Raw genomic sequence first — 141,263 nt, forward strand, 5'->3', positions numbered from 1 at the left:
CTGACTTCTAGATACTATAAAATATTGAAGGACTGGTTGATTCAGCCCTTGAAAGAAGTCTGTAACGACATATTACAGGGGGAAAAGGCACCTGAAACGTGGAAAGAAGCTTTCGTTACACTTATACCAAAGACAGAATCTGAAAAGCATCAGCTTAAGAACTACCGCCCTATATCATTGCTTAATGTGGATTACAAAATCTTTGCAGACATTTTGGCTAGAAGATTAAAGAAAGTCTTAATAGAGGAGATTCATAAGTGTTGGATTCCAAGCCTTTATCAGCAGAAACTGGCAACTCTCCCAGGCACCCGGCTTGGTCTCCTGTTGACCTCCCGGTCTGCTCTCCCGGCAGGGACCAGGCAGAGGTCGCGATCGGCGATCCTTCTCAGCGTGAGAAGAACACACCACTCTTTCCTGCCCCCCCCCGGCAGGGGAAAGAGATAAGACAGAAACGTATTTACATGGCTTTATTTCTGTCTCCGCAGTGTCACAGAAAACATGTCTGCTCTCATCAAACTCCAGCAGACGACTGAACAAACACTTCCTGTGCAGCTCATATTACACTCTGAGCTAATTCCGGTGCTGTCTGTTTCCCACAGACACTCCCAACATCACATGACTTTTCCAAGCAATCAGCTTGCAGCATCATTGCTTCAATATCGTAACATACTCCCCCATTTGATTCAATGTGTGCTGCGAGCAAAGCGTGATCCAGAGAAGAAAACAAACAGTTGTTATACATATAACACTCCCCTGTTGTTTCAGTTCCACCCTTGGAACTACCTGCCACTGGTTTCCCCAGTGTACCTCTCTGGTTGTCTGACTTCCAAGGAATGAGTGCATCTGCATTTCCTTGGCTAGGGAATGTAGTGTTACGCTTAGCAACTCCCCGTTGTGTCTCTGTCTCTGACTTAGACACAGCTTTAACCTGTCTTGAGTTGTCAACAATAGTAACACACGCTACAGCTGAGTTAGCAAACTCAGAACTCTTTGGAGAACCAGTTCCAATAGTAAACAGTGGTTCATCCTCCACCTGTGAAGGTCTGGCCATTGTGTGAGATTTCCTCTCAATGACTGTGTCAACTGAGCTCTTCGAGCTATCACTATCACTCTCAGTACCACTGTAATCAGTAAAATCATCATCATCATCTGAACTGTCCTCAGTGGGATATGTGTGAACAATTACTCTCTCCTGTTCAGGAACACTCTCTAGAAATTTTGTGAGAATCACCTGACCAGATTCAGACAAAATTACTCTGTAGAGACCCTTTTCATAACCCACAAAAATGCCTCTAGCATTCTTCACCCCATCTGGAGTTTCTGTCCTGATTTGAGATCCAAAAACCTTAAAATGCGCGACAGAAGATTTTCTGTGGAACAGCTTCTCAAAAGGAGAACATTCCATACCTTTGGAAACCTTTCTCATCCAACAGTAACAATAACATGATAGAGATTCCGCCCAATACTCATGTGGCAATTTCGCCTTCATGCCATTTTGCAATTCTTTGTTCACTTGCACACAGACACTTCTGTTCCATGCATCTGCTGAAACAGCAACCTTGTGCCTTATTCCTTTCTTATCCAGGAAATTCTGAAAATCCTGTAAAAGAAAAACTGGCTTTTCATCTGTGAAAAGACAATCAATGTTAGCATCATGAATATTCTTAACCTTCTCACAAAACTCTTTAAACCTTTCTAAGGCTTCTTGTGGTTTGTTCAACATGTAAATCCACACGTAATGAGAGAAATAATCCACACACACAAGATAAAATCTTGCATTGCCTCTAGACGGTGCTAGAGGACCAATCACATCAGCATACACTCGCTGAAAAGCTTTGGTTTCTCTCTTCGTCTCCTTGACGTTATTCGTCGTACCTGCAAGAGAGATCATGTTAGATTCAGAAGCATTACATTTTATGCAATCACTTTGATCAAAAGTCAACAAATACAGTCCATCTTTCTCTCTGGCAGAAAGATACAGCTCTCCATCTTTGAAGATTTTGCAGCTTTCTTCATCATAGGACAAAATCAGTCCTTTCTTTGTGATCTGCGAAACACTCAGCAGACTGTACTTTAAATCAGGAACCAAGTATACATTGTTTATAGTCAAGTTCAGACTTTCAAGATACACAGTCCCAAACCCGATCGCTTCAAGCTCCTGGCCATTGGCCTGTTTCACAGTGAAGCTTTGCTTCTTAAACGTTGAAAACAGTCCTCGGCGCGACGTCATGTGTTGCGTGCAACCCGTGTCAATAACAAAAGCGTTCTCCGTTGAAAATTCGGCTTTTGTTGACAGCAATGCTTTTGCAGGTTTCACCTGGGACTTGGTACGACTTTTGCCTGACGCCTCAGGCTTTGCAGAGCTCCCCTTAGCTCCTTTCTGTTGACGTGGCTTCTTACAGTTCCGCTGAAGATGCCCAGTCTGTCCACAATTGTAACAACGGACAACGTTCAAAGCAACAGCCTGTTCTTCACTTGCAATAGCAGTGGGGGTGTCAGGATTCCGAGCTTCTCTCCCCCTGTCTTTGACATCTATTGCGGCAAGTCTGTCTCTTTCATTCAGAACGACTGAACAGATTCTCTCCACCGTTAGATCAGCCGCTGGTAGGGAACCAAGCTGACTTGCAACGGTTTTATAAGTCCGATTAAGGCTGTTTATAATCATGAAGCAGAATATCTCTTCCTGTAGAGGGAAATTGCGTTGCGCCATCTGCTGGCGTAAGAATTTCATCTCTGTCAAATGCGCTTGCACATCTCCATCAGGCGCTAGCCTCAGATTGGTTAGCTTTTCAAAATGCAGCAACGCTGAAGAACCAGCATCTCTTTGATGTATTCTACGCAGCGTTTCCCAAATCTCACGTGCGTATTCCAAATCCTGAACATGCACGAGTTGATCATCTGAGATACACAGAATTATGGCCGTCCTGGCTCTCACATTCTGTGAATTCCAACCTGGCGTTGGTGCAGGAGGGATGAGGTTATCAATCACCCCAAAAATCCTCTGATTCTGTAGCAGGGCTTTCATCTTTACAGACCATGAGGCATAATTGTCATTAGTCAGTGGAGGTGGGTAAGGTAAGCCTCCCCCCTTCTTGGTATCCATTTTGAATCCAAGCCTCAGCTCTCACCCTCGAGCCTGTAAAATCCAAGAGTCTTTTGGCAGCTAAACACAGGCAGCACTGGAAAGTCCCTTCCAAGAGTAGTGAGATAAGTCAAAACAAACGCTGGATGTTTACCAGTGTTTTTCCAGCCTCTTCACAGTCCCAGCCTCTTTTCTATTGGCCAGTAGACTTCCACTTCCTTTTCAAGCTAACTATCTCCGAAGTAGCTGAAAAGATTGACGTCTCGTTGCTTAGCAACTGGACATTCCAAGCTTGAACAACAAGCTTCTTATCTGGGCCCTGGTATGCGAAGAATGTGGCTCTCTCTCAGTGCCGTTTTTAATCCAAAAAACAGCTCTTGTGAACCAGAGAAGCTTCGATCTGCGTTCACCCTTTTAGCCCATAAAATCAGCATACCTTGGGGTTCCGTTGCTCTTTAGCTTATCAGCAAAACTGATTTCTCCGGTGCTCTGCCGTTTTGTAGCCTCCATCCGCCCGGTACCATATCTTCCCTTATCTTTTTGCAGAGGATGAAGTTACGATCCACCAACCTCTCCTGCAGCTTTCATGGATCAAAACCATCGGCTCGATGCTACCAGATGTTGGATTCCAAGCCTTTATCAGCAGAAACTGGCAACTCTCCCAGGCACCCGGCTTGGTCTCCTGTTGACCTCCCGGTCTGCTCTCCCGGCAGGGACCAGGCAGAGGTCGCGATCGGCGATCCTTCTCAGCGTGAGAAGGACACACCACTCTTTCCTGCCCCCCCGGCAGGGGAAAGAGATAAGACAGAAACGTATTTACATGGCTTTATTTCTGTCTCCGCAGTGTCACAGAAAACATGTCTGCTCTCATCAAACTCCAGCAGACGACTGAACAAACACTTCCTGTGCAGCTCATATTACACTCTGAGCTAATTCCGGTGCTGTCTGTTTCCCACAGACACTCCCAACATCACATGACTTTTCCAAGCAATCAGCTTGCAGCATCATTGCTTCAATATCGTAACAATAAGGACCAAGCAGGCTTTCTCCCGGGTAGGCATTTATCTGACAATGTGAGGAATGTAATAGACATTTTGGAACTTTTACAGGAAAATATAAACACAAAAGCAGTTTTAATATTTGTGGACGCGGAGAAAGCCTTCGATAATATTTCTTGGAGTTTTATGAAGAAGAATCTCCAAGGAATGGGGGTAGGCCAAGAATTTGAAAATGGTATAGGTGCAATCTATTCTGAACAAAAAGCTAGACTAATTGTTAATAACGTTGTAACAGAGGAGTTCAGAATAGAAAAAGGAACACGACAAGGTTGCCCAATTTCCCCATTGCTTTTTATATCAGTCCTGGAGGTGTTGCTGAACATGATTAGGAAGGACCAATTGGTTAAAGGGATACAGGTCGGAGCTAAACAATATAAATTAAGAACATTTGCAGATGACCTAGTTTTGACACTACAGGAGCCAGAATCTAGTGCGAAAAGAGCCTTAGAATTGATTCAGGAGTTTGGTCGATTGGCAGGTTTTAAATTGAACAAAACTAAAACAAAGGTTTTGGAAAAGAACTTAACAGAAACTGAGAAAGAGAGGTTTCAGAATGAGACAGGGTTGACAGTGGTTAAAAAAGTAAAGTATTTGGGAATTACTATGACAGCTAAAAACGGGAATCTATACAAAGACAATTATGACAAATGTTGGACGGAGATAAAGAAAGATTTAGAAATATGGTCAAATTTGAAACTCTCATTATTAGGCCGTATTGCTGCGATAAAGAAGAATGTATTGCCAAGAATGTTATTTTTATTCCAGACATTGCAGATTATTGATAAAACTGACTGTTTCAAGAAGTGGCAGAAAGACATATCCAGATTTGTCTGGCAGGGCAAAAAGCCAAGAATAAAATTTAAAATACTAACGGATGCAAAGGAAAGAGGAGGCTTTGCCCTGCCAGACTTAAAACTTTACTATGAAGCAGCAGCTTTCTGCTGGCTGAAGGAATGGCTACTTCTTGAAAATACAGATATACTGGACTTAGAAGGATTTAACAATGCTTTTGGTTGGCATGCATATCTATGGTATGACAAGGTTAAAGTGCATAGAATGTTCAAAAACCACATTGTCAGGAAAGCACTGTTTAATGTTTGGACCAGGTACAAAGATTTACTTGAAAATAAAACCCCAAGGTGGTTGTCACCAATGGAAGCAAAAGCTCTAAAAAGGCTCAATATGGAGGCCAACTGGCCAAAATATTGGGAGATTTTGGAGCAAGAGGGAGATAAATTAAAACTGCAGAGTTTTGATAAACTAAAAAGCAAAGTCCGTGATTGGCTTCATTACTACCAGATAATGGAGCCTTACAAATTGGATAGGAAAATTGGTTTCCAGGTGGAAAAATCAAAACTACAAACAGAACTGCTAGAACCCAAAACTAAGAGTCTGTCAAGAATGTACAACTTGCTGTTGAAATGGAATACACAGGATGAGGCAGTGAAATCTGCAATGATTAAATGGGCACAGGATGTTGGTCACAATATAATGCTGGCTGACTGGGAACGGTTATGGACCACTGGCATGAAATTCACGGCATGTAATGCCCTTAGAGAGAATATTATGAAAATGATATACAGATGGTACATGACCCCAGTCAGGTTAGCAAAAATTTATCACTTGCCCGACAATAAATGTTGGAAATGTAAAGAAGCTGAAGGTACTTTTTTCCACCTTTGGTGGACATGCCCGAGGATTAAGACCTTCTGGGAGATGATCTATAATGAAATGAAAAAAGTGTTTAAATACACCTTTCTGAAGAAACCAGAGGCCTTTCTCCTGGGCATGGTCGGCCAACAGGTGCAAAAGAAGGATAGGACTTTTTTTATGTATGCCACAACAGCAGCAAGAATACACATCACACAGTATTGGAAGACACAAGAGCTACCCACTCTGGAAGAATGGCAGATGAAAGTAATGGACTATATGGAACTGGCTGAAATGACCGGCAGAATCAGAGACCAGGGAGAAGAGACGGTGAAAGAAGATTGGAGGAAGTTTAAAGATTATTTACAGAAATACTATAAGATTAATGAATGTTAGAATGACATCAGATTGAATGTAAAAGGTTATTAGTAAAAAGTTTAAAAATTAAAAGGTTCAATATTTTAAGATATAAGAAGATTAAGCTATATTAAGATACTAAAATTAAGATAAAAATTAATTAAGACAGAGGGAAGGGATTTGTTGTTTAAATATATGATTTGGAATACAGGGAAGGGAGGTCTGGGGAAGTCGGAGAAATAAGTAAATGCAAGGAATATTATGAAGATAAAATTGTTTTTATTTTTGTTTTTTGTTTTTGATACTTTTTGCTGTTTTGTGTTTGTGCAACTTTGCATTTTTTCTGTCTTTGTTGTTGTTTGTTTTTCCTGCTTTGTTGTTTCATTTTTTATGTAAAACTTAATATTTATAAAAAAAAGAAAATATGAAAAGTATGGTTTTAATTGTTGAATTTAAAAATCATTTAATCATTTCAATGATAAACGTAAAAATAATTTAATCATTTTGATTGTTAAATTTAAAAATTATGTAATCATTTCTATAATTTTTAAATTTAAAGATTAATTAATAATTTCAATAAATGCATGGGTTTTTAATTTTTTTAAATTACATTAATCCTTTAATTATTAAAAGTATATAATCATTTTAATAATTCTTAAACATAATCATTGTGTAAATGATTATTACATTCAAGTATAACTATGATTTAATTTTAAAAACTATTTTAAAAATCGAAAATACCATGTGCCAAGGAAGGTGATGGAAAGCCCCAAATAAAATGTATTCCTTTCCTTTTGGTTTTGAAATGATTTTGATGATTTCTATAAAATGTCCTTTTTATGTTTGAAATGATGATTTTGGAGATTGACAGTCTCCAATTAAATGCCTTAATTTCAGTTTCCGATTTGAAATGATTTTGCTTTTGAAACGACTTGGGGGAATGAAATCCTACCATGAAATGCTGTTAAGAGTCGCCTGTTTAGATGTCTTGCAGCCATTTCCTGTCCACAGCTCTGTGTTCGAATCCTGTCTGCAGCTTCTTCGTTTCTCTGCTCTTCGATGGAAAATTTATTAATTTATTTGTAATTTTAATGATAGACGCTTATTTTAAATTTCTCACACAAATCACAATTTTCTCTCCCCCCCCCCCCCGAGAAAAGCCACACACTTCCCCTCCTGTTTCTTTTTTTGATTTTAGAAGTAGAAAAAATTGTTGCTTGGAGTTGATTGTAAATATGGGTAGATAGTTAGAAAGATGCAAATCAATAGAAATTATATAGCTAATTGAGAAATACATTATGATATATGATACATATGATATAATAGTGTGTGTGTGTGCGTTATATACCTGGAGATCTCAGGGTGGTTCATGGAAAATAATTATAAATATAAATGGTATGTAAAAATAATATATATAGAAATATTAATTAATGATATATACAACTATATTTCACAGCATAGTGGTTGCATTTTTTTTGCCGATTATATATATATATATATATATATATATATAACCATAAAAAAGATAAATATGTGATGTATTACACGTCATTATGGTATTTATATATATCTAATAATATATTGAATATAAATATATATCAATAATGTAAAAATATATCAATAATGAAATGTCTAAGTATGTGTGTATATCATATAAATGTAAATTAGATCTAATTAATATCTATATGATATGATATATGATGTTTTATTATCATAAAACATATCCCCTCAGCCCCATTTTTGAAAGAAAAGAAACGGACACCGGTTGCTGTTTTTCTTCTAAGGCCGTATATTTAAAGTGAAATTCTCTGATTTCATAAGGGGGGACGGCGAAGAGATGAGAAAGATCCCCAACCGATGGATATCGAACAGTTTTCAAAATGTGTTTTTTTAAGGTTCATGTACATTGCTTAGAAAAAAAAGGAATTCTGCACACGCTCAGGAGCACTTTCCCCAAATCCCTCCCAGAACAACAAGGGGGGGAAATCCAAAACGTGAGAACGGAGAGATCCCATTGGTTGGTCGGTCGCTAGGTAGGTAGAAAACTGTAAACTCGGTTCAAGTCAGTTCCGGAAAAGTCCGTCTGCCGGAACCTGTAATGGCAGAAGCAACGGAAGGGAAGTGGCCGGTGGGAAGGAAGCCCGGCTGGTCCAAGGAGGAGGAGGAAGAGAAAGTACTGGAAGTTAGGAGGCGTGGCTTGTTCCTCGTTTCCCGTTACTTGAAACAGTGGGTTATCCATGGCTGATTTGGGACAGGAAGTGCCTGCAAGGGGCCAGGAAGTGGGGAGGGAAGGGGCAGGGAAGGGACAGAAAGGAACTTTTAAGGGAACAGAAAGGGACTGAGAGAGAATAAGAAGGGACTGGGAGAGAACAGGAAGGGACTGTGAGGGAGAAGAAAGGGACTGTGGGGGAACAGGAAGTGCCTGAGAGCAAAGAGGAAGTGAATTGAAGGGAACAGGAAGGGGTAAAACTGGAAGGGACTGTGAGGGAACAGGTAGGGGCTGTTCGAGAACAAGAAGGGGCTGAGAACAGGAAGGGGCTGTGAGAGAACAGGAAGGGCCCGTAAGGGAACAGGAAGTTCCTGAGAGCGTACAGGAAGTGACTCTTAGGGGAAGAGGAAGGTACTGTGAGGGGACAGGACGAATGAGAAGCGGAGAGGAGGAAAGGCTGGGGTGGGGGCAGGACCCGAATCTGGCGCCCGGCGCTCTCCCTCTTGGATGTCAGTTGACGTAGTACAACCAGTAGAGGAGGTTGAAGAAGCCGAAGGTGATGGGGAATAGAACCCGGGACCACTTGTCGATGGTGCTAACGTCGGCCAGGTCAGGGATCTTCAGCTTCAGCTTGGAGGACCTCCGGCGCAGGCGGCAGTTGGCCCGGGCGGCGCGGCAGGCAGATGCCTTCCGGGAGTGTAGGGCAGTGCCTGAAGATTCGAACCCGCGCAGCCCGCAGGGGCGCAGGTCCAGCGAGGGTGACGTGGAGAAGAGCGGGCAGTTGCTGTCGGAGACGCCAGCTAGAAGGAGGTTGCCATATGGGTCGGGCTGAAAGGAGAGAAGGGAGATCAGGGTCATCTATCCCAACCCGCGGTGATCTCAACCTCGAATTCGGGCCCCTGAGGGTCACCCATCCTGACCCGCGGGGATCTCGGCCTCAAATCCAGGACCCTGAGGTTCACCCATCCCTATCCACAGGGATCTCGGCCTCGAATTCGGCCCCCGAGGGTCACCCATCCCCATTCGTTTTTTAGGCAGGAATCTCGCACCTGAGTCCGGGGCTCCAGGTGCCGGGCACGTCTTTTCTGCTGGCGGGGCCCCCGCCCAAAGAAAATGTAGTTCACCAGGGCATATTCCAGCAGCGCCAAAAAGACGAAGACGAAGCAGCCCATCAGGTAGACGTCAATCGCCTTGACGTACGGGATCTTGGGCAGCGTCTCCCGGAGGTGGGTGTTGATGGTCGTCATGGTCAGGACGGTCGTCACCCCTGGGTGCCGCAGCGGGTGGGGGTGGGAGAAGAAACAGGGTTAGTTGGGTGGCTGGGAATTACAGCACGGGGAAGGCACCATAATTCAAACCTCTGTCACGATAACGATCAAAATATTTTTGTAATATCCAAGGATGGGACCGATATATTGAAATCAAATGTTCTCATACTCTGAAATCAATCAATGTCATGACTGAAGACGGATATATAAAAACATCCATGGAAATCCAACAATTTCATATTGAATCTGGATTCCATATGACCTTAACGGGTCGGAGAACTGGGCACCACTTCACCAAATGGGATCAAGGTCAGGTCCTGCCTTTAAGGAAAATCAGATGGACCGATAGAAGGATGGTGGACCTTTAGGGTCTTGGTGGACCACCAGCTTGCCACCAGGATATGGGAGAAGGTTCTCAGGGGCTTGGTGGTTCTCCAACTTCACCTGAATTCAACCCAATGAATGTCAAGAGGGTCCTGCATTTAGGGAGGATCACTTGGACCCTTGGTAGCAGGACCGCAGAGCAAGATCTCAGGATCTCCTCACCTAGGGCCACCCGGGCGGCCGAAGCGTCGTAGTTGATCCAAAAGGAGACCCAGGAGAGGATGGTGATGAGGATGGAGGGCATGTAGGTCTGCAGGATGAAGTAGCCGATGTTCCTCTTGATGCGGAAGCTGAGCGACAGGCGGAGGTAGGACCCTGTTGGAGAAAGAGGAGATGGTCAAACTGGACCCAGGATCCAGGTGAATTGGTGGGGACATCTCTGGTATCTTCAGTGAAGGGTGGATTGGAGGATCATGGTGTGTCCAACAACCCTGGGATTTCGGCCAGGGAGTTAGACTAGATGGCCCCACAGGGGGAACCCACCTGTGGTGAAGACCACCTCACGGGTGACCAGCTTCTGCTCAATGATGGTGAACTGGGGCAACTCCAATACCTCCATCCCTGTCACGGCGGAAGAGTTTCCTTGCCAGAAGAAGACAATGTCATCGACAGTGTAGCCATCTGGGAGGAAAGAAAATAAGAAATAATGAGAATGATTCCTGGTTGAAAATTATGCCAGTCTTAAAATTAATCCTGGTTTAAAAGTATTCCTGGATTAATTCTAATTCCCAGATTAGAATTATTCCAGTCTTAAAATTATTCCCGTCTTAAAATTAATCCTGGTTGAAAATTAATCCTGGTTGAAAATTAATCCTGGTTGAAAATTAATCCTGGTTGAAAATTAATAATTAACATTATTCCCCAATTAAAATCCTCCTGGTTTAAAATTAACCCTGCCTTAAAATTATTCCTGCCTTAAAGTTATTCCTGGATAATACTTTTAATTATTCCTCAATTAACAAGCAATAATTTAATTTCATTGAATGATACGCACAGCTCTCAATTTCCAGGGTGCAATTCTGCTGATCCAGGGGGTATCTCCGGAGATCCATCATGCAGGCAGCGGTTGTTGTGATCCTGCGGAGAGAGAGCGTGAGTGGATTCCAGGGATCCATTATGGGGATCACTGATTGACGGACGCGGGGAATGCTATATATTGATGGGGGGGGGGGTTCGACCCCTATTTGGATGATATTCCTGGTCCTATGTCTGAACCAGCAAATATTTCTCTAAATTTGCCTATTGATAAGTATTAATTGGACGGTTAATTTTATGGACTATTAATTGCTAAGTATAAATGAATATGTATTTATCAAATCGCTAATTTTTATGGACATCAATATGTCTCGAAATTGATAATATTTAACCGTGATCACTATGCAAGGACGAAAGCCGTCATTAATCATGATCCATCCATTAATAATGACCCGTCCATTAACAATCATTATTCATGATCCACTCATTAATAATGATCCATCCATTAATAATCATTAATCATGATCTGTCCATTAATAATGACTCGTCCATTAATAATCGCCCGTATTGATCAATACGCCCAATAAAAACTGATTATTACCCACTTCGCGGTGATCACTAGGCGAGAACAAAACCACCCATTAATTGACCATATTTGCAATAACGAACCGGCCGGAGCGAATCGGTTCTTGATTATTTGTGATTAATATTGTTAATATCCACCCACCTCAGGCCGTAGAGGACGGTGCCGTCCGGGTGCAAGCGGATCATGCGGTTCTTGACGGTGACGCCATGCAGGAAGGACTTTTTGTCGTTCAGGAAGTAGGTGTCTGGGAGCCAGAGCTGGTCGGCGACTCGGTTGTCGAGTGTCAGGTTGAACGGCAGATCGCCATAGGCGAGTCGCTTGTCCCGCCAGCTCTGCTGGAAGTACATGGTGATGGTATAGTCCTGGCGGAGGAGAAAAGAAAGAGAGAGATGGGGAAAATTGAAGGATAGAAGGATGAGAGGATAGGAGGAGAGAAGGTGGAGAGGCAGGTCGCCCTAGGCGAGCCGCTTGTCCCGCCAGCTCTGCTGGAAGTACATGGGGGTGGTATAGTCCTGGCGGAGGGGAGAGAGAGAGAGAGAGAGAGATGGGGAAATTGAAAGATGGAAGGAGAGAAGGATAGGAGAGAAGGAATAAAGGAGGATAGGATAGCAGGAAAGGATAGAAGGAAAGCCATCTTTTCCCTCAGGATTCGAATCCGGACCCGACGGGAATTCGTCCAACTTACCATGTTGACTTCGGAAATCTGGTCGATGCTCGAGATGTGGATGCTCATCCCCACCACCACAGGGTTCCCTGAAATAGTAACAACAACAACAACAAAACACAAAACAACAGATTTATATTATATTATATTATATTATATTATATTATATTATATTATATTATATGGGACGCGGGTGGCGCTGTGGGTAAAACCTCAGTGCCTAGGACTTGCTGATCGCAAGGTCGGCGGTTCGAATCCCCGCAGCGGAGTGAGCTCCCGTCTCTCGGTCCCAGCTCCTGCCCACCTAGCAGTTCAAAAGCACCCCTAAGTGCAAGTAGATAAATAGGGACCGCTTTATAGCGGGAAGGTAAAACGGCGTTTCCGTGTGCTGCGCTGGTGCTGGCTCGCCAGAGCAGCTTTGTCACGCTGGCCACGTGACCCGGGAGTGTCTCCGGACAGCGCTGGCCCCCGGCCTCTTAAGTGAGATGGGCGCACGACCCTAGAGTCTGTCAAGACTGGCCCGTACGGGCAGGGGTACCTTTACCTTTACCTTATTATATTATATTATATTATATTATATTATATTATATTATATTATATTATATTGTAATAAAATTATTAATTGCTAATGAAACTCATAATCGGTTAATTTTTTGACTGGTGATGAAACGATCACATAATGAAACCATAAAATCAAACCCTCAATGGGAAGATGAGATAATAAACAATAAGGAAATAATAAAATAAACTCATAAATAATAATGCCATAAAATTAAAGAATAAAATTTAAAAAACAATAAATCATAACTTTAGAACATGAGGAAGGCTAAAAGTCAATAAGGAATAACAGCAAATTGAACAATAGATTATAAGAAAATAATAAAAGCAATAATAAAAGGGGATAATAAATAATCATTTATTTATTTATGACCTAACTTCTTATTTATGATTAATTATCTAATTTATTATCGATCGGATTTATGCTCTAACCTTTAGGCACCTCTGCCTTACCTCCGAAATAAAACTGAACCATAGATTAATAAGAAAATGATAAAAGTTGATAATAGATCATCATTTATTAATTTATGACCTGGCTTATTATTGATTACCTGATTTATTATCAATTGAATTCATGCTCTAACCTTTAGACCGCGCTGCCTTACCTCCGAAATCGGGCCGCAGACGGACATCGTACCCTTTGAGGAGCTTGTCCACAATGTCCTTGACCACTGAGATGTTGCCAGTGGAGGGGCTGCAAAACAGGAGAAGACCATGGTTTGTCCTCCAAGCGGCTGAGATAAAATATTGGGGGTCCCCATTGAGCCCCACCCCACATGGCACCCTATACATTTGGGGGGTCCTTTGTATATTGGGGTGCCCAGCTGGATTAAAACATGGGGGGCCCCACATGGCATCATTTAAACCTGCCACCGAATCTATTATATTGGGGCGCCCAGCTGATAAGAAATTTGGGGGGGTCCCAGCTGGGAGAAGATATTGGGAGCCCCAATAAACTTGGGGGCCCCTTCATATAGTCTATTGGGGTGTCCAGCTGGAATAAAATATTGTGGGGTTCATATAGATTTGGGGCATTTGAGATATTGGGGGCATCATGCTTCTCATGGCCTCCTTTAAACTTGCCCCCCTGAATTCCAGCTGGGCACCCCAATATAATATCTAAATTTCATATAAATTTGGGGGGGTTGAAATATGGGGGCATCATGCTTTTCATGGCAATTGGAAGGGGTCTCTCCCCTATTCTGTGGGGGGGAGCTAGGGGACCCCAAAAACCCCCCACAGGGGAGCCCCCTACAGGTTAATCTACCTGTGTGCCTCCTAAAAACCCCACAAGTAGCCCTGCTACCTTTTCCATCCCCCCAAACCCCAGAGGAGCCCCCTTCTCAGGTTCGCCTACCTGTGCACCCCCTAAACCCCCCAAAGGTGAGCCCCCACTACCTCTCTGCCCCCCAAACCCCTAAGGTAACCCCTGCTACCTGTCCATCCCCCCAAACCCCCAGGGGAGTCCCCCTCTCAGATTAAACTACCTGTGCACCCCTAAACAAAACCCCAGGTGAGCCCCCCCCGCTTTGTGTCCGCCCCCAACCCCCCCAGGGGAGCCCCTTGCGACTTTTCCGCCCCCAAAAAACCCCAGGTGAGCCCCCCAAACCTACCTGTGCGCCCAGCAGCAGCGGAGGAGGAGACACAGCGCCGCCCATGCGCCGCCGTGCAGTCCCCGCATTTCCGAGAGGTGGGAGGTCGGGGTGGGGGGCAGCACCCCGAAAATGGGGGCAGAGGTGCGGCCGGCCTGTTCACCTGAAGCGAATGGAAATCCGAATCGAAGAGCGGCGCTCAGCAGGAGCCGGCGCAGGCCCCTCCCGGCAGCCTCGCCATGGCGCAAAACGGACGGGAGAATAAAAGCGCTCCGTTTGGGCGCAGGGTGGCGGAGGAGAGGAGCCAACGGAGTCTCCGGCGAGCGGGCGCACGTGGAAAAGGCGCTTCGGGAGACGGTAGCGGGACGCGGAAGTTGCGGTCCGGAAGCCGCAATCGGAGACGCTGCGCCCCAATGTGGGGAATGAGCTTTTGGGGGCGCAAGGGAGGATCGGCCGCCGACGGAGAGTCTCTGGCCAACAGGAATGATGCGCTCTTGCTTGCGGAGACAGGGAAAGGCTGCGCGTCAACGAAGGAGATGCGCTTTTGGGAGACGAGGAAAGGCTGCGCCCAAATGCAGAAAACGCGCTTTTTGGAGACGGTCAGGAGGAAAATGCGCCGTCCGGCGCGCAGGCGAGGATGGGCGGGCGCGCAGGCCAACGGGAAGGAGGGATGCGAGGAAAGGCTGCGCGCCCAAAAGCAGGAAATGCGCTGTCGGGGGCGCAGGCCGCGAATGGAGACGCTCCGGCCCACGGGAAGGATGCGCTGGGGGAGAGACTGCGCCCAAAGGTGGGAAATGCGCAGGCGAGGATGGCGGGACCACGGACGGATCCGAGGAGGAGAAGCTGCGCGCCAACGTGGAAATGTGCCCAGGAAAAGCCGCCCGAGGATCCTGCTTTTGAAGGAGGACAGGCCGGCAATGGAATCTGCGCGCAACGTGGGAAATGCGCCTTCGGGGGGCGCAGGCGAGGATGGCGGGACCGGGGCCGGATCCGAGGAGAAGAAGCTGCGCGCCGACGTGGAAATGCGCCAAGGAGAGGATGCCGCTTTTGGAGAGGAGATGCGCCTTTGCAGGAAGAGAGTGTGCGCACCGCGTGGGAAAATGCGCTGGGGGTGGGGGAGCAGGCGAGATTGGCGGGACCAGGGACGGATCCGACAAGGTGAAAGTTGCGCTCCCGAAGGCGGCTGCGCGGGAAATGCGCCGACCCCCGGAAAAAGGTGGAATCCGGTTTGGGGGGGTGGAGGAGGAGGACGAGGCCGGATCCTTGAATCCCTCCGGCCGCGAGATGCGCTCTTGGGGGGCGCAGCCAGGCCGCGAAATCCTCACTCGGGCCGAATTCTCAGGGGGTTCCTCCCGACGCCTGGGGGGGGGGCGCAGATACCCGCACTTGGGGGGCGCAGGTGGACGATGCGTTCCCGGAGGGTGGCGTAGGGCGGGGGTCGCAGCCGGATCCGTCTGGATGAGTAAAAATGCGCGTTTTCGGGGGGAAGGGCGCACAGGCCTCGAAATCCGCGCTCGGGGGGCGCCGGGGAGGGGGTGGGATTCGCTCCTGGAGGGGGGGGCGCAGGGAGGCCCTCGCCTCTGTTTGGCCCGGCGGCCGCTGCAGAGGATGCTCCGCGCTCCGCCTTTCCGAGAGGAGGAGGAAGGGAGGGAGAAGGAATCACGTGATAGGAAGAGCGGTTTGGGGGGGGAGGGAGAACCCCAAAAATAAAGGAAATGATAATCCGGAAGAAAAAATGCAATTTCCCCCCTCCAAAATAAAGGGAAATCGTCCCTAAAGCGCAGAAAGAATAACAATGGGGGGGCGGGGAGACACAAAGAGAAGGGGGGGAGAGAGAGCTAGAGAGGAGAAAGAGGGGGAGATGAGGGAGAAGAGAGAAAAAAGAGGGAGAGAAGGAGAAAGGAAAAAAGGAGAAGAGAGGGATGGAGGAAAGAGGGAAGGAGAAAGAAAGAGAGGGGAAGAGAAAGAAAGAAAGAAAGAAAGAAAGAAAGAAAGAAAGAAAGAAGAGAGTGAGAGCAGAAAAAGAAGAGAGAGAGAGAGAGAGAGAGAAGAGAGGGATGGGGAAAGAGAGAGAGGATAAAGGGTCCCTGGGGTAATCTATTCTGACCCGCTTCCGCCTCTGCCATTCTACGATTATATTCCTGGTATAGGGTGATATATAAATGATAATGATAATGATGATCCACCCTGTACCCGAAGAAGAAGGAAGGAAGAGGGCTCTCTTCTGCATTGTAGGGGCTCCCTTCTGGCTCCCCCATTCTAGATCCCTGCATTGCAGGGGGGTCTGCCTGGATGTCATTTCGGGCTCCCTTCTAGCTCCCCCATTCAAGGATCCTGCGCTCCGTTTCCCGCCTCGCAGGGGGGTCAGTCTGGATGACTTTTAGGGCGCCCCTTCCCTCTTCGCTTCCCCCCTCCCTTCCCGTCTGCTGCAGTGACGACGAGCTCCGCGAGTGCGCCGGCGCGGCCGGAGCTGGTCCCCCCCCCCTCGTCTTCCCGCCCCGGTTTCGGGGGGCCGCAGAGAGTCCCGGTAAGGCTCGCGACCTCTCTAAAAAAACTGGGGAGGGGGGCTGCTTTCGCCCCAGGGGTGCGCCCTCCCCCTTCTGGTTTGGGGGTTCCCGATGGAGCAGGTCGAGGGGTCCCCAAGTTCTCCTTCTAATGCTCCCCAAAACGGCTCCCTCCCTCTTCCTGCCCCCCGTTTTCCGAAGGATGCGCGGTCACGTAGCCCAAAGCATGCGCTTGGGGGGCTACGAAGGGGGCAGTTTGGGGGGCAGGTGTGTCCCCCCAAGCGGGCAAATCCCTCTGGTCCCCCCCAGTCTTCCCGAAGGGGGACGCAACGGCCCCGGCGCCCCATCTCGCCTCGTGCTTTTTGGGGGCCACGGATGGCGACGGTTGTGGGGCGAATGTGGGGCGCAGGGGACCCCCATTGGGGCAGATGGGGGACAGGATAACCCCCGAAGATCTCCTTAAAACGACCCCCCTACCAATCGGGTAAGTCCATTTCGACCCTTTCCCCCGCACCAGCGATTGCGCGGCGAATGGAACAGTCGGCTGGGAAGGGACCCGAGGATCATCCAGTCTGACCCGCTGCTCGTAGCACGTGTGAAAAGGACCTCGGGGTTTAGGGGAACCACTAGTGTCACCTCACTGGATTCCAGGCTTCTCTCTTGAGATCCCTGCCGCCGTGAATGGTCCAGGAATCTCCAACCGAGCACCCTACATCCGAGGAAGGAGAGGAAGGTATCGAAGGAGAGAAGGATGAAATGAGAGGAGAGGAGAGGAGAGATGGGGGGAGGAGAGAAGGGGAGAATAATAATAGGGCGGGAAGGGACCGCTGATGCTACTTTGGATGGAGTTACAAACTTGGTGGGTCAAAGGAACTCCATGATGATGATGATGATGATGTCGATGTCAAAAACAGGTCATGCTGATGCAGGATGAATCTCAGGCCTCCCTCTCTTTCTCACCTTCCCCATCTCTCTTCTTTCTTTCTCTCTCTCTCTTTCTCTCTCCATTCCTCTCTCAAATCTCCCTTCTTCTATCTCTTTCCCCCATCTCTCTCTCCCCCCTCCCTTCTCCTCTCTCTTTCTTTCTCCTCTCCCTCAGGGGTCACATCGCCCCCCTCTCTTTCCTCTTCCTCCCTCTCTTTCTCTTCCCCATCTCCCCCCCTCTCTTTCTCTCCTTCCCCACCTCTCTCCTCTCTTTCTCTCTATTTTCTTTCTCTGGCTCTCCATTCCTCTCTCATATCTCCCTTCCTCTTCTCTCTTTCCCTCCCTGGACTCCTTCTCTCTCTCTCTCTCTCTCTCTCCCCCCCCCCCCCCTCTCTTCTCAAATCTCCCTTCCTTTATCCCTCTCTTCTCTCTCTTCTCATCCCTTCCTATAGGAACAGGGCAGCAGCCAATTCCTTTCATATTCCAATCACAGCAGCTGCGGAATTCTTCCCTCCCTCCCTCTCTTTCTGGCAGGAGAAAAGGAGGAGGCATGGCTGGAGGGCATCTATCCCACCCACAGTGAGTAGGGGTCTCCTCCTCTGAGACAGGATCAGGGCCCTGCTGCCAGATTTCCCTGGATCCAAAGACAAGCTGCTAAAATACAGTGAATTATAATTTTAAAAGCTCTATTTTGAGCTCTATTTTGAATGTTAAAAGAGGTGGTGCCTTAACTGGACATTTACGTTTGCATTATTTGGGGGGCCTTTTGTGAAAAAGCTGTGTCCTGACAAATTAAAAAAATGGTTCTGGTTTAAAAAATAAATAAAAATGAAATCAATTATGGAATTGCAGTTGATTACAAAATGGCAAAGGAAGCAAAATGCCAGGCCTGGCGAACGGTTGGCAAAAATGCAATGTGCAAATTGATGACAACTTTGCAGGCCAGGAAGGCCAAAAGCAGGGAAGAGAAAGGGTTAGGGGCTGAGGATAGGGATAGTGATAGGGGTTAAGGATAGGAATAGGGGTTGGGGGTTAGGGATGAGGTTGGGGGTTAGGGATAGGGGATAGGGGTTAGATTTCCTTTTTTGGAATCATAAAAATCCCTTTTGTACAGAAAGGTTCAACCTTGCTGGCATCCCAGACTCTGTGCATTAGGCTAGACACTGAGGAAAGGATTCTTCCCTCCCTGCGTCCTGGAATCCTGTCTTCTCCTGCCGCTGGAGATGTGATGCCAGAGGAAAGCTGGGATGCTATGGAATACGGACCGCTGCCTTCCAAGGCCTTCCAACAGGTGACGATCCAGCGCCACCCGGACGGAGGGTTCGGGTTTGTGGCCGGTGGTGAGAGGCCTGTGGTAGTGCATACTGTGGTGGCAGGTGAGGATTCTGGGGATGAATCTCAGCGTCGGGTCATCGAGTCGGAAGCGGGTTGGACTAGAAGACACTGAGGGTCTCTCTCCCCCCGACAGACACCAGCTGCCCCTTCCTTTGGCAGGTGGACCCTCGGAGGACAAACTCTTTCCTGGGGACCAGATCTGGGCCATCGGTGACAAAGATGTGAGTGATGTTGCCCGTGAGAGATTCATCAAAATTGTGAGGTGAGGAAGGAGGAAGCGGGTTGGAGACACGCTGGTCGGACTGGGTGACCCTTCTGAAATTTAAGAGCGGTGGTCCCTGCCTCCTCTACAAATCCATGGATTCTTTCTGGAGGAATTTTACCCCTGGGGAGCTGGGACCCCCGAGGGTCGTCCAGTCCAAACCCCCGGAGAGGCAGGAATCTTGAGGAAACCCTAAATGTCTCCTTTGTTCCTTTTCCACTGCAGAAGTGCCAGGGAGTCCACCATCTTCACCGTGCTGAAAACCCATCAGGTGAGACCCCCGGGGGTCATCCATCTCAACCCCCACCCCCCAGCGAGTCGGGCATCTGCTTTTTCGGCTGAGATCTTGGAAGGCGGCCAACATCTCCCACAAGGCCCGTCTTTTCCTTCTCCCCTTCCAGTCGCCCAAGTCTGCCTTCATCAGCGCCGCAAAGAAGGCCAAGCTGAGGTCCAACCCTGCCAAGGTGCGCTTCTCGGAGCCGGAGCCGGTGAGTTCTGGAAAGTTCTGTAATGGAGGGGATGTGGTTGTCTCCTTTATTCATGTCTCTGTCGCCTCTTCAGGCTTGTTCAAGATAGCTAATGTGCTGTACAGAGTGGCTGGGGAGGCCCAGCCTGGTGGGCAAGGTGTAAGTAATTAACAACAACAACAACAACAACAACAACAACAATTTATTTATACTCGGCCCATCCAGCTGGGTGATTAAAAACAGAATAAAACATCAAACCTAAAAACTTGCCTAAACAGGGCTACCTTCAGATGCCTTCTAAAAGTCTGGTAGTTGATTATTATTATTAGTAGTAGTAGTAGTTGTCTGCCAGCCTCTGCTTTTCCACTCGCAGGAGATGCTGAAGAAGGAAGCCCTCCTCCTCATCCCCAACGTCCTGAAGGTTTTCCTCGAAAACGGGCAGGTCAAGTCCTTCACCTTTGACAGCCGCACCACTGTCAAGGTAGAAAGGGAAGCAGTGCCTAGTGCTTAGAGTGAGGGGCTGGGAAGCAGTGCCTAGTGGTTAATGACTTGTAAAATGCTTTTGGAGGAAAAAAGATTTTCTGTTTAAGTTACATTCTAGTCCAACGGAATGTATTTAATTTACATTCTATTTTATTTATTTAATTCTATTGAAGTTACATTCTTAATTCTTGATACATCGTAATTCTTAATACATCAGGAAAGAAGGATTTGTTTTAAGTTTTTCATGTGTGCTAAAACACAGTCTTTTTTATTGTTTAACCAAATCAGTTAACAAAAATAGATACATATGCTATCATGTTATTGTTTGAGTTAATTAAATTGTTATTAAGGAAATGATACTTTTTCTCCTGCCAATAAAGTAGAGCAAAACAGTTGTCCAAATACAAACAGTTAACTTATTAAACCTCACCATAATTTCATAATTATCAGTCTATGTATTTCTAATAGTAGAACCAAATCAGTCATTTTTGATAAAACTGTAAGAATTGATTATTCCAAAAAGAAAACCTTCCTCTGCTTGTCAGAATTAAGGTGATGCCAGCAAGGCTGAAACTTTCTGTAAATAAGGGATTTCTCCCCCCCCCCTTTTCTTTTCAAAAATGCTATTCTCTCCCCACTACCAGGAAGTGATAACGGCCCTCCAGGATCGCCTTTCCCTCAGGCTGATTGAGCATTTTTCCCTCGTCTTGGAATACCACAGCCCCCAGCGGAGCAACCAGTTTCTCCTCCTCCAGGAGAAGCAGCCTTTGACCCACGTGAGTCAGGAGGGAGCATAGGTCATCTAGTCAAACCCCACTGCCAGAGCTCTGAAATCCTTCCTTCCTTCCTTCTTTCCTTTGCCCCTCTCTCCCTTTCTCTATCCTTCCTTCCTTCCTTCCTTCCTTCCTTCCTTCCTTCCTTCCTTCCTTCCTTCCTCCCTCCTTTTCTAAGTCCTTCCTTTCCTCCCTCCCTCCTTCCTTCCTTCTTTCCTCTCTTCCTTTCTCTGTCCTTCCTACCTTCCTTCGCCCCACACACCCTTTCTCCTTCCTTCCTTCCTTCCTTCCTTCCTTCCTTCCTTCCTTCCTTCCTTCCTTCTCTCCCTTTCTCCTTCCTTCCTTCCTTCCTTTCTTTCTTTCTTTCTTTCTTTCTTTCCTTCCTTCCTTCCTTCCTTCCTTCCTTCCTTCCTCCCTCCCTCCCTCCCTCCCTTTCTCTGTCCTTCTTTCCTTCCGTCGTTCCTTCCTTTGTCCCTCCCACCCTTTCTCTGTCCTTCCTTCCTTTCTTCCTTCCTTCCTACCTACCTTCTTTCCTTTGTCCCTCTCTCCCTTTCTCTTTACTTCCTTCCTACCTTCCTTCATCCCTGCCTTCATCCCTGCCTTCCTCCTTTTCTCAGTCCTTCCTTTCCTCCCTCCCTCCTTCCTTCCTTCTTTCCTCCCTCCCTTTCTCTGTCCTTCCTTCCTTTGTCCCTCCCACCCTTTCTATTTCCTTCCTTCCTTCCATCGTCCCTCCCTTCCTCCCTTTCTCAGTCCTTCATTTCCTCCTTCCTTCCTTCCTTTATCCCTCCCACCCTTTCTTTATCTTGCCTTCCTTCATCCCTGCCTTCCTCCTTTTCTCAGTCCTTCCTTTCCTCCCTCCCTCCCTCCTTCCTTTTTTCCCCCAGATAATTTTTTATTGGTTTTTCATTGATTATACATATATACAATCTAGATTACATAAATTGCATATAACATAGCCGTTACAAGAGTCATATATATATTACACAATTATTTTGGGCTCCGCCGAGCCTCGGACTTCCCTTCACTTTGTTGGTAAGTATCAGATAGTTTCTAAAGTCACGTGTTTTATCTCCTTTACATATTTGCCAAACACTGTTAGAGTTATTCTAACCCTGCCAGAGTCATCAAAGTTCTACACTTGTCTCTTATATACATCAGATATTTGTTCCAATTTTCATGAAACTTCTGTTCATCCTGCTCTCTTAATCTTCCTGTTATTCTAGCTAGTTCAGCATAATTTATCATCTTGATCTGCCAGTCATTTATAGTAGGTATTAACTCCATTTTCCAACTTTGAGCTAGCATAGTTCTAGCGGCCGTTGTGGCATATAGAAACAGATTTTTGTCCTCTATTTTTATTTCCTTGCCGACTATTCCTAGCAGGAAAGCTTCAGGCTTTTTGGGAAAAGTATATTTAAAAAATGTTTTAAGTTCGTTGTAAATCAGTTCCCAAAAGCCTTTTACTTTACTGCATGTCCACCACATGTGGTAGAACTCACCATCCCCCTCTCCACATTTCCAGCATTTCTTAGTCTTCAGTTTATAAATCTTAGCCAATTTCACTGGCGTGAGGTACCACCTATAAATAATTTTCCAAAGGTTTTCCCTTAGTGCCGTACACGCCGTGAATTTCATATTTACGTTCCACAACTTTTGCCACTTTACAAAGTCAATATTGTGACCGATATCTATAGCCCATTTTGTCATGGCCTCCTTCACCTCGTCGTCTTTTGTATACCAATCCAGTAAGAGGTCATACATCCTAGATAGTGTTTTATTTTTATCTTCTATGACTTCCACATTAAATTTAGATTTTTTATCTTCAAATCCCAGTTTCTTTTTATCATCTTTTAACAAATCATTCACTTGGTGATATTGCAACCACCCCGTGAGTACGTTCTTTACCTCCTCATAAGGCTTAAGTTTTATACCCTGATCAGTTTTATTGATAAGTTCTTCGTAGGTGGCTTTTTCCCCCTCCATGTTGATTTTTTTGACAGTTAGGACATCTATTGGTGAGATCCACCATGGGGTTTTCTTTTCCAGCAGATCCTTATTTCTTTCCCATACTTGAAATAATGATCCTCTAATTATGTGATTTAGAAAGCCTCTATGAACTTTCACCTTTTCGTACCACAGGTACGAGTGCCACCCGTACCTGTTATCGAAGCCCTCTAAATCCAAGATATCAGTATTCTCTAGCTCAGTGTTTTTCAACCACTGTTCCATGGCACACTAGTGTACCGTGAGATGTTGCCTGGTGTGCTGTGGGAAAAATTCGAAAGATTAAAAAAAAAAGTCAAATTTTCGCCCACTAGGCGGGTGCCGGACTGTGTCCACCCTATTTTCCATCCGTCCTGGGTGGGGATCAGATCGGATGGGATCGGATGAGAGCGGACAGGCGGTCCGCTCTCATCCGATTCCCCATAGAGAGCAGCGGGGCTCTGACATCTCCCTCTCCGCACACAGTGGTGGTGTGCCTCGTGATTTTTTTCATGAAACAAGTGTGCCTTTGCCCAAAAAAGGTTGAAAAACACTGCTCTAGCTTTATCCAGTCTTTCACCCACGTTAAACAAGCCGCTTCGTAATATAGACTCAGGTCTGGTAAAGAAAAACCCCCTCTTTCTTTTTTATCTACCAGTATTTTCATTTTTATCCGTGATCTTTTTCCCTGCCAAATAAATCTCGCCAAGATCCTTTGCCAATCTTTACACTGTTTTAATCCTTTCATTACTGGGATAGTTTGGAACAGAAATAACATTCTGGGCAGAACGTTCATTTTGATAACCGATATCCTCCCTAAGAAGGAAAGTTTCAGTCTCTCCCAGATTTCTAAGTCTTTCTTGATACCCTTCCAAGTAGCCTCATAATTATCTTTATATAAATTTATATTTTTTGCTGTGATCCACACTCCTAAATATTTCACCTTCTTAGCAACCGTAATTCCCGTCTTTTGTTCTAGCTCTACTATATCTTCCTTAGTTATATTTTTTGTTATCATTTTAGTCTTATTCCTGTTAAGCTTAAGACCTGCCACTTTTCCAAATTCTTCTATTTTCTGTAGGGCTTCTTATAAACTGTTCTTTGGATCTTCCAATGTTAATATCAGGTCATCCGCAAATGCTTTTATTTTGAATTCCTTACTTCCTACCTTAATTCCTTTGACCTCCGGTGTTTCCCTTAACCTTTTATTAAACACTTCCAACACTGTTATAAATAACAAAGGGGATAAGGGACAGCCTTGCCAGGTCCCTTTAGCAATATCAAAGGCTTCCGATATATTATTATTTATTATAAGTTTGGCTTTTTGCTCTTGGTAAATAGCCTCAATACCTTTTCTAAATCCTTCACCAATTCCCATCGTTTTTAAATTTTCTTTCATGAAACGCCAGGAGACATTGTCAAATGCCTTCTCGGCATTAATAAAAATCAGCACCGCCTGCTTGTCTATTCTACAGTCCAGGTATTCAATAATGACTATCACGTTTCTTACATTGTCTTTCAGTTGTCTCCCCGGGAGGAAACCCGTTTGGTCTTTATTAATTCTTTTATTTAGCACTTTTTTAAATCTTTCCGCCAACACATCTGTGAATAGTTTATAGTCGTTATTTAATAATGAGATCGGTCTATAGTTTTTCACCTCTAAGCCATCTGTATCTTTTTTAGGGATTAAGGTAATATATGCTTCTTTCCAGGTATTTGGAATTCTCCCTTCTTTTAGTACATTGTTCATGACTTCACATAGCACTGGGGAAAGTTGATCACTTAATATTTTATAGTATTTGGCCGAGATACCATCTGGCCCCGGCGCTTTTCCTATTTTCATTTTCTTTATTGCTTTCCTAATTTCTTCCTCTGTAATTGTCTGATTTAAATATTCTCTTTCTTCAGTCATGATCTGTTGCAGTTGATATTTTTTTAAATAATCTTCTATCTCGTTATCTATCTCTTTTTCTCTTTTGTATAGTTCCTTATAGTATTTCTGAAATATCTTCTTTATCTCTTTTGGGTCCTCCACTATCCTCTCTCCATCCCTTATCTTACATATCGTGTTTTGTTTTTTCCTCTCTCTTAATTGCCACGCCAGATATTTCCCTATCTTATTTGCAGATTCAAAGTTCTTTTGTTTCATCATTTTGATCCTCCATTCAATCTCCTGGTTCACTATCATGGAAAATTGAGCTTGTAGCATCTTTATATTTTGTTTTATTATTTCATCTCCTGGTTTAATGGTTAATTGTCTTTCATTCTCCATGAGATCTATTAAAATTTCTTCTTTCCTTTTCTCTTTTTTCTTTTTTAAGATGCTATTTTTCTGAATTAGGAAGCCTCTCATAACGGCTTTCCCTGCGTCCCACACCATTTCTAGAGATGTTTCTTTATTAAAATTCCACTTGAAATATTCCTCAATTGTCTCTTTTGCTTTATTTATTATCTTTTGATCATTGAACAGATTTTCATTCATTTTCCATCTAAATGTTCTAGAATCTTTTCCTTTTACCTCCATATATACTGGATTATGATCAGATAAGGTTTGCGGGAGAATTTCAGACTTAAGTACTCTTTGCGTCAGTTCCTTCGAAATCCGGATATGGTCTATTCTCCCCCAGCTTTGATTTGGATTTGAAAAGAAGGTAAACTGTTTTATAGTAGGGTTTTTAAATCTCCAAACATCAATTAGTCCCATATTCTCCACTAATTCGAAGAAGGCTTTTGGTAGTTTGCCCTCCTTCACTTCCTGTTTTCTTGTTGATCTATCCAAGTTTGGGAGAACCACTCCATTAAACTCCCCCATCAATATCAATTGTTGGTCCATCCAGTCTAACAATTTGTTACCTAATTCAGAATAAAATGCTGACTTTTTGTCATTGGGTGCATATATCCCAACCACAGTTATCTTTTCTCCTTGATGGGTGATCTGTAACACTAACATTCTCCCCTCTTCATCTTTATATATTAATTTTGGATCAATTTTTTATTTCATATATAATACCACTCCTCTTTTCTTGACATTGTCCGATGCTACAAAGTCCAACCCTAATCTCTTATTACTTAAGATTCTTTTATGTTTTCTTGTTACATGAGTTTCTTGTAGACAGATTATGTCAAGGTTCTTTTTAAGCAATACATGAGCAATTTAGTTCCTTTTATTTTTATTGTTGAGCCCATTCACATTCCACAAGATTATTTTTAAAGTCATTTTTAGTATACAAGCAGTAAGTGGTTGAATCTAAGTTAAATCTACTGTTCCTTGTTATCTGTCTCTTCCTCTTCTTTTTCTTCTCCTAGGTTTGCCTCCCCTTCTCCCTCTCCACTTCCTTCACCTCCACCCCTCCCTTCGCCCGTCTGCTCCCCTTCTGGCTCCCACCCTCCCAACCTTCCCAGTTCCTTCTCATATCTTCTTGCAATTTTTTCCAATTCCAGGGAGCTGGATTATTTAAATCTTTTTTCCTTGAAATAGAATGAAATCCCTTCCGGGAATTCCCATCTATATTGGATCCCGTTTTTCTTCAACTGGTTAGTTAGTTTTTTATAAACATCTCTCTTACGAAGAAATCTCAAAGGAATCTCTTTAAATATAATAATTGGCTTTCCCTCAATACATAGTTTTTGGTTGTAGTTTAACTTTAGTACTTCATTTCTCATATCCAGAGAGTTAAACATGACCAGGACATCTCCTGGCAGTTTCTTCCCTCTGGCTTTGGCTTATTTTGCTTTTATCCGAAAAATATTTGCTACTGAATATCCTATGTCTTCTTCCTTCATATCTAGCCAAGCTGCCAATTCTCTAACCAATTTAGATCTTATATTTTCATTTGGTTCCTCAGGGATCCCCCTAAATTTCAGGTTTGATTGTTTCTGTTTCATTTGAGTCATCGCCACACTATCCAGTAACTCTTCCTGTATTTTATTTATCTCCTTCACCTCTGTCTTAATCCTATCCGTATCTTTCCTATTTTCTTTAATATCTTTTTGAACCCTTTTCATTGAGTCTTCAAGTACTTTGGATCTTAGAGATAAATCTTTTACTTTTCCTGTTAGTTCTCCCACCCCCCCCCTCTAATCTCTTATTCAATGAATCCTGTACTTCCAGTAATTTTTTCTCAATATACTGTTCGTTGTGTTTAAATTCTTTCCTTATTTCAGCCATCAAATTATCATAGTCCTTAATTTCCTTCCCATCTTTCCCATTTTCTTGCTTAGATGGTCTCCTTTCTGCAGGCGTTCCCGCCCCCTTTTTCATTTTGTATTTCTATTTGTCTTAATTAACTAAAAAGAGTTTTCCCACCCCTAGGGGTCGCACAACTGTAATTTAGTAAATTTCTTTGTTTTTCCAATGTAGTTCCTTTCTGGCCCCACACGGTGGCGCCTTATTTGCATTCACACTCTTAGCTCTTTGTTGTTCCCTGAAGCTCTTCAGTAAGAAGTCTCTCTCCACGTGCAGCTAGGGGACCAGTTAGATAGATCGCTTACAATCACAGAAAGCAAATGAAGGGAGAAGAAGGATCTCAAGGTTAGAGTCCTAGAGAATAAATAAAATAGGAAACACCAAGACAGAGGGAAAAGGAAAGGAGGTGGGGAACATCCAACTCAACACTTTCCAGGAAGTAGGGATGGGGTACGAGGTGAGTTTCGAAGCCGGAACAGAGAAGATGGGGGGGGGTGTCAAAATTAAGCCAGGAGATCACCACGGGAAGGCAGCAGAATCTAGAGAGAACATAGGGTCTTGCCAAGGTACTGTGTTTAAATCTTCTTTTATTTTATTTTCAACTTAACCGTTTACCCCCCGTTTGCTGGAGTGATAGATTGAACGTTTAAGGAGCCATGGTTATCTTCTCCTAGATGATTACAGCTGTGTACCGCTTTAAAAGAAGAACGGAAATGGAGCACGTAATGGCGGCGAGAGGTTCCGCTGTTTTCCAAAGCTCTCCTCTTACGATTCACGTTCTCCTCCCAGACCTCTCGTCGTATCCGCTCCTCTCAATAACAAATTCAGCTTTCAGTCAGTCAAGTGCCCCAAATAATAAAGAGAAACAGTCTCAGCTTGAACACGTTAGGCGGGAGAGATATATACAAAGTACTGTACAATAACTCGGAACAAAGTCTCACTTATTTATCCTAAACCGGGTGGAAATTACAGTCCCTTTTGGTCGCTGGCGTAGCGCGCTCCGACCAGGACAGAGCAGAAATGTTTCTATCCGCTTTTCAAATATTCAGCTGTTTTCAATCAGTCCATTGCCTCAGACTTTTACACTTTGTATCTGAGGTCTCTCCGCAACGCCCACTCGGCAGTTACAGTCTTACTCCCTCTCCTCTCCCAGTCTTCCGTTACACGCCGTTTACTCTTACCACTGGAGCGAATTCCTTCTTCTTTCACATCATAATGTCTTTTGTTCCCTTGTTTTCCTTAACTTAATTTCATTCTGTTGTTGTTTTAGTTATGACCCAGCTTCTTAATTGTTGTTGGAGGCTTGCCGCTTTCACTTGGAGCCTGAGGCTTCACAACATGGGGTCTGTTGCTTCCCTTTCATGCTGCAGCTCCAATCCTGTTTTCAAACTCGGTTTAAAATGTCCGAAAAACAGGGGAGCACCGGCAGCACCGCCGGGTACCTGTCTCTCGAGATAATCCTCTTCGGGTTTCGAGGTCCACGGAGCCTTCGTGACACCTCTAGACCCCCGTGTTGTTCGAGACCCCCCCCCCGGAGGGCAGCCTCACGCTCCTTTCCTGTGGCTGCGGTTCGCCAGAAGTCCCTCCCTCCCTCCTTCCTTCCTTCTTTCCTCCCTCTCTTTCTCTGTCCTTCCTTCCTTCCGTCGTTCCTTCCATCCCCATCCGTCCTTCCATCCTTCATTCCGTCCTTCCTTCATTTGTGCCTCCCACCCTTTCTCTTTCCTTCCTTCCTTTGTCCCTCCCTTCCTCCCTTCCTCAGTCCTTCCTTGCCTCCCTCCCTCCTTCCTACCTTCCTTCGTCCCACCCTCCCTTTCTCCTTCCTTCCTTCCTTCTTTCCTTCTTTCCTCCCTCCCTTTCTCTGTCCTTCCTTCTTTCCATCATTCCTTCCTTTGTCCCTCCCTCCCTTTCTCTGTCCTTCCTTCTTTCCATCATTCCTTCCTTTTTCCCTCCCTCCCTTTCTCTGTCCTTCCTTTCTTCCTTCCTTCCTCCCTCCCTCCCTTTCTCCTTCCCTCCTTTGTTTGTTTCTCTTTCCCTTTCTCTTTCTTTCTGTCTTTCCTTCCTTCCTTCTTTTTTTAAAAAAATATTTTTATTGAGTTTTAACACAAAAAGCAAAACAGAAAAAGAACAGAAACAAAAGCAAAACAATACAAAGTTACAAGAACACAAAATATCAAACAAAAGAAGAAAGACAACAACAATAAAAACAGTTCCATCTTCATAGTATTTCTTGCATTAACTTATTTCATCGACTTCCCCATACCTCCCTTCAGTGTATTCCAAATCTTATATTAAATCAGCAAATCCCTTCCCTCTACCTTAATTAATCTTTATTTTAATTTTAATATCTTGGTATAACTTAATCTATTTAATGTCTTAAATATTAGGTCTTTAAATTTTACAACTTTTTTACTAATAACCTTTTACATTCCATCTGATTTCGAATTAACATTCATTAATCTTATAATGTTTCTGTAAATAGTCTTTAAACTTCTTCCAGTCTTCTTCCACCGTCTCTTCTCCCTGGTCTCTGATTCTGCTGGTCATTTCGGCCAATTCCATATAGTCCATCACTTTCATCTGCCATTTTTCCAGAGTGGGTAGCCCTTGTGTCTTCCAATGCTGTGCGATGAGTACTCTTGCTGCTGTTGTGGCATACATAAAAAAGGTTCTATCCTTCCTTTTCACCTGTTGGTCAACCATGCCCAGGAGAAAGGCCTCTGGTTTCTTCGGGAAGGTGTATTTAAACACCTTTTTCAATTCATTATAGATCATTTCCCAGAAGGTCTTAATCCTTGGGCACGTCCACCAGAGGTGAAAGAATGTACCTTCAATTTCCTTACATTTCCAACATTTATTATCGGGCAAATGATAGATTTTAGCTAGCTTGACTGGTGTCATGTACCATCTGTATATCATTTTCATAATATTTTCTCTTAGGGCATTACATGCCGTAAATTTTATACCAGTGGTCCATAACCGTTCCCAGTCAGCCAACATTATATTATGACCCACATCTTGTGCCCATTTAATCATTGCAGATTTCACTGTCTCATCTTGTGTGTTCCATTTCAACAGCAAGTTGTACATTCTTGACAAAATCTTAGTTTTAGGTTCTAATAGTTCTGTTTGTAGTTTTGATTTTTCCACCTGGAAACCAATTTTCCTATCCAATTTGTAAGGCTCCATTATCTGGTAGTAATGAAGCCAATCACGGACTTTGCTTTTTAGTTTATCAAAACTCTGCAGTTTTAATTTATCTCCCTCTTGCTCCAAAATCTCCCAATATTTTGGCCAATTGGCCTCCATATTGAGCTTTTTTAGAGCTTTTGCTTCCATTGGAGATAACCACCTTGGTGTTTTGTTTTCCAGTAGATCTTTATATCTTATCCACACATTAAACAAAGCCTTCCTCACAATGTGATTTTTGAACATTCTATGCACCTTGACCTTTTCATACCATAAATATGCATGCCAACCAAATACATTGTTAAATCCTTCTAAATCCAAAGCGTCAGTGTTTTCAAGAAGTAGCCATTCCTTCAGCCAGCAAAAAGCTGCTGCTTCATAGTAGAGTTTTAAGTCTGGCAGGGCAAAGCCTCCTCTTTCCTTTGCGTCAGTTAGTATTTTAAATTTTATTCTTGGCTTTTTGCCCTGCCAGACAAATCTAGATATGTCTTCCTTCCTTCCTTCCTTCCTTCCTTCCTTCCTTCCTTCCTTCCTTCCTTCCTTCCTTCCTTCCTTCCTTCTTTCCTCCCTCCCTTTCTCTTTCGTTCCTTCCGTCCGTCATTCCTTTCTTCTGTCGTTCCTTCCTTCCATCATTCCTTCATTCTGTCCTCCCTTCCTCTGTCCTTCCTTCCTTCCTCCTTTCCTCCCTGCCTTCCTCCTTTTCTCAGTCCTTTCCTCCCACCCTCCTTCCTTCCTTCTTTCCTTCCTATGTTCCTTCGTCCCACCCTCCCTTCTTTCCTCCCTCCCTTTCTGTTCTTCCTACCATCCTTCGTCCCACCCTCCCTTTCTCCTTCCTTCCTTTGTCCCTCTCTCCCTTACTCTTTCTTTCCTTCATTCCTTTTTTTCCTTCGTCCCTCTGTTCCTTCCTTCTTTGCTTCCTTCCTTCTTTCCTTCGTTCCATCTTTCCTTTGTCCCTCTCTCACTTTCTCCTTCCTTCTTTGCTTCCTTCCTTCTTTCTTTCCTTCCTTCTTTCCTTCATCCCTCTCTTTCTCTCTTGCATGGGTTCGGACGAAAAATCCTAGCCCAACTTGTGCACCAGCATTGCAAAGCGCGACTAATAGCTGCGGACAGTCAGGGACCCTTGCTTAAGTGTCAGTAGTTTCTGCTGAGTGACATACCCCTGAATTTTGCTGGTAAACATTGTGTCCATCGCCTGATAAAACTTTGCTAAGTCCTGAAGGGCATCATTCCCCGCTGCTATCAGGGGTCTCACCCATTCCCAAATGTCCAACCACAAATGCCACCCTCTCTTCAGCACTTTCAAGTTCCCTTTTTTGCAAGTCCAGGGCGTATTTAACCTCAGTCTTAAATGCCAGGTATTCTTGGGGGTTCCTCTGAGAAGATTTATTGCTCAGAGAGATAAAGTCCAGCGCGCTTCTGCTGCAGCCGGCCTTCCAAAGGCATTCCAAAAGCATTCCAAAGCTCTGAGCAAAAGCAGAGTCTAGCAGCGGTCAGAAATTAAGCCTTCTGCCTTCTGTGCGTCAATGTGCATAAATCAGGCTCTCACGCAGAGTTACTAAAACTAAAAGGAGTTTATTTACAGCAGAAACTATCCACAATCACGGAACATCGTACAAACGTGTCTGTCCCGGACAAAAGAGAAACTAGAACAGAACAAAGGACTGAGACTCTCGGATGTGACGCAGAGTCTCTCCGCCCCACAGTAGGCAGGATGCACACTCTGAGCTGTTTAACCCTGTAAGCTCAGGTTCTCCTCACAGTTCCCTCCAAACTTGCTCACCAGCGATGGCACTTTTCTCCCAATTGGAGTGGTTTTGACCTGCTGGTCCTGCACTCTGTGCTCCTCAAGCCTCGCTGCGAGCTTGGCAATGCGCACCTCCAGCTCCACATTCCTCTGTACCAGGGCTGTTACGTTCTGCGCCTCATCTTCCCCAGCACCTCTGCCTGCAGCTCCCTTTTTGGGGTGACTCATCGTGTCTCTCTCTGCTCTGAATGCGAGCAACCACAACGACTCCTGGATTGCTGTCAGATGGCAATGGTGGTTGCTCGTGAGTAACCAGTCAGGACTCCGACCTGTCTTTTACAGGTTTTATTTTGGTGCAAAACTATTTACAGTGCAGAGCCTCAAGTTCATGCTTCCTCAATCACAAGCAGAATCCGGGAGTGGTTGTTTCCGGGACCTCCCCCAACATAAGAGTTTCGTCATCCCCAGCCTTTTTCTTCCTTCTTTGCCTTTTACACCTTTGCGCAGGGTAAGCGATGGAAGGGGCGTGCTTCCCTCCTGGCTGGCTTGGCCAAGAACGGTGCTGAGGCTCCCAGCAGCATCCTCTGGTCCTTTCCCCTCTTCCCCACTGGAGGTGTGGTTTCCTCACCACAGGTAGAGGAAATGCTTCGCAAGATTCTCGAAGGTTCCCTGTAACCCAACAGTCCCTCTGCTTCCCTACCCTGTTCCCATGGCAGTACCCTGACAAGTATGTTATGACCTATATCTTGTGCCCATTTAATCATGACTGATTTCACCTCGTCTTTTGTTTCCCATTCTAGCAGAATACTGATGTTAGGATATTTCCGTTCCACCTTAAACGGGAGCAGGATGTTTGTGTCACAGCCTGTGTATTTCCTGTTCACAGGATGTTTCTGTTGTGTCTTTGCTTTCGTTTCTCTCCCTCTGAGCCGGAACACTGAAGCAGGCAGTCATGTTTTTCTTTGTTCTGATCAACGCAGAAATAAACTTGTAAATAATGCTTTCCTGAGTGCATCTTTCGCTGTGCATTATCTGCTGATAGAGCGTGCACGGCTCTGGAATGTGGCAAGCTATTTCTGGAGCTCGTGTCGCTAATTGCTGATACTGCGTGTCTACAGGAGATCGATGGACGTCCGGAGACGACGTGGAATCATGATGGACTTTGTCTCCCTGGCAGTATCCCAACAACTATATGCACCCTTCAGCAGCTTCACTTTCCCTTCTACAACTTTCTTTTGAAATCTAGAGGTTGTATAATTAAATCCTTTCTTATTGTCTTCTTTGTATATCTCATGGAGTTGCCGATAATGTAACCAGCTCTGAAAATGGTCTTTTATTCCCTCATAATCTTTTAATTTCCATTTTCCTTCTTGATCCTTTAATAAGTCAGCACACATAAGCCACTTTCCTTTTTTACCAAGTGGCTTGAGCAATAAAGCTTCATGTGGTGAAAGCCACCAAGGGGTCATCTGTTCTAATAAATCTTTATATCTCTCCCAAACTCTCTTTAATGATTTCCTAAGTATATGGTTATAAAAACCTTCATGTACTTTCCTTTTCCAATACCATAAATATGCATGCCATCCAAATCTGTTGTCATGTCCTTCCAGATTGAATGCTTATTGCTTTTCCAGCTTTATCCAGTCCCTGATCCATACCAGACATGGAGCCTCATAGCATAATTTGAGGTCTGGGAGGGCAAAACCGCCTCTTTCTTTTGTAGCTGTAAGTATCTTTTTTAAAAAAGTTCTTTTATTAGGAATTTGAACAAAACGTGTTCTCTTAAAACATATCACCCTTAACCTTCCCCCCATTTTCCCCCTCCCTCCCATAAAACAACCCACCCTCCCCACCCCTTGACTTCCCTCCGTTCCAATCTCTGGTTTCTCTATAAATGTTATTCTCTGCATGTTACAAATTTGTATAAATCCTTGATTTGTCTAACTGGTTATTATCAATAAAAAAATTGTGAGTGTTTATTCAAAACCTGCCAAGGAGTCCAATTCGCTTTGTTGCATCTTTAAGTACCGTATTTTTTGCTCTATAAGACTCACTTTTCCCCTCCTAAAAAGTAAGGGGAAATGTGTGTGCTTCTTATGGAGCGAATGCAGGCTGCACAGCTATCCCAGAAGCCAGAACAGCAAGAGGGATTGCTGCTTTCACTGTGCAGCGATCCCTCTTGCTGTTCTGGCTTCTGAGATTCAGAATATTTTTTTTCTTGTTTTCCTCCTCCAAAAACTAGATGCGTCTTGTGGTCTGATGCATCTTATAGAGCGAAAAATACGGTACTTTGTGAAAGGTTCCCATTCATCTTTAAATTTACAGTTATCCTTGTCCCGTAGTTTATATGTCAATTTTGCCAATTCTGCATAGTCCATCAGTTTCTCTTGCTACAGTTCTTTGGTCGGGATTTCTTCATTCTTGCATCCTTGTGCTATTAAGACTGTCGCCGCCGTTGTTGCAATCCTTCAAAAGAGCTTTGAGGACAATCTCATGGTTGCCGGACAGAAAGTGGATATTTTTTCGGGAAATTCCATTAAAATTGAGGCTTAGAAGGACCAGATATGGGTTTTTAACAGCAGCACTTAGGAGAGTTGACACCAGATACAAATGGGAATTCCCAGAAGACATATCTTTCACATTTATGAAAAAGAGATACAGGTTAACATCGGAATTTGAAGCAAGAGAGTTCTTTGAAAAATACAGTGGTGCCCCGCAAGACGAATGCCTCGCAAGACGGAAAACCCGCAAGACGAAAGGGTTTTCCGTTTGCAGAGGCGCTTCGCAAGACGAATTTCCCTATGGGCTTGCTTTGCAAGACGAAAATTAACGAAAATTTTTGGGGGGGTTTTTTCGCTCCAAAACCCCTTTTTCTGAATCGCTAAGCTGCTAAAAGCATTTTAGCAGCAAAACCGCTAATCCCTTAAGTCTTAAAAAGACGTTTTTAGCCCTTAAATCGCCAATAGCGCTAATAGTGCTACTCCGCTAATGGGCTTGCTTCGCAAGACGAAAAAACTGCAAGACGAAAAGACTCGCGGAACGGATTCTTTTCGTCTTGCGAGGCACCACTGTACAAGAGAGACTCAGATTCCAAACAAGACCGGGGGACCCAGTAGCAGAACAAAGAGCTGCTTTGGAGCAGCTATCACCGGAAGGGGCAATATCCAAAAAAACAGATATTGTAACTGTTGGGATACTGCCAGGGAGACAAAGTCCATCATGACTCCACATCGTCTCCGGACGTCCATCGATCTCCCGTAGACACGCAGTATCAGCAATTAGCGACACGAGCTCCAGAAATAGCTTGCCACATTCCAGAGCCGTGCACGCTCTATCAGCAGATAATGCACAGCGAAAGATGCACTCAGGAGAGCATATTTACAGCTTTATTCAGCGTTGGTCAGAACAAAGAGAAAACATGACTACCTGCTTCAGTGTCTCCGGCACAGAGAGAGAACGAAAGCATAGACACAACAGAAACATCCTGTGAACAGGAAATACGCAGGCTGTGACACAAACATCCTGCTCCCTTTTAAGGTGGAACGGAAATATCCTAACAGTAACTGACTCTGACAATGGCCAATCTTAAAATACTGAGTTGGAATGTTAACGGTTTAAATTGTAAAACCAAACGGCATCAGATTCAGCATGTAATAGCAAAGCAAAAATTAGATATAATTTGTCTCCAAGAAACACATATTGCAAAAAACATAAAAGAGTCCTAATTAATAGAAAATTAGATTTGGACTTCATCTCATCAGATAAAACAAAAAAGAGAGTAGTTTTTTACATTAATCCTGAACTTGAACCCAAACTGATTCAGAAAGATGAAAAAGGTAGAATCTTAATAATACAAGTTAAAATTCAGGGGGAGAAAGTTATACTGGTTGGCATTTATACACCCAATGACAAAAAAGCAATATTCTTCAAAAAGCTAGAAACAGAACTACTCGAATTTGCAGATCAAAAGATGATCTTACTGGGAGACTTAAATGGAGTTCCATCTTTAGATAAAGACAGATCAGCCAGGAAAAAAGAAAAAAAGGAAGGTAAATTACCAAAGACTTTTTTTGATATGGCTCAAAACTTAAATCTGATAGATATATGGAGAAGCAAACACATGTTTGATAAAGAGTTCACTACAGCCATGTACATGACAGCAGCTCGAGAATAGATTCCCTGTGGATCTCTAAAAAATTGGAGACAAGAGTCAAAAAAATTGAAATCAATCCCAGAACTTTTTCAGATCATAATTCCTTGATTATGGAAGTACAAAAAGAAAGCAAAATTTCCATTAGATGGAGGTTAAATGATGATTTACTTGAGGATCAAAAATTTATGGAAAAAGCAAGAAAGGCCTTGACTGATTATTTTGAAATAAACAGTCAAGGACAGACAAAATTACAGACAGTCTGGGACCCAACTAAGGCAGTAATGAGAGGACTCTTTATACAACAAAATTCATATAAAAGGAAGTTGAGAGAAAAAAAGAAAAAGGAGATCCTAGCGGAAATCACAGAAAAGGAGAAACAGCTGTCAAATAAAACAAATAAAGAGGCAGTAAAACAGGCAATTAAAGCTTTACAAACTCAGTACTCAATGATAATTAATGAGCAACTTAGTTGGAAAATAAAAAGAGTGAAACAAAAATATTTTGAGCATGCAAATAAACCGGGAAAATTGCTAGCTTGGCAGTTAAAGAAAAATGAACAGAGGAACTCCATAAATAAAACCAATTTAAATGGGAAGATCACAGATAAATTGAAAGAAACTAGAGTAGGATTTGTAAAATATTTTTCAGATTTGTATAGGCAAGGGAAGGGGGGAAAAAAGATTGAGGAGTACATTAGAAGTAGTAATATGCCACATATAAAAGAAGAACAAATGAAGATCCTAAACACTCAAATAACCGTGCAAGAATTGCTAGAGGCAATAAAAGGGTCAAAAATGGCAAGTCACCAGGCCCAGATGGACTTAGGGCAAAATATTACAAAAAAGTAAGTGAACAACTAGTGAACCCCTTGAAAGATGTCATGAATGAGATACTGATTGCAGGTGAAATTCCCGAAACATGGAAAGAGGCCTATATTACAGTAATCCCAAAACAAGATGCAGACTTGCTGCAAATTAAAAACTATAGGCCTGTTTCTTTGTTAAAAAATGATTACAAATTGTTTGCAAACATATTAGCTAATAGATTTTTTTTTGGGGGGGGGGGAATTAAATGAGTATATACATCAAGATCAGACAGGGTTTCTTCCAGGTAGACAAATGAAAGAGAATATAAGGAACATCTTAAATATAATAGAATACCTGGAGGTCAAAAACGAAAAGAAAGCAGCAATGATGTTTATAGATGCTGAAAAAGCATTTGACAATGTTTCTTGGAAATTCATGACAAAGCTACTTGAAGAAATTAAATGCAGCCTTAGATTTTTAAAAGGAATATCAGCAATTTACTGTATTTTTCGCCCCATAGGACGCACCAGCCCATAGGACGCACCTAGTTTTTTGGGGGGGAAATAAAAGGAAAAAAAATACCCCCCCCCAGGTGCGCTGCGCTAAGGGCGCTTGGGGCGTGCTGAGCTTGGGTGCCCCAAGGTGCGCTGCGCTAAGGGCGCTTGGGGCGTGCTGAGCTTGGGCGCCCCAAGCTTCTGGGTGCCGGCAAGGTCTCCGCTAGCCGTGGGAGAGCCGCACAAATTCGCACGGCTCTCCCACGGCTAGCAGAGCGCTGCGCTAATCCCGAAGCTTGGGGTGTGCTGAGCTCAGCGCGCCCCAAGCTTTTGGGTGCAGGCAAGCTCTCCGCTAGCCCTGGGAGAGCTGGGTAACGGATAGCTTCCTAAAGCCTGGAGAGCGAGAGGAGTCGGTGCACACTGACCCCCTCGCTCTCCAGGCTTCAGCGAAAGCCTGCATTCGCCCCATAGGACGCACACACATTTCCCCTCCATTTTTGGAGGGGGAAAAGTGCGTCCTATAGGGCGAAAAATACGGTATTCAGAGCAAATAAGATAATAGATAAGATTCAGAATTTTGGGGAAGTGGCGGGATTTTTAAAAATAGGAATAAAACAAAATTACTACTTAAAAATTTGAAGGAGGGAAAGAAAAAGGAATTGGAGCAAACCATTGAGATAGAAGTCCATAAAAAGGTTAAGTATTTAGGAATATGGCTAACATCAAGAAACATAAATTTGTACAAAGATAATTATGAAAAAACTTGGCTTGAGGTAAAAAGAAATTTAGAAATATGGAGCAGAATGAATCTCTAACTGTTAGGGAAAATAGCAGTGACCAAAATGAATGTGCTGCCGAAAATGCTATTCCTCTTTCAATCAGTCCCAATAATTGTGAAAGACGAATGTTTTAAAAAATGGCAGAAAAAAATTTCTAAGTTTATCTGCGGGGGCAAAAGGCCAAGAATAAAATATAAGATACTTACAGACATAAAAGATAGAGGCGGTTTTGCCCTCCCAGATCTTAAATTATACTATGAAGCTGCATGCCTGGTTTGGATTAGGGACTGGATAAACCTGGAAAAGCAAGAAGCATTAGAACTGGAAGGGCATGGAATAGGTTTGGCTGGCACGCATACTTATGGTATGGGAAAGGGAAGGTACACAAAAGTTTTTACAATCACATAATTACGAAATCAATAATGAGAGTATGGGAGAGATATAAAGATCTGTTAAAATCAAAGACACCTTGGTGGCTTTCACCACATGAAGCTTTACTGCTCAAACCCCTCGGAAAGAAAGGAAAGTGGCTTACGGATGCTGATCTGTTAAAAGATCAAGAAGGAAAATGGAAACTAAGAGACTATGGGGAAATAAAAGACCATTTTCAGAGTTGGTTACATTATTGGCAACTACATGAAATATACAAAGACAACAACAAAGGATTTAGCTATACAACATCTAGATTCCAAAAGGAAGTCATAGAAGGGAAAGTGAAGCTGCTGAAAGGTGCATATAGTATTCTGTTAGAATGGGAAACAAAAGATAAAGAGGTGAAATCAGTAAGGATTAAAAGGGCACAGGACATAGGCCAGAATATAATGTTTGAAGACTGGGGAAAATTGTGGAAAACTGATTTAAAATTTACAGATTGCTCTCTGCTGAAAGAGAATTATATGAAAATGATGTACAGATGGTATATAACACCAGTACAGATAGGAAGAATGTATAAAACCGGGTCAAACATGTTGGAAATGTAAGGAAAAAGAAGGGGCTTTTTATCACATGTGGTGGGATTGCAGTAAGATTAGAAAATTTTGGGAAGTGATATACAATGAGCTGAAGAAAATGTTCCACTTAACATTTGTTAAAAAACCTGAAGCATTTTTGTTAGGGATTTTAGAGAAAGACCTGCCAAGGAAATTTAAGAGTATCTAAGAACTATGGCAAGAGAAACTGATGGACTATGCGGAATTGGTGAAATTGACATATAAACTACATGATAAGGACAACTGTGACTTTAAAGAAGAATGGGAACCTTTTACAAAGTACTTAAAGAAACAACAAAATGAACTGGACTCCTTGGCAGGTTTTGAATAAACATTCACAAATTTATTAGTAAGAACACATAGACAGATAGGTTAAGGATTTTAACAATTTTATAACATGCAGAGAAATTATAAGTAGGGAAAAAACAGAGAGAGGAGCTGAGGGAAGTCTGGGGGGGGGGTTATATTTTGGGGAGGGGGAGGGGGAAAGGGAAGGGGGAAAATGAGGATGATATGTTTTATTGATAAAATGTTATGTTGTAATTCCTAATTAAAAAATTAATTAAAAAATAAATAAAATCTGGGAGGGCAAACCCGCCTCTGTCTTTTACATCTGTATTTTGTGTTTTATCCTTGGCCTTTTACGCCCGCCCCCCCCCCCCCCCCGCCGCCGATAAATTTTGAAATTTCTGTCTGCCATTTTTTGAAACATTCATCTTTCAGGATGACTGGTATTGATTGAAAAAGAAATAGCATTTTTGGCAGCACATTCATCTTAATTGCTGCAATTTTGCCTAACAATGAAAGGTTCATTCTGCGCCAAGTTTTTTCATAATTGTTTTTAAATAGATTTATATTTCTTGATGTTAACCATATCCCTAAATAATTAACCTTTTTGTGAACTTCAATCTCAATATTTTGTTCTAACTCCATTTTTTCCTCTTGCTTCAAATTTTTAACTAATAAATTTTATTTTATTCCTATTTAATTTAAATACTGCCACTTCCCCAAATTTCTGGATCTTTTCTATTACTTTAGGGAGTGAAGTTTTAGGTTCTTCCACTGTTATCACTAAATCGTCTGCATATGCTTTTAACTTAAACTCACTTTCCCCAGTTTTTACACCTCTCTTTGTCTGCTCTTATATTTCTGGCAAGTACTTCCAGTACCAGGATGAACAGCAATGGTGATAATGGACACCCTTGCCTAGTTCCTTTTTGTATCTTACCTTCGTCTGTTATCACCTGGTTTATAATTAGTTTTGCTTTTTGTTCTGAATAAATTGCTAATATTCCTTTTAAAAATTTGGGACCACATTTTATTTCTTCAAGTAACTTTGTCATGAATTTCCAAGAGACGTTGTCAAAGGCTTTTTCAGCATCTATAAACATCATTGCTGCTTTCTTTTCGTTTTTAACCTCCAGGTATTCTATTACAGTCAAAATATTCCTTATATTCTCCTTCATTTGTCTACCCGGAAGAAACCCTGCCTGATCTTGATGTATATACTCATTTAGTATTTTTTTTCAATCTGTTAGCTAATATGTTTGCAAATAATTTATAATCGTTGTTTAGCAAAGAGATAGGCCTGTAATTTTTAATTTGCAACAAGTCTGAGTCTTGTTTTGGGATTACTGTAATATAGGCCTCTTTCCATGTTTCTGGAATTTCACCTGTATTCCATATCTCATTCATGACATATTTCAATGGGTTCACTAATTGCTCACTTAGTTTTTTATAATATTTTGCTGTAAATCCATCCGGACCATCTGAATCAATTTGGGTTCTAGTGCAGGATTTATATAGAAAACTACTCTTCTTTTATCTTTGTCTGACGAGATGAAGTCCAAATCTAATTTTTTATTACTGTATTTTTCGCTCCATAGGGCGCACCTGACAATAGGGCGCACCTAGTTTTCAGAGGGGGAAATCATCTCTCTTTTTCTTACTTTCTTTACTTCCATCCTCCCTTTCTCTGTCCTTCTTTCCTTCCCTACTTCCTTCCTTCTTTCCTTCTTTTCTCCCTCCCTTTCTCTGTCCTTCCTTCCTTCCTTCCTTCCTTCCTTCCTTCCTTCCTTCCTTCCTTCCTTCTTTGTCCTCCCTCATTTCTCTGTTCTTCCTTCCGTCCTTCCATCCTTCCTTCTTAGCTTTCTTCCTTCCTACTTTCCTGCGTCCCTCCCTTTTTCTGTACTTCCTTCCCTCCCTCCTTTCTTCTTTCCTTCTTTTCTCCCTCCCTTTCTCTGTCCTTCCTTCCTTCTTCCGTCCTTCCTTGCGTCCTTCTTTCCATCCTCCCTTTCTCTATCCTTCCTTCCTTCCCTCCTTCCTCCCTTCCTTCTTTTCTTCGTCCCTCCCTCCCTCCCTTTTCCTGTAATTCCTTCTTTCCTTCTTTCCTTTCTCTGTCCTTCCTTCCTTCCTTCCTTCCTTCCTTCCTTCCTTCCTTCTGTCCCTCAATCCTACCTCCCTTTCTCTGTACTTCCTTCCTTCCTTCGTTTCTCCCACTCTCCCATTCTCCTTCCTTCCTCCCTGTCTCTGTCCTTCCTTCCCTCGTTCCTTCGTCCCTCCCTCCTTCCTTCCTTCTTCCCTCCCTCCCTCTTTTTCTCTGTCCTTCCTTCCTTCCCTCCTTCGTTCGTTGTTCCTTCCTGCTTTTCTCCCTCCCTTTCTCTGTCCTTCCTTCCTTATTTCCTTCCTTCTTTCCTTCCTTTGTTCCTCTCTTCCTTTTTCCTTCCTTCCTTCCTTCCTACTTTCCTTCCTTCTTTGCTTTTTTCCTACTTTCCTTCCTTGTTTCCTCCTTCCCTTCCTCCCTTTCTCTATCCTTCTCTACTTCCTTCATTGTTCCTCCCTTTGTCCCTCCTTCCCTTTCTCTATCCTTCCTTCCTTCCTTCCCTCCCTCTCTTTTTTCCTATGTTCTTCCTTCTCTCCCTCCCTCCTTCCTCCCATCCTCCCTCCCTTTCTCTGTCCTTCCTCCCTCCCTCCCTCCCTCCTTCTTCCCTCCCTCCCTCTTTTTCTCTGTCCTTCCTACCTTCCCTCCTTCCTTCGTTCCTTCTTTTCTTCTTTCCTCCCTCCCTTTCTCGGTCCTTCCTTCCTGATTTCCTTCCATCCTTCTTTCCTTCAGCCCTCCCTCACTTTCTCTGCCCTACCTTCCTTCCTTCCATCCATCCATCCTTCCTTCCTTCCCTTGTCCTTCCTTCCTTCCTTCCTTCCTTCCTTCCTTCCTTCTTCCCTTCCTCCCTCTCTCCCTTTCTCTTTCTCTTTCCTTCCTTCCTTCCTTCCTTGCTCCCTTCTTTCCATCTTTTCTCCCTCCCTTTCTCGGTCCTTTCCTCCTTCCTTCCTTTGTCCTTCCCTCTCTCCCTTTCTCCCCCTTCCTTCCTTCCTTCCTTCCTAGCTTGCTTCCTCTGTCCTTCCTTCCTTCTTTCCTCCCCCTTCTTTTTTTTAATAATATTTTTATTCATTTTCAAATACAAATTTATACAACCATTATCAGAATTTTTTTTAAAAAAATGATATTTATTAAAATTTTAACAGATACAGAAGAAATAGAGAAAAAACAAAATACAGTAAAAAAGAAGAGAAATAAGAATAGAGAAAAATTAAAAAATACATAAAACCACACCTCCACCCCACTAATGAAAAAAACAAAAAACATTTTTAAAAAACCCTTCCATTTTTCACAATTCTATCCTTCAGTGACTTATTTCCTCGACCTCCTCCCACCTCCCTTTTTGTATTCCAGTTAATAATTAAGTCAGCAAATTCTTTCCATCTTTCACTGCTTACTATCACTTAATTATCTTAATCCATTTAAACCTTATCCTCCCATCGACATCTTAAAATTTTTCTATACTTCAATCTAGTAAAGAGGAAAAAAAGAACCTTAAATCTTATACCCTTAAATCCTACAATCTTAAATCCTTATCATATTTCAACTAAAGTCATATATAATCATTCCACCATCTCTCAACATTCCTTAGTTATACAATATTATACTAAATAATGTTTTAAAAATTCCCAATCTTCTTCCACCATCTCTTCTCCCTGGTTTCGGATTTTATCAGTCTTTTCTGCCAATTCAATATAGTTCATCAACCTGGTGCTCTTATGTCCGAGGCTCTTAACTCCTCTTTCTGTCCTGTCTGCAAATTTCTTTTAGTGCCAAAGATTAAGTCCCAAAGGGCTTTTTTCTCAGCAGCTCCTTTATCCCATTTATCCCATTTCAGCATGTTTGCCCATACTCCATATTGAAAATTGTAATCCAAAAGATGTTCCATAGCATACTCCACAGTCCCTTTGAGGTTAAGGAGCTCCACTTTACCAAACTTTCCCACAGTGCCTCCTTCCAACAGAAAATCCACCCATCTTGCCTTATTCAGTCCAAGCGGGGCACTGTCTCTCCAATTCTGGCTCTCAAACTCCATCACCTCATAATTCAACTTATGTCCATCAATTTGATTCAGTGGGGCCAGGGCCTCCACTTGAGTTTCTTCTTGGGGAGCAAAAACAATTTGTTCCATCTTCTTCTCCAAAACTTGCCATTTCAAAGTTGGTTCCACATCCCGAGCACTTCCTGATAAGTTACTCACTTTTTGTTCCAAGTCAGATACATTTTGTTCCAAGTCAGAAACACTTTGTCCGCAGGTGTCCAATTTCTTTATCGTCAAGTCCGTCTTTTCATGCAATTGCTCCAGCAGAGCATTTATTTTGTCAAACATGTTCCCAAGTGCTTCTTGTTTTTCCATTCTTATCCAAAGACTTTTCAAGGCCACTTAATTCTCAGCCTTTGTTTTTTGGTGGAAAATTCCACCTCTCAGTTGTAACAGTTGCAACAGTTTCTGAAGCTCCCTCTATCGGCAACAGTTTCTATTTTTTGTTATTCCAAATCAAAATCCAGTAACAAAATTACTATTCAACTTTTCTTCTTTTTAACTACCACAAAAACAACGCAAAAAAGTATATATCTGTATTCAACCGTCCATCAAGATGTATTCCATTCCCCATTGTTAGTTTTTTTCAGATCGTAAAACTTTTTGACAGCCCGATCCCAGGGTCGAGACAGTGGTGAGTTAACTCGTCTCCCTCACTCTCCTGCGGGTTTAAATCGTCCACAAAAAAGTTCCCCCCTCTTCCCCTGCTTCCAAGGGGGTATTCAATATCTTAAATGGTGAAAGTTTAGTACTTTACAGAGTACTTTTCCCAGGCTTTAGCTTGTGACGTCTTTGCTTTGATCTTTTTACAAAACAGAAGGCGGACTTTCTGTTTAGACCTTCACGTTCAAATGCCAAATTAAAATGTTTAGTAGTCCAATTTTCTGTTTACTTATGAATATTTACTTAGAGTCCAAATGTCCACAGGAAAAGTCGGTGCTTTCTGGCAACAGCAATGCGGCTTCACTCCTTGAAAGTAGCGGTTGATTCGATGTACCGCGCCGCTCACCCCACGTCGCTCCGGAGCCCTGAAACCGGGTCTCCCCGCGAGTAGGGGAAGCGCAAAAGGTACCTGCCGAATCCGAAGTCCACGGGCTTCTTCCGCCCGTGGTTTTTAGCGGGTCTCCGCCTCGCCGTGGCGGTCAGACCCTAGTTTCCAAGGAGCAGATTCCTCCGAGATGGAGGAAATCCGCCATTACCAGAAGTGCCAACCCGGAGGTCCTCCAACCATTATCAGAATTTATCACATAATCTTCTTTTTTTTTTCTTTTGGACTTCCCTCAGTTTCTCTGCCAATCTTTATTTTATTTATTTGTTTACACATTTTCTAATTTTGATATTGCCTTTAGAATATATCCTCCCCAGTCTTATTCCCTTTTTTACAATATTCCTCATATTTCCACAGAACATCTTGAAAACCTACAAGCGTTGTCTGTTCATCACATATACTTTTCAGATAATCTGTAATTTTCCCCCAGTCCTCAATGAACGTCTGGTCTCGCAAATATCAAAGCTTCCCTGTTACGTTTATCCAGTTCTGCAAAGTCCGTCAATTTCGATCTCCATTCTTTAACCGTCGGTAATTCTTCCTGTTTCCATTTTTGGGCCAGGAGTATTCTCGTCGCTGTTACTGCGTATTGGAAAAGTTTACAGTCTTTTTTACATATTTCATTTCCTACAATTCCTAGAAGAAAAGCCTCCGGTTTCTTAACAAATGTATATCTCAACATCTTGTTCAATTCATTATAAATCATTTCCCAGAAGCCTTTCACTTTTTTACATTCCCACCACATATGATAAAATGTCCCTTCTTTTTCTTTACACTTCCAACACTCCAATACCATCTATATACCATTTTCATAACATTTTCCTTTAACGCAGTACATGCCATAAATCTTAATCTTTCATTCCATACTTTTGTCCGATCATCAAATTGTATATTATATCCAAAATCTCTGGCCCAATGTACCATCACCGATTTAACTTCTTCATCTTTTGTATACCATTCCAGCAACAATTTATACATTTTTGATAAAATTTTATAATCGTTACTTAGTATTTCTGTTTGAAATTTTGAATCCTTTTCCACATAACCGCACTCTTTAAAATCCTTTTAAAACATTTCATTAATCTGATAATAATGCAACCAATCATATACATACTCTTTTACCTCTTCATACCTACCTCCCTCCTTTGTCCCTGCCTTCCTTTCTTTGTCTTGCCTTCCTTCCTTCCTTTCCTTTTTCTGTGCTTGCTTGCTTGCTTCTCTCCTCCCTCCCTCCCTCTTTTTCTCTATCCTCCCTCCCCTCCCTCCCTCTTTCCTTCCTTCCTTCCTTCTTTCCTTCCTGCCTCCCTCAATCATTTTCTCTGTCCTTCCTTCCTTCCTTCCTTCCTTCCTCCCTCCCTCCCTCCCTCCCTCCCTCCCTTCCTTCTTTCCTTCATCCCCCTCCCTTTCTCTGTTCTTCCTTCCTTCTGTCCTTCCTTCCCTCGTTCCTTCGTCCCTCCCTCCCTCCCTTTCCCTGTCCTTCTTTCTTTCTTCCTTCCTTCCTCCCTCCCTCCCTCCCTTTCTCTTAACTTCCTTCCTTCCCGCCCTCCTTCTTTCCTTCTTTCCTCCCTCCCTTTCTCTGTTGTTCCCTCCTTCCTTCCTTCTTCCCTCCCTCCCTCTTTTTCTCTGTCCTTCCTTCCTTCCCTCCTTCGTTCGTTGTTCCTTCCTGCTTTTCTCCCTCCCTTTCTCTGTCCTTCCTTCCTTATTTCCTTCCTTCTTTCCTTCCTTTGTTCCTCTCTTCCTTTTTCTTTCCTTCCTTCCTTCCTACTTTCCTTCCTTCTTTCCTTCCTTGTTTCCTCCTTCCCTTCCTCCCTTTCTCTATCCTTCTCTACTTCCTTCATTGTTCCTCCCTTTGTCCTTGCCTCCCTTTCTTTGTCCTTCGTTCCTTTTTTGCTTCCTTCGTTCCTTCGTTCCTTCCTCCTTCCTTCCTTCCTTCCTTCCTTCCTTCCTTCCTTCCTTCCTTCTTCCCTCCCTCCCTTTCTCTATCCTTCCTTCCTTCCCTCCCTCTCTCCTTCCTTCCGTCCTTTATCCATCTCCCCTGTTTTTCTTCCTTCATATTGATCTTTTTGACACTCATCACCTCTAATGGAGATAGCCGGTGAGGAAGTTTTGGTTCTAATAGGTTTTTATACCTATCCCATATTTCTATAAGCGATCTACGGAAAATGTGGTTTTCAAAATCTTTATGTATTTTCTTCTTTTCACACCATAAATATGCATGCCAACCAAATCTGTTGTCAAAACCTTCCAAATCTAACAACTCTCCATTTTCTAATTTTATCCACTCCTTTAACCAACAGAGGCATGATGCTTCATAATATAATTTCAGGTCTGGCAGAGCGAAGCCCCCTCTTTCTTTCGCATCTGTTAATAACTTAACTTTCTCTGTCCTTCCTTCCTTATTTCCTTCCATCCTTCTTCCCTTCGACCCTCCCTCCCTTTCACTGTCCTTCCTTCCTTCCTTCCTTCTTTCCTTCATCCCTCCCTCCCTTTCTCTGTACTTCCTTCCCTCCCTCCCTCCTTGGTCCCTGCCTTCCTTTCTTTGTCTTGCCTTCCTTCCTTCCTTTCCTTTTTCTGTGCTTGCTTGCTTGCTTCTCTCCTCCCTCCCTCCCTCTTTTTCTCTATCCTCCCTCCCCTCCCTCCCTCTTTCCTTCCTTCCTTCCTTCCTTCCTTCCTTCCTTCCTTCTTTCCTTCCTGCCTCCCTCCCTCAATCATTTTCTCTGTCCTTCCTTCCTCCCTCCCTCCCTTCCTTCTTTCCTTCATCCCCCTCCCTTTCTCTGTTCTTCCTTCCTTCTGTCCTTCCTTCCTTCCCTCGTTCCTTCGTCCCTCCCTCCCTCCCTTTCCCTGTCCTTCTTCCTTCCTTCCTTCCTTCCTCCCTCCCTCCCTCCCTCCCTCCCTTTCTCTTAACTTCCTTCCTTCCCGCCCTCCTCCCTCCCTCCCTCTTTTTCTCTATCCTCCCTCCCCTCCCTCCCTCTTTCCTTCCTTCCTTCCTTCTTTTATTCCTGCCTCCCTCCCTCAATAATTTTCTCTGTCCTCCCTCCCTCCCTCCCTCCCTTCTTTCCTTCATCCCCCTCCCTTTCTCTGTTCTTCCTTCCTTCTGTCCTTCCTTCCATCCCGTCCTTCCTTCCTCCCTTTCTCCCTCTCTCCCTTTCTCTTTCCTTCCTTCCTTTATTCCTTCCTTCCTTCTTTCCTTCCTCCCTTTCTTGGCCCTTTCCTCCTTCCTTCCTTCCTTCCTTCCTTCGTCCTTCTCTCCCTTTTTCTTTCATTCTTTACTTCCATCCTTCCTTCCATCCTCCGTTTCTCTGTCCTTCCCTCCTTCCTTCCTCCCTCCCTTCCTCTATCCTTCCTCCCTCCCTCCCTTTCTCTGTCCTTCCTTCCTTTGTCCATTTCTCCCTTTCTTTCTTTCTTTCTTTCTTTCTTTCTTTCTTTCTTTCTTTCTTTCTTTCCTTTCGTCCTTCCTTCCAGCCTCCCTTTCTCTGTCCTTCCTTCCTTCTTTCCTTCATCCCTCCCTCCCGTTCTCTGTTCTTCCTTCCCTCCTTTCATCCCTCCTTCTTTGCTTCCTTCCTTCCTTCCTACTTTCCTGTGTCGCTCCCTGCGTTTCTCTGTCCTTCCTTCCTTCCTTCCTTCCTTCCTTCCTTCCTTCCTTCCTTCTTTTCTGCTTTCCTCCCTCCCTTTCTCTATCCTTAATTCCTCCCTCCCTCCCTTTTTTTCTCTATCCCTTCTTCCTCCCTCCCTTTCTCTGTCCTTCCTTCCCTCCTTCCCTCCCTCCTTCCTTCCTTCTTTCCTCCCTCCCCTTCTCTGTCCTTTCTTGTGTCCTTCCTTTCTTGCTTCCTTCCATCCTCCCTTTCTCTATCCTTCCGTTCCTCGTTCCTTCGTCCCTACCTCCCTTTTTCTAATCTTCCTTACTTCTTTCCTTCCTGCCTTCTTTCCTTCGTCCCTCCCTCCCTCCCTTTCTCCTTCCTTCCTTCCTTCCTTTCTTCCTTCCTTCTCTCCCTCAATCCTCCCTCCCTTTCTCTGTACTTCCTTCCTTCGTTTCTCCCACTCTCCCATTCTCCTTCCTTTCTTCCTCCCTGTCTCTGTCCTTCTTTTCTTATTTCCTTCCATCCTTCTTTCCTTCGTCCCTCCCTCCCATTCTCTGTACTTCCTTCCCTCCCTCCCTCTCTCCTTCCTTCCGTCCTTTATCCATCTCCCCTGTTTTTCTTTCTTTCTTTCTGTCCTTCCTTCCTTCCTTCCCTTGTCCTTCCTTCGTCCCTTCGTCCCTTTCTCCCTCTCTCCCTTTCTCTTTCCTTCCTTCCTTCCTTCCTTTATCCCTCTCTCCCTTTTTCTTTCTTTGCTTCCTTCCTTCTTTCGTTCCTCCCTCCCTGCTTTTTCTTTCCTTCATTCCTTCCTTCCTTCTTTCCTCCCTCCCTTTCTCTGCCCTTCCCTCCTTTGTCCCTCTCTCCCTTTTTTCCCCTTTCTTTCCTTCCGTCCTCCCTTCCTTCCGTCCTTCCATCCGCCTTTTTTACTTTACTTTACCTTCCTTTTTTACTTCACCCCTTTCTCCCTTTCTCTGTCCTTCCTTCCTTCCTTCCTTCCTTCCTTCTTTCCTTTCTCTGTCCTTCCTTCCTTCTCTTTTTTAAAAAAATAATATTTATTGGAAGTTCAAAAGTTACAGAAAAAGAGCACAAAAAAGGAAAAAAGAAAAGAAAAGAGAAAAAAAATAAAAAAATACATAAAAAGAGAGCAAAAAAACCCAAAACACAATACATCAAAACACAAAGAAACACAAAAACAATTAAAAACACATGCAATATTTATCCTTATCTTTCATTAACTTATTTCCTCAACCTCCTCACACCTCCCTTTTTTGTATTCCAGTTGTTAACTATATCAGCAAATCCTTTCCATCTTTCACTGCTTTCTATCATTTAGTTATTTTAATTTATTTTAACCTTATCTTACCATCAAAACCTTAAAATTTATTTATACTTAACTCCTTATAATATTTCTACTAAAGTCATGTAATTTCATTCCAACATTTCCTAACATTCATTAATTTTACAATATATCTCTAAATAGATTAAAAAAAATTTTCCCCCCCAATCTTCTTCCACCGTCTCTTCTCCCTGGTCTCGGATTCTGTCAGTCCTTTCTATCAGTTCTATATAGCCCATCAACCTGGTGATCTTCTGTCCGAGGCTCTTAACTCTTCTCCATGTCCCTTCTGCAGGTCTTCTTCATATTTATGCGTACATTTTACTTTATCTTCTGCTGAGCTTGTTCTTAGTTTCCTTCCTTTGGTACCGAGGAGTAGGTCCCGGGGGAACTCCATCTTGACAGTTCCTTTATTCCTTCTCAACAGGTCAGCCCATACTCCATAGTCAGAACTAAAGTCGAAAAGATGTTTCAGGACATGTTCCAAAGTCCCTTCGAGGCTAAAGGCCTCCACAACTCCAATCTCCCCCTGTCCCAGATCCGAATCACAAAGTCCAGAGCATCCCTTCATAAGGGAGTCTGTCCAACTTTCCTTCTCCGATCCAAGCAGGACACCATCCCTCCAAATCTGACTTTCAAAATCAATCACACATGGCATCAACTTGTATCCATCAAATTGTCTCTGTGAAGACGAGACCTTCACTTGTATTGCTTGGGATTCAGGAGCAGTTTTTTCCATCGTCTTCTCCACAGCTTGCCATTTCGAGATGGGTTCCTGAGTCAATGCCCGAGTATTTTCTGTATAAATATTCACTTTTTGTCCAAAATCAGTTGTTTTTTGTCTCAAATTGTCAATTTTATTAACCGTCACATCCGTCTTCTCATGAAGTTGTTCCAGTAAAGCACTTATCTTGCAAAATGCATTCACTAGGGCTTCTTGTTTTGACATTCTTGTCCAAGGTCACTTTATTTCTCACGGTCCTTAATTCTAACTGGAAAATTCCCCAACTCCACTTCACTCCTGCAACTTCACTTCTTTCTTTCCTTTATCCGTCCCTCTTTCTCTGCCCTTCCTCCCTTCCGTCCTTCCTTCCGTCCTCACATTTTCCTTCCTTCCTTCCTTCCTTCCTTCCTTCCTTCCTTCCTTCCTTCCTTCCTTCCTCCCTCCCTCCCTCCCTCCCTCCCTCCCTCCCTCCCTTTCTCTTTCCTTAATTCCTTCCTTCCTTCAATCCTTCCTTCTTTCCTTCATCCCTCAAACACTTTCTCTATCCTCCCTCCCTTCCTTTCTTTGTCCGTCTCTCCCTTTCTCCTTCCTTCCTTCCTTCCTTCCTTCCTTCCTTCCTTCCTTCCTTCTTTCCTCCCTCCCTCCCTCCCTCCCTTTCCCTAACCTTCCTTCGTCCCTCCTGCCTATCCTTGTCCTTCCTTCCTTCCTTCCTTCCGTCTTTCCTTCTTTCCATCTTTCATTTCTCCCTCTCTCCCTTTCTCCTACCTTCCTTCCTTATTTCTTCCCTCCCTCCCTTCCCCTAACCTTCCTTCGTTCCTCCTCCCTTTCCCTGTCCTTCCTTTCTTCCTTCTTTCCTCCCTCTCTTTCTCGGCCCTTCCCTACTTCCTTCCTTCTTTCCCCCCTCCATTCCTCTGTCCTTCCTCCCTTCCGTCCACACTTTCACCTTCCTTCCTTCCTTCCTTCCTTCCTTCCTTCCTTCCTTCTTTCCTTCGTCCCTCCCTCCCTTTCTCTTTCCTTAATTCCTTCCTTCTTTCCTTCGTCCCTCAAACCCTTTCTCTATCCTCCCTCACTTCCTTTCTTTGTCCGTCTCTCCCTTTCTCCTTCCTTCCTTCCTTCCTTCCTTCCTTCCTTCCTTCCTTCCTTCCGTCTTTCCTCCCTCCCTCCCTCCCTCCCTTTCCCTAACCTTCCTTCGTCCCTCCTGCCTATCCTTGTCCTTCCTTCCTTCCTTCCTTCCTTCCTTCCTTCCTTCCTTCCTTCCTTCCTTCTTTCCATCTTCCCTTTCTCCCTCTCTCCCTTGCTCCTACCTTCCTTCCTTCTTTCCTCCCTCCCTCCCTTTCCCTAACCTTCCTTCGTCCCTCCTCCCTTTCCCTGTCCTTCCTTTCTTCCTTCTTTCCTCCCTCTCTTTCTCGACCCTTCCCTACTTGCTTCCTTCTTTCCCCCTCCATTCCTCTGTCCTTCCTTCCTTCTTTCCTTCGTCCCTCTCTCCTTTTATCTGTCCGTCCTTCCTTCCGTCCACACTTTTTCCTTCCTTCCTTCCTTCCTTCCCTCCTTCCTTCATCCCTCTCTCCCTTTCTCTTTCCTCCCTCCCTCCCTCCCTAGCTCCCTTTCTCTAACTTTCCTCACTTCCTCCTTCCCTTTCTCTCCTTCCTTCCTTCTTTCCTCCCTCCCTTTCCCTGTCCTTCCTTCCTTCCCTCCTTCCTTCCTTGCTTCCTTTCTTTGTCCCTCTCTCTCTCTCTCTTTCTTTCTTTCTTTCTTTCATTCTTCTTTCCTTCGGCCATCCCGCCATTTCTCTGCCCTTCCTTCCTTCCTTCTTTCCTTTGATCCTCCCTCCCTCAATTTCTCTGTCCATCTCTCCTTCCTTCCTTCCTCCCTTTGTCCCTGCCTCCCTTTCTTTGTCTTGCCTTCCTTCCTTCCTTTCCTTTTTCTGTGCTTGCTTGCTTGCTTCTCTCCTCCCTCCCTCCCTCTTTTTCTCTATCCTCCCTCCCCTCCCTCCCTCTTTCCTTCCTTCCTTCCTTCCTGCCTGCCTGCCTGCCTGCCTGCCTTATTCAATCATTTTCTCTGTCCTTCCTTCCTTCCCACCTTCCTCCCTCCCTCCCACCCTCCCTTTATTAGTCCTTCCTTCCTTCCTTCCTTCCTTCCTTCCTTCCTTCCCTCCTTCCTTCCTTCCCTCCTTCCTTTTTTGTCCTTTTCCTTTCTTTCTTTACTTACTCTGTCCTTCCTTCCCTCCTTTCTTTCTTCCTTCTTTCCTTTTCTCCCTCCCTTTCTCTGTCCTTCCTTCCCTCCCTCCTTCCTCCCTTCCTTCTTTCCTTCATCCCTCTCCCTTTCTCTGTTCTTCCTTCCTTCTGTCCTTCCACCCTTCCTTCTTTCCTTCCTTCCTTCCCTCCTTCTTTACCTCGCCCCTCCCTCCCTCCCTTTCTCTGTCCTTCCATCCTTCCTTCTTTCCTTCCTTTGTTCCTCTCTTCCTTTTTCTTTCCTTCCTTCCTTCCATCTTTGCTTCCTTCCTTCCTTGTTTCCTCCTTCCCTTCCTCCCTATCTCTATCCTTCTCTGCTTCCTTCATTTTTCCTCCCTTTGTCCCTGCCTCCCTTCCTCTGTCCTTCCTTGCCTCCTTCCTCCCTCCCTCCCTCCCTTCCTTCTTTCATCCTCTTGCCCTTTCTCTGTTCTTCCTTCCGTCCTTCCCTCCTTCCTTCTTAGCTTCCTTCCTTCCTTCTTTCCTGCGTCGCTCCCTTTCTCTGTCCTTCCCTCCTTCCTTCCTTTTCCCCTCTCTCTATTTTAATTTCTTTCTCTTCTTCCATCCTTTTTCCCGTCCTCCCTTTATATATCCTTCTTTCCTTCCTTCATTTCTCTCACTCTCCCATTTCTCTTTCTTTCTTCCTTCGGTCCATCCTTCCCTCGTTCCTTCGTCCCTCCATCCCTTTCTCTTTCCTTCCTTCCTTCCTTCCTTTATCCCTCTCTCCCTTTCTTTTTCCGTCCTTCCTTCCTTCTTTCCTTCATCCCTCTCTCCCTTTCTCTTTCCTTCCTTCCTTCCTCGCTTCCTTCTTTCCGTCTTTCCTTTGTCCCTCTCTCACTTTCTCCCCCTTCCTTCCGTCCTCCCATCCTTCCTTCTTTCCTCCCTTTCTCTGTCCTTCCTTCCCTCCTTCCTTGTTTCCTTCATCCCTCCCTCCCTTTCTCTGTTCTTCCTTCCGTCCTTCCATCCTTCCTTCTTTGCTTCCTTTCTTCTTTACTTTGCCCCTTCCCTCCCTTCCTCTGTCCTTTGTCCCTCTCTCCCTTTTTCCTTCCTTCCTTCCTTCCTTCCTTCCTTCCTTCCTTCCTTCCTTCGTCCCTCCCTCCCTTTCTCTGTACTTCCTTCCCTCCTTCCTTCCTTTTCCCCTCTCTCCTTTTTTCTTTCTTTAATTCCATCCTTTTTTCCTTCCTCCCTTTCTCTGTCCTTCTTTCCTTCCTTCTTCCTTCGTTTCTGCCACTCTGCCATTCTCTTTCTTTCTTTCTTTCCTTCATTCCTTCCTTCCTAACATCCATCCTTTCTTCCTCCCTGTCTCTGTCCTTCCTTTCCTCATTTCCTTTCCCCCCTCCCTTTCTCTATGCTTCCTCCCTCCCTCCTTTTCTCTGTCCTTACTTCATCCCTCCCTCCCTTTCTCTGTTTTCACTTCCTTCCTTCCTTCCTTCCTTCCTTCCTTCCTACTTTACTTAGCCCCTCCCTCCCTTCCTCTGTCCTTCCTTCCTTCTTTCCTCCCTCCCTTTCTCTGCCTTTCCTTCCTTCCTTCCTCCCTTCCTCCGTCCCTTTCTCTGTCCTTCTCTCCTTCCTCCCTTTGTCCCTGCCTCCCTTTCTCTGTCCTTCATTAATTCTAATAAAATGCTCAATTTCAACTTTGTCTTCTTTACCCTTTTTATACAGTTGTTTATAATAATTCTGGAAACATCTTCCTATGTCCACATGGTTCTCAAAAGACTTTCCTTCTGATACAATATTTGTGATCGTACTTTGTTTTTGTCTCTTTTTTAATTGCCAAGCTAAAATTTTCCCGCATTTATTTGCAGATTCAAAGTTCCTTTGTCTCATTCTCCTTAATTTCCATTCTATTTCCTGATTAATAATCTGTGAATATTGAGTTTGTAAAGCTTTAATTTCCTGTTGTGTCTGCAAATTCTTTGGGTTGCCTCTAAGGGTCTTCGCTTTATCTTTTAGTTGGTCCAAAATTTTATCCTTTTTCTCATTCTGCATCTTTCTCCTAATTGAATTTTGTTGAATGAGGAATCCTCTCATTACTGCTTTACTGGCGTCCCAAATAACTCTTGTTTCCACTCCTTGGTTCATATTAATTTCAAAATAATCCCTTGGGGCTTTTTGGGCTTTATTTACAATTTGTTCACTCCTCAACAAGTCATCATTCATTCTCCATCTGAAGGAACCCTGTAAGGACATTTTCACTTCCATAAAAACTGGGTTGTGGTCTGAGCAAGTTTTAGGACAAATTTCTGTTTTTGATACTTTAGGAACCAAGTCTCTGGATATCCATAAATAATTGATTCTCAAAAATGATTAATTTGCATCTGAATAGAATGTGTAGGCTTTTTCAGTTGGATTTCTAACTCTACATATATCCGACAGGTCAAATTTATCAGTTATTAAAAAAAAAAGTATTAGGTAGTCTGCCAGCATTCAGTATTTTCTGTATCTGATTTCTGTCCATTAAAGTGGATGCCACTCCATTCAGATCTCCCATTAAAATTAATTTATAATCAAAATGTTCCAAAAGACTTGTTTCCAAATTCTTAAAGAATTCTGCTTTGCCATCATTAGGTGCATAGATTCCCAGTAACAAATATTTATCGCCTTGTGCTGTAATATCCACTGCAATGTATCTTCCCTCCTCGTCTTTGAAAATCAATTTTGGATTCCATTTTTCTTTGACATATAAAACCACTCCTCTTTTTTTCACTTTGTCTGATGAGATAAATTCTTGACCAAGTTTCTTATTGGATAAAATTTTTCTATGTAGCCTTGTAATATGTGTTTCCTAAAAACAAATTACATCCAAATTCTGCTTTGCCAAAACATGGTAAACCTGCCTCCTTTTCTGAGGAGACTTGAAGCCATTTACATTCCAAGAATAAATTCTCAAAGCCATAATGATAAATTAGGGGGTCACCGCTCCCACCCCTGGCAGCTGTGGGCTTTCCAATCCAAGTTCAACCGAGTACTTTTGCAGAAATCTGTCTTTCTCTCCAACCATCTTAATTCTTTGCTTTCTTCCTCCATATTTGAAGGAGAGACCCTCTGGGAATTCCCACCTGAAGAAAATATTTTTTCCTCCTCAAAATGTTGGCCAAATCTGTGTAATTAGATCTCAGGCTCAGGAAGTGTCTAGGGATATCTTTAAAGAGGACGATGGCTTTGTCCTGAATTTTCAAACCTTTTTCGTAATGCAGCCCCAAAATGGTGTCTCTTTGTTCTTTGGTCTTGAAGACCAATCATAGGTAATTTTTGAATCTTTTGGGGGGCCAAATCTATAGACCTTTTCTATCCACAAATCAACTTCTTCCTTTTTCAAGTCCCACCACGCCACAAATTGATCTGTCAACCACTCCCTGAGTTGATCTTCTTTCTGTTGAGGGACACCTCTCAATCTTAGATGGGTTTCCCGTTCCTTCATCTGAAGAAATGCAATCAAATTTGAATTTTCATATTGTAATCTTTCCAAATCGGTGACTCTAACTATCTCAAGCTGTGTCAACCTTGTCTCATGAGTTGTAACCTCAGTCTTCACCTCTTTCAACTCCGCACTTAAATCTTCAAACTTTTTATTCCTCTGTATTACGATTTGTATTATCTTAAATTTCAGACAACAGTTGCCTTACAGAGTCCTCAGAAGCTGCACTTCTAGAGCTTCTTCTTATTGCTCCCTTGTCTGTTTTATCAGCACACATAGTTGCTCAGGAATTTCAAGGTCAATCGCACAATAGGCGGGGGGGGGGGGGGGGAGAGAAAAACAGCTTCCCAAGACAATCCCACAGGAGTCAGTTTCAGGCAGGCAGCAGCCTCCCAGATCCTTATTACTGAAAGGCAGATTGTAAAAAAAAAAATTCTCAATCCCTTTTGGTGTTCGAAAGGCAGTTCTGGAGGTACCAGATGCTTTTTGCTACTTAAAAGTAGCAAAAATACAAGATGGGTGACACCTGGCTTGAGAGCAGTACATGTGAAAAGGATCTAGGAGTCTTGGTTGACCACAAACTTGACATGAGCCAACAGTGTGACGCAGCAGCTAAAAAAGCCAATGCAATGCTGGGCTGCATCAATCGGAGTATAGCATCTAGATCAAGGGAAGTAATAGTGCCACTGTATTCTGCTCTGGCCAGACCTCACCTGGAGTACTGTGTCCAGTTCTGGGCACCACAGTTCAAGAAGGACACTGACAAACTGGAACGTGTCCAGAGGAGGGCAACCAAAATGGTCAAAGGCCTGGAAACGATGCCTTATGAGGAACGGCTAAGGGAGCTGGGCATGTTTAGCCTGAAGAAGAGGAGGTTAAGGGGTGATATGATAGCCATGTTCAAATATATAAAAGGATGTCACATAGAGGAGGGAGAAAGGTTGTTTTCTGCTGCTCCAGAGAAGCGGACACGGAGCAATGGATCCAAACTACAAGAAAGAAGATTCCTCCTAAACATTAGGAAGAACTTCCTGACAGTAAGAGCTGTTCGACAGTGGAATTTGCTGCCAAGGAGTGTGGTGGAGTCTCCTTCTTTGGAGGTCTTTAAGCAGAGGCTTGACAACCATATGTCAGGAGTGCTCTGATGGTGTTTCCTGCTTGGCAGGGGGTTGGACTCGATGGCCCTTGTGGTCTCTTCCAACTCTATGATTCTATGATTCTATGATTCTAAAGCAAGTCCAGACAGCGGCAGGATACAGTGTGTCAAAGTCACTTGAAACGAAAGTTGATTGTTTCCTCTTCCATTGTGACGTCACAATGGAGTCTAGCCTTTCCCTACCAGGAGGTCCTCTGCAGAATGAAGGAGCCTCTTTGATTTAGTACACAGTCTCACAGGGTTCTCACAGTTAGAATTTTTTTTCCTCCCCTTTGCCCTGAAGAAGGAGGGTTTTAGGATTTACTTGAAAACTTTCAAACACTCTTTTCCCACTTAGTGCTTCGGTCCGCAGTAACCGACTCTCCTTTGATTCAGCAGAAGGCATCGAACTCCGTTTTTAAATACCTTTCTGGTCCAAAAAATAATCTGATTTAAGCTTTAACTTTTACTCACAGTTCCAAATTTTCTTTATTCTTTTTGGGAGGAATTGGCCACTCACAATCACCAAACTCTGAGCTTTGCACTGTGAAGAAAGTGAGTCATTTCCGCTGTGCTGCGTCTCCAACCCCACTTGCTCTTGGGGCTCTTTACGAGCTTACCGGGGAGTGGGGGAGTCGGCAAAAGGCACCCACCGGAACACCAGGTCCTCAGAACACTCGATCTCAGGTTTTGGGAGGAGGGTCACCATGTCGCTCTTGCGGTCTCCCCTTGCTTCACTGCGCTGGGGCTTTTTCAGCCGAAAGAACTCCTGTCTACCATTACCAGGCTACCAACCAGAAGTGCTCTCCCTCCCATTTCTGTCCTTTGTTCTTTCCATGCTTCCTTCCTTCTTTCCATGCTTCCTTCCTTCATCCCTCCCTCCCTCTTTTTCTCTGTCCTTCCTTCCTTCTTTGCTTCCTTCCTTCCTCTTTCCCTTCCCCCCTTTCTCTATCCTTCTCCCCTTCCTTCCTCCCTCCCTTTGTCCCTCCCTTTCTCTGTACTTCCTTCCTCCTTCCCTCATTTTCTCTCTCCTTCCTTCCTTCCTTCCCTTTCTTTGTCCTTTCCTCCTTTCTCCCTCTCTCCCTTTTTATTCTTTCTTTACTTCGGTCCTTCTTTCCATCTTCCTTCCTTCCTTCCTTCCTGCCTTCCTTCCTTCCTCCTTTTCTCCCTTCCTTTCTCTATCCTTCCTTCATTCCTCCCTTCCTTCATCCCTCCCTCCCTTTCTCTGTACTTCCTTCCTTCTGTCCTTCTTTACTTCGTCCATTCCTCACTTCCTCTGCCCTTCCTTCCTTCCTTCCTTCCTCTTTCCATTCTTCCTCCGTCCCTCTCTCCCTCTTTTTCTCTGTCCTTCCCTCCTTCCTTCCTTCCTTCCTTCCTTCCTTCCTCTGTCCTTTCTTCCCTGCCTCCCTCCTTCCTTTCTTCCTTCTTTCCTCCCTCCCTTTCTCTGTCCTTCCTTCCTTCCTTTGTTCATCTCTCCATTTTTCTTTTTTTCTTTCCTTCCTTCCATCCTTCCCTCCTTCTTTCCTTTGTCCTTCTCTACCTTTCTCCCTCCTTCCTTCCTTTCTCTGTCCTTCCCGCCTTCCTTCCTTCCTTCCTTCCTTCCTTCCTTCCTTCCTTCCTCCCTCCCTCCCTCCCTCCCTCCCTCCCTCCCTCCTATCCTTCCTTTGTTCCCCTGCCTTCCTTTGTCACTCTCTCCCCTTTTCTTTCTTGCTTTACTTCCGTACTTCCTTGCTTGCTTCTTTCCATCTTTCCTTTGTCCCTCCCTCCCTCCTTCCTTCCTCCCTTTTCCTGTCCTTCCTTCTTTGCTTCCTTCCTTCTTTGCTTCCTTCCTTCCTTCTTTACTTCATCCATTCCTCCCTTCTTCTGTCCTTCCTTCCATCCTTCCACCCCTCCTTCCTTAATAATAATAATAATAATAATAAATAATAAATTCCTTCCTTTGTCCCTCTCTCCCTATTTCATTCCTTCCTTCCTTTCTTTTTTCCTCCCTCCCTTTCTCTGTCCTTCATCCCTTAATCCCTCCCTCCATCCCTCCCTCCCTTTCTGTCCTTCCTTCCCTCCTTCCTTCCTTCCTTCTGTGCTTCCTTCCTTCTGTGCTTCCTTCCTTCTTTCCTTCCTTCCTTTCCCCCTCCCTTCCTCCCTTTCCCTGTCCTTCTCTCCTTCCTTCCTTCATCCCTTTGTATCTGCCTCCCTTTCTCTGTCCTCCCTTCCTTCCTTTTTTGCTTCCTTCCTTCCACTCTCCATTTCTCCTTCCTTCCTCCCTTCCTCCCTTCCTCTGTCCTTCCTTCCTTCCCCCCTCCCTCCATCCCTCCCTTTCTCTGTCCTTCTTTCCTTCCTCCCTCCCTTTCTCTGTCCTTCCCTCCTGCTTTCCTTTGTCCCTCTCTCCCTTTTTCTTTCTTTTTTTTCCAAACAAAAAAGACAAACAAACATAAATCATAGCCTTATTAAAAATTACACTAATTAACATTGTGAAGTGACTTCCTCACTTCCCCTTGGTTGAATTTCATTGCATGTCCTTTTAATGGTTTTCCAAATCACAGTTCTTATATAATTTAACTTAAGCATTAACATCCTTAGATCTTCACATTATGAAATTAAACATATTAATTCATCACTTAACACTAAATCCTAAACCAATTAAGTATCTGCAAGCTGTTTTCAGTTAACTTAACGTAACATATTTAACTAAGTGATCATTAAATTTAATCCAATCTTCCTGATACTCCTCCTCCTTCTGGTCGCATCTTTGGCAGCACATTCACCTTAATCACAGACTCTCCCTTTTTCTTTCTTTCTTTAATTCCTTCCTTCCTTCCTTCCTTCCTTCCTTCCTTCCTTCCTTCCTTCCTTCTTTCCATCTTTCCTTCTCTCCTTCCTTCCTTCCTTCTCTCCTTCGTTCCTCCCTCCCTTTCTCTATAGATAGATAGATAGATATCTTTAATACGGTCCCTCCCTCCTTCCTTGCTTCCTTCCCTCCTTCTCTCTTTCCTCCCTCCCTTTCTCTGTCCTTCCTTCCTTCCTTCCTTGGTTTCTCCCACTCTCCCATTCTCTCTCTTTCCTTCCTTCCCTTTTTCCTTCGGTCGTCCCTCCCTTTCTCTGTCCTTCTTTCCCTCTTTCCTTCCTTCCTTCCTTCCTTCCTTCCTTCCTTCCTTCCTTCCTTCCCTTTGTCTGTCCTTCCTTCCATCCTTCCCTCCCTCCCTCCTTCCTCCCTCCCTACCTTTTTTCTTCCTTCCTTCCTTCTTTCCTCCCTCCCATTCTCTGTCCTTCCTTCCTTCCTTCCTTCCTTCCTTCCTTCCTTCCTTCCTTTGTCCGTCTCTCCCTTTCTCTTTCTTTCTTTCCTTCTTTCTTTCCTTCCTTCCTTCCTCGATTCCTTCCTTCTTTCCTCACTCCCTTCTCTCTTCTTCCTTCCTTCTTTCCTAAGTCCCTCCCTCCCTTTCTATATCCTTTCTTCCCTCATTCCTCCCTTCCTTCTTTCCTTCATCACTCCTTCCCTTTCTCTGTTGTTCCTTCCTTCCGTCCTTCCTTACTTCTGTCCCTCCTTCCATCCTCCCTTTCTCTGTCCTTCCTTCACTCCTTCCTTCCTTCTTTGCTTCCTTCTTTCCTTCATCCCGCCTTCCCTCTTTCCTTCCTTCCTTCCTTCCTTCCTTCCTTCCTTCGCTTCCTTCTTTGCTTCCTTCCTTCCCTCTTTCCTTCAGCCCTCCCTCCTTTTCTCTGTCCTATTTTCCTTCCTTCCATCCATCCTTCTTTGCTTGCTTCCTTTCTTCTTTCCTCCCTCCCATTCTCTGTCCTTCCTTCCTTCCTTCCTTCTCTCCTTCCTTCCTTTATCCCACTCTCCTTTTCTCTTTCCATGCTTCCTTCCTTCTTTCCTCCTTCCCTTTCTCTGTCCTTCCTTCCTTCCTTCCTTCTTTGCTCCCTCCCTTCCTCTGTCCTTCCTTCTTACTTCCTGCCATCCTTCCTTCCTTTCTCCCTCTCTCCCTTTTTCTTTCCTTCCTTTGGTCCTTCCTTATTTCCTCCCTCCCTTTGTCTGTCCTTCCTTCCTTCCCTCCTTCCTTTCTTCCTTCTGTGCTTCCTTCCTTCTGTGCTTCCTTCCTTCTTTCCTTCCTTCCTTTCCCCCTCCCTTCCTCCGTTTCTCTGTCCTTCTCTCCTTCCTTCCTTCATCCCTTTGTATCTGCCTCCCTTTCTCTGTCCTCCCTTCCTTCCTTTGTCCCTCTCTCCCTTTTTCTTTCCTTCCTTCGGTCCTTCCTTATTTCCTCCCTCCCTTTGTCTGTCCTTCCTTCCTTCCATCCTTCCCTCCCTCCCTCCTTCCTTCTTTCCTCCCTTCCTTCCTCCGTCTCTCCATTTTTCTTTCTTTCCTTCTTTCTTTCCTCCCTCCCATTCTCTGTCCTTCCTCCCTCCCTCCCTCCCTCCCTTTACCCCTCTCTCCGTTTCTCTTACTTTCCTTCCTTCTTTCCTTCCTTCTTTCTTTCCTTCCTCCCTTCTTTCTTTCCTCCCTCCCTTGCTCTGTCCTCCTTCCCTCCCTCTCTTTCTCTGTCCTTCCTTCCTTCCATTCTCCCGCTCTCCATTTCTCTTTCTTTCCTTCTTTCCCCCCTCCCTTTCTCTGTCCTTCCTTCCGTCCTCCGTCCCTCCCCTTCTCTGTCCTTCCATCCTTCCTTCTTCCTTCCCTTCCTATCCTTCCTTCCTTGCTTCCTTCCTTTCTCTATACTTCCTTACTTCCTGCCATCCTTTCTTCCTTTGTCTCTCTCTCCCTTTTTCTTTCTTTCCTTCCTTCGTTCCTTCCTTCTTTCTCTCCTCCCTTTCTCTGTCCTTCCTCCCATCCTCCCATCCTCCCTCCCTTTCTCTGTCATTCCTTCCTACCTTCCTTCTTTCCTCCCACCCTTTCTCTGTCATTCCTTCCTTGCTTTCTTCCTTCCTCCTTTCCTTTGTCCCACCCTCCCTTTCTCTGTCCTTCCTTCTCTCCCTTCCTCCCACCTTCCTTTCCTCCCTCCCATCCTCTATCCTTCCTTCCTTTCCTTCTCCCTCTCTCCCTTTTTCTGTCTGTCTGTCTTTCTTTCCTTCCTTTCTTCCTTCTTTCCTCCCTCCCTTTCTCTATCCTTCCTTCCTCCTTTTATCTTTCCTTCCTTTCTTCTTCCCTTTGTCGCTCCCTCCCTTCCTCCCGCTCTCCATTTCTCTTTCTTTCCTTCTTTCCCCCTCCCTTTCTCTGTCCTTCTTTCCATCCTTCCTTCCTTTCCTTTCTTTGCTCCTTCCTTCTTTCCTCACTCCCTTTCTCTGTCCTTCTTTCCTGCGTCCATCCCTCTCATTCTCTCTTCTTCCTTCCTTGTTTCCTTCCTTCTTTCCTTCGTCCCTCCCTCCCTTTCTCTTTCTCTTTCCTTCCTTCCTACCTTTGTCTCTCTCTCCCTTTCTCCTTCCTTCCTTCCTTCCTTCCTTCCTTCCTTCCTTCCTTCTTCCCTCCCTTCTTGTCTCTGCCCTTCCTTCCTTCCTTCCTTGCTTGCTTGCTTGCTTTCTTCCTTTGTCCCGCTCTCCCTTTCTCTGTACTTCCTTCGTTCTTTCCTTCCTTCCTTCCCCACTTCCTTCCTTCTTTCCTCCCTCCCTCCCATTCTCTGTCCTTTCTTCTTTCTTTTTTTCCTTCTATCCTCCCTGCATTTCCCTATCCTCCCTTCCTTTCTCTGTCCTTCCTTCCATCCTTCCTTTCTCCCTCTATCCCTTTTTCTGTCTTTCTTTCCTTCCTTTCTTCCTTCTTTCCTCCCTCCCTTTCTCTATCCTTCCTTCCTCCTTTTTTCTTTCCTTCCTTTCTTCTTTCCTTTGTCACTCCCTCCCTTCCTTTGTCCTCCTTCATTACTGCCGTCTTTCCTTCCTTTGTCCCTCTCTCCCTTTTTCCTTCCTTTGTCCCTTCCTTCTTTCTTTCCTCCCACCCTTTCTCTGTCCTCCCTCCCTCCGTTTCTCAGTCCTTCCTTCCCTCTTTCCTCCCTCCCTTTCTCCTCCCTCCCTCCTTCCCTTTCTCTGTCCTCCCTTACTTACTTACTTCCTTTGTCCCTTCTCCCTTTGTCTCTCCTTCCTTCCTTCCTCTCTCCCTTTTTCTTTCTTTCCTTCCATCCTTCCTTCTTTCCCCCTCCCTTTCTCTGTCCTTCCTTCCTGCCTGCCTCCCTCCCTCCCTCCCTTTCTCTGTCCTTGCTTGCTTGCTTCTTTCCTTTGTCCCTCTCTCACTTTCTTTTTACTTCCTTCCTTCCATCCTTCCTTCCTTCGTCCCTCCCTCCCTTTCTCTGTCCTTCCTCCCTTACTTCCTGCCGTCTTTTCTTCCTTTGTCCCTCTCTCCCATTTTCTTTCTTCCCTCCTTCCTTCCTTCCTTCTTTCCTCCCTCCCTTTCTCTGTCCTTCCTCCCTTCCTCCTCCCTCCCTTTATCTGTCCTTCCTTCCTTCCTTTGTCCTGCTCTCCCTTTCTCTGTACTTCCTTTGTTCTTTCCTTCCTTCCTTCCTTCTTTCTTCCTTCCCATTCTCTGTCCTTCCTTCCTCCCTCCCTCCCTCCCTCCCTCCCTCCCTCCCTTTCTCTGTCCTCCCTCCCTCTCTGTCTTTCTCTGTCCTTCCTTCCTTCCTTCATGACGCTCTCCCTTTCTATTTCTTCCCTGCCTTTCTCTCTCCTTCCTTCCTTCTTTCCCCCTCTTTTTCATTGCATGTCCTTCCTTCCTTCCTTCCTTCGTCCCGTTCTCCCTTTTTCTATACTTCCTTCCTTCGTTCTTTCTTTCTTTCCTTCCTTCCTTCCTTCCTTCCTTTGTCCCGCTCTCCCTTTCCTTCCTTCCTTCTTTCCTTCTTTCTTCCCTTCCTTTCTCTTTCCTTCCTTCCTTTCTTTCCTTCCTTTGTCCCTCCCTCCCTTTCTCTGTCCTCCCTCCCTTCCTTTGTCCCTGTCTCCCTTTCTCCTTCCTTCCTTTCTTCCTTCCTTCTTTCCTCCCTCCCTTTCTCTGTCCTTCCTTCCTTTGTCCTGCTCTCCCTTTCTCTGTCCTTTCTTCCTTTGTCCCTTTCTCCATTTCTCTTTCCTCCCTCCCTTCCTCTGTTCTTCATTCCTTCCTTCGTCCCGCTCTGCCTTCTTTCCTCCCTCCTAAATCTTACTAGGATGGACGGGGAAAGTGACCCCAGGGTCATATAGCCCACCCCGCTTGCCAGAGCTCTCCTTCCTCCCCCCCCCCAGGTCGTTCAACGGACCCACTACCAAGGCATGCGATGCCTTTTTCGGGTCAGCTTCTATCCCAAAGACCCCGCTGAGCTGCTGCAGCAAGACGCCGCTGCCTTCGAATACCTCTACATCCAGGTCAGCGGTGTGTGTATGAATGTGTGGTTAGAGGGTCCCAATCCTTCCTTCTTTCTAGCTGGCTGCTCTGCCTAGTGGTCCTCACTGCCCCTCCAAGGTGTGGGGTATAAATTATTATAATTATTATTATTATTATTATTATTATTATTATTATTATTATTTTGCTGTGGGTAAGCACTAGACCCTGCTTCCAGCTCACTAGTGTTCTCAGCCCCCCCCCACTCTAACCACTAGGCGCTGCATCCCAGCCCCCTGCTCTCAGCTCTAGGTGATGTTTCTCCTTCCCCCTCCAGAGCCGCAACGACATCATCCGGGAGCGGTTTGGCACCCACCCCGATCCGGATTCGCTTCTGGTCCTGACAGCTCTACACATCTACATCACCGTCTCGGCTGCCCGTCCCAGCCACAAGGTGGCGCTCAGAAACGTCGAGTGAGTGAGTTCCAGGGGGAACACTGAGGGTCATCCAGACCAATCCGTTCCCTCACCCAGGACAGCAAACTGTCCTTCCTTCTTTCCTCCCTCCCTCCCCCCCCTTCTGTTCTTCCTCCCTCTCTCCCTTTCTCTGTCCTTCCTTCCTTCCTTCCTTCCTTCCTTCCTTCCTTCCTTGAGAGCCAGTGTGGTGTAGTGGTTAAGAGCAGTAGACTCATAATCTGGTGAACCGGGTTTGCATCTCTGCTCCTCCACATGCAGCTCCTGGGTGACCTTGGGCTGCTCACACTTCTCTCTGAACTCTCTCAGCCCCACTCACCTCACAGAGTGTTTGTTGTGGGGGAGGAAGGGAAAGGAGAATGTTAGCCGCTTTGAGACTCCTTCGGGTAGTAATAAAACAGGATATCAAATCCAAACTCTGGATTTGAAGGAAGAATAGAGAAAGAAATGAGGGAAACAAGAAAGAAAGAACAAAGAAAGGGATGGAGGGAGGGAGGAAGGGAGGAAGGAAGGACAGAGAAAGGGAGGGAGGGAGGATAGAGAAAGGGAGGGAGGAATGAAGGAAAGAAAGAAAGAAAGAAGGAAGGAAGGAAGGAAGGAAGGAAGTTGGAGTGCGTGCCTTTCCTCTTTCTCCCAAGGAAGGAGTGGGGTCTGGAGCCCTTCTTGCCTCCCTCTCTGTTGCCGGCAACCAAGGACAAGCTCCTGCGCCGGTCGCTCTCGCATCAGCTGAAGGCACACCAGCAGCGCAGCAGCCAGGTGGGACCCTAACCCCCGGGGTGGGACCCTAACCCCGCCTCAAACCCGGGGTCAGGCTGGATGACCCCAGGGGTCCCCCGATTCTCTCCTCGCAGGTCTCCCCCACCCGGGCCAAGCTCCAGTACCTGCGCCTCCTCTACCGGCTACCCACCTTCTCTGGCGTCATCTTCCAGACCGTCGGGATGGTAGGGGTTCTGGGTTCTGGTTTCGTTTCGTTTCCTGGCTCAGATTCTGGTGCCAGGTTCTGTTTTCTGGTTCCCAGTTCTGGGTTCCGGGTTCGTATTCTGGGTTCCGGTTTCAAGTTTTGGTTTCCAGTTCCTGGTTCTGGTTTGCAGTTCGGTTCGGTTAGGGTTCCGGGCTCAGATTCTGGTTTCAGTTCCGGTTTCTGGTTCAGTTCCAGTTCCTGGATTCTGGTTCCATGTTCTGGTTTCCGGTTTCCGGTTCTGGTTTCCAGTTCAGTTTGGTTAGGTTTCCGGGCTTGGATTCTGGTTCCAGGTTCTGGTTCCTGGTTCAGGGTTTGTATTCTGGGTTCCAGGTTCAAGTATGACTACTTTGACTCTCGTAGGACGGCCAAGACGCGGCGCCCACCATTCTGGTGGGCCCCCGCCACGGCGTGAGCCACGTCATTGACCTCCACACCAACTTGACCACCGTCCTGTGCGAATTCAGCCAGATCAGCAGAGTCCAACTCTTCCGGGAGAACCTGGGCGTGGCAAGGGTGGAGACTGGCATCGTGGATGCCAAGGTGAGCAGGCTGGAGGGCCATCTAGGGGCCATTCCGTCACTTGGATTTTCTTTTTTAAAAAAATTAATAATAATCAGATTTTTGAAATTTTCAATCACATTTTTATGCACAGATTTTTTATTTAAACAGTTTTTTTCTATTTAAAGCACATTTAAAAAAAATTCTGATTCTTTCAATTTGTATCGGATTCTTTCGATTTAATTCAGATTTTGATTTAAATCAGATTTTTATGATTTAGATCAGATTTTTTTCATTTAAAACAGATTTTTCATTTAAATAATACAGTGGTACCTCGGGTTAAGTACTTAATTCGTTCCGGAGGTCCGTTCTTAACCTGAAACTGTTCTTAACCTGAATTACCACTTTAGCTAATGGGGCCTCCTGCTGCCGCCGTGCCGCCAGAGCACGATTTCTGTTCCCATCCTGAAGCAAAGTTCTTAACCCGAGGTACTATTTCTGGGTTCTCAGAGTCTGTAACCTGAAGCACATGTAACCTTAAGCGTATGTAACCCGAGGTACCACTGTATTTGGGTTTTACTATGATGAGAATAATAACATACAGTGGTGCCCCGCAAGACGAATGCCTCGCAAGACGGAAAACCTGCTAGACGAAAGGGTTTTCCGTTTTGGAGGTGCTTTGCAAAACGAATTTCCTATGGGCTTGCTTCGCAAGACGAAAATGTCTTGCGAGTTCCTGCGGGGATTTTCCCCTCCCCCCCCCTTTTCCCCAAGCCGCTAAGCCGCTTAACAGCTGATCGCTAAGCCGCTTATCAGCTGATCCACTAAGCCCGCTAAGCCGCTAATAGCCTTTTAGCAGCTAATCCCTTAAGCCTTTAATAGCCGCTAATAACCGCTAATAGCGCTAATCCGCTAAGCAGCTAATGGGCTTGCTTCGCAAGACGAAAAAAACCGCAAGACAAAGAGACTCGCGGAACGGATTCTTTTCGTCTTGCGAGGCACCACTGTAGTAATAAACTAGGATATTGTATGGTCCTATTATTCCATTAATAATAATGATAAATATTTTATGATTTTATGATTCCAATACTACTTCTCTCCCCAGCCACTGGTGCTTCTGATGGAGTGGCCAGAAGCCACCAATTTTGCTGGCCTCATTTCCGGCTACTGCCACCTACTGGCCAACTCCAGGAAGATGCTTTTCCTGGTCGCACCGCCTCCCATCACCAAGGCAGGTATGTTTCCAAGCAAGGGAAATTCCAAGCAGCCGAGATGCCGGATTTTTCTGGAGGGGATGAAATTCTGGATTGAGGGAAGCCAGCCTGGGTCCCTGTTGTTGTTGTTGTTGTTGTTGTTGTTGTTATATTTACTCTTACATTTCTGCAACAAAATAGGGACAATCTTAATAACAACAACAACAATAACACCCTTACATTTCTCCTATGAAAATAGGCGTATCCTAAATAACAACAACAAAACAACATTAATTCCTTTCCATTTCTCCGCTGAGCTTAGAGACGTAAGTAATAACAACAACAAAACAACAATTTTACTCTTTCATTTCTCCTATGAAAATAGTAACACTCTAAATAACAGCAACAATAACAGCAACAACAAGAAAACAACAACAATCATGCTGTCAGAGCTGGCTCCAGGTCCCAGCTCACAGAGGACCAACGCTAGCCGGCAGTAATGTACAAAAGTCTTTATTGAAGTACAGTTTCCATTTTCCAGCCGCAGCGCCCCAGCTCTACGTCTAGGGTTAGATCGGCGAAGCTCCATCTGAATCTCCGCCCCCTGTACACCAGTTTAAGACTCTAGCCTTACTCCACCTCTTCCGTCTCTCCTTTCTCCTCTGGGTCCTGTTACCCCCCGGGGTCCCTTCCTTCCTGGATTCTTCTGACGCTGAGGTTGACCCCCCTGACTCCTCCCGCTCTTTCCGGCGGGCTTTGGGACCTGGCTCCCTATCCGGGCTGCCAACTGTGCCGCCCTCCTGTACATTTGAACTTGGCGCGCGCGCGCAGCCTTCAACCTTCCTCTTGACCGTTTCCTCGCTCCCCGATGGAGGCGTGGCCAATCCTGCCTCATGTCCTCCCGCTGGCAGTGCGCCTCCTGATCCCGATGCCTGGGACTCCTCCCCCCTACTGCACTCTGGTGTGGACGCTGGTCCTGATTTCCAACTGCTGCTCTCTGAGTCCCCTCTGGCCCCTTCTTCCTGGGGTGTCCCCCTCGGCACCCCCCTTGCCCTGACCATGGGAGCCCCTTTCTGTGAATCTTCCGATTCGCTGGAAAGACTCGGAGACCTCGGACCGCTGTCATCGCTAACATTTCCTTCGGACTCCTCCCCCTCGCTCTCTATTTCCTCCCTTTCCTGTGCCTCTGCTCCTGAACCCCTGACATCCATCCCCCCCTCGAAGCCCCCCCTTCCCCCCTCCCCTCCTTCAGGTGTGGGTGCTGGGTGCTCCGTCGTTGTGGGGGTGAATGCCGGATACAGTTCGTCCCCCGTGGCGTGCATCCAACCGGATAAGTCCGGCTCGTCCTCCGTGCTCTCGCCGACCTCGATTTCCTCTGCTTCCATCTCTTTGCCGCCGTGCTCGAACCCAAGGTCCTCCCCCAACACGTCCATGTCCGTCTCTCCCCCGATCTCCTCTGGGGACGTTGCCTGCCAAGGACCCCTCAGCCACTTCCTGTGCCACTGCTCCTCTGGTCGATCGTCCCACCAATAAGAACGGTCTGAGGCAGACCCCGCGGGTGATCCCTCCGGGGAACGTGTTTCTAGTGCTGGTTCTTCGTCTGAGGTGAACCCCTGGAACGTGCTGGCTGACAATGTGGGTGTGAAAAGCCAGTTGTCGAAATACGCGGCTGGCATAGGCCTGTGTGGGAAAAGGGCATGAAACTCTTCCTTGAGAAGAGGCTCGTCCAAGGCATAGTCCGGCACCCAACGGTTGGCGCTGGCCGGGGTACCTTCTCTGGCGAGAAAATATTCTACTCCCTCTTCCCCCCATCTCGAGTCTAAAATCTCTGTGACCTGGTTGATGGGTTCCCTTCTTGGCGACCCCCTCCTTGTGGGCGTCTCCCTGGGCGTGTCTGGTGCCGTGCCTGGCTCCTGAAATCTGTGAGGTGCTTTGTAGGGCGTGAGCACTGATCTATGGAACACTGGGTGCATTCTGGATCCCTCCGGAAGTGTCAACCGGAAGGCCACTGGATTGATCTGTGCCTCGACTTGGTAAGGTCCTAGCTGCTTATGTCCGAGCTTCTTCTTCGCTAACGATCTGGTCGGCACTGCCTGGGCTGCTAACCAAACCCAGTCTCCCACCTGTATGTCTTCCCCAACCCTTCTGTGCTTGTCAGCCTGCAGTTTGTATGCGTGCTTTGCTAGTTCTAACTGCCTCCGCAGCTGTTCGTGAACCTCCTGCAATTCTGACGCTAAGGCTTCCGCTGCCTGTGGCTCCCCCTCCCCCAGTCTCTCTAATCCCGGGAAGGTTCTGGGATGCCTCCCGTTGTTGGCGAAGAACGGTGTCACCCCCGTGGACACGTGCTTCGTGTTGTTGTAGGCGAACTCAGCGAGCGGCAGGTAGTCAACCCATGTTGCCGGCTGCTGATTTGCGTAGCATCTCAGGTACTGCTGCATGATGGCGTTGACTCGCTCCGCTTGTCCGTTGGTCTGCGGGTGTCTTGCCGACGCTAGGTTGATCTTGACGTTCAGGAAACCCATCCGCTTCTGCCAGAAGTTCGAGATGAACTGCCGCCCCCGGTCGGACAGGATAGACCGTGGCAGCCCGTGAACCCTGAACACGTGGTCTATGAACAGTCTGGCGGTCTGTTCCGCCGTGGCCACCTTCGCGCACGGAATGAAGTGGGCCATTTTGGTGAACATGTCCACCACCACTAGCACTGCCGTCTTGCCCCTCGAGCTGGGTAAATCCGTGACAAAGTCCAGGGCCACCCTCTCCCACGGTTCGCTCGGTGTCTGCAGCGGTTCGAGCAGTCCCGCTGGCGGTTTGTGCACTGACTTGGCCCTTTGGCAGGTGTCGCACCTCGAGACGTAATCCGCGACCTCCCCCCGCATCTTGGGCCACCAAAAATCTCTGGCTACTAATTCTACCGTCTTCTCTGTGCCAAAGTGCCCGGCGGTGGTTGCGTCATGCAACTGCTGCAGTACTTTCGCGCGGAGGTCGTCTCCCGGTACGTAGAGGGCCCCTCTGCGGATGAGCAATCCGTCGCGTATCTGGAACTCGTCGTCCTTCGCCGTGCCCCTGTGCACCTCCTCCATCTTGGCTTGTGCGAAGGGGTCCTCCTGCAGCGCTCGACGGACAGCATCCAGGTTCACGGTTGCTGAAGCGCACGCCCACGCTTTCGGTGCGAAAATGTGCTTGGCCGCTGCTGGTGCCGCCTCTTCGAGGTATTGCGGCTTTCTGGACAGTGCATCCGCCATGATGTTGTTGTCACCTGGGATGTACTCTATCCTGAAGTCGAAATCCGCAAAGAACTCCGCCCATCGTATGTGCCTCTGGTTCAGGAACCTCGCCGTGCGCCAGTACTCCAGGTTCTTATGGTCCGTGCGGACCTGCACTGTGTGTTTGGCTCCGATGAGGAAGTGCCGCCACGCCTTGAATGCTGCATGAATGGCCAGCAACTCCCTGTCCCAGATGGTGTAGTTCTGCTCTGACTTGCTGAGCTTCCTGGAGTAGAAGGCACACGGTCGCCAGTCCCCATGCGGGTCTTGCTCTAACAGTACTGCTCCCACGGCTCTGTCTGAGGCGTCCGTTTCAACCCTCATCGGTCTGCTGGGATTCACATGCAGTAGCTGCTCTTCGGACGAGAAGAGACGCTTGAGTTTCTGAAAGGACTGCTCCGCTTGCTCCGTCCAGATGAACTTCTTCTTCTTGGAGCTGAGCGTGTCAGTAATGGCCGCCGTCTGCATCGCGAACCCCTTGATGAACTTGCGGTAAAAGTTGGCGAAACCGACAAACCGCTGGACCTCCTTCCGATTGCGCGGGCTCTTCCAGTCCAACACTGCGCGAACCTTGGCGCTGTCCATGGCGAGCCCCGTGTCCGACAACTTGTAGCCCAGGAAATCTACTTCCTTCATGTCAAATTGGCACTTCTCCAGCTTGGCGTACAGCCTATGCTCCTGCAGTCGCTGCAGAACTTCCTTGACGTCTCCCTCGTGGGTCTCCTCTGATTCTGAAAATATCAGGATGTCGTCCAGGAAGCAGACGCATTTCTTGTAGAGGAGACCCGCCAATACGTGATGCATGAAGGCTTGAAAACAGTGGGAGCCATTTTGTAATCCAAAGGGCATAACTCTGTATTCGTAGGTGCCCAGGGGCGTGAACATGGCAGTCTTCCACTCATCGCCCTCCAGTATGCGAATCAGGTTGTACGCCCCTCGCAGATCCAACTTTGTGAAAACGCGTCCTTTCCTCACCGTTGCGAGCAGGTCGTCTATTTTGGGCATGGGAAAGGCTGTGGGCTTGGTTTTCAAGTTCAAAATTCTATAGTCTACCACAAGCCTCTTTTGGGGCGTGTCCTTCTTCACAAAGAAAACAGGACTGCCCCCTACTGCCTTCGACTCCTGGATGAAACCGCGCTTCAGGTTGAGGTCTATGAACTCCCTGAGTTCCTGCAGCTCGTCTTCAGACATGGAATACAGTTTCCCGGTTGGCAGCGTCGCCCCTGGCAGGAGGTCAATCTTGCAGTCATAGGACCTGTGGGGAGGCAGCTTGTCCGCTTCCTTCTCGCAGAAAACCTCCAAAAACGCTGCGTACTTGAGTGGCACTGCTTGCAGCGTGCCTAATTGTAGCTGCGGGTCATCCTCTTCCCCTTCCGGGCTAGGCAGAATGCAATGTTCCGCACAGTAGGAGGAGCCGAAGGTCAGTTGGCGCTGGTACCACGCCAATGCTGGGCTGTGCCTGTGCAGCCAACTCATGCCCAATACTACAGGCGTGTCCGATAGTTGGGTGACATTGAAGCTGATGACTTCTCGGTGATTCCCAATTTGCATCACCATCGGAGGCGTTTGCTGCACCACCTGCCCCCCCAGCAATTCCCTGCCATCCACCTGACAACCTTCAGAGGCAGCGTGGCTGGCAGTAGTGCTATGTTGTGCTGTTGAATAAAATCCAGTCCTATGAAGTCCGCGTTACTACCAGAGTCAATGGTAATCGGCACTTCCATAGTGAGTCCATTGGGTAGTTGGAGCGATGCTGTGAGCTGCACCACTGGTTTGGGCGGGAGGGGGTCTGTGGGCTGCAAAATTTCTGGGGATTGCTTCACTGACTTGTCTGGCTGGACCCCAGTGCCTCTTCTTCCAGCCAGACTCTGTCGTTTCCCTGCTGTGGTTCTCTCTGCTGAGTTGCGTCTGTTACTTTTGCTGAGGCTGCAGTGTGCTTGTGGAGCCTCTGGGGACACTCTTTCACCATGTGCTGAGCACTGTCGCAGATGTAGCACTTCCTGTTCCCTCTAGGAGGCTTCGCTTTGACTGCTCCCGGTGTTAGGGCTCTGGTAGCTGACTGAGCCCTGGCGCCTCCAATCTCCATCGGTTCCTCTCCCCCTCCCTGCGGAGGTGTGGATTGCGCACGCGCTGCATCCTTGGGAAAGAGGGGAGGTGCTCTCGCTGGCGTACGTCCCCAACGTCCTTCTTCTCTGTTCCATGGACGTTCTTCCAGACGCACCCCAATTTCCAGTGCCCGCTGGACCACCTGCTGAGTGCTCTTTGGTCTCTCCCCCCTTGCAATCTCATCTTTCACATTTGCATTCAAGCCTTCCCAAAAAAGGTCTCTGACTGGAGCAGAATCTTTCTCCCATCCCAGCGCATGGACTAATCCAAAAAAGCGAGAATGGTACTGCCTTACACTGGCTCTACCTTGTTTGAGTCCATGTATGTCTTTTCTGGCGATATCAATGTCTATATTTGATAGAAAACACGAATCCATCGCTTTAATGAAAGCATCCGCATTTTGGAGCGCCGGATCCTTATCTCTCCACAGGTTGCGCAGCCACGCTTTAGCTTCCCCATGCAGATGGGACCAGATAAACCCCACCTTCTCTTGCTCATCTCTAAAGTCTTTATCCAGCAGCTCCAGCGCAAACAGCAGGTCTGCTCGGAAGTTAGGGTACTGCTGTAAATTCCCATCGAAATGAGATGCAAGGCTGCCTCCTCTTTTCCCCAGCCCAATCCCCTCTGATTTGGGTCCCGGTTGCCCCTGTTTAGCAAACACTTCCAACCTGGCTTGGAGATCCCTGCAGGTAGTTGTTGTTCTGTAGTCATCTTGCCTGACTTTTGTGAGCTCGCGAAGCACCAATCCTCTCCCCTCGCTGCGTCCACTCACGTTACGAGGTTTTTGGTGCAAAATTTATCTGAGATGGAGCTTACTGTCAGAGCTGGCTCCAGGTCCCAGCTCACAGAGGACCAACGCTAGCCGGCAGTAATGTACAAAAGTCTTTATTGAAGTACAGTTTCCATTTTCCAGCCGCAGCGCCCCAGCTCTACGTCTAGGGTTAGATCGGCGAAGCTCCATCTGAATCTCCGCCCCCTGTACACCAGTTTAAGACTCTAGCCTTACTCCACCTCTTCCGTCTCTCCTTTCTCCTCTGGGTCCTGTTACCCCCCGGGGTCCCTTCCTTCCTGGATTCTTCTGACGCTGAGGTTGACCCCCCTGACTCCTCCCGCTCTTTCCGGCGGGCTTTGGGACCTGGCTCCCTATCCGGGCTGCCAACTGTGCCGCCCTCCTGTACATTTGAACTTGGCGCGCGCACGCAGCCTTCAACCTTCCTCTTGATCATTTCCTCGCTCCCCGATGGAGGCGTGGCCAATCCTGCCTCATGTCCTCCCGCTGGCAGTGCGCCTCCTGATCCCGATGCCTGGGACTCCTCCCCCCTACTGCACTCTGGTGTGGACGCTGGTCCTGATTTCCAACTGCTGCTCTCTGAGTCCCCTCTGGCCCCTTCTTCCTGGGGTGTCCCCCTCAGCACCCCCCTTGCCCTGACCATGGGAGCCCCTTTCTGTGAATCTTCCGATTCGCTGGAAAGACTCGGAGACCTCGGACCGCTGTCATCGCTAACATTTCCTTCGGACTCCTCCCCCTCGCTCTCTATTTCCTCCCTTTCCTGTGCCTCTGCTCCTGAACCCCTGACACATGCTTTTACATTTCTCTGCTGAGAATGGAGATGTCAATAACAACAACAACAGAAAATATGAATGCCCTATGGACAAACGGGAGATTCCGGGTTCGAATCAGGCCCCAGGACAGCTTCTTTCCATCCTGGGTGAAGAGAGTTGGACTATACAACCCCAGAGCCCCTTCCCCATCAACCAAACTCACCCTCCGCTTGCTCTCTCTCCTTTTCCAGGCAGAGAGAAGGAGGCTGGGAACCGTAGCGCTGGCAGCAACTGCACTGCTGCGCCGGCAGAACTGCCGAACCGCCACCACCCCGACCTCAACCAGAACCGTATCTTTGGCTATGAGGAAACCCGGCCCAGGACCAAATCGGACCCTGTGCTGAAACTCCCGGGCGCCGAGGGTGAGGACTGCGGTGCCCAGCGCACCCGAACCCGCTCAGTGGACAGTCCTGGACGGAGCCTCGGCTGTGCTGGCCTGGACCTGACGGTGCTGCCACTGCCGGGTAGCGAGTGCGACGAGGATGACCCTGGCGCTGCCCCAGCCATCGCGGCACCGCCACCTGGCTTCGGCGACAACAGCTCTGACGAGGACGACGCCCGGTGCCGGCGGGCGGCACCAAGTGAGGACGGTGGGCGCCAGCTCCCGGTGACCTTCGTCCAGGCAGCCTCACCAGGGTCCCGGACGGTCCGGGAACGAGCCCAGGATCTCGACGAGGCGCTGGTGTCCACCCTGCAGGCCCTGGAAGCCCTGGCGGAGGCGGAGAACAGGCTGCTGGCGCCGGCGACAGGTATTAAAGAGGGCGTTGAGCCCACCCCCTGGGATAGAGATTAGGAATAGGGTTATTATCATTATTATTATTATTATTATTGGGGTTAGGGATAAGGGTTCAAGATAGGGATAGTAATTATGACTAGCGTTATTATTAGGGTTAGGGATAAGGGTTAGAGATAGCGATAGGAGTTAGGGACGGGGATTAGGGATAGCGTTGTTATTCAACATCCTAACGTTCCCGCCCCGTGTGGTTTCTCCAGATCTCATCGTCCTGGCCACCCTTGACCCTGACTGCAGCCGTGATGCCGACGCTTCCCCGAACACCACCTACTTCCTGGCGCAGGGGGTCAACCAGAAGGAGCTAGCTTTCTGCTTGCGAGGCTGCGGGGCGCCCACTTCGCCAGCGAAGACCGGGAGGTCCTCGCCAGTGCAGTTCGCCGAGGCCGAACCAAGTCTCAGCGCCCAGGCTTGCCCCTCAAACCCCAAACCCGAGCATCCCCAGAAGGAGACAGAAAGCTGCCAGGCGCCGGCGGAGAGGATTCGGAGATATGCTATGATTCACCCGCCCTGGGAAGCGCCTGATCTCGAACTCAAGGTGCTGCAAGGAGAGGACCCAGATGTCCCGGCGCACCCGCAGGCACCCCGGCCGGCGTTCCGCTTCCGTAAGTTCTTCTCTGCAACATTCCTGGCGCGGCTCAAACAGGAGACGGACGAGCGCCGAGCGCAGCTCCGCAAAGTAAAGCAGTTCGAGCTGGAGTTTCTGGAGCAGCTCCTGAAGGGTCCGGCGCCGGGGGGCTGTGTCTGCCCGGCGGGTGCCGGCCCTGTGCCGACAGCACCCAGCGTGTCGCAGTGCAACTGTCGAGGGAGGGAGAGTTGCCCACAGCGGGTGGCGCAAGTCCAGAGTAGCCCAGAGCTGAGAGACACGGAAAAGAGCGCCTCCTGTCTGGGCACCGAGTGTGTGGCGGTGGCAGCGGCCCGCTACGAGAAGCTGTGGCGCCACACCGGTGGGGAAGGGGCCATTCCAGAAGAGGGCAATCCAGCGCTGGATGAGCACCTGACGTCGTGTTTCCCGGAGGAAGTGTGCCCACAGCAACTGGCGCTGGGTGGAGAGGGCTGCTGCTTGGTTCCCTCCTGCTTCTCGGCGCGGGCAGTCAACGAGGCTGATGAGCTGTGCTACTCAGTGCTGCCAATCCCAGACGGCTTGTCCCAGACACAGGAGATCAACTTGAGGGTGGTGTCAAGCCTTGAGCGCATCCAGGAGCTGCGCGGCCGGGAGTACGCCTTCCCCGGTGGGTTCTCGGCGGTGAGGCTCGACGCCGAGCGGCTGCTGAGTGCCCTGCAGCAGTGTGCGGCGGCGGTGGCAGGGGGAAACGGGGTGCTGGCGCCGGATGAGGGGCGGCAGGAGTTGGCGCTGGCCTTCAGAGAGCTGAGGGCCGCCTGCCAGCAGGTGGCGAGCACTGAGAAGAGCCCGGCGCATCTGCTGCCAGCTGTCGCCAGGAGCTTCCGGGTGCTGGTGCGGTTGGCGGAGACGGTGGCGGGGGTGGCAGGCAAAGAGGCGTGGCGGCGGGTGCTACTGGCCCAGGTGGAGGAGGTGGCGAGGAACTACGCAGCCCTGGTGAGGGCGGCGGAGGAGTCAGCAGCCAGGCAGGCGGGCGAGGAGCCAGGCGCCCATTGACGGGACCGGCGGCCCACCGAGAGGATGTTCAGGGAAATGTGACGAGGAGGCCGTTTTCGCTGAGGTGCCCAGGGCTCCGTCTGCGGACCCCAGTGGTCATCTAGTCCAACCCCCCCCCCCCCCCGGCTCTGAAAGCCAGGAGGTGGTCGGGTGACCTCACCCGTCACAAGGATTGGCAAAGGAAGTAAAGAAGGAAGGAAGGAAGGAAGGAAGGAAGGAAGGAAGGACAGAGAAAGGGAGGGAGGACGAAGGGACGAAGGAACAAAGGAAAGAAAGAAGGAAGGAAAAAGAGAGAAAGGGAAGGAGGAATGAAGGAAAGAAGTAAGGAAGAAAAGAGGAAGGGAGTAAGGGAAGAAGGAAGGAAGGAAACAGGGAAGGAAGAACAGAAAAATGGAGGGAGGGACAAAGGAAGGAAGGTAGGTAGGTTGCTAGGAAGGAAGGACAAAGGGATGGCGGGAGGAAGGAAACAGGGAAGAATGGAAAAATGGAGGGAGGGACAAAGGAAAGGAGGAAGCCTGGAGACGGTCAGATGACTCCACCCATTGCAATGATTGGCACTGAGGTGGCCTTGCCCAGGGTTGGACTGGATGACCATTGGGGCTCCCCCTGGACATAGAGATCCTCCCTTTTTTTTCATGCCTGTATATATTATTCATAATAAAGACTATATATGTATAGATATATGGAAATTACATTGTCTATGTAGAAAGATGTGAAACTTATATGCAAATTTATGCCAATACACAAATCTTCATATCGATCTTGTGTTTGTGACATCTCTCGCCCCCTAAAAAATTAATAATAATATTTATTTTAAAATATGGACTATTTCTAAACAATATTAATTAATATTAATCCATAATGATGTTGGTTAATAGTAATATATGATGATATTAGTGTGGACTATTAATTAATATTAATTAATCACAGCAAGTAATAATATTAAGTAATATTAAGTAGCAAATAATAATAATTGATATTAATATTAATTAATAATAATGTTAATTTAGAAATGCAGACCTAATCCGAGTCCTTCCGTGACTCTTATTTCTTTATGAAATGTGGGGGAAATAAATAATAGTACAAACATAAAAATGTAACAACAACAATATCCACCACAATAATATCATTTTATTGTTTGTATTTGCCCATCTGAGAGGATTACCTGAAAATAATCACAGTTCTTCCTTGATTTATTTCTTTATGAAATGGGTGGGATATAAATAATACAGATCCGGAACACCTTGGAATATGTATGTTTTGGTCCCCGAATTTAATAACAACAACAAAATTATTATTTGGCCTGGGTTGCCCCAAAGCCATCATAATTCTTCCTTGATTCATTTTTTATTTCTTTATGAAATGGGTGGGATAGAAATAACAGCAATAATATATCATATAATAATATAATACAAATAATGATAATTATAAAAATGCTAATAATCACTAATAATGATGAGATACGATGAAACAATAACATTAAATTAAAAAATAAAGGAATTCACCTAACATTAGAGAAGGAAGGCCTGGGGAAAAACTTGTCTTTTCCTGTTATTCCCTGGGGGAAATTGGAAAAAACAGTTTGACATAGTTTGAATATTACACACACTCCCCCCTCCCACATTTTTTATAGAAAAAAATCAGGGGAAAAACCTGGTTTTCCCCAGGCCTTCCCATCCCTACCCAAGATCTCTGGGCGGTTTGGGAAAGCTTCCGAGGAAAAAGGTAAAAGGCGGATCTACACGGATCCTCGTGAATTCATATGATTTTTTCATTCAAATTAAATAAAACCAGCATGATACTGTAGACCATGTCTTACTCTGTAGAAAGCATCAAAAAAATCACGCATCCACTGTTTCGGGGGGGGGCGCAGGGGCGCAAAAACATGGTTAAAAAACATGGATCCTCATGGATCCTCATGATTTTTCCACTAGATCAGCCCAAAGTCACCATCAGATCAAACATCATGGCCATGGGCACAGCATCCAGCACAAAAATCACGGATCCACGGCTTCCTGGCAAAACCGTGGCCCAAAAACGTGGTTTTGAAGCAGGGATCTTCATGGATCCTCACGCTTTTTGCATTGGGCCAACCCAAACTCACTGTGAAATCACATATCATAGTCAGGGGCACAGCCTACACCACAAAAAACTCGGATCCACGCCTGCCTGGCCACGCCCTGGCCCAAAAACGTGGTTCCGAAGCACGGATCCTCATGAATCCTCGTGATTTTTGCACTAGATCAGCCCAAAGTCACCATCAGATCAAACATCATGGCCATGGGCACAGCATCCAGCACAAAAATCACAGATCCACGGCTTCCTGGCAAAACCGTGGCCCAAAAACGTGGTTTTGAAGCACGGATCTTCATGGATCCTCACGCTTTTTGCATTGGGCCAACCCAAACTCACCGTCAAATCACATATCATAGTCAGGGGCACAGCCTACACCACAAAAAACTCGGATCCACGCCTGCCTGGCCACGCCCTGGCCCAAAAACGTGGTTCCGAAGCACGGATCCTCATGAATCCTCATGATTTTTGCACTAGATCAGCCCAAAGTCACCATCAGATCAAACATCATGGCCATGGGCACAGCATCCAGCACAAAAATCACAGATCCACGGCTTCCTGGCCACTCCATGGTCCAAAAACGTGGTTTTGAAGCACGGATCCTCATGGATCCCCACGCTTTTTGCATTGGGCAAACCCAAAATCACCATCAAATCACACATCATGTCCAGGGGCACAGACTGCACCACAAAAATCACGGATCCACGGCTTCCTGGCCACTCCATGGCCCAAAAACGTGGTTTTGAAGCATGGATCCTCATGGATCCTCACGCTTTTTGCATTGGGCAAACCCAAACTCACCATCAAATCACACATCATGTCCAGGGGCACAGACTGCACCACAAAAATCACGGATCCACGGCTTCCTGGCCACTCCGTGGCCCAAAAACGTGGTTTTGAAGCACGGATCCTCATGGATCCTCATGCTTTTAGCATTGGGCAAACCCAAACTCACCATCAAATCACACCTCATGTCCAGGGGCACTGCCTGCACCACTAAAAACTCAGACCCACTGCTTCCTGGCCACTCCATGGCCCAAAAACGTGGTTTTGAAGCACGGATCCACATGGATCCTCACGCTTTTCGCATTGTGCCAGCCCAAACTCACTGTCAAATCACACATCATAGCCAGGGGCACAGCCTGCACCACAGAAAACTCAGATCCACGCCTGCCTGGCCATACCGTGGCCCAAAAACGTGGTTCCGAAGCACGGATCCTCATGGATCCTCACGCTTTTCGCATTGTGCCAGCCCAAAGTCACCATCAGATCAAACATTTTGGCCATGGGCACAGCATGCACCACAAAAATCATGGATCCACAGCTTCCTGGTGAAACCGTGGCCCAAAAATGTGGTTTTGAAGCACGGATCCTCATGGATCCTCACGCTTTTCCCATTGGGCCAGCCCAAACTCACCGTCAAATCACACATCATAGCCAGGGGCACAGCCTGCACCACAAAAATCACGGATCCATGGCTTCCTGGTGAAACCGTGGCCCAAAAACGTGGTTTTGAAGCACGGATCCTCATGCTTTTTGCATTGGACCACCCAAATTCAATGTCAAATAACACGTCATAGTCAGGGGCACAGCCTGCACCACAGAAAACTCAGATCCATGCCTTCCTGGTCATACCATGGCCCAAAAACCTGGTTTTGAAGCACGGATCCTCATGAATCATCACACCTTTTGCATTGGGGAACCCCAAATTCACCCTTTATTCAAATATCTTGTAGATAACCACAGATCTGACCCAAACATCATGGATCTACTGCTTCATGGCCCAGGCCAAATGCTACCCTGGATATATTGGCCAATTTTCAGGTGGGTGTGCTGGGATGGAGGAAACGGAGTCGGCTGAATCTCTATCCATTAAAGATGGGCGTCCAATGGCTGGGCCAGAATGATTTTGATTCGGTTTGCCAGCTCCCAGCTCTTCATGGGGCGCAATAGTCACCTGTAGCCTCCATCAGGAGTCCCAGTGTGATCCTGGATGCTTCTGTCTCTATGGAGGCATTGGTCACAAATGTAGCAAACTGCCATTTTTTAATATATGTCAGGTTAGGCGATTGGTACCGTACCTGTCCCTTTCCAACCTAGCCATGGTGATTCATGCAGTAGTCACCTGCAGACTAGACTACTTTAACTTGCTGTACACCTGAGCCAGGGAGGGCAGGGTATAAATGCGATAGAGAGAGAGAGTGTGTGTGTGTGTGAGAGAGAGAGATGCAGGGCTACCCTTGAGACTGCTCCAGAAACTCCAAATGGTCTAAAATGCAGATGCATGATGTCAGGGAACTGCCATCGGAGCAGGAGGCGGAGAGGAGGCTCCAGGACGATGGTGGAGAGGGTCCCAGTAGGGGGAGAGGTAGCCTGGGGAAGGAAATCAGATGTCAGGGGTTCAGGAGCAGAGGCACAGGAAAGGGAGGAAATGGAGAGCGAGGAGGAGGAGTCCGAAGGAAATGTCAGCGATGACAGCAGTCCGAGGTCTCTGAGTCTTTCCAGCGAATCGGAAGATTCACAGAAAGGGGCTCCCATGGTCAGGGGAAGGGGGGTGCCTAGGGGGACACCCCAGGAAGAAGGGACCAGGGGGGACTCAGAGAGCAGCAGTTGGAAATCCGGACCAGCGTCCACACCAGAGTGCAGTAGGGGGGAGGAGTCCCAGGCATCGGGATCAGGCGGCGCGCTGCCAGCGGGAGGACATGAGGCAGGATTGGCCACGCCTCCATCGGGGAGCGAGGAAACGGTCGAGAGGAAGGTTGAAGGCTGGGCGCGCGCGCCAAGTTCAAATGTACAGGAGGGTGCAGCAGTTGGCAGTCCGGATAGGGAGCCAGGTCCTAAAGCCCGCCGAAGAGAGCGGGAGGAGTCAGGGGGGTCTACGTCTGCGTCGGAAGAATCCAGGAAGGAAGGAACCCCGGGGGGTAGCAGGACCCAGAGGAGAAAGGAGAGACGGAAGAGGTGGAGTAAGGCTAGAGTCTTAAACTGGTGTACAGGGGGCGGAGATTCAGATGGAGCTTCGCCGGTCTAAACCCTAGACGTAGAGCTGGGGCGCTCCGGTTTGAAAATGGAAACTGTACTTCAATAAAGACTTTTGTACACTACTACCGGCTAGCGTTGGTCCTCTGTGAGCTGGGACCTGGAGCCAGCTCTGACATCAGCGTAACACCAGTGGAGAAGGGGGGCAGATGGGGGAATCGGAGAGGTGGCTCCAGGACTCTTCGCAAGAGACCAGCGGAGAGGGCACGAGTACTCCGTTGCCCACATCCACTTTGCGCAGAAAACTTCCGTACAGGCAAAGGGGGAGGAGACTGGGCGTCAAACAGCTTTTATGCTGGAAGAGGTTTAAGAAACGCCCACTGACGGATTCTGCCAGCGACTGAGGCAGCCACGGAACTTGAGGCTGTCCAGACAGAAAGGGTTCAACCAGGCAACCTAGCCAGGAGTAACGGCAACTTACGCACAAGCAACCCCTAGAACCATTACACATGAGTTCTTACTTGGACTTTGTGGAGAGCCCACATTCAGTTGGTTGTTCATCAGCTGGATTGGCTCCAGGTGGAGTATCGAATCAGGTTCAAGGTTTTGGTGCTAATCTTTAAAGCCCTAAACAGTCTGTGACCTTTCTTATCTGTGGGAATTATCTTCCAATACACCCCCCCCCCATGAGTGTGACGCTCATCTGACAGCAACCTACTGGTGGTCCCTGGCCCAAAACATATCCAGCTGTCCTCGACCAGAGCCAGAGCCTTTTTGGTGGAACGCTTTGTCTAATGAGACCAGGGCTCAGTGCAATCTATCTCAGTTCTCTCACATGTCATGGTGAGTGGGCTTGCACATTCCTATGACCCTTGTGAGCGAAACCATTGGGAATCTCATACTCCCAGCAGGGTCACCCAAGGCGGTAAGGTCAAAGAAAATTAAATATGCTCAGAGTCCTGTAGTGATTTCATGCTCTTTATTGCAGCTTGTAAAACAGTGACTGAATTTCCCCCGAAACCTCAGGCTTTTATATACATTATTTACACAATGAGTCCCGTCTGACTGGCTGGTTCTGCTTCCCTCCTGGAGCCTGATTGGTCTTTTCCTGCAAGCCAATCAGTTCTTGCATTCTAGGATCCTACTTGTCTATTGTTCTAGGATCCAAGCTTAGTACATAACAGGGAAGGAGCTAGACAAAGAATGATCCAAGAAGTCCTCAACGGCAGAACAGGCGGGTGATAACAAGCAGTGTGTTACAACGGCTCTGAAGGCGGATGAAGGCTGCAGCAGATAGGATCCACCAATTTGTCATGACTACTCATGCCATCAGAACAGAGCCCTACTGCGAAGGCTGTGCGTTGGTCAGCGTGCACTGATCTACACACCTAAAAGAAATTCACGCACAGGCGTCTTCCAAAAACCCAACCCCCCCCCCCCATTGTGAACAGCAAATGGCTTACAGAGGCAGGAATGTGAAATCTGGAAGCCCCTAGTCATGAATTGACACATGGGCAGTGGATACAGATTCAGTCGTTCTGACTCAAGGAATGAGGCAGTTGAGCAGCTCGGCAGCTGTATCCATGACTGAGCAGCCCTTTTTAGGATCCACTCTGCTCACCCCGAAAAGAGGGAGTGGCTGGAAACGGTGCCCTAAACATAGTCTGCCTCCCTTTTTCCCTGACTGGATTACCGCGCCCAGTGGGGTCACCACCCAGGGGCCGTAAAAGACAATTGAACTTTGGAACATGGAATATATGGACTTTGTCAGATAACACAGACAGCGAACGTCCTAAACGCAGAACTGCCATCATTGCAAGAGAGCTGCGATGTTTTAACATCCATATTGCAGCATTTCAAGACTCTCGAAGAGCAGGCGAAGGACAACTGAAGGAAGAAAAAGGAGGCTACACATTCTTCTGGAGAGGTCTATCTGAACAAGAACATTGAATACATGGGTAGGCTTCGCTATGAAAAACGACCTTGTGAAGCTCCTGTCAGAAGTCCCTACTGGCATTAATGAGCGACTCTCAACCCTTCGAATAAAGCTCACAAAAAACCAACAGATCACTATAATCAGCACTTATGTACCAACACTGGATGCCGATGAAGACATTAAAGAAAATTTTTACTCTCAGCTGGATACCATCCTATCAGAGATGCCTAAGGAAGATAAAATTATCCTTCTGGGTGATTTTAATGCAAGAGTTGGGTGAGATTTCGATTTGTGGCCTAGGACTATTGGGAAAGAAGGAGTTGGCAACAGCAACCAGAATGGAATCTTACTTTTGACGATATGTGCAGCGCACAACCTTGTTATTACCAAAACACTCTTTTGACAGAAAAATAAATTTAAAACTTCATGGCGGCATCCTCGGTCAAACCACTGACACCTCTTAGACTATGTTATTGTCCGTGCTAAAGATCAACGTGATGTGCTCCTTGCCAGAGCTATGACGAGCGCTGGACAGATCACCAACTAATACGCGCCACGATGGCTATCAAGATTATACCTCAACGCAGGCTTCAGGGAAGAAAACCAAGGCTCAAAATGAACACTCAAGCCCTTCAAGTTCCCATTAAGCGGGATTGCTTGTAAACGACTCTTAAGCACCAACCTGCTTTCAGAATTCCCTGATGACATCGAGGAACACTGGACCAAGCTAAAAACTGTTAGGATATAGCTCCGTTCCTCCTTAAAAGAGTCAGGCATGATTGTTGTGTGTCACATGCCTGTTTACTCCCAGCACTGTTTTCACTGGGAACTTCCGTTTTGTATATAGCTTTTGTTCTGGCTGTTTCCTCGACAGGGATGCAAGCAGTCATGTTTTTCCTTTGTTCTGACCTATGTTGAATAAAGCTGTAAATATGCTCTTCTGTCTGAATCTTCCATTGCGGAGACTGCTGAAAAGGGCGTGCATGAGTCTTGGAATGTGTCTGAGGCTCATGTCGCTAATTGATTGATGCTGTTTCCACGGGAGACCGGTGATCGTCCGGAGACGGCGTGGAGGCCTGATGCCTCTATCTCCCTGACAATACTCCAACAAAAACATCCATTATTGCAGTCTGTGAACAAACTATTGGATACCAAACCAAGAAACACCAGGACTGGTTTGATGAGAATGACAGTGAGATTGAATGCATGATTGACAAGAAAAGGAAGGCATTTCAGATCTGGCAAAAAGAAAGAAACTGTGCCACTAAGAAAAAAACCCTATGCCAATGCTAAGAACCAGAGAACTAAAAAACACCTGGTGGATAAAAAAAAAAAGCTCAAGAGATCCAGCACTTAGCCAACACTCATGATGCACAGAGTTTCTTTAAAGCCAAGAGGGGGAGGAAGCCACGGCTTTGCTATCATATCTGAGTTCTACGTTTGACTTGGCAAGAACTCCCCTGAAAAGATTGATGTCGGAGCAACAGGTCTGGGAAACTTAATGAGCAGATGTTTAGACTGTATTTTATGGAAACGCTGAAATGGCATCTGCCGTTCGAACAGGACCTTTGGATTAAGGTGAAAATCCACACAGGACTATAATAATGTTTGTTTCAAATCACTTGTGGAGACTTTCAGAGTTTATAAAGAAAAGAAAAAACGATAACAACAACAAGATTGGAAGACGATTGGTAAAGGATAACAACAAAGAGATGGAAAGATAGAACTCTGAACATCAAAGCAGCACAAATATGAGAGGATTTGACCCTTTTTGAGCTCGGAGCATGGGTAGCCCCAACAAAAATTTAAAATTTGGCTAAATATTTGGAGTATATTATGTATTGGTATAATTTGGAATTAATGTGATTTGATTGGTTTGCTAATTTTTATTTTTTTTAAAAAAAGAGAAGAACTGGCTCTGCATTCCATACAAAATGTTGTTGTGCCTGCTGTTTGCTACAGAGACTGAAGATTCCTTCCCCCGGGTTTTGGCCCTGCTCAAGAACCAGTTAAGCACTTCTATGCCCCATTCATTTAAACTGCTGAATAAACTTGGCCCTTCCATGAATCCCATTGAAATCTATCACATTATTATTATTCAGTTGTGTCTCAGCATATTTATGGGAAATGTCACTATTACAAAGTGTTTGGAAGAAGAGTTTGGACTTGATATTTCGCCTTTCACTCCCCTTAAGGAGTCTCAAAGCAGCTAACAATCTCCTTTCCCTTCCTTCCCCACAACAGACACCCTGTGAGGAGCTGCATGTGGAGGAGCGGGGAAGCGAACCCAGCTCACCAGATTATGAGTCCACCGCTTTTAACCACTACACCACACTGGCTCAAAGACTAATAGATGGCAGCTATACATAACCTTTAGCTTAAAAAATAGCAACAATATCTATCTAATGGAACAGTGCAGCGTACAAGCTAGTGTCATAGAATCATAAAATCATAGAGCTGGAAGAGACCGCACGGGCCATCTAGTCCAACCCCCTGCCATGCTGGAACACACAAACAAAGCACAAGCAAACCACGTTTTCGGGCCATGGAGTGTCTAGGAAGCTGTGGATCCGAGTTTTTTGTGGTGCAAGCTGTGCTCCTGGCTATGATGTGTGTTTTGATAGTGAGCTTCAGGTGGCCCAGTGCAAAACGTGTGAGGATCCATGAGGATCCGTGCTTCAAAACCACGTTTTTGGACCATGGAGTGTCCAGGAAGCCGTGGATCCAGGTATTACGTGGTGCAAGCTGTGATCCTGGCTATGACGCGTGATCTGACATTGAATTTGGGCTGGCCCAATGCAAAAAGCATGAGGATCCATGAGGATCCATGCTTCAAAACCACGTTTTTGGTCCACGTTTTTGCCAGGAAGCCGTGAATCCGTGATTTTTGTGTTGCATGCTGTGCCCATGGCCATGATGTTTGATATGATGGTGACTTTGGGCTGATCTCGTGCAAAAATTATGAGGATCCATGAGGATCCGTGCTTTGGAACCACGTTTTTGGGCCACGGTATGGCCAGGCAGGCATGGATCTGAGTTTTTTGTGGTGCAGGCTGTGCCCCTGGCTATGATGTGTGATTTGACAGTGATTTAGGGGTGGTCCAATGCAAAAAGCGTGTGGATCCATGAGGATCTGTGCTTCAAAACCACGTTTTTGCGCCACGGTACGACCAGGAAGCCGTGGATCCGTGATTTTTGTGGTGCAGGCTGTGCCCCTGGCTATGATGTGTGATTTGACCGTTGGTTTGGGCTGGCCCAATGCAAAAAGCGTGAGGATCCATGAGGATCCGCGCTTCAAAACCACGTTTTTGGGCCACGGTACGACCAGGAAGCCGAGGATCTCAGTTTTTTGTGGTGCAGGCTGTGCCCCTGACTATGACGTGTTATTTGACAGTGAGTTTGGGTGGTCCAATGCAAAAAGCATGAGGATCCATGAGGATCCGTGCTTCAAAACCACGTTTTTGGGCCACGGTTTCACCAGGAAGCCGTGGATCCATGATTTTTGTGGTGCATGCTGTGCCCATGGCCATGATGTTTGATCTGATGGTGACTTTGGGCTGATCTTGTGCAAAAATTATGAGGATCCATGAGGATCCGTGCTTCGGAACCACCTTTTTGGGCCATGGTATGGCCAGGCAGGCGTGGATCTGAGTTTTCTGTGGTGCAGGCTGTGCCCCTGGCTATGATGTGTGATTTGACGGTGAGTTTGGGCTGGCCCAATGCGAAAAGCGTGAGGATCCATGTGGATCCGTGCTTCAAAACCACGTTTTTGGGCCATGGAGTGGCCAGGAAGCCGTGGATCTGTGATTTTTGTGCTGGATGCTGTGCCCATGGCCATGATGTTTGATCTGATGGTGACTTTGGGCTGATCTCATGCAAAAAACATTAGGATCCATGAGGATCCGTGCTTCGGAACCACGTTTTTGGGCCACGGTATGGCCAGGCAGGCGTGGATCTGAGTTTTTTGTGGTGCAGCCTGTGCCCCTGGCTATGATATGATGTTTGACAGTGATTTAGGGGTGGCCCAGTGCAAAAAGCATGAGGATCCATGAGGATCCGTGCTTCAAAACCACGTTTTTGGGCCATGGAGTGGCCAGGAAGCCGTGGATCTGTGATTTTTGTGGTGCAGTCCGTGCCCCTGGGAATGATGTGTGATTTGACGGTGAGTTTGGGGTGGCCCAATGCAAAAAGCGTGAGGATCCATGAGGATCCGTGCTTCAAAACCACGTTTTTGGGCCATGGAGTGGTCAGGAAGCCGTGGATCTGTGATTTTTGTGGTGCAGTCCGTGCCCCTGGGAATCATGTGTGATTTGACGGTGAGTTTGGGGTGGCTCAATGCAAAAAGCGTGAGGATCCATGAGGATCCGTGCTTCAAAACCACGTTTTTGGGCCATGGAGTGGTCAGGAAGCCGTGGATCTGTGATTTTTGTGGTGCAGTCCGTGCCCCTGGGAATCATGTGTGATTTGATGGTGAGTTTGGGGTGGCTCAATGCAAAAAGCGTGAGGATCCATGAGGATCCGTGCTTCAAAACCATGTTTTGGGGCCATGGAGTGGCCAGGAAGCCGTGGATCCGTGATTTTTGTGGTGCAGTCTGTGCCCCTGGACATGATGTGTGGTTTGATGGTGAGTTTGGGGTGGCCCAATGCAAAAAGCGTGAGGATCCATGAGGATCCGTGCTTCAAAACCACGTTTTTGGGCCATGGAGTGGCCAGGAAGCCGTGGATCCGTGATTTTTGTGGTGCAGTCTGTGCCCCTGGACATGATGTGTGATTTGATGGTGAGTTTGGGTTTGCCCAATGCAAAAAGCGTGGGGATCCATGAGGATCCGTGCTTCAAAACCACGTTTTTGGGCCATGGAGTGGCCAGGAAGCCGTGGATCCGTGATTTTTGTGTTGCATGCTGTGCTGCTGGCCATGATGTGTGATTTGACGTTGAGTTTGGGTTGGCCCAATGCAAAATGTGTGAGGATCCATGAGGATCCATTCTTGAAAACCACGTTTTTGGGCCACGGTATGGCCAGGAAGCCATGGATCCGTGATTTCTGTGGTGGATGCTGTGCCCCTGGACATGATGTGTAATTTGACAGTGACTTTGGGCTGATCTAGTGCAAAAATCATGAGGATTCATGGGGATCCGTGTTTTTTAACCATGTTTTTGCGCCATTGCGGCACCACGAAACAGTGGATGCGTGATTTTTTTGGTTCCTCCTACAGACTAAGATGTGGTCTACAGTAGCATGGTGTTTTTATTTTGTTTCAATATAAAAATCATATGAATTCATGAGGATCCGTGCCTCGGATCCATGTTTTTGTGGTGCTGCAGCGCGGCAAAGTGTTGGATCCACGTTTTTTATAGTCCAGTTTGTAGGCGTGCCTTCTAGGTGTGATTTGACACTGCATTTGCTGGAATTATTTTTTAAAAAGTGGAGGATCCATGAGGCTTCGTGTAGATCCGCCTTTTATGCAGACCGAGCTTCCGACAATTGCAGCCAGGAGTCCTGCAGGCTCAGGTTTAAAGATGGGAAGGCCTGGAGGGAAAAAAGGAAAATTGGGGGGAGGGAACAGCTTTTTGGGGGGTGGGTTATGGTGGGGGGTTTTAAGCCTTTGCCCCTCAGAAAAAATGAAAAAAATAAAACCCAGCCAGAGGGGCGGTGTATAAATAAATTATTATAATTATTTAATAAAAACCTTTTTTCCCCCCAATCATCCCACACTTTTTCCCAGCCATTCTGGGCGGCCCCCAACATAATAATAATAATAACTCTAATCCCTGTCCCTAACCCTTATCCCTATCTCTAACCCTAATAATAATAATCTCAGGTTTAGAGATGGGAAGGCTTGGGAAAAAACGTGGGATAATCGGAAAAAACAAGTTTTTATTAAATAACAATAATCGGAAAAAACAAGTTTTTATTAAATAACAATAATAATAATTTATTTATACACCGCCCATCTGACTGGGTTTCCCCAGCCACTCTGGGCAGCTCCCAACAGAATAATAATAATAATAATCCTATCCATAACTCCTATTCCCATCTCTAACCCTCATCCCTAGCCCTAACAACAACAACAACAACAACTATTATTATTATTATTATTATTATCTGTAAATCAACTCGACCTGATGTTGCAAGTTCCTTTCACTTCTTCTCACTTACACTTGCGCTCTGTAGGGGTCCTGCAGACTAAGGAATGTCAAGGGATCGCTATAGATGATTACTAATAATAATACAATAAAAGAACAAAGAACAAAGGACTGGGAGAATTAAGGCGCTGGTGGGGTTTATTCCTCCGTTATTTTCCCGGAAAATAACTTTCCCATCCAGGAAAGTACCCCCAAATAATGGATGCTCAGCACGTTGTAAGCTGCACCGGTTGGATTGCTGCCTGGCTCGTTTCTAGAGTCCGCGCGTGCGCACACTGGCACTGGGAACCTCTGAACTCTGCGCAGGCGCGTGTCGCCCGTGGGGGAGTGTCTCACTCGCGGAAGAGTTGCGCGTTGCCGGGCGACCACTGAGGAGACGCCATTTCAAGGAGCCGTCTGCGCAAGAGCACATTTTTGGGCGGAGGGGCGTGCTTTGCCTTCTGCGCAAGCGGCTCCCGGCCCTATTCGCCGCCTCTCTTCTAGCCCTCGCGAAAGGGGGCCCGTCTCTGCTTCTGCGCAGGCGCAGCTGTCTTGAGTGGGCGTGCCTCTGGCGTGACGCGCCTGGCGCGCCGCCCGAGGTAATATAAAGGCCCGCTCCCGGACGCGTTTCTCGGCCTGCTGGAGCGGCGCAAGGCGGGCGAGCGGCGGGCCGCCGCCGGCGGGCCTGTCCCCGGGGTGGAAGAGGTCGAGGCCTCGACATCGCGTTCGGGATTGTCGTTCTCACCAGCGGCGTCGTTGGCCAGCAGGATGCCGAACATCAAGCTCTTCAGCGGCTCCTCGCACCAGGACCTGTCGCAGAGGATCGCCGACCGGCTGGGCCTCGAGCTGGGCAAGGTGGTCACCAAGAAGTTCTCCAACCAGGAGACGTGGTGGGTTGCGCGGATGCGCGGCCGCCGCGGGGCAGCCTGGGAAGGGTAGTTGTTCCATGCTGGGTGCGAGGTACGTGGTGGGTTGGGCGCGGCCGCGGGGGGGGGGGGGCGGGATGCTGAGAAAGATACCGGTAGTTCTCCGAGGCGGCCGAGCGAATGGGTCCGCGGGGAGCGTGCGGGGTAGGTTGAGAGCTGTGGTTCCCGCAAGGGACGTGGTGGGTTGAGCGCATGCGCGGCCACGGGACAGTCTGGGAAGGGTAGTTCTCTGAGGCGACCGAGCCAGTGGGTCTGAGGGGATTGCGCAGTTCCCCCAGGCTTGATGTAATGCTGCGTCTCCAGGGGATTGGGGGCATGTCGGCAACTGTAGTTCTCCAAGCAGGAGATTGGGGGGGGGATTGGGAACTGTAGTTTTCCATTAAAGAGATGGGAAGTGTAGTTTTCCATGAAGGAGACAGCAGCATTCTGGGATGTATAGTTTTCCTTGGAGATGGGGGCCTGCACTCTGGAAAGTGTAGTTTTCCGTGAAAGAGATGGGACAGCACTCTGGGAACTCTAGTTTTTTGTGAAGAAGACGGGGAACAGTCTGCCTGGCAAAGCAACTGGGCTGTGTACGTGACTTGTGAAGAGAGAGGAATGAAACAGGGATGCAGGGGTGTAGATTGATCAAGAATCATATCAAAATAGTTTAAACCCAGTCAACGCAATGCTTTCATTGCTGACACAGATGGCTTACTCTATATTTGTTATAATTCCTCATAGCAATCCCACTTGATCACTACAGAAACTGTAGTTCTCCAAGCAGGAGATGGGACAGAACTCTGGGAACTGTAGTTTTCCACAAAAGAAACACTGAGCACCACTCTGAGAACTCTATTTTTCCATTAAGGAGATGGGCAGCACTGTGGGAATTGTAGTTTTCCGAAAGGTGGATTTGATTTAAATCCCTAGTCAGTTAGACTTGATTTAAATCATTTTTTAACAGAAAGACTCATTTTTGCTGGTATAATCTTTCTCTTGACAACCAGGTGAAGGTTTTCTTTTAGGAATGATAAATTTTCAGAGTCGTTTTTACAGTTATATCAAAAATCACTGATTTGGTTCTACTCTTAGAAATACACTGACAGATAATTATGAAATTATGGTGAGGTTTATTAAGTTAATGGTTTCCATTTCGACAACTTTTCTGCTGTGCTTGATTGGAAAAATAAAAATTACCATTGCCTTAATAACAATCTAAACAATTTATTTCACTAAAACAATAACATGATAGCATATGGATCCATGTTTGTTACCTGGTGTGATTCCACAATTTTTTTTAACAAAGACTGTGTTTTAGCACACATGAAAAGCTTATTTCCTGATATATTATTATTATTATTTATTATCCCTAATCCCTATCCCTAAGTTCTATTGCTGTCTCTAACCCTTATCTTTAACCATAACCATAACAACAACAACAACAATTATAGGCTACAACTGAACTAGTTACAAAATAATCAAAATAATATATCCTTATTTCTCGCTCAATAGCCTTTGGACTAGAACATATCTCAAAGAGAAAATTTTTTAAAAGTGTTTTAATTTAAAAATCCAGTTTGAATCAAAAATACCCCTGTAAATGGAAAATATCCAGTTTAAATTGGGGGGGGGAGTCTGATTTAAATTGGAAAAAACTGATTTAATTAAATAAATAAATCTGATTAAAAAAAAATCCTTGAATCTTTCTTCCCGCAGCGTGGAGATCGGTGAGAGCGTGCGCGGCGAGGATGTCTACATCGTACAGAGCGGCTGCGGCGAGATCAATGACCACCTGATGGAGCTGCTAATCATGATCAACGCCTGCAAGATTGCGTCTGCCAGCCGAGTGACAGCAGTCATTCCCTGCTTCCCCTACGCCCGGCAGGACAAGAAGGACAAGGTTTCCAGGAGGACGGGATTACTGGCTCACCGGGGGGGGGGTGAAGTTGCCGGGCGGACTGGGCTGAGGGCAGCCATGCCCCAGTCTTGCTAGCTAAGCTGGGTTATAAAGGTAAAGGTAAAGGACCCCTGAAAGTTAAGTCCAGTTGTGAACGACTCTGGGGTTGCGGCGTTCATCTCGCTTTACTGGCTGAGGGGGCTGATACAGTTTTTCCGGGTCATATGGCCAGCATGACTAATCCACTTCTGGCGAAACCAGAGCAGTGCACGGAAATTTCATGGAAAGGCTGGGTTATATATAGGTGGGATGAATTGGAGACCTGCCTGCTAGGCAGGGAGTTGGAGTCCGGCTAGCTAGGCCTGATTGTAGCTGGGATCCTAGCTGCTAGGTAGGATGGGAGTTGGAGTCCTGCTAGCTATGCTGGGTTATAGGTGGGATCCTGCCTGCTAGGCCTGATGGGAATTGTAGCACGGCGCCCGATTCAACGGCCCCCTTTCCATTGCAGAGCCGGGCGCCCATCTCCGCCAAGCTCATCGCCAACATGCTCTCGGTGGCCGGTGCCGACCACATCATCACCATGGACCTGCACGCCTCTCAGATCCAGGTGGCGCCTCCAGGGCTCATCTAGTCCAGCCCGCATAGCCACGTGTGAACTTTCTGAATATTATGACTATTCAACACTTATGTTAATAATGTACTTTTTAATTTTAATTATTATTGATTTTGTGAAATATTTGAGCACTTTTTTGGAGGGGAAAAGTGAGGCTTATATTCAGGCCAATACAGTATTATTACGTTGACTATGTTACTAAGGTCTGCTTTTTATGACGTTTTCCAACTGCTTTTATCAGATTAATAATGATGATGATGATGATGGGGAAGCCCAGCCAGATGGACGGGGGTATGTGTATTATTATTATTATTATTATTTCTTTATTTATTATTTCTGCTTCCTGGCCCAGGGCTTCTTTGACATCCCTGTCGACAACCTGTATGCCGAGCCAGCCGTTATGAAGTGGATCAAGGAGAACATCGCCGAGTGGAAGAACTGCACCATCGTCTCGCCGGACGCTGGGGGGGCCAAAAGGTGACCCCAGAATTTCCCAAAATTTGTCACAGGTCCCTTCCAACTGTACCATTCAGAGATTTTGCATTGAGATTCCTGCTTTGCCAGGGGATGGACTGGATGACCCCCGGGGTCCTTCCCAGCTCCTCCATCCTATTAATCTCCCATTCTAATAATAATAGTAATAATAATAATTAATACCTTTGCTTCTCCATATTAAGAGGGTGACAGCAAGGCTGAATCTTTCCATAAAAATGGATTTAAGTAATAATAATAAAAGTATTTTAAATCAAGACATCTCAACCTAGAACCTCCTTCTCCCAGGGTGACATCCATCGCCGACCACCTGAACGTCGACTTTGCCCTCATCCACAAGGAGCGCAAGAAGGCCAGCGAGGTCGACCACATGGTCCTGGTGGGCGATGTCAAGGACCGGGCGGCCATCTTGGTGGACGACATGGCCGACACCTGTGGGACCATCTGCCACGCTGCCGACAAGTGAGTCTGATTTAAGTGGTGGGGAAATCTAATTTAAAATTTAAAAAATCCAATTTAAGTGGGGGGAAATTCTGTTTTAAATAAAAAAAAATCAATTTAAAGTTTAACAATCTGGTTTAAATTTTAAAAAATCTGATTTAAATGCTTAAAAAATCTGATTTAAATGCTTAAAAATTCTGATTTAAATAAAAAATTTTCAGATTCTTATTATTTTTAAAAATCATTGATTTTTACCCACCCTGCTTAGAAGGCAACCCCTGTGGTCATCCAGCCCATCCCGCTTTCCCCCGCAGGCTCCTCTCGGCAGGCGCCACCCGAGTCTACGCCATCCTGACGCATGGTATCTTCTCCGGCCCAGCCATCTCCCGGATTAACGGCGCAGGGTTCGAGGCCATCGTCGTCACCAACACCATCCCGCAGGAGGAGAAGATGAAGCACTGCCCCAAAATTCAGGTAGGGGGTGTCAGGACTGGTCGTTGTCCTCTTCAGATCACCACACAAATGCTTCTTGTTCTTTATAAAACTTTTTATTGCGTATTAACAAAACAATCTTATAAACGGTTCTTAACTTTAACTATTCTTCCTCAGAGTCACTTATTTCAGATACCTTCTGAGCTCTGCTTCTCCATGACCAGCCACCCTCAAAATGGCGAAGGCGCCTCTCCCTTCGTTTTCCCGCTCTTTTTTCTAACCTCCTGGCTAGAGCTGGCCTGTATCTCCTCTCCTCCGAATCTGAGCTAGAACTTAACCCTTGCCTTTCCTGTGAACAGCCAGTCCCTCCCTGTTGTTCCTCTTGCTCCCTTCTATTAAATTTACTGTTCTCCCTCCCCCCTTGGGGAATGCTTTCTCCCTCTGATAAACTGAAAACTTCTAACTCTTCCCTGACATCACCCCCTCCCCTAAGCCCCCCTTCCTCCTTCTTGCTCTCCTCTGTTTCTGGAGGACCGAACCCTCTGAACTCTTCTTCCTCGCTATCTGTCTTTTCAAAAATTTCTTGAAGATGCCAGTTATGGGGTTTTGGCTTGTGGGGATATTTTCTATGAAATTCTCTCTGCAATTCTGGAACGTTAATTTTTTCTGCTGATTCCCATGAGTTCTCAGACTCATCTAACCCTTTCCATGCAACCAAATACTGTAATTTCCTCCTACTTATTCTTGAGTCTAATATCTCTTCCACTTCAGCCTCCTCTTCCCCCATCATGGTGGGAAAAGGAGGTGGTTCCCTTGAAATTTGATACTTATGTGCTGGTACAAACACTGACAATAAAGATCTATGAAATACAGGGTGTATTCTCATATTTTCAGGTAAATGAAGCTTGAAAGCGACTGGGTTAATTTGAGCCTTTACTTGGAAAGGTCCCAATCTCCTTGGTTCTAGCTTTTTACACCTCCCTCGTATTGGTAGTCCCTTGGTAGACAGCCATACCCAGCTCCCTACTTGGATTTCTTCCCCAACCCGCCGGTGCCTGTCTGCAGCTCTCTTGTAAGCCTCTTTAGCTTCTTCCAAATCCTCTTTCAATATCTCATGAATGCACCTCAACTCCTCTATCATTTGTTCTGCTGCTGGTACTGCTAACTGCTCCTCTTGACCTGGGAATGCCCTTGGGTGCAAGCCATAGTTTGCCACAAATGGGGCTCTGCCCGTAGACACATGCATTGCATTATTATACGCAAACTCTGCTAGACTCAACTTCTCTAACCACCCGCTCTGCTGATAACCAGCATAACACCTCAGATATTGTTGTAGTGTTGCATTCGTTCTTTCAGCTTCCCCATTGGTTTGCGGGTGTCTCGCCGACGTGAGGCTTAGCTCCACATCTAGTAACTGCATTAACCTCTTCCAAAATTGTGATGTAAATTGGGCCCCTCTATCTGAAATGATTTGTGATGGCAAACCATGCAACCTAAAAATATTATCTAAAAACATCTTTGCAGTTTCCTGTGCGGTCGGAATTTTGGTACATGGTATGAAATGTGCCATCTTGGTTAGCATGTCAACCACCACAAAGATCACTGTTTGCCTATGGGATGACGGTAGATCCGTTATAAAATCCATAGACACCACATCCCAAGGCCTTCCCGGCGTGGGCATAGGTTGCAACAACCCTGCGGGAGCTGCTCTGGGTGCCTTGGCTCGTTGACATACTTCACAACCTCTTACATATTGCGTTACCTCCTCCCTCAACTTTGGCCACCAGAACTGTCGTGTGATCTGATACAGGGTCTTTTCTCTACCAAAATGTCCTGCAGTCGGGTTATCATGATGTTGCCTCAACACTTTACCTCTTAATTCACCTGCAGGTACATACAGCACCCCTCTCCTGTACAACAATCCATCTTTTTCTTTGAAACCTTCCTCTTCCCCTCTACCTTTTCTCAGTTCCTCCATTTTCTTTTGTGCAAACTCATCTGTTACTGTCAATCGCTGGAATTCCCTGCCGTCCACTACTACGGCTGCACACCCCCACTGATCCGATCTCAGCATTTCTCGCAACTTGGGAGGTGCTTCCCCTTCCATATACTCAGGTTTGCGCGATAGCGCATCTGCACGAACGTTTTGATGCCCAGGTATATACTCAATCCTAAAATTAAACCCAGCAAAAAACTCCGCCCACCTAATTTGCCTTTGGTTTAGCTGTCTAGCAGTTCTCCAATACTCTAAATTCTTATGATCTGTTTGTACCACCACCTGATGTGACGCCCCTTCCAAAAAATGTCTCCACACTTTAAAGGCAGCATGCACAGCTAAAAGTTCCTTATCAAATATGGTGTAGTTTTGTTCTGATTGATTTAATTTTCTAGAGTAGAAGGCACAGGGTCTCCAGTCCCCTTCCTTGTCCTGTTGCAGCAGAATGGCCCCAATAGCCCTATCAGAGGCATCAGTTTCTACCTTCATACGTTTACTTGGATCTAGGTGCATAAGATATTTTTCTGAAGCAAACACCGCCTTTAGTTTATCAAAGGCCTTCTGTGCTTCCTCAGACCATCTGAATGGCTCCTTGCCTCTTAGACAATCAGTCAGTGGCGTTGTGATTTTGGAGTAATTACCTATGAATTTACGATAGAAATTATCAAATCCTAAAAACCTCTGTAGATCTTTCTTAGTCTTAGGTGCCTCCCATTCCACCACTGCCTGAACTTTACTGGGGTCCATGTGCACCCCTTTGTGGGAAATGCAATATCCCAGGAACTCCACCTTTTGTGTATGGAACTTACACTTCTCTAACTTCACATATAACCTGTTGGTCCTCAATCTTTCTAACACCTGTGTGACATGTTTTACGTGTTCCTCCATGCTTTCACTATATATTAAGAGGTCATCTAAATAAGAGACACAGAACTGATCCAGTATACCTGCTAAGACGTGGTTGATGAAGGTTTGAAATACCCCTGAGCCATTTTGCAAGCCAAAAGGCATTACCAAGAATTCAAATGCACCATACTTAGTACAAAAACTGGTTTTCCACTCATCCCCTTCTCTGACCCTTATCAGATTATATGCTCCTCGTAGATCAAGCTTGGTAAAGACTTTGGCTGACCTTACTCTCTCCAAGAGGTCATCTATACGTGGCAGTGGGCACACGCGAGGCTTCATTTGGCTGTTAAGGATTCTGAAGTCACATACTAATCTCGGTGCCCCTTCCTCCCCTTTCTTTTTGACAAAAAAGACGGGAGCACCCCCCGAGGCTGTGGACTCTCTAATAAAACCTCTCTGCAAATCCTTTTGCAGGAACTCCCTCAATGCTGCAGATTCTACTTCCGACATGGCATATATCTTGCTTGGTGGCAACTGTGCCCCAGGGACTAGATCTATCTTGCAATCATAGAGCCTATGTGGTGGAAGTTTATCCGCTTCTTTTTCACAAAAAACATCCCGATAAGCAATATATTGTGACGGAATCTCACTTTCATTCCCCATCAACTTCCCTTCTACCTCTGTTCCCATTACTTCCACTGAGATTTTTCCCTTTTGCCCCAAACAATGTGTCATACAATAGATCGAACCAAAAACCAAAGACCTTTGATGCCAGGCAATCACCGGATTGTGACGATTGAGCCAACTCATGCCCAGCACCATCGGGTGTCCAGCTAGTTTGGTCACATGAAATGCCCTGGTCTCTGAGTGATGACCCATATCCATTCTCATTGGTGGAGTCTCATAAGTCACTTCTCCTGACAGTAGCGGTCTGCCGTCAATTGTTTTCACTCGCAGTGGGAAATTCAAAGGTAACAAAGCGATTTTGTGTTCCTGTACCAATTTCTGGTCTATGAAATCTGCTGACGCTCCTGAGTCTAACAGCGCCTCTACCTGGACCTTGTGTCCATTGGGTAGTTGTAGTTGCACCTTCACCGTTAGTCCTGGGATAGGTGGTTCTGCGTGAGAGCCTTCTATTGCTTCTCCACCCGGCTGCAAGCTCCCATTTCCAGCCGGGGACATTCGTTTCCCTGATGCCGTTCCTTTGGGCAATTGTCTTCTCCCATGTCTGCTCCAGATAGAGACTCCCATCCTTTACGATTGCGACATTGTCGTGCTAGATGCCCTGGTTTTCCACAGACGAAGCAACGCCTCATGTCTCTTCTTCTCCCTGCATTTCCTCTTACCATGGAAGAGGTAGTAACTGGGAGGGGTCTGGCTGCTCCTAATTCCATGGGCTCTGGCCGCTCTCGTCCTGGCATGTTGCCCGCTCTGCTCTCTGTACTTTCAATAATATTGTTTTCCCGCCACCGTGGTTGCCATTGTTCCTTCTTTTCACTAGCCCTCCGTTCCACGCGTAGGCTCAATTGCAGGCACGTTCGGACCAGAGAGTCCAAGGAACTAGGTTCTGGCATTTGGGCCAATTGGTCTAAAATCTCATTATTCAGTCCTTCCCTAAAAAGGGCTGCAACTGTTGGGGAATTCAGATCCCATTTTAATTTCTGCACCAGCAAACTAAAGTTGGACCAATAAACTCCCACAGTGTCTTTTCCTTGTCTCATTCTCAACAGCTGCCTAGCTGTGGTTACTTCATGCGCAGGGTCTAAGAAAATCGTGTCTAGATACTGCAGAAACATTTGTAGATTTCCTAGGGCAGAATCCCTTCGAGATATTAGGGGTATAACACAGTCCTTAGCCCTCCCTTCCAAGAAATTAATCACATAAGCAACCTTCTCTTGCTCAGATTGAAATTCTTTATCCTTTATCTCAATTATGTAAGAAATTTCTGTCTTGAAAGCCATGTATTCAGAGCTTTCTCCCTTGAAGCTACGCGGACGTACAGTAAATGTTTTACTCACTCTATCTCCACACTTCGCTTGCAGCATGGTTCTATGTTCTCCCAATGCTGCCGATAGTGCGTCAACTTGACTTTTCAACTGTAAGTTCTGTTGCCATAAGTCCTGTAATGTTAGCTGGAGCGCTGGGGTTTCTCCTTGCCCAACTGGCGCCACAGCTCCCTCCATTTTGGCTTCTCCTTCTTTACGTATAGTGAAGAGGCGCAGAGCAGAAGGTATTCTGTCAGGACTGGTCGTTGTCCTCTTCAGATCACCACACAAATGCTTCTTGTTCTTTATAAAACTTTTTATTGCGTATTAACAAAACAATCTTATAAACGGTTCTTAACTTTAATTATTCTTCCTCAGAGTCACTTCTTTCAGATACCTTCTGAGCTCTGCTTCTCCATGACCAGCCACCCTCAAAATGGCGAAGGCGCCTCTCCCTTCGTTTTCCCGCTCTTTTTTCTAACCTCCTGGCTAGAGCTGGCCTGTATCTCCTCTCCTCCGAATCTGAGCTAGAACTTAACCCTTGCCTTTCCTGTGAACAGCCAGTCCCTCCCTGTTGTTCCTCTTGCTCCCTTCTATTAGGTTCACTGCTCTCCCTCCCCCCTTGGGGAATGCTTTCTCCCTCTGATAAACTGAAAACTTCTAACTCTTCCCTGACAGGGGGATTATTATTGTTGTTGTTATTATCTATCAGGCACGTTCCTGATCATTCTCACATCTTCCATCAGCTTCGTCATTTATTACTATTATTAATTATTTTTATAATCTCTGGCACGTTTCTGGTCATTCTCACATCTTCCAATGTCAATTGTTTATTATTATTATTATTATCATTATTATTTCTCTGGTCTGTCCCAGATCATTTGGCCCCTTCCTCGTGCCAACTTGCCGCATCCCGTGACTTGTAATTTCTATTCTTTGTCTATCGTCTTGTTTTATTGTGATGGCCGAGGGCTGGCGCAAATCAAGATTCATTCATTCATTCATTCATTCAAAGCTTGACTGGCTGGTGAAGATTCATTCGTTCGTTCATTCGTTCGTCTTTTTTGCTATGGCCAAGGGCTGACGCAAATATTCATTCATATCACGCACTATAACCCGGCACCCAGTTAACCCTGCCTCTCCCTCTTTTTCCCCCCTAGGTGATTGACATCTCCATGATCCTGGCCGAGGCCATCCGCCGCACCCACAACGGCGAATCCGTCTCCTACCTGTTCAGCCACGTCCCGCTATAGTTCCTGACCCTGGCACACAAATTCAACAGTCCTCTGTGCATGTACAGAGTGTTGAGTTGGCTTTATCTCACGATTCCCCACTTTTCGATTCAGGGCGCCTGGTGGGTGGGAATTTTAGCGCGGGTCTAATTTGGGGGTCATTTTATCCACTCGTTTCTCTGGTTCTTTCACTTCCCAAATTCCCCTTTCAATTGGGGGCGTCTGGTGCGGTATTTATTGTTCATGTCCGACGGGGCGATCCAATCCCTTGGTGTTGGCGCTACAATTCCCCACCCCTTGATTTGGGGTTTTGACTCTATGGCTCCCAGCCCCAAATCCCATTCATTCCCCTCTTTTCTGGTGTCCCATGCTTGTTTCCTTCCCCCAAAAAACCCACCATTTTTCAGGAATCAGGGCGCCTGGCGTTGGCCCTATAATTTCCCCCGAAGCGCCCAGTGGCGCCATGACTCCCCTAAACCCCATTCATTTCATTCTGTCTCCTGTCGCCCCCCCCCCCAAGTACACTTAATTTCAAACTTTGATCCAGGCACTAGAATTCCCCCTAGGCGCCCGACGGTGCTATGACTCCCCTAAGCCCCATTCATTTTGTTCTGTCTCCTATCGCCCCCAGAATACACTTAATTTTGCGCTTGAATTCCCTGCCCTCGAGTCTATTCATTTCATCCAATCTCACCTCTGATCGCCATTATTTCCCCACCCACCCAATTTTTTCAGATTCTGGTTTCTGATCCTGGGCAGCAGTGTTTTTGCTCTATAAGACTCACTTTTTCCCTCCTAAAAAGTAAGGGGAAATGTGTGTGCGTCTTATGGAGCAAATGCAGGCTGCGCAGCTATCCCAGAACCCAGAACAGCAAGAGGGATTGCTGCTTTCACTGCGCAGCGATCCCTCTTGCTGTTCTGGCTTCTGAGATTCAGAATATTTTTTTCTTGTTTTCCTCCTCCAAAAACTAGGTGCGTCTTGTGGTCTGGTGCGTCTTATAGAGCGAAAAATATGGTGGTATGGGGTGTGTCCTGTTCATTTCAGAGGGGAAAATCGCTGCTGCAATTCTCCCCACTCAGAAAACCCTTCACCCTTGGGTGCCCAGTTGAGAATTATAGACTCCTGGAGCTCCTGCCCCCCCCCCCCCCCCGTTCCAGGTTTGAGTCCTGGCGATGGATGAATGAATAATAAACTCTCATTTAAAAGCCCAAAATCTCTGTTTCTTCATTAGCGGGGTGGGTGGATCGCAGCTCGGCATGCTGGGAGTTGTAGTTTCTTCCTCTTCTACGGTTTCCTTGAGATAGGGAAGCTTTTTATATTAGATGAATTATTGTGTTCATGAGACCTTCGGGTATAGGGCGGCATAAAATAAATATTTTGCAGGAAGCCAGATGGGCAGGGTATATATTATTATTGTTATTATTATTTAATTTTTCCTCCAAAGGAATCCCAATGATTCCTTCACATAAAATATAATATCTAAATTACAACAGCTACTTAATTATAAAACCCACCACCCACCCTCTACTTCTCTCCACAGCAATTCTACTTCTTTATATTTCTTTCTACCTTTTTTCCTTGCATTCTATAATAAATTACATTCTGATTTTTCTTTCTTTATTGTTTTTGTTATTGCTTACATTTTTTATTCTAAGCCTATTAGCATCTCATTTTTAGAACAATATTTTGACATATAATCTTTGAAATACTTCCACTCCATTCTTAACTTTTGATTTGATTGATATCTTGTAATTGAAGTTAATTTTACCAATTCTATATACTCACTTAATTTACAAATCCACGCTTCCTTTGTTGGTGTGTCCCTAGATTTCCATTTAGTGGCAATTACTGGTACTACCCTGGCAGCTGTTGTTGCATATAAAAAGATTGGTTTTTTTTTCATTTGTGGTACATCTTTGCCCACCAACCCTAACAGATAAGCTTCGGGATTTTATCAAGGGATTTTTAACATTTTCTTAAGTTCCTCATGTATTATTCCCCAAAACTTCTTTATTTCCTTGCAACCCCACCACATAAGAATTATCGTTCCAGGTTCTTTGTTACGTTTCCAACAAATGTTGGATTTTAATTTATATATTTTGGCGAGTTTGACTGGTGTTAAATACCACCTGTAAAACATTTTAACAAAATTTTCCTTTATCGTATAGCAGGCGGTAAAGCAGATATCCTCGGGACAGAGTTTCTCCCATTGTTCTAAATATATAGCGTGGCTGATATCTTGTGCCCATTTGCCCATTGTTTATTTTACCTCTTCATCAAATCATAGTCCTATAATAGAGTGTAAATTTTTGATAATAATTCCTATTCTTTTGTAATATAATGGTGGTAAATATTGTATATATTGCCAATTATCCATCCCATATTGTATTAATTCTTCATATGTTTTTAATTTTAACTTTCCTTGGTCTTCTTCCAGTATTTGTCTATATGTTGCCCAGTACGGATTGATATTGAGTTTTTTAAGTTCATGGGCTTCTAATGGAGAGATCCATAAAGGGATTTGTGGCTCTAATAACTGTTTAGAGGTGCTATTATTATTACTATTATTATTATTGCAAGTGCCTGGACTGCATGACCCTCGAGAGGCCCTAAAAATGTCGCAGGGGACAGATTGGGGTGTCCCTATTTCCACCATAGAAAAGAAGGAAGGAGCTCCAGTACCATTTTTCTAAAAATTTTTATTAATAATAATTTTATTTCTGTCCTGTTGAAAGCCGCCCAGAGTGGCTGGGGAAAGCCAGCCAGATGGGTGGGGTAGAAATAAAGCTATTACAGTCATACCTCGAGTTACAGACACTTCAGGTTGCACGTTTTTGGGTTGCGCACCTCGCAGAACCCGGAAGTACCGGAACGGGTTACTTCCGGGTTTTGTCGCATGCGCAGAAGTGCTAAGTCGCGCTATGCGCAGAAGTGCTGACTTGTGGCCCGCTGCAGGTTACGAATGCTGGGGGTTGCAAACGTGCCTCCCGCATGGATCACGTTTGCAACCCGAGCGTCCACTGTATTATTATTAGGGATAGGGTGGTTGTTGTTGTTATTATTCTGCCCAGAGTGGCTGGGGAAACCCAGCCAGATGGGTGGTGTATAAAGAATAAAAGTCGTCATCCCTGTTGTTGGAATTGTAATTGGAAGGGAGGTTTTTGGTTTGATTTCATGAGGGATATTTTTAAAATATTCATCGGGAATAATTTAAAGTCTGATACACACACACACACACACACAGAGAGAGAGAGAGAGACAGATAGATATGATATAAATACATGTATAAAAATATAAATATGGATATATATCTTATATAACCTAACATATATATAAATGTGTCTGTGTGTGTGTATATATGTGTGTGTGTGTGTGTATATATATGTAAATATCTATGATAGCTTATATATATATCAGTATATTCCTTTTTTTCAAACCAAGGAAACTAGAATTGTAATCCTTGTTGCTGGAAATGTAATCGGAAGGGAGGTTTTGGGTATGATTTCGCCACAATATTTGTTGCATTTTCTTCGTTGCGTTTGACGGATTGTTGGATCGGTACCGTATTGGCCTGAATATATGCCACTTTTAAAACTTCCTGGTTGGAATTTGGGGGGAAAGGGAGGCTTTTATTCCTGACAATACGGTAGTTCCATCTGATTTCCCCACCGAAACGGAGCGAAGCATTAAAAAAACAACAAGCTCTTCTCATGAAATTCACCCTTCATTTTTATTTCAATGTTATCCTTCGTTATTCGTCCTTCGTTATTTCGGCTTTCTGTGCGCCATGTTAAGAACGGTCGATTTTCACATTTTTATATATGTGTGTGTGTGTGTGTGTGTGTACACACACACGTTTTTATTAGCCTCTTACCAAAAAAATGGTGTTATCTCGTCAAATAATTTCCCGCCGTTTGAGCTTAAAACTGCACTTATTTTTTTCAAAAAAATTACTTTCTATTTGGAAACTTCAAGAGACGGAGTGATTTTTCCTCCAAAAAGCAGGACTAACAGGTTGTAGGACCTCTCTCTCGCTCCGACGTTGGTTTCCCGCGCTGACGAAATCCCCAGACCGGGAATAATCCTGTTTTTGGGTCCGGCTAGGTGAAGTGAGATCCTAGAATCATGGTTGCATTTGAAAAGGTATGTAGTCCAACCCTGGCGGATCGGGACAAGCCAACTGGCTGACGGGCAGTTAGAGCAGGAGGTTGGCGGCCGCCTGGTTAGAGCCTCGCGGTTAGAAGACCAGTCCAGGGTGCAAATAATACGAGGGTTATTATTATATGAAGAGGGAGGGAGTCTCTTCGCCCGGGAGGGGTGTGCCGGGTTAGAATTTCGTTCCCCGGCCCATCAGCCTCAGGACGGCGAAGTTGTAGGTGGCCGCAATAATAAATGTCACCTATGGAGGAAGGGGAAGAGAAGCAGAATTGCTAGAACCCATTCCTCCTGGTTCTCCTGATATCTCAGCAGCTTTGAAGACCATCAAGAATGGTCTCCTGCTCTTTCCTCCTGATTCCCCTGATATTTCAGCAACTTTGAAGACCATCAAGAATGGTCTCCTGCCCATTCCTCCTGCTTCTGATATCTCAGCAGCTTTGGTGGTTTCCTGCCCATTCCTCCTGGTTCCCCTGATATCTCAGCAGCTTTGAGGAGACCATCAAGCACAGTCTCCCGCAGGCCCATCAGAAGGAGTCCTCCTGATTTTCCAGGGTTCTGCCAGAGACCTCCCTCCCATCCTTTGCCCCACGTGTGGCTCAAATCCTCCACCCAGAGATGAAGAGTTGTGGGAAGCCGTCCTTACCAGAGCCACCAAGGTGACCGCTGCTCCCACAAAGGCCGCAATGAACAGGTGGAACGTCATCTGGAACTGTAGGATGATGATGATAATAATAATAATAATAATAATAATAATAATAATAATAATAATAATAAATAATTTATTTATACCCAGCCCATCTGGCTGGGCTTCCCCAGCCACTCTGGGCGGCTTCCAACAAAATATTAAAATACAGTAATGCATCAAACGTTAAAAGCTTCCCTAAACAGGGCTGCCTTCAGATGTCTTCTAAAAGTCTGGTAGTTGTTGTTCTCTTTGACATCTGGTGGGAGGGCATTCCACAGGGCGGGCGCCACTACCGAGAAGGCCCTCTGCCTGGTTCCCTGTAACTTGGCTTCCAGAAGGCCCTCGGCGCTGGACCTCAGTGTCCAGGTAGAACGATGGGGGTGGAGACGCTCCTTCAGGTATACTGGACCTAGGCCGTTTAGGGCTTTAAAGGTCAGCACCAACACTTTGAACTGTGCTCGGAAATGTACTGGGAGCCAATGTAGGTCTTTCAAGACCGGTGTTATGTGGTCTCGGCGGCCATTCCCAGTCACCAGAGAAGAAGGAAAAGAATGAGGAGGAGAGGAAGGAGGAGGAGGAGAATGGGTCACCCATTGAAGGATCTCAATGTAGAAACAGAATGGTAGAAAGGACCAGGAAGGTCCTCTAGTCTTGACCACTGAGAACTCACCTCGGATGTCTTGCAGATGGAGAGAAGGCTCTGGCCACACACTCTTCCCGGGGAAGCATTCCACGGCAGGACGCCTGTGTCAGGGCACCGAAACACAGAACGGTTGAGAGTTGGAGGGCCACCTCGCCCCACCTCCTTGACCCCTCTTGACATGTGAAGCTGGAGGTCCACCAAGACCCTGAGAACCTGCTCCCAGATCCTGATAGCAAGCCGGTGGTCTACCAAGACCCTGAGCCCACCATCAGGGTCCATTGGATTCTCCCTAAATGCAGGACCTGACCTTTCCCCCACTTGAAAATGCCTTGGGTTGATTCATGTGATGTTGGAGAACCACCAAGCCTGAGATCTTTCTCCCGGGTCCTGATAGCAAGCTGGCAAGACCCCGAGGTCCTTCCTGACCTTCGTCCCTCTGGAATTCATTGGGGTGAGACCCGTGGGGAGATGGGGCTCCCCCAGGATCTTGAGATTCTCCCAGGTTCTGCTACCAAGCTTGGTGTTCTACCAGGACCTTGAGAACCTTCTCCCAGGTCCTGCTACCAAGCTTGGTGCTCCATCAAGACCTCAAGATCCTTCTTCCAAGCTTGGTGGTCAACCAAGACCTCAAAAACCTTCTCCCAGGTCCTACTGGGAGACCCCTCATGAGGTTCTTCCTCCCCAAGGTGGCCCAGTAAACTAGGTTCTTCCTCACCATACATCCGGGCGTCTGTGCAGAGGTTCCCGATGCCGGCAGCCGTCTTGGTGGGGTTGGCGATGGAGTTGCAGGTGGTCCAGGCCGTGAAGTAGACGTAGATGGGGACAGCCGAGGAGGCCAGGACCAGGAGCCAGAGGACGGTCAGGACATAGGTGATGCCCACAAACTGAAAGGAGGGAGAAGAAACGAGTGTCAGCGATGGGCCGGGAGCTTCCGGAGGACGGGGCATGAGACTGGAGACCTTTGGGACCTGAGGAACTCCCAGCCACTTGGACCTTTCCTCCCGATATTCCCTCAAGGGGTGGGCAGAACTTGAAAGGTCCCTATTCCCAGGTTCCTATGATCCATTAAAATCCTATTTTCAGGGGCGGCTTATATTTGGGTATTTCTCAGGTGATGATGGAGACCTATTCTATCTTATAAAATGAAAACAGACCTCCTATTCCATCCCCTAAAATGAAAAGAGTGGCCTCCTATTCTATCCCCTAAAATGAAAACAGACCTCCTCTTCCATCCCACAGATATTTATCTGATTAAAATACAGACTGCCTATTCCATCCCGTAAAATGATAATAGCCACCTCTTCTTCCATCCCTCACAAGTCAAATCTGGGACTGAGAAAACAGGGATACTCGGATGACCCAGGATTGGGGGGGAGGGGACCTCCATAGGCACAGCAGGTGGTTTTCTGATTGCACCACGGGTCACAAGTACAAGTCCCTTGCTGCCTTGCAGGAACGTCCTTCCGGGATGAAGGCCCGAAGGGTACTTATAGGGCAGGAAGGGGCTAAAAGTGCCCTGTTGGATTCCTTAGACGTGGAATTCCCTCCTTTTTCCACCAATGCCACCTGCGACAGCACAGGCAGCGGACCTTGGAATTGTAAAGCCATTCCGAATGACTGCTCCAAGAATCAAGCGGAGGAGGGTTTCCTTTTCGGAAGGATAAAATCGGGGTCCCCAAACTAAGGCTTGTGGGCCGGATAAGGCTCGAGGGACTCGTTTATCTAGCCCATGGCGAACCCCGCTGCCTGCTGCCACCACCCGCTCTTACCCGTGCTGCACTGCGCGGCTGCCCACTTCCAGGTCTGAGGAGCACCAGAAATAGCTTGTGCGCATGCGCAAGCGTTATTTGCGCATGCACAAGTTATTTCCAGTGCACATCTGGGTGTGAGGAGGCCTGTGCACATGCACACAAGCTATTTCCGGTGCTCCTCCAACTCAGAAGTGTGCCGGAAATAGAGTGTGCGCACGTGTCTGGGCACGCGCTCCCCCACCCTCCGGCCCAATGCGCAATTGGCACTGGAGACACTGGCCCGAGGCATGGCAAGTTTGCTGACCCCTGGATAAAATCCTCCTTTTACAGAATGGTTCGGCTTGCTTGCCTCCTCTTAATATGGACAACCAGAGGAAGGTTTCCCTTTTGGAAGGATAAAGTCATTTTATAGAAAGGTTCAACCTTGCTGGCATCCTCTCAGTATGGACAACCAGTGTGAGTGAAGGAAGGACAAGACTTATTCAATATACCCTCTTCCTAACGCCCTCCACCATCGGCAGTCTCATGCCCCGAGTTTGAACGGCGCCAGCACCAGGTGCGAAAGAGGAGAAGATCACCTTATCGGGATGGCCCAGCCATTTTCCCACACAGTGACACACCAGCTCCCAGGAGTGGCCGGGCCGGTGTCCTCGGGGCCCCCTCCCCTTGTGGCCTACCGTGGCGCCTAGGCCCTTGCCGCAGACAGTGGCCCGGTAGTCACCGAAGACCTGCCGGACAGCGCTGGTGGTGTAGAAGCCTTCGGCCAGCAGGAGGGCACCAAAGAGGAAGAAGAAGCCGGCCACCCCGTAGATGGCGTACTGGAAGTCGTGGATCCTGCAGGGGAGAAAATAGGAGAGGGGGGCCATTGGTACAGCAGGGGCACCCAAGGGTCATCCAGTCTGTCCCCCCACCAGAGCTAGGAGGGATATACAGTTGGGAAAGGATTGCAGAATATTATTTTAACTTGATGTGGACATGCAGTGAGAAAAGGATTGCAGAATATGAACGGGAGAACGAACAAAGGCGGCAGAGAAAAGAAATGCTTGGAGGCGCTTACACATCGACCAGGTACTCGTAATCCTGGTAGTTTTTTGAGAAGTAGGTCTCGATCAGGTGCTCGGTGCCGGTCAGGGCTTCGTGGCTGCAGCCGCAGAAGAGTGCCACCCCCAGGAAGCACAGGGCCGTGGCCACCAGCGAGGTGAAGGGTGCCCCCACCAGGCAGCGGGCACAGCACTCTAACAGACCTGCAGGGAGAGGGGAAGAAAGGAAGGAGGGAAGGATAGAGACCTCTTGAGGAAGAGTTGCCTAACCCCTATCGCTCACCCCATCCCTAACCCCTATCCTTATTCTAAACCCTTTCCCTAACCCCTATCATTAACCACTATCCCAAACCACTATCCCTAACCCCGATCCCTATCCCTAACTCCCATCCCTATCTCCTTTCCCTATCCTAAACCACTGTCCCTAACCCTAACCACTACACCTAATCCCTAACCCTAACCCCTATCACTATCCCTAAGCCCAAGGGTCATCCAGTCCAGCCCCCGGTCAGGCAGCAATCTTGGCGTCGAATCACAGGTGGCACCAGTGCCAGATTTACATCTAAGCTCAACAAGCCGTAGCTTAGGGCCCCCCCTCTCTTGGGGGCCCCCAAAAATATAAAAGGGGAAAAAACCCTGGATGTACATTTCCAGAATAGAAAATAAAAACCAAATAAAATAAAACCGACATGCAGCAACAGTGTGTTGTGTTGTGTTGTGTTGGCTACTGTAATGTAAGTCATGGGCCCCGCCTGCTCCCTAAAATATCCCTGGTTTCGTCCTGTTACAGCTTGGTCTCTCCCACAGACAGGAGACAACTCTGGCTGTTAATTATTTCAGATTTATTGCAAAACAAAAAACTAGGACGGGGCTCCTCTACTCATCCTCCTCCCCAGAAGATGGAGTTGCCCGGACTGAGCTCTTCCCCCTTCCCCAGCACGGAAGCCCCACCCCACCCCCACCCCGAGAGTGTTTCCTGCATTCCATGCATTCCAACGTCTTGCCCACTATCAGAGTTCTCACACATCTGTCTGTCCCTTTGGCCAGAGCTCAGATTACAGTTGCTCTCCCCCTCCTCTCTGCTTTCTGCTGTTAACTGTCCTCTCTCTGTGCCTGCTTCTCCTCCTCCTGTCAGCATCTGAGCTTCGCTGACACCTCCTTTCTATATATAGGGTGCCGACATTCTGCATGGACTGGTTGCCTGGCAACATGTGGAAATGGCTTTAGAGACCTATGAGGTCCATCAAGGACCATATAGCATATATTCAACACAAAAAAACAACAATTTGTTGTGGACAAAGGACAGCTGGACATAGAAATGGCCCCATTATCTTCAGGAGCTGAGAGCCGCATCAAACCTCAATCTGGCCCTGAAACGCATTTGCCGGACCTTGGGATCAGTAAGGAAAGTCTTTTAAACTTGCTTCCCAGTGGGGTGGATTTGATTTGAAATCAAATCAGTTTCAGTCACTATTTAAATCACAATTTAAATCGCTAGTCAGTAAGACTTGGCCTTGCTGCCATCCTCTGAATATTGACCACCAGAGGAAGGTTTCTTTTTGGGAATCATAAATTCGTTTTCACACATACATCAAAAATAGCTGATTTGGTTCCATTATTAGAAATACATAGACTGATAATGATGAAATTCTGGTGAGGTTTAAGACGTTTCTATTGGGACCACTTTTCTGCTGGACTTGATTGGAAGGAGAAAAACCATCATAACCATTTAAACAATTTATTTCATTAAAACAATAACATGATAGCATATGTATCAATGTTAACTGATGTTGTTGAATGATATTATTATTATTATTATTATTATTATTATTATTACTCAGTCCCACCACGGAAAGTTGGGAATCTCAACGTGGCCTCACATCGGAAGGCAACCCAGCCCTGCTAGGCAGGCCCTGGGTATCTCAGGCTTCAGATGGCTACCTGGAGAACCGGCTTGGGGTACTGTATCCGGGTTCGAGTTCTGCGGAGCCGCGGTTGGTTGGGGTTCGGGCCCGCCGCTAACATTATCTACATTGTGAAAAATACAAGGGTCAGCAGGACAGGCAGGCCTCCCCACAGTTCCTTCCTCTCCAATAATAATAATAATAATAATAATAATAATTTGTTATTTATACCCCACCCATCTGGCTGGGTTTCCCCGAATGCTGAGACCTCCCCCAAGGGTTGTCAAATTGGACCCCTTGACAAGGCAGGAATTTCAAAATAGGAGCAGAAATCTGGATTTGACCCAGACGGTCAATTGGTCCAATGTTCTTCTTAATCTCTGCTGGTAACAAGCAGCTGTGAGATGCCAGAAACAGTGTCAGGTCTGGATTCGAACTTGCAGCTCATCCTCAATTGTCCATTGTCTTTGGGACAATGGAGCCTTGATATCTCCATCCCACGTTGCCCCCACATCCCACCCCAGGGATGGTGAGGAATGGTCCGGTTAGAGTCCTGGGAAGAGGGCCCCAGGTTCAAATCCCCGAGACCTACCTGGCAGGGTGAAAATAGGGACCCGCCCAATTCTATCCCCCCAATATTTCTCTGGTGAAAAGACAGAGCTCCTGTTCTATCCTCTAAAATGAAAATAGAGACCACCTATTCCATCCCCTAGAATGAAAATAGAAACTTCCTAGTCCGTCCCCTAAAATGAAAATAGAGACCTCCTATTCTATCCCCTAAAATTAATTTTTTAAAAAACGCTTTCTTCGTTATAAAACTGTACAAGAGAAATACAATGGTACCTCTGGTTACGTACTTAATTCGTTCCGGAGCTCCGTTCTTAACCTGAAACTGTTCTTAACCTGAAGTACCACTTTAGCTAATGGGGGCTCCCGCTGCTGCTGCGCGATTTTTGTTCTCATCCTGAAGCAAAGTTCTTAACCCGAGGTACTATTTCTGGGTTAGCGGAGTCTGTAACCTGAAGCGTATGTAACCTGAGGTACCACTGTAATCAAGAAATGTTAAAATCCTTCATTTCTGAATGGATTCTTGTTTTGTACATTAATTAGCATGACCTCTGTGATAGGAATTTTGAGGTCTAGATATATGGTAATGTTCATAACTGCACGTACATAGATCAAGCACAGGAAGACTGACCAAGGAGAAGCTTCAGGATCCAGGAAAGCCCAGATAACAAGAAAAGTGTATATGCCTTGATTTAGCAGGAATGATCCCTTAAAGAGTTAAATTAACTAATTTGGACAAGTGCCCTTTTAAGAATGGTTTTGTTTTAACAGATTGGTTTGAAAAGTTGAAAACCATGGGCATATATAAATTCAAATTGGACTCAGTTTGAATTGGGCAAGTGTATCCAGGCTGCAATTAGCTTTTTGGTCCTTTAAGAGCAAGTGAGCAACTAGGACTTCCGGGTTAGCGCCACCGGCAATGGCGGGTTTCCTCTGATCTGGAGGAACCCGCTCCGTGAAAATTAGGGTCTGGACCGCCACGGCGAGGCGGAGACCCATCAAAACCACAGGCAGGAGAAGCCTGTGGACCTGGAATTCGGCCGGCACCTTTTGCGCCTCCCCTACTCGCAGGGAAACCCGATTTTGGGGATCCGGAGCAACGTGGGGTGAGCGGCGCGGTGCTTCGAATCGACTGCTCTTTTCACGGAGTGAAGCCGCATTGCTGTTGTCAGAGAGTGTTAACTTTTTTCCTGTGGACAAATTGGACTCTAAACAAGTACCTGTGAGTAAAACGGAAAATTGGATTATTAAATTTCGTAATTTGGCATCGGAGCAGGAAGGTCTAAACAGGAAGTCCGCCTTTCCGCTTTTGTAAATAGTTTGAAGCAAAGATATTACAAGCTAAAATCTGGAAAGCTATTTGAAAAGTACTAAATTTCCACCGATTAAAGCTACAAAACCCCCCTTGGAAGCAGGAGAAGAGGGGAAAAAATTTTAAACTGTTTAAGCCTGCAGGAGAGGGAGTAAAGAAAGATAAATATCGTCTTGAACCTGGGAACGAGCTGTCAAAGATAGACGTTTTGGGAAAGTTCATTGACTGTGAATAATAACGTATGTTGCAGATAGTCAAATAAGAGAAACATATTGATTCCAATGTTTCCTTTTGCACTAAAAAGGAACAAAGACTTGGAAAACGAAAGCAATTTTGTTGCCGAAATTGTTTCCCCTAGAGGGAGCTTTTGAACTGTTGTTGGAGTGGACTTGGGTAACTCTACAGCTGTAGAGATAAGAGATCGTGAGAAACAGGCTTTGACCTTGAGAATGTTGACACAGGAAGTCTTAGTGTCTGCTTTGTGCAGGACAAGTGCTTTGTTGGAGCAGCTTCATGCGAAGATGGATTTGATGACTACTGCAACTGTTAATTTTGGTCAAACAGTGAACATTTATATAGAACCTGCTCAAGAATTGACCAAGGAATCTGCCCTGACAGGGCAAGTTGTGGTGAAGATAAAGGAGGAGGTTATTGTTGAACCTCAAGCAATACAAGTTGAGAGAGATGCGGTCCTGCAAGAACATAAGCTGTCGTCTCTGATGACTGAATCTGGAGTGAGTCAGACTTGGAGAGACGGAGTCCTGTCGGCAAATTGGTTAGATCCTCCTATGCAGGGATGTTTTGACCTTTGGGACATGGTTTTGGGCCAGGAGGAGATTGGAGTGGTCGAGGCCCTCAATTTTGGAGGGGCATTGAAGTATGCTCTGGAATATTTTTTGGACTTTAGTGCTAACCATGGAGAACGGGCTGACCAGTCAAGAAGGGGTAAAGACATTCTTAGGTTGATTCCCCGAGATCTACCCCTCAGAGACAAAGGAAGGAAATTAAGAACAAGACCAGCAGAAGACAAAGTAAAGTGCAGGTACAATTATGAAGAAGATCTGCAGAAGGGACATGGAAAAGTGTTAAGAGCCTCGGACATAAGATCACTTGGTTGATGGACTAGACAGAACAGATAGAAAGGACTGACAGAACTCGGGACCAGGAAGAAGAGACGGTGGATGAAGTTTGGCAGAAATTTTAAAAATTCATTTAGAGAAGTATTGTAAAATTAATGACTGTTAGGAAAATCTTGGAATGAAACTATTAGGCTTTAGTAGAAATGTTATAAGGAGTTGCGTATAAATAATTTTTTAAGTTCTAAGGTTTTTTCTCCTTATGGTAAGATAAGGCTAAAATAAATTAAGACAATTAAAGGACAGAATATAGTGAAAGATGGAAAGGATTTGCTGAGATAATTAATAATTAGAATACAAAAGAGGGAGGTGTGAGGAGGTCGAGGAAATAAGTTAATGAAGATAAGGATATGAAAATATTGGATTTGTTTTTAAATTTATTCTTTTGTTCTTGTTTTTGATTTTGAGGTATTGTATGTTGTTAATTTTTTTATTCTCTTTTTATTGATTTGTATTGTTAATTCTGTTTTTTCGCTTTTCTTGTTTTTCTTTCTTCTTTTTTTCTTGTAACTTTAAATTTCCAATAAATATTATTTTAAAAAAAAGAGCAAGTGAGCAACTTCCCATGAGTGCAAGACCAGAGCCTATAATAATAAAATCCCATAGAATGGCCAAGGCAAAGATATCTCTCTCGTGACATGCCCAAACCTGTGCCAGCTATGGTGAATGCCAGGCGACATGGTTGATATGAAAGCCCTGAGGGGATTCACCAGGATGTGTTGCTGTACCACTATGCCAGTGTGAGACCGCAGAAGAGCTATCTTGACACCTGAGAACACACACCAAAAAATGACGGAGCTAAAAAGCAAACTGCATTTTTCAGTCAGTAGTGGACCTTTCTGCTAAATGTAAAGCATAGACCACTATATGATATATTTACACAAAGGCATCCATTTACAACATACAATGTTATTATTTGTGGGGCAAAATTTTTTAAGACAAATTCTAGCCCCAAAGGGGGGATAATGTGATACGAATTTTGAGGTCTAGATATATGGTAATGTTCATAACTGCACCTACATAGATCAAGCACAGGAAGACTGACCTGAAGCCATTTTTTTCCCTAAACTGAGCAAATGTTTCTCTGCATGGTCAAAATGGAAAAGCCTCCCCATTGTCTCTTCCTTCACAAATCCTGTCTTAAGGGTATGTCTGTGTTTGAATAAGGGTGTGAGCCTGTGACCTGGCCCAGGAACTATTTATTACTATAAAAGACTGGCCAGGCTCCGCAGGCAATCCAATCAAGTAACCTGCCAGACAGGAAATAAACAAGGATAAGAGAAAAACAATATTGAAATTTCTGTTTTAAGACCACCTTTTCTGTGATGTATCTGGGGGGTGGTCTTAGGTTACACCCCTTCTGTGATGTATGTATAATGTTTCTGGGGGTGGTCTTGATCTACAGGATGGGAATTTCAAAAGTCTTTATAAGCCCTTGCACAGCATTTTTTTGGGTCCTCCTCCTTTCCTGCGAGTGAGGGGAGCACCCTGTTGCAACAGATAAATAAAAATCAAGCTTACTAGCTGCTTTGCTTCTCAATATTCTCTGGTTGGCCTCTGTTATTTTCTCCTACCAATAGGGAACCTATGTAAGGACTCTATATGGACTCTTGGATACCCCATAAGGGAAAAGGGCATATTTTTGTTTACAACACCTCCAATCTTTCCATTTTGTTCCTGAATTAGGTTCTTTAAATACGCACAACTTTATTTCCTCCCCATTACTTCACTGACTTTAAATTTGATAAGGTTCTCCTTTTTACACACAGAAACTGTCGAAACCTGATATTTTGACCATGTTCTTTTACGTAGACTCTGTGTATTTCCCATTATCTGGTAAATTTTTCCTCTGTCACCTTGCTGATAGTCTCGCTAGTTCGACATCCTCTCTTTATTTATTTAAATTGATTTAACTGATTTTGCCAGTCGGATTTGATTGTGATATCCTCTCCCTTCCCACCTTTTGCGATTAAAATATTGGCGGCAACTCTCCATAAAGACTCTCTTAAACTTTTTTTAATTCCTGCCAGGAATTATGGGAAATGAAATTCCCTAAAATAAAAATATGGAATAGGAGGTCTCCATTTTCATTTTAGGGGATGGAATAGGAGGTCTCTGTTTTCATTTTAGGGGATAGAATTGGGGGTCTCTATTTTCATCCTGCCAGGAAGGTCTCGGGGATTTGAACCCGGGGCCCTCTTCCCAGGACTCTAACCGGACCATTCCGCGCCTCTTCATCTTGGGGGTGGGATGGATGGAGGGAATGTGGAACAGAGCAAAGCAGAGAGATAAAAAGGCTCCCATTGTCCTGAAGACAATGGACAATAAGGGATGGGCTGCAAGTTCGAAACAATGCCCTCCTTCATGGCACCTCCAGGAGAGCGGCCTCGGTTGGTACGGAAAACACCAGAGCTGAAAGGAACCCCCGGTGGTCATCCAGCCTGACCTAGGAATGTCAGGGCAGCTTTGCAAAAAGAAACATGGGAAATTGGATTCAGATGGTGTGAAATTGTTAGGAATTTCAGGGGCCCATTAATGGACAGTTTTATTTCACAGGAACATCGTTTTTTATTCGGTATATATGGCACAGATTAGTCCTGCCTAGATATGGGAAGGCCTAGGATAAAACCAGGAAAATTGGAAATAAAAAATAGTTTGATATAGTTTGAATATTCCACACCCTTTTTTTCTCCTTCAATTTTTCCGGGGGGGGAAACAGGGTCACCCCCCATTTTTTCCGGGTTTTTTCCAGGCCTGGATGAATCTCAGGGTCCCTTCCAACTGCCGAGCCAATCTCCTGGGTCCCATTCCCTCCGGTTGGCTATAGTTCCCATCTCTCTGGTGGTGTAGCAGTTAGAGTCCTGGGTTCGAATCCCCTCGCTTCTTGGCCGAGACCTACCTGGCCCGGTTGTGGTGAAAGGGAGGTGAGGAGCTGGAGGGATCTAGCCAACCTACCCAATATTTCTCTTGTGAAAATACAGACCACCTCTTCTACTCCCTAAAATGAAAATAAGAACACCCGATTCTATCCCTCCAGCATTTCTCTTGTGAAAACGCAGACTTGCTATTCTATCCCCTAAAATGAGAATAGGAACATCCTATTCTGTCCCCCAAATATTTCCCTTGTGAGAATACAGACCTCCTCTTCTATCCCCTAAAAGGAAAATAGAGACCTCCTCTTCTACCCCCTAAAATGAAAATAGAGACCTCCTCTACTATCCCCTAAAAGGAAAATACAGACCTCCCCTAAAATGAAAATAGAGACCTCCTCTTCTACCCCCTAAAATGAAGATAGAGACCCCCTTCTTCCAGCCCCCCAATATGTCTCCAATGAAAATAGGGAGGTCCTCTTTCCCACCCTGATGTCCCCAGAAACACGTCACATTTCAAAGGTCTCAGGACAAGTGGTACAGTCCAGGGTGGGATCGGAACCCGGGATGGCTTCCCAAATCCCTGAGATCCACCTTGGCCAAATTAATGGGTGATGGAGATACTGAGAAGTTTTCCCCTGGTCCAACTCACCCATCGTCTTGGGGTTCAGGTGAAGTCGCAACTGTTCTCTTCTTCAGCTAGGACAACCCAGTCGTCGTCTTCTCCTCTTCTCCTCCTCCTCTTCCTCCTCCTCACTTCACTGGATTTCTCTCTGCTCCCTCAGATCCTCCAAAGAAAAAGGCTTCTGTTGTGTAGAGCCATGCCCCTTAAAGGAGAAGCCGGCCCTGTCTCCTCCTGCTCCTGCTCCTCCCTGTTAACTCTGATATGGACATGATCTGCTTGATGGAAAGTCCTAAGATCTGTGGGAGCTTCCAGCTTTGGTGGAAAGCTCTGAGCTCAGGCTGTAGGAACGTGGCTCACGGTCTCTGTGGACCACCAACTTTTGTTAGCAGGGCATAGGAGAAGGATATCAGGGTCTTGGTAGACCCCCCCCCCCCATCTTCACCTGAGTCCAACCCAAAGGATTTCAAGAGGTCAGGTTGTGCCTTTATGGAGAAGCAGTTGGACCAATAGAACGATGGTGGACCTCAGGGTCTTGGTGGACCACCAGATGGCCACCAGGATATGGGAGAAGGTTCTCAGGGGCTTGGTGGAGCTCCGTCTTCACATGAATACAACTCAATGGATTTTAAGAGGGACAACGGCCAGGTCCTGCATTTAGGGAGGATCACATGGATTCTGAGGGTGGACTCAGGGTCTTGGTGGACCACCAACTGGCGAGCAGGACAAAGGAGAAAATTCTCAGGGTCTTGGTGGACCTCATCTTCACCTGAGTCCAACCCAATGGATTTCAAGAGGTACAAAGGTCAGGTTCTGCATTTAGGGAAAATCAGTTGGAGCAATAGAAGGGTGGTGGACATCTGGGTCTGGGTCTTGGTGGACCGCCAGCTTCATATCAGTCTCACCAAGTGAATTTCAAGGAGGAGGAAGGTCAGGGTCTGCACTGAGGGAGGAGTTACCAGATCTAAGATAGGGGACACCTGGTTTTCTAGAAAAACATGGGAGATTCTGCCCTGCTCACCACAATTTCATTGTGATAGGTCTATGTTTTCCTAAGAGCAGAAGCAAATCAGTTACTATTCCAGAAATGAATTTGCCAGATTGGTCAATAGGAAGGTGATACCAGCAAGGCTGAGTCTTTGTGTAAAAAAGAAAAGGATTTGTCAATCGGAAGGAGATCGGAAACTGGGACGGCTTCTTTAAATCAGAGACGTCCCTGGGAAATAGGGATACTTGAAGGATCTGGTCTTTCTCCAAGGAAAATAGGGCTTATATCCGGGCCAATACAGTATATTCTTCTATTGGAGAACTGCCTTGACGAAAGGTGTCCTGGGCTTTGGAGACACTTGAACTCAGGACGCAATGGAGAAATGGGCTAAGAGGAAGAACCTTCACTGGGAAACCCCACTGTGGAAGGACATGCGGATCCAGAACTGGCCTCCACAGTCACTTACGGACTCACCAGAAGAAGAAGAAGAAGAAGAAGATTCTATTCTTCTATATCCTATCCTTCCATCCTCCCCAGTTTGGCCCAGTTCCCCCAGCAGGTGTCGCGAGGGATGCCTTTGGCCCTCTATGGCTTCCTTCAGGATTTGGGGGCCGCCTGGCAGGGCCAGTGCGGAGAGGAGCCGGCTGGCAGAGCCACCCAGGGTGAAAAACAAGACCCTCTTTGTCGATTCCCAACAATGGAGAATGGAGAAAATCCGAACAAAGAGGACCATAGATCCTCAAGCAGGAGGGCAGAGAGGTCTTTGTCCCTCAGCAAACAAGGAGAGGCATTGTGGGGAGAAGGAAGGGAGCCCTGAGGGTCATCCAAACCAACCCCACTTCCGATGTTGCAAGGCGACGGTTCCTTCCCCCTCAGCCTTGCTGGCATCCCCTATTTTAGAACGTATTCTTTTTACATGTTTTATTATATATATTTTATTTTTTTATGTATTTCATGTTTTAAAAAATGTATTTTATCGTGCATTTCTTTGATTATGTGTTTCAGAATGTATTATTGTTCTTACGTCTTTTATGACTGACGCCAGGACATGAACCCGGGGCAGGAATCTCAGGAATCTCAACATGGAGTTGGAAGGGACACCCAGGGTCATCCAGACCAACCCCCCTTCCAACACAGATTTCTTCCCTTTGTATGCAAATATTCAGCCTTGCTGGCATCCCCTTCATCTTGACCAACCCGGAAGACATACACCGATAACAATGAAATGAGGGTGAGCTGGGCAGGTTTGATTTAAACCCCATCAACTGAAATCCCTTTTTTTGCATAAAGACTCTGCCTTGCAATAATAATAATAATAATAATAATAATAATAATATTCATTAGAATTTATATACTCGGAGGTCTCAGGGCGGCTCACAAATCAATGCTTCATTAGTGACCTCATCAGCTGAATTTTAAATGAATTTCATATTTTTGTTGGGGGGAAAGTCAAAAGCAAGAATGTGGAGTTGTATGCAGTCTGGACCCGTTTTTCATGATTGTGGGACCCCTAAGGGTCGTCCACTCTGACCCCCTGCAAGGCAATATATAAAAAAAGATTTTATAGATAGAATTGGGTGTGGCCATCTTTCAGCAGGAGTTCTATGATTCTCATGTAGAAATACTAAAAATAAAATAAAAACAGGTTGTTACATGCCAACCCTTAAAAAATAGATTTTAAAAATAAATAAATAAATTCTGAGCATATGAGGTTTAAGGGTAAAGGTACCCCTGCCCGTACGGGCCAGTCGTGTCTGACTCTAGGGTTGTGCGCCCATCTCACTCAAGAAGCCAGGGGCCAGCGCTGTCCGGAGACACTTCCGGGTCACGTGGCCAGCGTGACATCGCTGCTCTGGCGAGCCAAAGCCGCACACGGAAACAGGTTTAGCATCTTTTAAAAACTGACTTAAAGCATCGTGAATACAGGAATAAAATGGGGTTTGCATCTGCTATTCTAATGCTAAACATACTTACTGTGGGGGCAGGACACTTTTGTTGCAGAAAATGACAACAGATTTTAAATGTAAACGACCTAAATTCCTTTCCTAAGGGAAAAGCACTTTTGTTTAAAAGAGCGATTTTGCCCTCGTCAAACATGCTGCCCCCTTTCCGCAGCCACTTCCGCCCTCAGTCCCTCCCCTAAGCCTCCACTTCCGTCCTCAGGCCCTTTCGCTTCCGCCGCTCTTTAATGGACCTCCGCCTGCCCTTGTCCAAGATGGCCGGGCCGGCTTCGCCCGTCCGCTACTACGGCTCCTTTTGCCCTCACTTCCTCGCCTGCCAGAGTCTTTTTACCGGAGATGATAGGAAGCGAGGGCGACCCTAAGCATGTGCAGAAGGCCCTGCCCAGGCAAAGCCCCTTCAGCCATCTACCCCAAGCTCCTTCTGCACCGCCCTCTTCCTTCCCTCCAAAGGTCCTCCTTTTGGAGGAAGGAGCCTCCATGGCCCAGCGAAGAAGAAGAAGAAGAGTTTGGATTTGATATCCCGCTTTATCACTACCCGAAGGAGTCTCAAAGCGGCCAACATTCTCCTTTCCCTTCCTCCCCCACAACAAGCACTCTGTGAGGTGAGTGGGGCTGAGAGACTTCAGAGAAGTGTGACTAGCTCAAAGTCACCCAGCAGCTGCATGTGGAGGAGCGGAGACGCGAACCCGGTTCACCAGATTACGAGTCCACTGCTCTTAACCACTACACCACACTGGCTCTCTCAGCGCAGTCGACCTTGGGAACGGTGCTCTGCACGCGCTCAGAGGCTTCCCTGGAGGCTTCCCTGGAAGACTGGCTCGTACTAACGAGTTGCAGGGATCCCATGGGTCATGCTTAGGATAACATTTTATTCTCTTGTCAATTGTGCCGTTTTAAATGTGCATTTTAGAAGAAGAAGAAGACGAAGAAGTAGTTGTTTTTTTCTGGGGGGACGCATACCCCTAAACATTTTGCGAATCGAGGGGCAGTATTTCAATAGGAGTAGGAAAAGGAGAGTAGCCCTAAACGGGGGTTTTTTTAGGGGGGGAAAGCACTAATAATAATAATAATAATAATTCAACCCGCTGCATCCACGGACCGTCTGCCACCGATATTTCTAGGCTTCTTGGATAAATGTTTCGCCTGCCCCTCGGGGTCTTTTTCAACTCTCCCATTCTATCCTCTCCTTCCTTGGAGATTTGCAAGGAGAGCTTTGATGGCCATCATCACCATCATGATTTTATTATTTATACCCTGCCTATCTGGCTATCTTGGAGGCTCCATAGCGACCTCCCTGGCACTAGTGTCTATCTCAAGGGCTTCAGGGCGACCTCCCCGGCGCACCTAACCCTGCCGAGATGCCACCACTACCACCAAGTCTTGCCTGCCTTGCCTGCCTCTGGGTGGCGTGGTGGTTGTGCTACTGGTGGCAATACTGCTGGCTCCTCCGGGTCCTCCCCTTTCCAACCCGACCCGTGTGCTCATCTCCGCCCCATGGGCCGCCTCCCCCAGCGAGCTATCTCAAAGTGGGCAGCGCCACCATCTAGAGATCTGGCTGGATGCCACGGAGGGACAACTGTTGAACAGCTCGGGCGAAGGCTTGGTGGTGGCATCTCCAACGGGTTGGGGGTGTGCCAAGGAGGAGTTAGCTCCTGAACCACGGAGACAGCGGGTTGGCTGGCTTGGAGTGGCATGGGAAGCGGGCGCACCTCGGAGATCTGGGCAGAGTTGGCCGCGCCCAGAAGATCGCTGCGTTCTTCTGGCTCAGAGGAGACCTGTCCTGCTCAGGAGTAGCTGCTGGACTGCTTGAGCAAGAGGAAGAGCTTGGTGGTGACATCTCAGCAGCGTTGGACACAGCCAGGTCTTCAGGGAACCCTCCAAGATTTACCAGTTGGGTCCTCCTGGCTCAGAAGAGTCCTTTCCTGGTTGGGGGCAGCTGGGGCAAGAGGAAGAGCTTGGTGGTGAACATCTTGGCAGGGTTAGTGGTGGCCAGGTCTTCAGGAACCCTCTGAGATATACTGGTTGGCTCCTTCTGGCCGGGCGCTTAGCTGGGAGCAGCGGGACCCATTCTCCTGGACCGTGGTGGGCCACCACTGCTATCTCCACTGGTGGTTCCTCACCTCTGCTGAGTCCTGCCCAGTGCCATGTTGACCTTCTCCTCTGAGGAGGAGTGGAGCCCTTGACCAGCCCCGAGGAGGAGAGCCCATGGCAGGGCTACCAGTGTAGCCCCAGGGGCAACCTCACCATGATCACCACCAACCAAGCCTTGGTGCAGCTGGTCTGCCAGAAGAACCTCTACCGGCCCGCCGACAGGACCCTCCTCTCCATCCTGCTGTTCTTCCGCAGGTGGGTGTTGTTAAGGAGGCGGGGGGGGGCATTTGGTGGCACCCCAGACCAGGACCACCTGTCCTGGGTGCTGGAGCTGAGAGATGTGGCTTGGGGCTGGATGACCACCACTGATGGGCCCATCCTTCTTTTCGGTTCTGCCTCCTCGGCTGTGGCTGGTGGACTCTTCCCCGGAACAATAGGAAGCGTGCGAGCCGACACATGTCATGTGAGTGTGTCTGGGCGTGCCTTACCACACGTGTCTCCGCACGTCGGGGGCCCAGAAGCAGCTGGAAGATCCCCCGAGGAATGGGAATGTGGAATCAGAGGGTCCCAGGGGTCATCTAGTCCAACCCCAAGCAAAGCATCATGAAATCATAGAATAGTTGGGCTCAAGGAGGGGGAAACCCAGCCAGATAGGCGAGGTATAAAAATTATTCTTATTCTTATTCTTATTCTTCAGTCATGATTCCAGAAGTGAATTGGTCAATAGGAAGGTGGTGTCAGCAAGGTTGAGCCTTTGTGTAAAACCGGGGAAGACAGAAGACATCATAGGATTGCAGCGTCGGAAGGGAGTTGGACTGGATGACCCTGCGTATCCCTTCTATTATATAAGAAAAGACATAAAAATAAAAATACATAATAAAATACATAAAAATTAAAATGCACAATTGCAGGGCAGAGGGTTGGAGTGGATGACCCTGGGTGCCTCTTCCAGCTTCATGCTTTGATGTTGAGATTCCCAGCCGGGTTCATGTCCTGACATGCCGGCCGGCTGGGAACTGGGAGTCCTGCCAAGCAGGGAGAAATAGAAATAAATAGAAATTTGGATCAGGAGAGGAGGAGAAGAGAACGGCGTGTTCTTCTTCCCAGGAGAGAGGATGGAGGTGGCGGGTTTGAGGTCCGCACTCCAACATTATCTGATCTGATTCATTGGGGGGGAGCGGGGAGGTGGATTAGATCTTTCTATACTGAGATGCCTGCTTGGGGGGGGGTTGGTCTGGATGACCCTGGGTGTCCCTTTTGTATGGAGATTCCTGCATTGCAGAGGCTTGGACTAGATGACTCTGGGTGTTCCTTCTATTGCATAAGAAAATACATAAAACTAAAAATAAATAATAAAATGCATAATAGTAAAATAAAACACCTAAAAATAAAAAATAGATAATAAAATATGTAGTAATAATAATAATACCTTTATTGTCAATGTACAACCTATGTACAATGAAATTTACCGAGCCTCCCTCCTCCACACAAAAACCCTCAATCTCATTGCACTCTGTGTGCTTGTCGCACAACACACCAACCCCGAAAGTCAGTTACACTATATTATTTTCCGTTCAGCAGTCTAACAGCCCACAGATAGAAACAGTTTTTTAGCCTGTTGGTACAGCTGATTTTACTTCTATATCTCCTGCCCAAGGGTAGACGATTAAAGAGGTGCTGGCCAGGGTGTGAGTCATCCCTGAGAATTTTTCTCGCTCTCCTAAGGCAACAATCCCTTGCGATGTCATCTAGCGGGCTCAGGGGACAGCCCATGATATCATGTGCTGTGTTCACCACCCTCTGTAGAGACTTTCTGTCCATGGCTGTCAAGCCAATGTACCACACACTGATACAATATGAGAGGACACTTTCTATTGTGGACCAGTAAAAGGAGGTCATCAATTGTTGTTTAACATTGTTCTTTCGCAAGACCCTGAGGAAATGTAGTCTCTGTTGGACCTTCCTAACCACCTGAGTTATACTGTTTTTCCAAGTGAGGTCTTCACTAAGGTAAACTCCCAGGAATTTAAAGGAAGAGACTCGCTCTACACAACCCTTCCCCCCCCCATACACAATGGGGCTAGTTCCCCTCTCTTCCTCTGAAACTCCAACACCATCTCCTTTGTCTTGCTATTTGTTGTTCTTGTTGTTTAGTCCTTTAGTCGTGTCACTGCTGAGTTTTCCAAATTTGCTAGCATATTGAGTGTAGCACCTTAACAGCATCATCTTTTAAAATTTTAAATAGTTCAGCTGGAATACCATCACTTCCACTGGCCTTGTTATTTGCAATGCTTTCTAAGGCCCATTTGACTTCACTCTCCAGGATGTCTGGCTCAAGATCAGCAACCACACTACCTGGCGTGTACGAGACATCCATATCTTTCTGGTACAATTCCTCTGTGTATTCTTGCCACCTCTTCTTGATGTCTTCTGTTTCTGTTAGGTCCTTACCACTTTTGTCCTTTATTATGGTAATCTTTGTACAAAATGTTCCTTTCATATCTCCAATTTTCTTGAACAGATCTCTGGTTTTTCCCATTCTATTGTTTTCCTCTATTTCTTTGCATTGCTCGTTTAAGAAGGCCTTCTTGTCTCTTCTTGCTATTTTTTGGAAATCTGCATTCAATTTCCTGTATCTTTCACTATCTCCCTCGCATTTTGCTTGCCTTCTCTCCCCCACTATTTGTAAGGCGTCATTGGACAGCCACCTCACTTTCTTGCATTTCCTTTTCATTGGGATGGTTTTCGTTGCTGCCTCCTGTATAATGTTACGAGCCTCCATCCATAGTTCTTGAGGCACTCTGTCCACCAAATCTAAATCCTTAAACCTGTTCCTCACTTCCACTGTGTATTCATAAGGGATTTAACTTAGATTGTATCTTACCGGCCCAGTGGTTTTTCCTACTTTCTTCAGTTTAAGCTTGAATTTTGCTATAAGAAGCTGATGATCTGAGCCACAGTCAGCTCCAGGTCTTGTTTTTGCTGACTGTATAGAGCTTCTCCATCTTTGGCTGCAGAGAATATAATCAATCTGATTTCGATGCTCCCCATCTGGTGATGTCCGTGTGTAGAGTCGTCTCTTGTGCTGTTGGAAAAGAGTGTTTGTGGTGACCAGATTGTTCTCTTGGAAGAACTCTATCAGCCTTTGCCCTGCTTTGTTTTGAACTCCAAGGCCAAACCTGCCACAACATCCACAGACTGCCTTTCTTAAGTGTGCATAGTTTAAACTGCAAGCTTGCTTCAAAATTTTAGTTTAAAGAAACCATGTTGGACCTGATCAACTAAGCATATGCCTTCCTGTGTTTAAAGTGGCCTTAGGTAACATCCAGCAGCTGCTTATCTTAAATGTGCCATCTAAAATAAAATGCAAGCTTGCTTCAAAAATTTAAATCTAAGAAAGCCATGTTGGGCCTTATCAATCTTAAACAAGACAAAAATGAGAATGAAGTGTGCAAATGTTTGTTATTTGAGAGAGGCTCAAAAGCGTCTTCCTCCTTGTATGTATTTCACTAAGCATATGCCTATGAAAATATGGTGTTCTTTCTAAGAAAATTGTTATTAAAAGGTAGAAGCTTCCATAGCCAACAATTGTCTATCTATAGATCAGCCAGGAATTCCTGGCCTCTTCTTGGAAAATGCCCCCCCCCCCCCTGTTTCAGTCTCTTTCAGGTTTTTTCCCCCCCTTCTTACCTCTGTGCCAGGTAAATTTACTCTCGAGTAAGCTTCCTTTAACAAGGAAACTGCACTGGGGGGGGGGGGGTGTCAATCTTTGCTAAAGGTACCCTGCATCTCAATTTCCTATGTGTGGTAATTTTAAAAATCCTAATTAGGCTTACTATTCCTATGCAAGTTCAGGAAAAATTGTTCACTTTTGTATTCCTTATAAATCAAATTTATGGATGTTTTATTATTTGTGAGTGGTTATATCAATTGAATTAACGCGATGCTTTATAAAGATTCTTTCCCTATTTTATCTTAGGAAAAAAGATAATTTCTCTAGGAACTTGCACTCTTTAGTCTAAGGAAGTAAATTCTCACTCAAATTAGCTTCAATATCTGCTAAAAGGGTTCTGTATAAAGTTGGGTACTTTTATTTTTCTTTTGCTTAGTACATGTGTGTGCTTGCATGATAGGAGCATTGCTGTGTTTCCTTTCCTTTCTCAGTTGTTCATCTGTACTTAAATGTGTGTGTCTCTTTGGTAATATTTTGGAGGGTTGGACTAGATGACCCCAGGGTCCCTTTCAACTCTCCCAATTTGTGGTTTTAAAATGTGAGAGGTGAAACTGATGTTTTTGAAGCAGAGCTGGCAACATCAAGCATTTGAGTGATAACAGTTTTTATCATTTTGTCTATTATTTAAAGATCAGACTTCCAAGTCTATTCAAAGTTTAAGCACATAAAAATTCATATAGTCAAGTAGAATGAGCCTTGACCATCCTGTAAATAAAGGGCAGAAAATTTTGTCTGCAAATGGTAAGGCTGAAATGACTGAGAATGTTAAAGATCCTATGAATTCTGACTCTCTGGCCATTTTCCCCCATATATAACGGCACGGCAGATTGTTCCGCGAATGACCAGAGGGATGATAGCCCTTTCCTGTAAATAAAGGAAGCACTCTCTTTGCTTGGGCTGCAGGAAACATGATCCCTTAGAACTGAGTTAACAGAAATTTAATTTGACCAACTTCTATTGCTAGCTTTGGTGAATACTTAAATTGCTGAGTTTGTTTTGTTTTAAATCTAACCCTATTTTTTAAATCTACTCCTTACCCTTCATTTCCTTTATTCAAATGGTAATTTAGCCAAAAGATGCAACATTTCAATAGTATAAAAGGTTTGCTGAGACATGAACTCTGCACATGCACAGAGGCTAGATCAGCTTAAAAAAGAGAGAGAGAGAGAGGAAGGAGGGGGAAAAGGAGGGGGGGAGAGAGGAGGTTTGAAGAGTGTGGGCTGCAGGGAGAAACCTATCCAAATTTCCTTATGTAAAACTTGGAACCATTGAGGGAAATCACCCTTAATGTGTGCTTTGCTCCAGGGGCTACTTAAGACAAAAGGGTTAAGTACTGGACCATCAAAAGTCAAGAGGTTGCCAAGTTTCAAATCTAACATGCCAAATTCTTTTCACAGGTAAATATCTAAGCACTCCCACTGTGAGTTCCTCTCTTGAGTAGTTCGCCTCCCCAATGGGATTTTAATTTTATAACAGATTTTGTTTGTGTATATGCCTATGCATTTTAGGAATGTGGGATGTAAAACACAGGAGCAGTCAATGACAACATTCCTAGAGTGTACATGTTAAGACATGGGGAGGGATGTCTGTCCAGCAAGCAGGTAAACTTTCTGGAACAGACTTCTTCCGCATGTGACCAGAGGTGGGTGTGGCCTCACCTCTGCAGGTAATGATAAAAGCACAGGGCAGGCAGCCATCTCTCTCTCTGCCATCTTCCTTTCGATGAAGAAACATCTAAGGATGCCCTCTTGGCTCCCAGCCAAGAGAGGAGGAAAGGACTATCTGAATTCTGAATGTATGTAACCTTTTTAAAGCTGTCTGCCTTCTGGGATCACATTGTGAACAGAACGTGAGTAAACTCTTTTATACTTTTATAAAGACTGTGTCGTGTCTTGTATTTTAAGAGGGAACAAAAGGGGAAATTACCAGAGTAATTATTATAGAGGTTCTAGCGAACCTGTGCAGACGTTACCGTTGCAAACTTAAAAAGGGGAATGTTATAAACTCTGCTGATATTTTGGGAACTTGTTAGCACAAGTTGGATTAGGATATAATCTCACAATATATCCTCTCCTGAACCCCTGCACATTCCCACAAGGAACAGCATTTCCTGACAGACTTCTCACATGAAATAATTTCCCCTTTTAACAGGATATGAGAACCTCTAACAAAGTGTCCTTTCTTTTCTCCCACAGCACAAATGATAATGAGGGGATGCAAACAGTGATTTAAATACTCTATGAAAGTAATTGCATTTGTATTTCTTTTCGTCTTTCCCTTACAGCCAAACAGTCACTTTCTTTGCCATTCATTTTTTCTGGTTATTAACTCATTTCCCAGTGTTTTGCTATTAACATTCTAGCTGATGTTGTCACATCAAGAAACACTCTTTTATTTTCATTTGGGATACTCATTGTTAGAATGCCAAAATAGATAAGCATAGATTCTTTTAAAAATTGTGTGTCTTAGCATTTATTATTTTTTGTTCTTCATAGGTCATTGTGTGTGTGTGTGTGTGTGTGTGTGTGTGTGTGTGTTTTTTTACTTTGGGGACATGTCCATCACATGTTGAAAGTCATTTTCATCAAGGTTTTTTATCAGATAATTTTAAGCCTTTTTTCCATTGTTTTCCCATTTTTTTCAGTCCAGTAGTAATCTGTGTGGTTTTGGTAATATCTTTGTATTATTTAATAATAATTCTTTTCTAAATCTGATGTCTTTGTGTCAAGTCCGTTTCATCTGACTGGTAATCTAATTTTTTGCTTTCTTTTTTATTTTTTAACCTTTCTTGTATTTTTACAGTTCTCTGTCTTTATTTAATAATATGGAAAAAAAACTACTAAGTGAAGGAAAGCAAACAAACTTAGCAGATAATAACAGTAATTATATGGAAATGTGATAATAATATTGAAATGAATAAAATGCTTAATGCGCTAAGATTTTTATTATTATTTGCAGCTAATCAAGATAACTCAAGGAGATTTTCTGGGGGGGGGGCTTTTGCTCCTTCCTTGTCTAACTGTGTGTTTTTGGTTTTTTTTAAAAGATATTTATTGGGATTTCAACATATTACAAAAATTAGAAAGAATAAAAAAGAAAAAAAGAAAATACAAAATAAAAACAGTTAAAAACAAATCAGTCTCTCCATATCTTATCTTTCATTTGCTTGTTTCCCTGACCTCCTCACACCTCCCTTTCTTGTATTCCATTTCAATTGGTTAATTCAGCAAATCCTTTCCCTTTTTAATTTTATCTTAATCTTTTATCTTAATATATTATAGTTTTAGATTATCACCCATTAATAATCCTTTTTTACATATTCCTTAACATTACTGCTAGCAAAAACCACTTAACTTCAATCCAACATCATTCTAACATTCATTAATTTTACAGTGTTTCTGTAAGTAGTCTTTAAATTTCTTCCAATCTTCTTCCACTGGCTCTTCTCCCTGGTCTCGGATTCTGCCGGTCATTTCCGCCATCACCTTCATCTGCCATTCTTCCAGAGTGGGTAATTCTTGTGTCTTCCAATACTTCGCGATGAGTATTCTTGCTGCTGTTGTAGCATACATAAAGAAAGTTCTATCCTTCTTTAACACCAATTGGCCAACCATGCTCAGGAGAAAGGCCTCTGGTTTCTTCAGAAAGGTATACTTAAATACCTTTTTCATTTCATTATAAATCATCTCCCAGAAAAGCCTTAATCCTTGGGCACGTCCACCAAAGGTGAAAGAATGTGCCTTCAGTTTCTTTACATTTCCAGCATTTATTATCGGGCAAATGATAGATTTTTGCTAGCTTGACTGGTGTCATGTACCACCTGTATATCATTTTCATAATATTCTCTCTTAAAGTATTACATGCCGTAAATTTCATACCTGTAGTCCATAACTGTTCCCAGTCAGCCATCATTATGTTATGTCCAACATCTTGTGCCCATTTAATCATAGCAGATTTTACCGTTTCATCCTGAGTATTCCATTTCAACAGCAAGTTATACATTTTTGACAAAATCTTAGTTTTGGGGTCTAACAGTTCTGTTTCCAATTTTGATTTTTCCACCTGGAAGCCAATTTTCTTATCCAAATTATATGCCTCCATTATCTGATAATAATGAAGCCAATCTCGCACTTTGTTTTTCAAAACTCTGCAATTTCAATTTATCTCCCTCTTGTTCCAAAATTTCCCAATATTTCGGCCATTTGGCCTCCATATTGAGCCTTTTCAGAGCCTTCGCTTCCATCGGTGACAGCCACCTTGGGGTTTTATTTTCAAGTAGGTCCTTATATCTTATCCAAACATTAAACAATGCTTTCCTGACAATATGATTTTTAAATGCTTTATGTGCTTTAACCTTATCGTACCACAAATATGCATGCCATCCAAATACATTATTAAAGCCTTCTAGATCCAAAATGTCTGTGTTTTCAAGAAGCAGCCATTCTTTCAGCCAGCAATTCACTTGTCTAACTGTGTTTTTAAGCCCCCCAAACCCTGCCCCCTTACAGGATATCACTTCTACAGATGTGTTACTACAGGCCCAATGATGTTGAAAAAGCAGCAACAACCCCTCAACTCAGTTCTTCGCCACCACAAGACTATTACCTGCAACAACAGACACCAGAGTTTTCAAAGCGCCCACAGCCGTCTCTTTCAAAGGATATAGACTGACGGGGGAGTGGGGCTGACAAAGGGGGGTGGAGTTGAATTGCAAGGACATTTTTTCTCTTTTGAACCTCAAGCCTCTGTGCTCCAGGATTCAAAAAGATACATACGTAAAAGATCACAATTGTCTCAAGATATGCAACTGATATTTAATTAGTTTGTTTTGTATTATGTGTTATTATGTAGGAATGTTGAAATGTGTCTGACAGTGTGTTATTTCCACAAAGGAGGGGGGGGATTTTTTGTGTGTAATTGTTTTTATGTTTAATGTCTTATTGCTTACACACCAAGGGAGAATTCTCATGCAATTTATGCTTTCTAATAGCTCACGCTATTGTGTAGTCCAATGTTTAGATTGGATCAATTTATAACCACATTTCATTGTCCCACCTGGCACTCTGCCAACTTTCCCTATCCATTTTAAAATGTGCTAAACCTCGTTTTGCCAAGGACAAGCTTCTGGATCCATAAAACACCAGGTACATGAAGGTGCATATGCTTTGGTTTAGGTGCATATGCTTTGGGAATGATCCCTTATAGAGTTAAATTGACTTATTTGGACAAGTGCCCTTTTTAAGAATGGTTTTCTTTTAACAGATTGGTTTGAAAAGTTGAAAACCATGAGCATATATAAATTCAACTTGGACTCAGTTTGAATTGGGCAAGTGTATCCAGGCTGCAATTAGCTTTTTGGTCCTTTAAGAGCAAGTGAGCAACTTTCCTAGAGTGCAAGACCAATGCCAATAAAATAAAATCCAATAGAAAGGCCAAGGCAAAGACATCTCTCTCATGATATGTCCAAACCTGTGCCAGCTATGGTGAGTGCCAGGCGACATGGTTAATATGAAAGCCCTGAGGGGATTCAACAGGATGTGTTGCTGTACTGTGAGACCACAGAAGAGCTAGCTTGACACCTGAGAACACAAAAAACGGCGGAGCTAAAAAGCAAACTGCATTTTTCAGTCAGTAGTGGACCTTCCTGCTAAATGTAAAGCATAGACCACTATTGAGAAAATGTTTCTCCCAAGAGCTAGAATGCCACAAGTAATTTAGTAACAAAATACAACAGGTGTTCTTTTTATGTGATATCCTATATCCAGCTATCTGCACTGCTATACTTGCAAATGACCTTAAGAGGCATGGCTTGCAAGTCCCTTTCAGGTTTACATAAACCCACACATCTGGTATGGTGGATACCAAGTTATTCTTTAGTGCATATCTATATAACATATGGGACCAAAGGGGGGTGGGAAATAAGTCTATGTCTGAACTGTAGTTAAGTGCGGAGAAAATATTTGCGGTTCCTACGGAACCTAAGCAAATTTATCTCTGAAGGGGGAAAATGTTACGGAAATTACAGGGGGGGGGGGCACATCTTTAAAGTTAAATATTACAAATATTATGCCTGAATATATCCTTCCAACTTGACAGCTCAGGGAAGTCACCTAACTTTAAAAATAATATAAAATCATCTCCTTTCCCAGATTCCCCCCATTCCAAAGCTATTTTCCTTTTGCAAAAGGACTCCAGGAAGTTCTCAGAGGTGAAAATTGCTGGGCTCATTGTTAGCCAAAGGAAGCCAAATCTCATCACCTGACTTGCCTCAGGCTCCAGACGTGCAAAGGAACTTCTATTGTACTTTTGGGTGGTGGGTACTTAAGACATATTTGTCTATGCTAATCTTATACCTGAGTCTTGCCCTGCCATGTCTGCTTATGCGAATCTTGTACCAAGGACTTGTCTGGACATGTTTGGCAAGGTTAACCCCTCCCCTTCGAATTGTATTCTGGGATGTGGTGGGAAAGTTTTAAAAGTCTTTGTCACCCCATCCTCGGGGTTCAAATTTTGCTCTTTGAACCTATTGAGCAATAAACTTTGGTCTACAGCTATTTGCTCCGGTTGGCTGGACTCCTTCCTTTATTCTGCAGGGACCCGCGGGCTCTGCCCGACAAGCTGGGTGACTGAGCAGCCTCACACCCAGATTTTTCCTTAACAAGGACCAATCTCTCAAAGCATTTCAGCAGTACAGATGTTAATGCAATAGGTCTGTAGTCATTTAGGCAGTTAGTTGCTGTTTTCTTTGGGACTGGGACAATGGTCGCTGCTTTCAAGCATGATGGAACACAAGCTGTTTGCAGAGAGATGTTAAAAATCCTTGTCAGGACCCTTGCTAGTTGATCGGCACAGTTTTTTACCACTATCCCCAGTATCCCACCTGGACCAGCAGCTTTACTGGGATTCACCATCCTCAATGCAGCTTTCACTTGAATAAGTGGCTGAGAGTTTGTAGGCTGACAGGCAGGAACTAGCAGGTGAAGAAGATGTTCAGCTCCTCTGCCAACAAACCATCAGCCTTAACTGTGTTCCTTGTATTGTCCTTGTAGTTGGTTAGATGCTGCAGTCCCTGCCACACTTGTTTCGTGTTGTTATCTGCTAGGCAATTCTCCACCTTAAGCTTATATTGTTGTTTTGCCGCCTTAATGCCTTTCCTGAGCTTTGTTCTTGCCCCTCTGTGTTCCCTGCCTTGAAGGCAGTATCCCGAGCTTTCAGGAGTGACCTTACTTCAGCAGTCATTCAGGGTTTGCAGTTCAGATAGACTCTAATGCACCTCTCCGTTGTTACATTACACTGGGCAACAATTTTTTACTTTTTGAATATTGTCTAGATTTCTACAACTGATTTAGGGTATTGTTGCACTGCTGAATCAGGAAATGGCATCTGTTTCTCTCCATCAGGTCAGGTTTACTGTAAACTGAATGGCGGGCATTGATAAAGGTAAGTACACGTAAATTGCACGCTGCTTCACCATTTTTCAAACTTCAGGGCTTGAACTTCCGTTTCTTGGAACTCCTGGAATGCTCAGCGGCAGGGGGGTCTCTCTTCAGAGTCCAACAGTAGTCAGCCATCATGACTGCGCCCCAGCGACCCTGATACCTGGTCTCCATCTCTTTCATGTCCTGATGGAATCTCTCCCCCCTGCTCGTCACTCATTGAACCCAGGTTCTCAGGAAACCGGTCCATATGTGAAAATAAGTAGTGCATCTTGACGCTCATGTTGCAGCCCAGGTTTCTGAAAGCAGTCAGCATGTTGTTGACAAGTTCTGCGCAGTTTCTGGCCTTATTGTTGCCAAGAAAGTTCTTCACTACCAGAAGAAATGCCTTCCACGCTTCCAGTTCCACTTCGTTCATTGAGTTTCCGAACTCTGGATCTCTGATGAGCTGATGGATCTGAAAGATGCCAGCTTTCAACTTCTCCATGGTCAATCCTGGAAAAGCCTGGCACAAGTAAGTGAAGCAGTCACCATCCTTGTCCAGAGCCTTGGTGAACATTAAGCCGAGCTTGATGTGCAGCAGTGGGTGTTGGGATTCGCAGGATGATGAGTAAGTCTGCAGGCTTCAACAGGCTGATGCAATACTCTGTGAAGTGCTGGGTCAGAGTGACTCAGCAGGAATGTGATTGGCTATCACCTGTTTTAAAAGAAAAGCCTGTTCAACAGTAATGGTGGTTGTGGTTGTGCTGTGGTGTGGTGGTGCTGTGGTGGAGAGTATTCGTTTGCCTTAAGGAGCAGGTACTCTGTATGGACTGTTTTTGTAAATACCTGTATATAGCTCACATTAAAAAGACTGCACTGGAAAAACCTGGGACTCTGAGAGTTTCGCTAAAAAGCACCGCGAGGAATTCGCGACAGGGTTATGGGCCCAGCACGCTTCCGCTGCGCAAGAGTACAGGTGGCAGTTATCTAGCCGTGGGTGCTGGAGGTGAGCTGCAGGGATGGAGCAGTCCAGAACTGGCGTGTTGCTGGAGAAGCTGACGGCCACGAACTACAGCATCTGGTCGGTCCGCATGCAACACTTGCTCAAGTGTGAGGGTCTGTGGAAGGTGGTGGAAACTCCACTGCAGCCCCCTGAGGACGATGAGGACGATGATGAAAAGCTGGCACTAGCAGAGGCCCAGCTAGAAAAGGATGAGAAAGCTTTGGCTACGATCGTTCTTGGAGTGGACGACAGCCAGCTAGTCTACGTAGCTGATAAGGTGATGGCAAGTGAGGTGTGGAATGCGCTCAAGGCTGTCCATGTGCGAGAGACAGCTGGCTCACTGATAACATTGACCAGGAGACTGTACTGGTGTCGGAAGCTAGCCAGGAGCTAGCCTTAAGAGGGAGGCCTGTGGGGGAAGAGGACAAAGTCTTTATAGTCCCGAGTTCCCTTGATGACAGCTATGATATGCTGGTCAACTCCCTTGAGTCGGTAGAGACTGATAAGCTGACTCTGGAATACGTTACCGGATGGTTGTATGCAGAGGAAGACAGGCGTGCAGAGTGAAAGATGACCTCAGCCCAGCTGTTGGAGCATCCCAGAGGGAACAACAGCCGGGAAGAGCAGAGGTGTCGGGAGCCGGAGAAACAGCCAGGAGGAGCTGCTGCAGACCAGCCGGTGGTCAACAAAGTAAAAAGGTGTTTCTGCTGCAAGTCCAGTGGACATCTGCTGCGGGACTGCCCAAGAAAACAACAAAAACAGCAGAAGCACAGGAGGCAGCAGCAGAGAGTCTACTGCTTGGCTGCCTGCAGATGGTCAAGAAAATGAAGAGCTGTGGGTTCTGGATAGTGGAGCTTCTCAAACCTTTTGTAAAAGAAAAGGATTGCTAACTGATGCTAGGGCTTCAAACAAAAAACATGTAAGTCTTGCTACGGGCCAGAAAGCTAATGTGGTTTGTGAGGGGGAGGTTGTGTTCCCACAGCTGGGACACACATTCAGGAATGTGTTGTGTGTGCCTAGTTTGCAAAACAATCTCCTGAGCATTCATGACTTGGCAAAAGCAGGCTTTGAAGTAAACTTTGTAGGAGTTCAGTGCCAGATAAAGCAAAATGGGGCAGTGTTGGCAAATCTCCTGCACAGGCGTCTGGCTCATGCTAGCTATAAGGTGCTAAACAAAACATTGGAGTTGTGTGGGGGGATGAAAAACATTAAAAGTTGTGATAATTACTTAGACTGTAATATCTGCAAGGAGGTTAAAAGCAGGGCTTGCCCAGTAGCAAGAGCAAGCCAGAGAGAACCCAAAAAACCACTGGAGTTGATTCATGCTGATGTAACTGGTCCTTTTCCACCAAGTGTCTCCCATAACAAGTACTGTTTGATCCTAGTGGATGACTATTCTAGATTTGGCTGGGTCTATCCATTAAAGCAAAAGTCTGACGTTGCCCAAACTTTGAAGTTCTGGGTAAGAAGGGTAGAAAGGCAACTTAGCGAAAAGGTGTGCTCTATTCAGACAGACAGGGGAGGAGAGTTTATGGCAAGCTCCCTAAGAAGCTGGTTGCGGTCCCAAGGGATTAAACATAGACTTACCAATGTGGCAACGCCTCAGGAGAACGGAGTAGCAGAGCGTAGGGGAGGTGTCTTGCAGACACAAATGGAAGCATTGTTAGCAGATGCAAATCTTCCAATTAAGTACTGGGCTGAGAGTATTAAGACCGCGAATTATATTGGGAATCGCTTTTTTTTTTAATGATATTTTATTAGGTTTTACAATCAATAAACAACAAATAAACACAATACAGATAAACAAACAATACAAAAAAAGACAATACAACAACATGTATACACAATACGACAAAAGATATTAAAAGAAAAAAAATAAAAATAAAATTAAAAACAATCATTGTGTCCTTGTATTTTTTACATTAACTTGTTTCTGCGACTTCCCCAGACCTTCCCTCTCTGTATTCCAAATCTTATATTCTGGCAGTACCGTATTTTTCGCCCTATTGGACGCACCGGCCCATAGGACGCACCTAGTTTTTTTTTGGGGGGGGGGGAAATCAAGGAAAAAATTTTTATTTCCCCCCCCAGGTTTGCGCAGCCATCCCCAAGCTAGAAGAGGGAGACGGAGTGCTCCGTCTCCCTCTTCTGCCTTCAGGGACAGCCTCTCTAGCCTCCGTGGGGCAGCGGCTTGCCCCGCTGTCCCCCGAGCTTGTGGGGCTGGCAGGGGGGAGAAGCAAGCTTGCTTCTCCACCCCCCCCCCCCGCCAGCCTCCAGGTCGGGGAATAGCGGGGTGGCAGGAGAAAAAGAAAGTGCACAAAGGTTTTGAGAACCACATCTTTCGAGGTCCTTTAATTGAAGTTTGGGATAGGTATAAAAACCTATTAGAACCCAGAGTACCACACTGGTTATCCCCTTTAGAAGTTATGAGTGTAAAGAAAATCAATATGAGAGGTAATTGGATTACATATGGCCAACTGTTATTTAAAGAAGGAGGAAAATGGAAAATGAAACCATATGAACAGGTTAAAGAACATGTATATGACTGGTTGCATTATTTCCGCCCCACGAAGTATCCTGATCTTCAATCAGCATGTCGTCCTGTAGCTCATTGTGATGAAATTCCGGTGCCTATCTTTGGAGAACTTCCTGACATTAGTGACGAAGATGCCTCCAGTGTTGAAGGACATGAAGAAGAAGAAGTGGTTCTTGAAGATGATGCTCCACATCCATTTTCCCAAAAGAAGTTGAATGATCTAGTTCGCGACCTCAGCTTGTCAAAGGACTCTGCCGAACTGTTGGCATATAGATTGAAGGAAAAAAACCTCCTCTCTGACAGTGCTCGCATCAGCTTCTTCCACAACAGGCATCAAGAGTACCTCCGTTTTTTCTCGGAAGAGAAGGACTTGGTGTACTGTGCAGATATTGCGCAGCTTCTGCTCAAGCTTGGAGTGCCATAATATGAACCCAAAGATTGGAGACTGTTCATTGACAGCAGCAAGCGATCACTGAAATGTGTTCTGCAACACAACGGCAACCAGTTTGCCTCTATACCCCTGGCTCACTCGAGTACACTGAAGGAGAACTATGAAGCGGTGAAGTATGTGCTGGAGAAAATTGGTTATGATCAGCATAAGTGGTTTATTTGTGTTGACCTGAAGATGGTGAACTTTTTGTTGGGACAACAGTCTGGCTTCACCAAGTACCCATGTTTTCTGTGCATGTGGGATAGTAGGGACCGTGCTTAGCATTACACGAAGAAGGACTGGCCTGTGTGGGAGGAATTGGTGCATTGCAAAGAAAGGAACGTCATCAACGACTCTCTGGTGGACAGAGACAGAATACTCTTCCCACTGTCGCTAATTCCTTGCGGCGCTTTTTAGCGAAACGCTCAGAGTCCCAGGTTTTTCCAGTGCAGTCTTTTTAATGTGAGCTATATACAGGTATTTACAAAAACAGTCCATACAGAGTACCTGCTCCTTAAGGCAAACGAATACTCTCCACCACAGCACCACCACACCACAGCACAACCACCACCACAACCACCATTACTGTTGAACAGGCTTTCCTTTTAAAACAGGTGATAGCCAATCACATTCCTGCTGAGTCACTCTGACCCAGCACTTCACAGAGTATTGCATCAGCCTGTTGAAGCCTGCAGACTTACTCATCATCCTGCGAATCCCAACACTCCTCCTTAAGTCAAAGGCTTGAGACCTAATAATTCTCTTAAGTCTCGAAATTTAGGACCATCCAAACATTTTGTATACAAATCCGCCACATTACATTTTGTGTTACAGTGCTGTACCTTTAACACATTTCTTTCCAAAGCATTTTTCACATTTCCGTATCTTATAGCTATATGTTTACTCTTGCTCTTAAAGTTCTGTTGATTGCTACCATGGTGGGGCGAGGGAGGTATGGCGGTGGGGGCAGATGTTATAGGCGAAGGGGATCGAGATATGGATATGCTCGTACCCCTTCCAATCTGCGCCCCATCCCGAGGGACGAGGGTAGGGTGAGCAAGGATAACTCACCTCCGTCACTGGTGTTGTGCAATGCCAGGTCTATAGGCAACAAAACCGCCACCCTGCGAGATTTCTTCATCTCGCAGGGGGTCGACCTGGCTTGTGTGACGGAGACCTGGGTGCGCGAAGGGGATACTGTTACCCTACGAGAGATGGCGCCCCCAGGTTTCTCCGTCCTCCACCAGTCGCGGACTGTGGGCCGGGGGGGAGGGGTGGCACTATTAATCCGGAAAGATTGTCCTTTCAGGGCTCTACCATCGCCATCGATCCCCGGCATTGAATGTGTTGGCCTAGTGTGGGGCTCCGAGGTGAGCTTGGCTGTCTGGCTGGTGTACCGGCCACCTAGCGCACCAGCAGCCACCCTGTCAGGCCTGCTGGAGGCTGTGGCCGGCTGGGCCTTGGAGTTCCCTAACCTATTGGTATTGGGGGACTTCAACATCCATGCTGATGCCGCTCCCTCCTCACAGGCTCTGGACCTGGTGTCTTCCATGGCGACACTAGGGCTCTCCCAGTTTGTTTCGGGCCCCACACATCAAGCAGGCCACACGCTGGATTTGATCTTTGGTGTTGGTATAGATGTGATCATGTTTCCCTCAATGAAGGTGCCATGGTCTGATCACTACGCTCTGAAAGCCAGGATTGACGTTCCACCCCCACCCTGCTTAGGTGGCGAGCTGATTTGGGCTCGCCCGCAGAGGCTGATGGACCCTGATAGATTCCGTCAGGCCTTGCGGGACCTTGCTCCCCCTGGCGACTCATTGACTGAGCTTGTTGAGGGCTGGAATACCCAGCTCCTAGCAGCCATCGATGAGATCGCACCTAAGCGCCCTCTGCGACCCCGCAGAAACCGGGCTCCCTGGTTTACCGAGGAGCTTCGGAAAATGAAGCGGGACCTCAGACGGCTAGAGCGAGTATGGCGGGGTGCCCATGACGGAGCCTCAATAACATCTTATAGGGTTTTTATGAAAACCTATGAGATGGCAGTGAAGGCCGCTAAGAAGTCCTACTTCTCGGCCTCCATTGCATCCGCAAGCTCTCGCCCGGCGCAATTATTTAGTATAATTAGGTCCTTAACGTCCCTTGAAGGACAGCCAAATTTAAATAACAATTCGACACACAGCTGTGAGGCATTTGCGAGCTTTTTTGCGGAGAAGGTCCTGTTGCTCCGCCATGACCTCCCTGCCAATTTGGACACAATAAGGGAACTGGAGGCCCCTTGACTGTCCTCGGGTCCAGTATTGGACCACTTTGACCAGATATCCCCAGCCGATGTGGACAGACTCCTCCGAGCTGGAAAGCCCACCACCTGTCCTCTTGACCCGTGCCCGTCTTGGCTGATTAGAGCGTGTCCAGACGAGGTGCGGGCCCCCCTGGGTGATATCATCAATTTGTCCCTTGGCACTGGGATATTCCCAGGGGAACTGAAGGAGGCAGTGGTGCGCCCACTCTTAAAGAAAACATCATTAGATCCTTTAGATCTATCCAATTACCGCCCGGTTTCGAATCTTCCATTCCTGGGTAAGGTGATTGAGAGAGCGGTTGCTGAACAGCTTGGTAGGTTTCTGGATGAAACATCGGCTCTCGATCCATTCCAGTCCGGCTTCCGCGCTGGTCATGGGACCGAGACGGCTCTGGTCGCCCTAACAGATGATCTCCGCAGGCAGCTGGATCGAGGCGGGTCGGGGCTGCTGATTCTTCTAGACCTGTCAGCAGCCTTCGACATGGTCGATCACGAACTCCTGGACCACCGCCTTGCCGACGTGGGGATCCAGGGCACAGTCCTTCAATGGCTGCGCTCGTTTCTCTCTGGTCGGGGACAGAGGGTGGCGCTTGGGGGGGAATTGTCATCGCGCCACTCCCTGGTGTGTGGAGTGCCTCAGGGTGCGATTCTCTCTCCGATGCTTTTTAACATCTTTATGCGCCCCCTCGCCCAGCTTGTCCGGAGTTTTGGGCTGGGCTGCCATCAGTATGCTGATGACACCCAACTCTATCTGTTGATGGATGGCCATCCTGACTCGGCCCCAGACACACTGACCAGATGCCTGGAAGCTGTGGCTGGATGGTTTCGTGGGAGCCGGTTGAAGTTAAATCCTTCGAAGACAGAGGTCCTCTGGCTGGGACGGGGCGATATGGGATTGAGGGGGCAACTCCCATCTCTTGCGGGGGTGCAACTAGTGCCAGCATCGTCCGTTAAGAGTTTGGGTGTAATCTTCGATACCTCCCTCTCTATGGAGGCGCAGATTACAGCTATAACAAAGGCGGCTTTTTTTCATCTCCGCCAAGCTAAGCAGTTGGCTCCTTATCTCTC

The 141,263-nt window shown here is 46.0% G+C and overlaps 4 protein-coding genes across 9 annotated transcripts; 2 read left to right on the forward strand and 2 right to left on the reverse strand.

Moving 5' to 3' along the window:
- Positions 1-7,918: 7,918 nt before the first annotated feature.
- Positions 7,919-14,496, reverse strand: LOC310668737 (gamma-aminobutyric acid receptor subunit beta-4-like). Its single transcript, XM_083422083.1, has 9 exons — positions 14,405-14,496; positions 13,397-13,485; positions 12,255-12,322; positions 11,711-11,931; positions 11,003-11,085; positions 10,492-10,629; positions 10,171-10,323; positions 9,406-9,623; positions 7,919-9,184 (listed from the first exon to the last, which is right to left on the reverse strand). Exons 1-9 carry the CDS (start codon positions 14,470-14,472, stop codon positions 8,867-8,869), a joined length of 1,356 nt encoding a protein of 451 aa, XP_083278209.1. The 5' UTR covers positions 14,473-14,496; the 3' UTR covers positions 7,919-8,866.
- Positions 14,497-17,501: 3,005 nt separating this feature from the next.
- Positions 17,502-77,766, forward strand: LOC310668824 (FERM and PDZ domain-containing protein 3-like). Its single transcript, XM_083422140.1, has 16 exons — positions 17,502-17,620; positions 18,264-18,390; positions 18,926-19,187; positions 19,306-19,408; positions 19,634-19,679; positions 19,810-19,896; positions 20,228-20,356; positions 21,003-21,134; positions 64,510-64,629; positions 64,923-65,059; positions 65,698-65,815; positions 65,911-66,000; positions 66,381-66,560; positions 67,624-67,753; positions 74,874-75,431; positions 75,676-77,766. The coding sequence occupies exons 3-16, from the start codon at positions 19,040-19,042 to the stop codon at positions 77,088-77,090; spliced, it is 3,393 nt and encodes a 1,130-aa protein (XP_083278266.1). The 5' UTR covers positions 17,502-17,620; positions 18,264-18,390; positions 18,926-19,039; the 3' UTR covers positions 77,091-77,766.
- A 12,995-nt stretch (positions 77,767-90,761) lies between these two features.
- LOC310668847 (ribose-phosphate pyrophosphokinase 1-like) lies at positions 90,762-102,258 on the forward strand. 4 transcript variants are annotated; one of them, XM_083422194.1, is made up of 8 exons: positions 90,762-91,089; positions 92,824-93,007; positions 93,513-93,611; positions 93,970-94,094; positions 94,398-94,571; positions 94,865-95,024; positions 100,973-101,939; positions 101,981-102,258. In XM_083422194.1, the coding sequence occupies exons 1-7, from the start codon at positions 90,968-90,970 to the stop codon at positions 101,063-101,065; spliced, it is 957 nt and encodes a 318-aa protein (XP_083278320.1). In that variant the 5' UTR covers positions 90,762-90,967; the 3' UTR covers positions 101,066-101,939; positions 101,981-102,258. The 4 variants fall into 4 exon arrangements, with proteins under 4 accessions (XP_083278320.1, XP_083278321.1, XP_083278322.1 ...); XM_083422195.1 differs by having other exon boundaries at positions 90,797-91,159; XM_083422196.1 differs by lacking the exon at positions 101,981-102,258 and having other exon boundaries at positions 90,832-91,089; positions 94,822-95,024; positions 100,973-101,555.
- Positions 102,259-104,756: 2,498 nt separating this feature from the next.
- On the reverse strand, positions 104,757-117,925 carry LOC310668849 (myelin proteolipid protein-like). Of its 3 annotated transcripts, none has more exons than XM_083422199.1 (8): positions 117,764-117,925; positions 111,264-111,350; positions 109,340-109,526; positions 108,861-109,116; positions 107,247-107,415; positions 106,559-106,632; positions 105,847-105,912; positions 104,757-105,444 (listed from the first exon to the last, which is right to left on the reverse strand). In XM_083422199.1, the coding sequence occupies exons 1-8, from the start codon at positions 117,765-117,767 to the stop codon at positions 105,373-105,375; spliced, it is 915 nt and encodes a 304-aa protein (XP_083278325.1). In that variant the 5' UTR covers positions 117,768-117,925; the 3' UTR covers positions 104,757-105,372. The 3 variants fall into 3 exon arrangements, with proteins under 3 accessions (XP_083278325.1, XP_083278327.1, XP_083278326.1); XM_083422201.1 differs by having other exon boundaries at positions 108,960-109,116; positions 117,764-117,920; XM_083422200.1 differs by lacking the exon at positions 111,264-111,350 and having other exon boundaries at positions 117,764-117,920.
- Between the last annotated feature and the right edge of the window lie 23,338 nt (positions 117,926-141,263).

Source organism: Podarcis tiliguerta (assembly GCF_965153285.1).
Source record: "Podarcis tiliguerta genome assembly, chromosome: W".
NCBI lineage: Eukaryota > Metazoa > Chordata > Lepidosauria > Squamata > Lacertidae > Podarcis > Podarcis tiliguerta.

Excerpts from the sequence above, each read along its gene's own strand:
- LOC310668737 (XM_083422083.1), bottom strand. The coding sequence starts at position 14,472 with ATGCGGGGACTGCACGGCGGCGCATGGGCGGCGCTGTGTCTCCTCCTC. Across the intron at positions 12,323-13,396 it reads TCTGCGGCCCGATTTCGGAG|GGAACCCTGTGGTGGTGGGG; the intron begins GTAAGGCAGCGC and ends TTACTATTTCAG. Across the intron at positions 10,630-11,002 it reads CACCCTGGAAATTGAGAGCT|ATGGCTACACTGTCGATGAC; the intron begins GTGCGTATCATT and ends CTTTCCTCCCAG.
- LOC310668824 (XM_083422140.1), top strand. The coding sequence starts at position 19,040 with ATGCCAGAGGAAAGCTGGGATGCTATGGAATACGGACCGCTGCCTTCC. Across the intron at positions 19,680-19,809 it reads CCGTGCTGAAAACCCATCAG|TCGCCCAAGTCTGCCTTCAT; the intron begins GTGAGACCCCCG and ends CTCCCCTTCCAG. Across the intron at positions 21,135-64,509 it reads AGAAGCAGCCTTTGACCCAC|GTCGTTCAACGGACCCACTA; the intron begins GTGAGTCAGGAG and ends CCCCCCCCCCAG.
- LOC310668847 (XM_083422194.1), top strand. The coding sequence starts at position 90,968 with ATGCCGAACATCAAGCTCTTCAGCGGCTCCTCGCACCAGGACCTGTCG. Across the intron at positions 91,090-92,823 it reads TTCTCCAACCAGGAGACGTG|CGTGGAGATCGGTGAGAGCG; the intron begins GTGGGTTGCGCG and ends TTCTTCCCGCAG. Across the intron at positions 93,008-93,512 it reads GGCAGGACAAGAAGGACAAG|AGCCGGGCGCCCATCTCCGC; the intron begins GTTTCCAGGAGG and ends TTTCCATTGCAG.
- LOC310668849 (XM_083422199.1), bottom strand. Across the intron at positions 107,416-108,860 it reads GGCTGGGCCATCCCGATAAG|TTTGTGGGCATCACCTATGT; the intron begins GTGATCTTCTCC and ends CCCTCCTTTCAG. Across the intron at positions 106,633-107,246 it reads CACAGACGCCCGGATGTATG|GCGTCCTGCCGTGGAATGCT; the intron begins GTGAGGAAGAAC and ends GCCCTGACACAG.